Source organism: Oncorhynchus nerka, linkage group LG15, assembly GCF_034236695.1.
Source record: "Oncorhynchus nerka isolate Pitt River linkage group LG15, Oner_Uvic_2.0, whole genome shotgun sequence".
In the NCBI taxonomy this organism is placed as follows: Eukaryota; Metazoa; Chordata; class Actinopteri; order Salmoniformes; family Salmonidae; genus Oncorhynchus; species Oncorhynchus nerka.
The window spans coordinates 9,010,824-9,153,647 of record NC_088410.1 but is presented as its reverse complement, the minus strand read 5'-3'; the positions used below and the strand labels follow the sequence as shown (position 1 = coordinate 9,153,647).

General features: G+C 45.3%; 6 protein-coding genes across 11 annotated transcripts in view; 2 read left to right on the top strand and 4 right to left on the bottom strand.

The window, feature by feature from the left end:
• Nucleotides 1-2,155, bottom strand: part of LOC135560322 (zinc finger protein 665-like) — a 16,452-nt gene extending 14,297 nt beyond the window's left edge. The window contains exons 1-3 of the mRNA XM_065002182.1: nt 2,020-2,155; nt 952-1,531; nt 1-767 (exon numbers count right to left, since the gene is read on the bottom strand). The exon at nt 1-767 is cut by the window's left edge and continues 1,298 nt beyond it. Coding sequence (XP_064858254.1) covers nt 1-767; nt 952-1,473 — 1,289 coding nt within the window. The 5' untranslated portion in view covers nt 1,474-1,531; nt 2,020-2,155. The remainder of the gene's footprint in view (nt 768-951; nt 1,532-2,019) is intronic.
• A 7,240-nt stretch (nt 2,156-9,395) lies between these two features.
• On the bottom strand, nt 9,396-17,169 carry LOC115120333 (zinc finger protein 709-like). 2 transcript variants are annotated; one of them, XM_065000930.1, is made up of 3 exons: nt 17,096-17,169; nt 13,186-13,756; nt 9,396-11,528 (listed from the first exon to the last, which is right to left on the bottom strand). In XM_065000930.1, exons 2-3 carry the CDS (start codon nt 13,696-13,698, stop codon nt 9,522-9,524), a joined length of 2,520 nt encoding a protein of 839 aa, XP_064857002.1. In that variant the 5' UTR covers nt 13,699-13,756; nt 17,096-17,169; the 3' UTR covers nt 9,396-9,521. The 2 variants fall into 2 exon arrangements, with proteins under 2 accessions (XP_064857002.1, XP_064857001.1); XM_065000929.1 differs by having other exon boundaries at nt 17,035-17,122.
• Nucleotides 17,170-22,240: 5,071 nt separating this feature from the next.
• LOC115126618 (RNA exonuclease 5-like) lies at nt 22,241-61,623 on the bottom strand. Of its 3 annotated transcripts, none has more exons than XM_065000927.1 (18): nt 61,521-61,623; nt 60,702-61,046; nt 60,349-60,475; nt 59,924-60,041; nt 59,688-59,795; nt 59,228-59,316; nt 58,856-58,971; nt 58,636-58,774; nt 57,639-57,733; nt 56,432-56,534; nt 37,931-38,028; nt 36,730-36,838; nt 36,332-36,445; nt 32,612-32,749; nt 26,949-27,047; nt 25,679-26,264; nt 24,432-24,723; nt 22,241-22,610 (listed from the first exon to the last, which is right to left on the bottom strand). In XM_065000927.1, the coding sequence occupies exons 2-18, from the start codon at nt 60,938-60,940 to the stop codon at nt 22,520-22,522; spliced, it is 2,661 nt and encodes an 886-aa protein (XP_064856999.1). In that variant the 5' UTR covers nt 60,941-61,046; nt 61,521-61,623; the 3' UTR covers nt 22,241-22,519. The 3 variants fall into 3 exon arrangements, with proteins under 3 accessions (XP_064856999.1, XP_064856997.1, XP_064856998.1); XM_065000925.1 differs by having other exon boundaries at nt 36,730-36,847; nt 61,521-61,622; XM_065000926.1 differs by having other exon boundaries at nt 26,949-27,044; nt 36,730-36,847; nt 61,521-61,622.
• Nucleotides 61,624-61,687: 64 nt separating this feature from the next.
• Nucleotides 61,688-68,935, top strand: eri2 (ERI1 exoribonuclease family member 2). The gene is made up of 9 exons (XM_065000928.1): nt 61,688-61,872; nt 62,076-62,140; nt 62,230-62,310; nt 62,799-62,926; nt 63,229-63,382; nt 63,787-63,887; nt 63,986-64,067; nt 65,792-65,880; nt 66,667-68,935. The coding sequence occupies exons 1-9, from the start codon at nt 61,850-61,852 to the stop codon at nt 68,584-68,586; spliced, it is 2,643 nt and encodes an 880-aa protein (XP_064857000.1). The 5' UTR covers nt 61,688-61,849; the 3' UTR covers nt 68,587-68,935.
• Nucleotides 68,936-74,648: 5,713 nt separating this feature from the next.
• LOC115116624 (zinc finger protein 271-like) lies at nt 74,649-103,989 on the bottom strand. The gene is made up of 7 exons (XM_065000924.1): nt 103,885-103,989; nt 102,884-103,086; nt 100,915-101,108; nt 99,634-99,729; nt 99,372-99,482; nt 78,609-78,741; nt 74,649-78,484 (listed from the first exon to the last, which is right to left on the bottom strand). Exons 3-7 carry the CDS (start codon nt 100,948-100,950, stop codon nt 76,113-76,115), a joined length of 2,748 nt encoding a protein of 915 aa, XP_064856996.1. The 5' UTR covers nt 100,951-101,108; nt 102,884-103,086; nt 103,885-103,989; the 3' UTR covers nt 74,649-76,112.
• A 3,056-nt stretch (nt 103,990-107,045) lies between these two features.
• thumpd1 (THUMP domain containing 1) lies at nt 107,046-116,579 on the top strand. Of its 3 annotated transcripts, none has more exons than XM_065000923.1 (6): nt 107,046-107,133; nt 107,397-107,621; nt 107,926-108,097; nt 109,912-109,997; nt 110,768-110,930; nt 115,162-116,579. In XM_065000923.1, the coding sequence occupies exons 2-6, from the start codon at nt 107,418-107,420 to the stop codon at nt 115,629-115,631; spliced, it is 1,095 nt and encodes a 364-aa protein (XP_064856995.1). In that variant the 5' UTR covers nt 107,046-107,133; nt 107,397-107,417; the 3' UTR covers nt 115,632-116,579. The 3 variants fall into 3 exon arrangements, with proteins under 3 accessions (XP_064856995.1, XP_064856994.1, XP_064856993.1); XM_065000922.1 differs by having other exon boundaries at nt 107,068-107,244; XM_065000921.1 differs by having other exon boundaries at nt 107,068-107,621.
• The last annotated feature ends 26,245 nt before the right edge of the window (nt 116,580-142,824 follow it).

The window sequence follows — 142,824 nt, the reverse complement described above, 5'->3', positions numbered from 1 at the left end:
AGGGGTTCCTTGCGTTGCTTAGCATTAGGTGTGCTGCGAAGCTTCTCTCTTGTGTGTTTTCTCTGTTGTAGTCTCTGTTCGCGTGAGGTAGCAAAGCTCATCCCACAGTCGTCAGAGGAGAAATGGTAAGGTTTCTCTCCTGTATGGACGCTCGTCTGAGGGACAACGACCTCCTCTCCTTGGTGAGTTCTTTTGATGTGTTTCTTCAAGCCTCCAGATTCAATAAAGTCCTTCCCACAACGAGAGCAGTGGAAAGGTTTCTCTCCCGTGTGAGTTCTGATGTGTCTCTTTAAGGTTCCAGATTCAGTGAAACCCTTCCCACACTGATAACAAACGTACGGTTTCTCCCCAGTGTGAGTTCTCCAATGTATCTTAAGACTGTAGGCCTGAGAGAATCCCTTTCCGCATTCAGAGCACACGTGTGGTTTGTCTGCAGTGACGGTATCACTGAATCTCTTCAGGTTCTGTAGGTGTAGTTGTAGACTTCTTGCTGTGGTAAAATTCTTCCCACAGTGATCACAGATATGGGAGCCAGGCCTGTCTCCTGAGAGGGTTTTGTGTTGTTCAGCATTAGACCAGCTGTGGGGTTTCTCTCCCGTCTGTGTTGTCTTGTGTATTATATGGCTACTCTGCCCCGGTGTCTTCCTGCAGTCGACCAGCCGCACAGACACCCTCTTCTGACTCTGCAGTAAGATACTACTGGGAAAGGCACGACCTGGGGACTCTGGGCGAGGGGAGGGGGGCGGGGGAGGCTTGTCCTGGAAATCCTTTAAAAAAGAGACAGACTTAATCAGGGTAATACTCTCAAAAGTCTTTCCTTGATTCCTTTGACTCCTTTCAAAAAACATTGGAGGAGAAATTACAAGAGGATGAACCTTGAATCTTCTCCTCCAATGCATTTATAGAAGGAGGTCAAGGAATAATTTTATGACTGGAAAAATAAATACTCACCTCTCTAACTCTCTGCTCTGGAGTGTGCCTCTCTGGATCTGACTCTGCCTCCAGCCCATCGCTAGCCAACCAATCCTTGTCCTCCACGTCCGAGTCTTTGTCGCAGTCTGCAGTGTCGTCATCGGATTGGCTGGAACTCAAGTGTTCCGCCTTCAGTCCATTGCTAGGCAACCAATCGCTGTCCTCCTTGTCGCATTCTTCGTCATAGTCGATAGCATCATCATCATTGGACTTGCTGGGACTAATTTGTGCCCCACTAGCATCCTCCAGCATCCTTCTGATGTCCTCTTTCAGTTGGACTAACCAAGACATTCCCTGCTCCTCTGATTTCATTGAATCCGTCTTGTCCCACATTTCCTCCATGACTTTACGCCTTAATAAGCGATGATTCATCCCTTTAATTTCAGATCCATCTTTGCCATGACGTTCACACAGGTAGCGTAAATTGTCCACGGTTAAAGTGAATAAACTCTGTTCAATTTCATCAATCAACGTTTCCTTCTCTGAACTGAGTGGATTCATATTGTCCTGCTCGTGTGGCAACAACGACAATGCAGTCAATGGCAGGACTTTAGAGAACCTGTAAAAAAGATGTATACATCAAAACACTCATCTGTAATGTCACGTCATCATTAGCTGATATTTAAAACACGTCACCAGGCGTTGGGAGATCTGGCAGCCGTCTACAAAGAAGCCTGGGACGTGACGGTCGCTTTGTTAGCCGTTTAGCAAGTTAGCTGACTACTTAGCTTAGCTAGCTATTCTGTTCACGTTGTGTAGGGGACCCAAATCAGTTCAATCGATTTACAGATCCTGGAAATACACATTCACAGCTTGAACGTGTAGCAAAGTTGGGAAAATAAACCTCATCTTACAGTATACAATAAACACTACAACAGATCTAGCTAGATAACGGTGTACAAAGCAGCTACACGTTAGCGTAGCTAGATCAGCATGTGCTAACTTAGCTAGCTACCCATGTGGACCTAGCCATCTAGCAGCTATATCGCTGACTATGCCTATCTACAAAGCGAATATACATGGTCTATATATGTATTTATAATATACCTGGCTGCTTTTAATAACTCTGTTCATATAGTCTGTGATTTTCCTTCTGATGTTTACATTTTGACCACAATTCTACTGGCAGCAGTTCGATGACGTCGCATTCTTCTTCTTCTTCTTCTTCTTCTTCTTTGGGATCTAACGCCGGTTGGCATCCAATATGTTGCATTACCGACCCCAACTGGACTTTAATATAAATCCATGATACTTTGTGATACAAAACGGGAAAAGAGGGAAATTAGAAAATAATCCAATAAAATATATTTTTAAAACCCTTCCGACTAACCCTACACTCATTCATAACCGCAGGGCTCTCCAGAGGGTGGTGCGGTCTGCACAACGCATCACTGGGGGCAAACTACCTGCCCTCCAGGACACCTACAGCACCCGTTGTCACAGGAAAGCCCAAAATATCATCAAGGACATCAACAACCCGAGCCACTGCCTGTTCACCCCGCTTTCAGCCAATCAGCATCCAGGACCCAAAATACCCGGTTTGTAATTTAAAATAACTTTATATTCTCGTAGGCTTTTTCATTCAAGTTTAATTCATCCCGGGTTATATCACACACAAAGATGGTTCAGTAGAGGTCTTTCAAGCAGTGCAGTTTCACTCACTTACTCAACCAGTGTTGTTTCTGCTGGAGAGAAAAGGATCAACCAGTGTTGTTTCTATTGGAGAGAAAAGGATCAACCAGTGTTGTTTCTATTGGAGAGAAAAGGATCAACCAGTGTTGTTTCTGCTGGAGAGAAAAGGATCAACCAGTGTTGTTTCTGCTGGAGAGAAAAGGATCAACCAGTGTTGTTTTAATAATGAGCAAAGGCCATCAACGGTCATTCAAGGTGGGTGTCGGTCATTGGAGAGAAAAGGATCATACCAGTGTTGTTTCTGTTAGATATCAAACATGGATAACTATCAGTGTTGTTTCTTTAGAGTTAGAAATTCAGATAACCAGTGTTGTTTCTAGGTGGAGGAAAGGATCAAATGAATGTTGTTTCTAAGTGGAAAAAAATGTAGGAAAATGTAATTTCTATTGATGAAAAAAAAATAATAATAATAGTGTTGCTCAATTGTCAAAACAAAAACGAACGTTAATCACAGGTTGTTTGCACAAACATTTCTGGAATCATGCAGTGTTGTTTCTGATGTTAGAATACATCGATTTGTTGCATCACCAGTTCTAGTTTCTGTTCTGAACACTTCCAAATGACTCCATAAGATGAGGAGTTTCTGCTCATCAGAAAAGTCCACTTTCTGTTCTGAATTGATTTAACAATGAGCAAAGGGATACACCAAATCACGGGCTGTCATTCAACTGAAAATGTTAGTATGGAGTCTACCTGTACACTAAATGCTTTTAGCCATCTGTTAGATATCAATCTTTACATGGCTAACTATCATTATTAGTGAAAATACTACAACAACTACAACAAAATGCTAGGTAACGGATGCCTCAAATGAATTAGTCTAGGGTGGTGCGCCTAAAAATAGCGTTTCAAATGAATTGCTCTGAGACCTTGAAATAAGTTGTTCCCCAAAAATATGCAGCTTTTGTGGAGCGATGGGTAAAACGATGCTTCGTTAATGACTATTGTTGATTTGCAGAAACATTTCTGGTTCATGCATATGGTGCTTGGACATGATGTTAAAATACTGTTTATATTAAGTTGTTTTTAAAACGTTTAAAAATATATCTGGCCTGTTTAAGAACACTAATCCAAATGACTAATCAGATGAGGTTACTCATTTCAAAGGATTACTTAACAATTACTTCTTTTTCATTGACTTAATCAGTAACAGGTTAAATTTTGTAATCCGCCCAACCCCAATCACGGGCTTACTTCATTTACACACTGAAAATGTTAGACTTTTCTATTGTGTTAGTGACTACCTTTGTTTATCTATGCTTCCTATTTCGCAATAAACATCCTTCACACATGCTGCCAAACATACCCTTGTAAAACTGACCATCCTACCAATCCTCGACTTTGGCGATGTCATTTACAAAATAGCCTCCAATACCCTACTCAACAAATTGGATGCAGTCTATCACAGTGCTATCCGTTTTGTCACCAAAGCCCCATATACTACCCACCATTGCGACCTGTACGCTCTCGTTGGCTGGCCCTCGCTTCATACTCGTCGCCAAACCCACTGGCTCCATGTCATCTACAAGACCCTGCGGTAAAGTCCCCCTTATCTCAGCTGACGGTCACCATAGCATCTCCCACCTGTGAATTAGTTGTTCCAGCAGGTTTTCTGGAGTCACCCCCAAAACCAATTCTTTCTTTGGTGACTATTTCCAGTTGATGTGTGCAGAGGGTCTGGTTCACGCCAAAATCTCTGAGGGAACGGTCTACACTTATCTCCCTACACTATATTAAGTGAATGTTTTTAAAACATTTTAAAAATATATCTGGGTGCCCACCTTAATTTAGCCCAAAAAGTAATCCAATTGTAATTCAGATTATTTATTTATTTTGCTCATTTGCACCCCATTATTTTTATTTCTACTTTGCATTTTTCCATTGCAAAACTACCATTCCAGTGTTTTACTTTTTAATTGTAATTACTTTGCCACCATGGCCTTTTTTTGCCAATCCTAATCTTACTTCATTTACACACACTGTATGTAGACTTTTCTATTGTGTTATTGACTGTACGTTTGTTTATCCCATGTGTAACTCTGTGTCGTTGTATGTGTCGAACTGCTTTGCTTTATCTTGGTCAGGTCGCAGTTGTAATTGAGAACTTGTTATCAACTGGCCTACCTGGTTAAATAAAGGTGAAATAAATATAACAAATAAAAAACCCTGCCCGTAGGCAATATCAAAATGTGCAGAAGTAACCTAAATAGGTAAATTACCAGAGATTCTCATGTGGCCCAGTGTATTAGGCCATTGGTATTTATATTGAATGTTATATTTCGGCATCTCTGAGCAAATATTGGTGATCAATATTCATTTCCGGGCATTTGTTGTAAACTATAGTCTAATCATATTTAAGTTAATTTCCTTGGAAAGATAACAGGCAGTCTAATCTATTTCATTGATACCACACATACATGTGCACTTGGTTGACGACATGGGCTCATGCTGCATTCAAGACAACTGGGAACTCAGGAATCTCCGACCTCCGACTTCAGTGCGTTCAAGAAAAAATCACTTTGAATGGTCATCCAACTTGGAATTCCAAATCGGAAACTTGGGCCTCCTCTTAGAGCTCAGACTTTCCGACCTGAAGATCACTGACGTCATGATTTTACATTTTTTCCCCCAGAGTTCCCATGTCACGTTCAAAACAACTGGGAAAATACGAGCTCAAAGCATGATGTCAGTGAGTCGGGGGTGGGGGGTGCAAAACGCACATAACGCATACAAATCATTTGGGTACTGTTAAATCAATGAAGGTAGCTATAAGTGGACTTCTGACGATTTCCTGTGTTTCTTCCGCCCAGAAGGAAAGGGTGCTCCGCGTCATGCGCTCGGGACAAGACCTGTGACTTACCTTGTTCTCCGGAGCAGGGTGCCTTTGAAAGGAGTGGTTACTGGGGTGGCATTAAGTGTTGAGGTGGAGCAACTGAAATGGAAGATTCCCTGTGTCTGTGACGCCCATCGTTTGGTGTGACGCAGACCCGGTGGCGTTTGGCGTGACGCAGACCCGGTGCTGTTTGGCGTGACGCAGACCCGGTGGCGTTTGGCGTGATGCAGACCCGGTGGCGTTTGGTGTGACACAGACCCGGTGGCGTTTGGTGTGACACAGACCCGGTGGCGTTTGGCGTGACACAGACCCGGTGGCGTTTGGCGTGACACAGACCCGGTGGCGTTTGGCGTGACGCAGACCCGGTGGCGTTTGGCGTGACGCAGACCCGGTGGCGTTTGGCGTGACGCAGACCCGGTGGCGTTTGGCGTGACGCAGACCTGAGAAGACACCGTCATGCGCTAACCCAGGTCTCTCTTACTCATGCCTTAAACTAAAGACTCATGAATATACCGTGTCATAATTACAGCCAGTGTGATATCAATATTTATAAACTGGGTGGTTCGAGCCCTGATTGCTGATTGGCTGACAGCCGTGGTATATCAAACCGTAAACTATGGGAATGACAAAACATGTATTTTTACTGCTCTAATTACATTGGTAACCAGTTTATAACAGCAATAAGGCACCTCTGGGATTTGTGGTATATTGCCAATATACCACGGCTAAGGACTGTATCCAGGCACTCCGCTTTGCATCGAGCACTTAGTTCGTGGTATATTAGGAATATACCACACCCCCTCCCCCTCGTGCCTTACTGCTTAAAGATATACTAAGCTGTAGATAGGGTGTTGCAATGTAGTCTACATCTTAGATTTACAGTTGACAGGACTAATGGTTGCTAGGGAGTTGTCTAGGTAATCATTAAAAAACTGTACAGACAGAAAACAGCCTAATGGTTGCTAGGGAGTTGTCTAGGTAATCATTTAAAAAACTGTACAGACAGAAAACAGCCTAATGGTTGCTAGGGAGTTGTCTAGGTAATCATAAAAACTGTACAGTTAAACAGAAAACAGCTTCAGTCTGAGTTTGGAGTTACGGTGTTTTTTTCTCTCATAATTATAATTTTTTAAAACATTTTTATTTCTCACAAAAATGTGTTAAATTATAAATCGCTGGTGGTGTTTATAAATGTTATTAACCCCCCCAAAAAAAAAAAAATGAACTAGCATTTCTTTAGTGGTCTTAATGAATCGTGGCCCCTCTGCAGTTCACAGCTCTGTAGTTGGACACAACCACGTATCTGAATAAAGCAGAATGTTTTAAATTACAAACAAACAAACAAACACCACAGCATAGAATTTGACCCACATTTGTCATTTAGAATGAACTGGTCAAGGCAAAGATGGTGGAAAAATGTAAGATGAACGACTCAAGCCGTTTAACCATCGTCTATTTAAGTGGGTGGCTCTCCAATAGACATCAAATGCGAGTCTGGACTACTTAGTTCATTGACTTCTATTGAAACGGAAACATTTGGAAGTGGGATGTCTCGATTCAATCTCTGGTGAAGGAGGTAAGTCTGCGTTAAAGTATTTCAAAACCACAGAAATCAGGACACACCAGACCCAATACTTTCAGGAAGTCAGTTGTTAGAGTTCTATTCAGTCTCCCTTCTGTTTCGTCTTTTATTACCTCATCTGGTTCCAAATCCCTCCCGAGATCTGGCCCACATAGAAGGGGGAGGGGCCAGGGGATGGAGTAGGTAGGGGTTTGAGATGTCCTGAGTGCCAAATGGCACCTTTGTCCCTATAGAGTGTACTAATGTTGACCAGAGCCCTGGTTAAAAGTCTTGCATGAATTGTAGGGCATTAGGCTCTGGTCATAATTAGTGCCCTCTATCGTACAGAGTGTAGGGCATTAGGCTCTGGTCATAATTAGTGCCCTCTATCGTACAGAGTGTAGGGCATTAGGCTCTGGTCATAATTAGTGCCCTCTATCGTACAGAGTGTAGGGCATTAGGCTCTGGTCATAATTAGTGCCCTCTATCGTACAGAGTGTAGGGGCATTAGGCTCTGGTCAGGACTAATGATAGTGTCCCTCTATCGTACAGAGTGTAGGGCATTAGGCTCTGGTCATAATTAGTGCCCTCTATCATACAGAGTGTAGGGCATTAGGCTCTGGTCATAATTAGTGCCCTCTATCATACAGAGTGTAGGACATTAGGCTCTGGTCATAATTAGTGCCCTCTATCATACAGAGTGTAGGACATTAGGCTCTGGTCATAATTAGTGCCCTCTATCGTACAGAGGGCGCCATTTTGGACAGAGTCAAAGGCAGTGTTCCAGTACTTCAGGAAATGCTTCCTCCCAATCTATTTGCATCAGTTGGTAACCAGATCTATAGAGTGATTCCTCATGAAACCCAGACAACAACAACAACAGCAGACATCCATTCTAATTCTATTCCACGTTGGTTCAATGTAACTGTCATTGAAATGACGTAGAAACAGAGTTTATTCAACCGGTGTCCAGTGGGGTTTTGAGGTGGTAACTAAATGTCATCCATAGAACAGTCATTTGGAGGAAGGATTGTTTACCTATGTTTGAGATTCATCTCGAAAAGCATCATTGAGAAATAACTGATCAACGTTATTAGATTTTGGCCTTACCCAGGCCTAATTTAAAACGCCATGTTTCATCTGTAAGTGCTACAAAGCAAAAAATAAACCATTTTTGATTTGGCAATTTTTATATATATATATACACACACCACCGTTCAAAAGTTTGGGGTCACTTAGAAATGTCCTTGTTTTTGGCTGGCCTTCCAGGCAGAGTTGCAAAGAAAAAAAAACATATCTCAGACTGGCCAATAAAAAGAAAAGATTAAGATGGGCAAAAGATCACAGACACTGGACAGAGGAACTCTGCCTAGAAGGACCAGCATCCCGGAGTCGCCTCTTCACTGTTGATGTTGAGACGGGTGTTTTGCGGGTACAATTTAATGAAGCTGCCAGTTGAGGACTTGTGAGGCGTCTGTTTCTCAAACTAGACACTCTAATGTACTTGTCCTCTTGCTCAGTTGTGCACCGGGTCCTCCCACTCCTCTTTCATTCTGGTTAGGGCCAGTTCTGTTCTGTGAAGGGAATAGTACACAGTGTTGTACAAGATCTTCAGATTCTTGGTAATTTCTCGCATGGAATAGCCTTCATTTCTCAGAACAAGAATAGACAAGAATGAGTTTAAGAAGAAAGTTATTTGTTTCTGGCCATTTTGAGCCTGTAATCAAACCCACAAATGCTGATGCTCCAGATACTCAACGAGTCTAAAGAAGGCCAGTTTTATTGCTTCTTTAATCAAAACAACCATTTTCAGCTGTGCTAACATAATAGCAAAAGGGTTTTCTAATGATCAATTAGCCTTTTAAAATGATAAACTTGGATTATCTAACACAATGTGCCATTGGAACACAGGAGTGATGGTTGCTGATAACGGGCCTCTGTACACCTACGTAGATATTCCATTACAAATCTGACGTTTCCAGCTACCAATGTCTACACTGTATTTCTGATCAATTTGATGTTATTTTAACGGACAAACATTGTGCTTTTCTTATAAAAACAAAAACAGGACATTTCTAAGTGACCCCAAACTTTTGAAACGTAGTGTATATATATTTATATAGTTGTACATAATATACTCTATAAGCAGGGACATCCACCCAACTGGACACAACTGTGGAAAGCATTGGGGTCAACATGGGCCAGCATCCCTGTGGAATGCTTTCGACACCTTGTGGAGTCAACATGGGCCAGCATCCCTGTGGAATACTTTCGACACCTTGTAGAGTCCCAACGAACTGAGGATGTTCTGAGGGAAAAATGGGGTGCAACTCAATATTAGGAAGGTGTTAATGTTTTATTCTATGGATTATATTTTGTGAATTTCCCCCAAATCATGGTATTTTTCTGTCTGGGTATCGTAAGGAATCCCTCTATAAGGGATTGGACAGGTGATAAACCAGGTTACCATTGAGTCTGTGATGGGTAGGGAAAAGGGACATGCTGATTGGGTGGTGGGTAGGGATTAGGGAGTCTTGGGACAGAGACAGGCTGAGTTAGCCTGTGTGTGTCCTGATGTTTCTTCAGACTGCTCCACTGGGCGAAGGCTTTATCACACACGTGGCACTGGAACGGTTTCTCTCCTGTGTGGGTCCGCCGGTGGTTTTTCAAGACATTCCCGTCACGAAACCTCCTCCCGCAGTCAGGGCATTGGTACGGTTTCTCTCCAGTGTGGATTCGCAGGTGAAGAGTGCAGTGGCTCTTACTTGTGAAGCTCTTGTCACAGTAAGTACAGCAGTAAGGTTTCTCACCCGCATGAATCCGGAGATGAAGTTTTAAACTCCCTGTCAGGGAGAAACTCTTCCCACACTGAGGGCAAAGGTAAGGCCTCTCTCCAGTGTGCTTCCTCTGGTGGACTAGTAAACTACCTTTAGTGGTGAAGGTCTTGTCGCACTGTGGGCAGTGGACTCTGCTTTTGTGAGTCTTCTGAATGTGACCCTTTAGAAGAGGCTTGGTAGAGAACTTCTCCCCACAGTGGGGGCATGGAAGAGGGCCTTGGTGCATACGGACTGGACCCAGTGTCTCCCCCTTGTGGTTCTTCAGGTGGTGCTGCTTTAGCGAGATTGTATGGCGAAACTTCATCCCGCACACCAAGCAGTGGTAAGGTGTCTCTCCCGTGTGAGTTCTCATGTGTCTCTGTAAGAGTCCAGATTGAGTAAAATCCTTACCGCAACGAGGGCAGACGTACGGTTTCTCCCCGGTATGGATTCTCACGTGTCTTTTAAGACTACCGGCCTCACTGAAACCCCTTCCACATTCAGAGCACACGTGTGGGTTCTTCAGAGGATCGCTTGGTGGATGCCGGGTTTGCATGTGCGATTCCAGTTTAGATGCAGTTACAAAGCTCTTCATACAGTGAGCACAGTGGTGAGGGTGATCCGTGTGAACAACTTCCCGGTGATGTACAAGGCTTATTTTCTCACGAAAATTCCTACCACATTCCGAGCAGTGGTAAGGTTTCTCACCTGTGTGGGTTCTGATGTGTCTCTGCAAGTTTCCAGAATCATTGTAGTTCTTCCCACAATGATGGCAGACGTACGGTTTCTCCCCAGTGTGAGTTCTCAGGTGTCTCTTAAGACTGCCGGCCTCACTGAATCCCTTTCCGCATGTAGAGCACACGTGTGGTTTCTCTCCAGTCAAGTTATCTCTGTATCTCTTCAGGTACTGTAAGTGTCGTTTTAGACTGCGTGCTGTGATAAAACTCTTCCCACAGTGATCACAGATATGGGAGCCATCTCCTGAGAGGGGTTCCTTACGTTGCTTAGCGTTAGGGGTGCTGCGAAGCTTCTCTCTTGTGTGTTTTCTCTGGTGTACTCTGCGTTTGCGTGAGGTAACGAAGCTCATCCCACAGTCGTCAGAGGAGCAATGGTAAGGTTTCTCTCCTGTAAGGACGCTCTTCACAACAACCTTCTCTCCTGGGTGAGTTTTTCTCATGTGTCTCCTTAAGTTTCCAGAATCACTCCAAGCCTTCCCACAATGAGGGCAAACAAATGGTTTCTCCCCCGTATGAGTTCTCAGGTGTCTCTTAAGACTGCCGGCCTCACTGAATCCCTTTCCGCATGTAGAGCACACGTGTGGTTTCTCTCCAGTCAAGTTCTCTCTGAATCTCTTCAGGTACTGTAGGTGTAGTTGTAGACTTCTTGCTGTGGCAAAATTCTTCCCACAGTGATCACAGATATGGGAGCCAGGCCTGTCTCCTGAGAGGGTTTTGTGTTGTTCAGCATTAGACCAGCTGTGGGGTTTCTCTCCCGTCTGTGTTGTCTTGTGTATTATATGGCTACTCTGCCCCGGTGTCTTCCTGCAGTCGACCAGCCGCACAGACACCCTCTTCAGACCCAGCTGTAATACGCTACTGGGAAAGGCACGACCTGGGGACTTCAGGAGGGCGGAGGGTGACGTGGGAAGCTTGTTCTGGAAATCATAAAAATAGAGAGAGAATCAGGGTGGGAAACATTCTCCTACGTGGCAAGGAATGTTTTTGGGCCTCAAAAGTCTTTCCCTTGACTCCGTTCATCCTTGATTAAAAAACATTGGAGGATAAAGTCCAAGAGGAGAAACCTTGAATCTTTTCCTCCAATACATTTATAGAAGGAGGAGGACAAGACAGACACAGTTGCCTCGTTTCTAGCTACTAGCCAACTTTGCAGTATTTGTGGGGGGTGTTATTGCTGACATATTGGGGGTGTTATTTCTGACATATTGGGGGTGTTATTTCTGACATATTGGGGGTGTTATTTCTGACATATTGGGGTGTTATTTCTGACATATTGGGGGTGTTATTTCTGACATATTGGGGGGTCTTATTTCTGACATATTGGGGGTCTTATTTCTGACATATTGGGGGTGTTATGACATATTCTGACATACTGGGGGTGTTATTCCTGACATACTGGGGGTGTTATTTCTGACATATTGGGGGTGTTATTTCTGACATATTGGGGTCTTATTTCTGACATATTGGGAGTCTTATATCTGACATATTGGGGGTGTTATGACATATTCTGACATACTGGGGGTGTTATTCTGACATACTGGGGGTGTTATTTCTGACATATTGGGGTGTTATTTCTGACATATTGGAGGTGTTATTTCTGACATATTGGAGGTCTTGTTTCTGACATATTGGAGGTGTTATTTCTGACATACTGGGGGTGTTATTCCTGACATACTGGGGGTGTTATTTCTGACATATTGGGGGTCTTATTTCTGACATATTGGGGGTCTTATTTCTGACATATTGGGGGTGTTATGACATATTCTGACATACTGGGGGTGTTATTCCTGATATACTGGGGGTGTTATTTCTGACATATTGGGGGTGTTATTTCTGACATATTGGGGTCTTGTTTCTGACATATTGGGGGTGTTGTTTCTGACATTTTGGAGGTGTTATTTCTGACATACTGGGGGTGTTATTTCTGACATACTGGGGGTGTTATTCCTGACATACTGGGGGTGTTATTTCTGACATATTGGGGGTGTTATTTCTGACATATTCTGACGTACTGGGGGTGTTATTTCTGACATATTGCGGGTGTTATTTCTGACATATTGGGGTGTTATTCCTGACATACTGGGGGTGTTATTTCTATTGACATTTGGGGGTGTTATTTCTGATATTCTGACATATTCTGGGGGTGTTATTTCTGACATACTGGGGGTGTTATTTCTGACATACTGGGGGTGTTATTTCAGAAATATTGGGGGTGTTATTCCTGACATACTGGGGGTGTTATTTCTGACATATTGGGGGTGTTATTTCTGACATATTCTGACATACTGGGGGTGTTATTTCTGACATACTGGGGGTGTTATTTCTGACATACTGGGGGTGTTATTTCTGACATATTGGGGGTGTTATTTCTGACATACTGCCTCTGACATTGCACGTTCTGATATTTCTTAATTTCTTAATTATTTTTCATATATTATTACTGTTGGAGCTAGGGAACACAAGTATTTCACTGCACCTGCGATATCAAGACAAGGAATCAAGGATGAGATTTATCAAGGAAAGACTGAAACACACATTTTATGACTGGGAAAAATAAATACTCGTGTCTCTTACTCTCTGCTCTGGAGTGTGCCTCTCTGGATCTGACTCTGCCTCCAGCCCATCGCTAGCCAACCAATCCTTGTCCTTCACGTCCCAGTCTTTGTCGCAGTCTGCAGCGTCATCATCGGATCGGCTGGAACTCAAGTGTTCCGCCTTCAGTCCATTACTAGGCAACCAATCGCTGTCCTCCTTGTCGCATTCTCTGTCATAGTCTACAGCCTCATCATCATCAGACTGGCTGGGACTAATTTGTGCCCCACTAGCATCCTCCAGCATCCTTCTGATGTCCTCTTTCAGTTGGACTAACCAAGACATTCCCTGCTCCTCTGATTTCATTGAATCCGTATTGTCCCACATTTCCTCCATGACTTTACGCCTTAATAAGCGATGATTCATCCCTTTAATTTCAGATCCATCTTTGCCATGACGTTCACACAGGTAGCGTAAATTGTCCTCAGTTAAAGTGAATAAACTCTGTTCAATTTCATCAATCAATGTTTCCTTCTCTGAACTGAGTGGATTCATATTGTTCTGCTCGTGTGGCAACAACGACAATGCAGTCAATGGCAGGACTTTAGAGAACCTGTAAAAAAAGATGTATACATCAAAACACTCATCTGTAACTTCATGTCATTATTAACTGATATTTAAAGGAACAGTTCAGGATTTTGGCAATGAGTTTCTTTACTTCCCCAGAGGTAAATGGACATGTTTATGTTTCTGCCGTCCAGTATGAAATCAGTTAGAGATATAGTTTCACGAGCCAATGCTAACTAGCGTTAGCGCAATGACGAAGTCTACAGAAACAGCTAACAGTTTCCTTAGACTTCCAGTCATTCTTATGATCCAAATCAACACAGGCAGGCTTTCATTGTTTTCAAATATGTAGCCTATTTGACTGACAAACCTTATCTTATTTAACCTTTATTTTACATAGGCAAGTCAGTTAAGAACAAATTCTTATGTACAATGAGGGCCTAGGAACAGTTGAATCAACCGGTTTATCCTCATTAGCTGTGATAACCGTTGATAACAGGCAGCTTCATAGCAGGAGATTCTTCCATCATCCTTTCCTTGGCGATTCTTTCTTCCTGCTCGACGACATGCTGACCAAACCAGACGCGAGAATCCTCTTTTACCTTTATTTAACTCGGCAAGTCAGTTAAGAAAAAAATTCTTATTTACAATGACGGCCTAGGAACAGTGGGTTAACTGACTTGTTCATGGGCAAAATGACAGTTTTTGACCTTGTCAGCTCAGGGATTCGATCCGGCAACCTTTCAGGTTACTGGCTCAACGCTCTAACCACCTGCCTCCCCGTCCTCATTGGTTGGCTCAACGCTCTGACCACCTGCCTCCCCGTCCTCATTGGTTGGCTCAACGCTCTAACCACCTGCCTCCCCGTCCTCATTGGTTGGCTCAACGCTCTAACCACCTGCCTCCCCGTCCTCATTGGTTGGCTCAACGCTCTAACCACCTGCCTCCCCGTCCTCATTGGTTGGCTCAACGCTCTAACCACCTGCCTCCCCGTCCTCATTGGTTGGCTCAACGCTCTAACCACCTGCCTCCCCGTCCTCATTGGTTGGCTCAACGCTCTAACCACCTGCCTCCCCGTCCTCATTGGTTGGCTCAACGCTCTAACCACCTGCCTCCCCGTCCTCATTGGTTGGGTCAACGCTCTAACCACCTGCCTCCCCGTCCTCATTGGTTTTTAGGAGCATATATGTAACAGTATAACTTTAGTCCGTCCCCTTGCCCATACCCGGGCGTGAACCAGGGACCCTCTGCACACATCAACAACAGTCACCCAGGAAGCATCGTTACCCATCGCTCCACAAAATCCGCGGGAACAACTACTACGCACCACCGCTAACTAAGCTAGCGTTTCACATCCGTTACATATACACACGTGGTTGATTGAAAGATGAACTGAGGTCCACACTCCGGGAGGTTGAGGTAATGCTGTAAAGTTGGTTGATGAACTGAGGTCCACACTCCGGGAGGTTGTAGTAATGCTGTAAAGTTGGTTGCCAACCGCCATATAATGTCCAAAGAAGAAAAAGAAGCCTTTAGGAAGGAGGAGCCTTTAGGAAGGAGGAGGAGCCTTTAGGAAGAAGGAGGAGGAGCCTTTAGGAAGGAGGAGCCTTTAGGAAGGAAGGAGGAGGAGCCTTTAGGAAGGAGGAGGAGCCTTTAGGAAGGGAGGAGCCTTTAGGAAGGAGGAGAAAGAAATTCCGTTGACCGTTTTGTCTGTGGATTAATTGTCAGAGTTGAGGACCTTGTGCATTTCAGGTAAAATAAACAACCCAATGTTTATATCCCAGGACAAATGAGCTAGCAACTGCTAAAATGGCATAAATGATTCAAATGCTTTTCGACCTGTCCCCAAATTAATATAATTAGTTCAGAGTTTGTTTTCATATTTCAGCCTGCATGTCCTGATCGTGTCTGGTGTAGGGGTACAAAATCAACATGCGCGCGTCCTGTTTGGTCAGCATAGGAGAGACACCGTTGTCTTATACACGTATGTGTCCAGTTGCTGGGGTAACGTTTGAATTTGGATAACACTTAGATATTAAATGAAATATTTTGTTCCAAGAAGTAATCCAACAATGTAAACGTAGCCATCTTGTCTATTCCTCATCCCTCATTGATCGGAGTCAGGTCAGTGTATGCTTGATTGGTGGACACCCACCTGGCTCGTTAATTAATCCACCAATCAAGCGTCACTTTGAATGACACCCACCTGGCTCGACCAATGAGAGCAGATCAGAGATAGAAAAGACGGCGGTGAATACATCATGGAGCACGACGTGTATTTAATAACGGGAGCATCTTGTGAATCCAATCGTTCTCGCTGCAACTGGACACATACATTTAAGAGAATGGTGCCTCTCCTAATCAAGAACGAAGAAAGTATCCACCAGAAAAAAGGGTTGGTGGATAAATCTCCTGCTATGCAGCTGCCTGAGATCAACGGTTATCACAGCTGATGAGGATAACCCGTTTGATTCCATTAACTGTCCCTTTACCTGGCTTTCTGTATTGGTTGGACTCATTGGCTGCATCATTATGGTGGTTGGCAACAGAACATAACGTACCACAATATAGCCGGCTTCAGCAGCAACAACAAAGGCATATGCATGTATAATCTCGAACTATTTACCGAATGTAAAGTTAATTCGATAGAGAGAGTCACATTTAACGTATGTATCCAACTTTTGTCAGAACAGCACCATGTTGAGTTAGACAGCGGCTTGTCATTAGACCACGCACGTCCTACCATTGTCTACAGAGCAGAAATACGGTGCGGTTCGGACAAAGTCTGGATTCAGACGTTTATTTGAAAGTGAGGGTCACATTTCAATGTACGTCTGGTAAATAAGAGTTCCTAGAGATCACACACATGCTTTTGCGTAGCCGGCTATATTGTGGTAGGGTTATTTTCCGTCGCCGGCCACCAGAACTACTATATGCACAACTCAGGGAGTCCAACCAATACAGACCCCCGATGTTGTGTGCCAAAGCTACACTGTACCATGCATTTCGATGGAACCACTATATACACAAAAAAAATATTTTCTGCCAATTTAACCATTCATTTTTACCAGCATTGATCCGTGTAGACGCGAGGAAAAAAAGAGTGACGCTCGCAGCCCGTCTTTTCTCATTCTGCATTATATTCGTGCTTAAACACTTATCGTATGATTTTTGTCCTTTACAGGTCTATATAAACCGTTCTGATATAGCTAACGTTTGAACAAATACGTTACAACAGTTAACTAGCTAGATAAGCTAGCGGTCCATGTGGACCTCTTGCTACAAAGCGGTTATAATTTGGCTAGATGTGCATTTATGATCTACCTGGATGCTTTTAATCATATCGTCTGTGTGACGTTTCCCTCCGACGTATTCTCTTGTTTACCTTTTGACCAAAGATGGTTTAGATAAGTCTTGCTTTCAACCCAGTCTGTTTTGATGGCAGCAGTTTGATGCCGTCATTTCCGGTATGGGAAGGAAGCTTTGTTCTGAATTGTATTTTTATTTTTTTAAACATTTATTTAACCAGGCAAGTCAGTTAAGAACAAATTCTTATTTTCAATGTTCAAAAATTTGCAACCTTCCGGTTAATAGTCCAACGCTCTAACCACTAGGCTACCCAATAGACTTGAATGTCACCGCCACCTACTGTACAGAGTAGTGAACGACAAAAATAATTTGGAGGAAACAACGACATCATACGCTATAGCAGGGGTACTCAATTCTTAGCCTACGAGGTCTGGAGCCTGATGGTTTGCTGTTCTTCCTGATAATTAATTGCACACACCTAGTGTCCCAGGTCTAAATCAGTCACTCATTAGAGGGGCACAATGAAATTTAAAAAACTATACTGTTTAAAAACCACATCCAGTCATAGTCCAGGGCGGAACATTCTTCGACAGGACTCCTATGTCCCAAAGAGCGTTCAGCTGCACTTACAATGATGCCAATTGTCTCTGATTTATTTTCAGTTTGTGCTGTGTAGTTTATGACCGTTGCAATAAATTATACAGTGCATCTTTTTATTTTTTATATTACCCCTTTGTTCTCCCCAATTTCATGGTATCCAATTGTTTTTAGTAGCTACGATCTTGTCTCATCGCTCGGGAGAGACGAAGGTTGAAAGTCATGCGTCCTCCGATACACAACCCAACCAAGCCGCACTGCTTCTTAACACAGCGCGCATCCAACCCGGAAGCCAGCCGCACCAATGTGTCGGAGGAAACACCGTGCACCACTGCGCCCGGCCCGCCACAGGAGTCACTGGAGACAAGGATATCCCTACCGGCCAAACCCTCCCTAACCCGGACGACGCTAGGCCAGTTGTGCGTCGCCCCACGGACCTCCCGGTTGTGGCCGGTTACGACAGAGCCTGGGCGCGAACCCAGGGTCTCTGGTGGCACAGCTGGCGCTGCAGTACAGCGCCCTTAACCACTGCGCCACCCGGGAGGCCCAGTCCACCTTTTTAACATGAAATATATCAGGGTCCCTTGGTGCAGAGAAACATTCACTGGTGTAGAGGATCTACTACCATCGCGTCTTCAACGCCACTCCATCCTTTCCTTGTTCCCCACGGTAACCCACTCGTTCTCACTCTCTGTTCTCATCTTCACCCGACCCACCATTAGTTTCAATCTGAACATCGGTTTCCACCGTCTTCCTTCAGAGGAAGCCTTCAAAATAAGACTAGAATGAGTTATGCATTCTACTCTGTGACAGAGTACAGTTATGCATTCTACTCTGTGACAGAGAGAGGTGACAGAGCGAGTTATGCATTCTACTCTGTGACAGAGAGAGGTGACGGAGCGAGTTATGCATTCTACTCTGTGACGGAGCGAGTTGTGCATTCTACTCTGTGACGGAGAGAGTTATGCATTCTACTCTGTGACGGAGAGAGTTATGCATTCTACTCTGTGACGGAGCGAGTTATGCATTCTACTCTGTGACGGAGCGGAGCATTCTACTCTGTGACGGAGCGAGTTGTGCATTCTACTCTGTGACGGAGAGAGTTGTGCATTCTACTCTGTGACGGAGCGAGTTATGCATTCTACTCTGTGACGGAGCGAGTTATGCATTCTACTCTGTGACGGAGCGAGTTATGCATTCTACTCTGTGACGGAGCGAGTTATGCATTCTACTCTGTGACGGAGCGAGTTATGCATTCTACTCTGTGACGGAGCGAGTTATGCATTCTACTCTGTGACGGAGGAGCTCTGTGACGGAGTTATGCATTCTACTCTGTGACGGAGCGAGTTGTTATGCATTCTACTCTGTGACGGAGCGAGTTATGCATTCTACTCTGTGACGGAGCGGAGTTATGCATTCTACTCTGTGACAGAGGGAGTGACGGAGCGAGTTATGCATTCTACTCTGTGACGGAGCGAGTGCATTCTACTCTGTGACGGAGGAGTTATGCATTCTACTCTGTGACGGAGCGAGTTATGCATTCTACTCTGTGACGGAGCGAGTTGTGCATTCTACTCTGTGACGGAGCGAGTTGTGCATTCTACTCTGTGACGGAGCGAGTTGTGCATTCTACTCTGTGACGGAGCATTCTACTCTGTGAGTTGTGCATTCTACTCTGTGACGGAGCGAGTTATGCATTCTACTCTGTGACGGAGGGAGTTATGCATTCTACTCTGTGACGGAGCGAGTTATGCATTCTACTCTGTGACGGAGCGAGTTATGCATTCTACTCTGTGACAGAGGGAGGTGACGGAGCGAGTTATGCATTCTACTCTGTGACGGAGGGAGTTATGCATTCTACTCTGTGACGGAGCGAGTTATGCATTCTACTCTGTGACAGAGGGAGTTGTGCATTCTACTCTGTGACAGAGTAGAGTTGTGCATTCTACTCTGTGACAGAGCGAGTTGTGCATTCTACTCTGTGACGGAGCGAGTTGTGCATTCTTCTACTCTGTGACGGAGAGTTGTGCATTCTACTCTGTGACGGAGAGGGAGTTATGCATTCTACTCTGTGACGGAGGAGTTATGCATTCTACTCTGTGACGGAGAGGAGTTATGCATTCTACTCTGTGACGGAGCGAGTTATGCATTCTACTCTGTGACGGAGGGAGTTATGCATTCTACTCTGTGACGGAGCGAGTTATGCATTCTACTCTGTGACGGAGGGATTCATTCTACTCTGTGACAGAGGGAGTTATGCATTATGCATTCTACTCTGTGACGGAGGGAGTTATGCATTCTACTCTGTGACGGAGGAGTTATGCATTCTACTCTGTGACGGAGGGAGTTATGCATTCTACTCTGTGACGGAGGAGTTATGCATTCTACTCTGTGACGGAGGGAGTTATGCATTCTACTCTGTGACGGAGGAGTTATGCATTCTACTCTGTGACGGAGCGAGTTGTGCATTCTACTCTGTGACGGAGCGAGTTGTGCATTCTACTCTGTGACGGAGCGAGTTATGCATTCTACTCTGTGACGGAGGGAGTTATGCATTCTACTCTGTGACGGAGGGAGTTATGCATTCTACTCTGTGACGGAGCGAGTTATGCATTCTACTCTGTGACTGTGATTCTACTCTGTGAGGAGAGTTATGCATTCTACTCTGTGACGGAGGGAGTTATGTTCTACTCTGACGGAGCGAGTTATGCATTCTACTCTGTGACAGAGGGAGTTATGCATTCTACTCTGTGACGGAGCGAGTTATGCATTCTACTCTGTGACAGAGAGAGCATTCTACTCTGTGACAGAGTAGAGTTGTGCATTCTACTCTGTGACAGAGCGAGTTGTGCATTCTACTCTGTGACAGAGAGCGAGTTGTGCATTCTACTCTGTGACGGAGGAGTTATGCATTCTACTCTGTGACGGAGGGAGTTATGCATTCTACTCTGTGACAGAGTAGAGTTGTGCATTCTACTCTGGAGGAGTTATGCATTCTACTCTGTGACGGAGGGAGTTATGCATTCTACTCTGTGACGGAGCGAGTTATGCATTCTACTCTGTGACAGAGGGAGTTGTGCATTCTACTCTGTGACAGAGTAGAGTTGTGCATTCTACTCTGTGACAGAGCGAGTTGTGCATTCTACTCTGTGACGGAGTAGAGTTGTGCATTCTACTCTGTGACGGAGGGAGTTATGCATTCTACTCTGTGACGGAGGGAGTTATGCATTCTACTCTGTGACGGAGGGAGTTATGCATTCTACTCTGTGACGGAGGGAGTTATGCATTCTACTCTGTGACGGAGGGAGTTATGCATTCTACTCTGTGACGGAGGGAGTTATGCATTCTACTCTGTGACGGAGGGAGTTATGCATTCTACTCTGTGACGGAGGGAGCATTCTACATATGCATTCTACTCTGACGGAGCGAGTTATGCATTCTACTCTGTGACAGACAGAGTTATGCATTCTACTCTGTGACAGAGAGTTATGCATTCTACTCTGTGACAGAGAGAGTTATGCATTCTACTCTGTGACAGAGAGTTATGCATTCTACTCTGTGACGGAGCGAGTTGTGCATTCTACTCTGTGACGGAGCGAGTTGTGCATTCTACTCTGTGACAGAGGGAGTTGTGCATTCTACTCTGACAGAGCGAGTTGTGCATTCTACTCTGTGACAGAGAGAGGTGACAGAGTAGAGTTGTGCATTCTACTCTGTGACGGAGTGAGTTGTGCATTCTACTCTGTGACAGAGAGAGGTGACAGAGTAGAGTTGTGCATTCTACTCTGTGACGGAGTGAGTTGTGCATTCTACTCTGTGACGGAAAGTTGTGCATTCTACCTGTGACAGAGTAGAGTTGTGAATGTACTACCAGACAGTAGAAGCCTGCTCTCTATTGAATGACAGAACCATGTTAACAACAATCACCCGTTTATTAGGTGGACATGATAAAGGACACAAGGCATCATGTGATTCAGATCAGAAGCAGCAATACAGGTCAAACACAGTGAGTTTACGTCCAAAATGGCACCCTAATAAGCCCTGTAGAGAGTTTTGCCAGGACCCATGGTGTGCCCATAGTGCACACTACATAGGGAATAGGGTGCCCATAGTGCACACTACATAGGGAATAGGGTGCCCATAGTGCACACTACATAGGGAATAGGCTGCTCATAGTGAACACTACATAGGGAATAGGGTGCTCATAGTGAACACTACATAGGGAATAGGGTAGCATCAGTGCACACTACATAGGGGTGCTCATAGTGGGGAATAGGGTGCCCATAGTGCACACTACATAGGGAATAGGGTGCCCATAGTGCACACTACATAGGGAATAGGGTGCCCATAGTGCACACTACATAGGAATAGGGTGCACACTACATAGGGAATAGGGTGCCCATAGTGAACACTACATAGGGAATAGGGTGCCCATAGTGCACACTACATAGGGAATAGGGTGCCCATAGTGCACACTACATAGGGAATAGGGTGCCCATAGTGCACACTACATAGGGAATAGGGTGTCATATCAGACACATCCTGTGTTTTACCTTCAATTCATTGCCTGTGTCCAAAACCCTGTCCAGCCTGTACTGAACGAAACATATCAAGCACTCGTAAGTAGACTCACCTCTTTATTTAAAACATAACTTAATACTCTCGTAGCCTATAGCTGTCGTTGTTAGTCAAGTTGCAGCACTGCTGGGCCACAGCACACCAAGATGGTAAAACACAGTATCGCAGGCAAAGTGTTGTCAACATCTGTTAACTTTCCTAAAATGTCCCGTTTGGAAGATTCACGAAATCAGGAGGGGGTAAGCAAGAAATCCAGAATCCTCCAACCGGGATTTCTGGGAATCTTGGGAAGGAACTGGATTTCTGGGAATCTTGGCAAGGTACACTATGCAGGTAGCATCAGGTCGTGGGTGTGGTCACCGAGTGCTGCTGACCCCTGTTTGACCTCCAGGAAACACAGACCATCGCCATGGGAACTGAAAAAAGCAAACCGACAGCGTATTAGAATCCACCCCTCTCTAAATAATAGGAAACAACAGCCCCCCTGAGTTCCCTCTCTCTGTAGAAAACAACAGCCCCCCTGAGTTCCCTCTCTCTATAGAAAACAGCCCCCCTGAGTTCCCTCTCTCTATAGAAAACAACAACCCATCCTGAGTTCCCTCTCTCTATAGAAAACAACAGCCCCCCCTGAGTTCCCTCTCTCTATAGAAAACAGCCCCCCTGAGTTCCCTCTTTCTATAGAAAACAACAGCCCCCCTGAGTTCCCTCTCCTCTATAGAAAACAACAGCCCCCTGAGTTCCCTCTCTCTATAGAAAACAGCCCCCTGAGTTCCCTCTCTCTATAGAAAACAACAGCCCCCTGAGTTCCCTCTCTCTATAGAAAACAACAGCCCCCTGAGTTCCCTCTCTCTATAGAACACAACAGCCCCCTGAGTTCCCTCTCCTCTATAGAAAACAACAGCCCCCCTGAGTTCCCTCTCTCTATAGAAAACAACAGCCCCCCTGAGTTCCCTCTCTCTATAGAAAACAGCACCCCTGAGTTCCTTCTCCTCTATAGAAAACAACAGCCCCCCCCTGAGTTCCCTCTCTATAGAAAAAAACAGCCCCCTGAGTTCCCTCTCTCTATAGAAAACAACACCCCTGGAGTTCCTTCTCCTCTATAGAAAACAACAGCCCCCCTGAGTTCCCCCTCTCTATAGAAAACAACAGCCCCCCTGAGTTCCCTCTCTCTATAAAAACAACAACCCATCCTGTGAAAACCCCTTTCCTCACCAGGGGTTGTATTCACTAGGAACCCATTGGAAACAAAGGGACAAAACAGGGAGGGGCTACCATAACTAAACATCGTCCAAAACAGGGAGGGGCTACCATAACTAAACATCGTCCAAAACAGGGAGGGGCTACCATAACTAAACATCGTCCAAAACAGGGAGGGGCTACCATAACTAAAAACAGGGAGGGGCTATCGTCCAAAACAGGGAGGGGCTACCATAACTAAACATCGTCCAAAACAGGGAGGGGCTACCATAACTAAACATCGTCCAAAACAGGGAGGGGCTACCATAACTAAACATCGTCCAAAACAGGGAGGGGCTACCATAACTAAACAAAAACAGGGAGGGGCTACGTCCAAAACAGGGAGGGGCTACCATAACTAAACATCGTCCAAAACAGGGAGGGGCTACCATAACTAAAACATCGTCCAAAACAGGGAGGGGCTACCATAACTAAACATCGTCCAAAACAGGGAGGGGCTACCATAACAAAACATCGTCCAAAACAGGGAGGGGCTAACTAAACATCGTCCAAAACAGGGAGGGGCTACCATAACTAAACATCGTCCAAAACAGGGAGGGGCTACCATAACTAAACTATCGTCCAAAACAGGGAGGGGCTACCATAACTAAACATCGTCCAAAACAGGGAGGGGCTACCATAACAAAACATCGTCCAAAACAGGGAGGGGCTACCATAACTAAACATCGTCCAAAACAGGGAGGGGCTACCATAACTAAACATCGAAAAGGAGACACTAGTTGGTTTTTGCTAAATGTTTTGCTACGCTGTGGATACACCTCTGGTGTCCTAACATGACTTGGGCCCGATCTCAAATCACAACCCCTAAGCACAGATCTGAGAAGAGTTGACAGGTTTAAGAAACCTGGTAATAGAGCTCCACATTGACCTCCTGATAGGCTAGGTGATATCAACATATTGCTCATACCAATTAAATCCTTTCAGATCTCCACAAGTGCATAAGGTGATTGATTTGGGATTGGGCCAGTGTCTGTTCTCACCTGTTGTGACCAGGCAGCAGTATGATGCTGAGGGTGTTGTCAGGTAGAGATCTGAACAGCTTCCCCACGCGCCGGTCCAACTTCCTCATCACGCACGCCGCTTCCTGTTCCTCTCTTCCGGTTTCCTGCGACGACTCGTCCGGTGTCTCTCTGTCGGACCCAGTCGTCGTCGTCATAGTAACCCAGGAGCACAGGTGGGGCGGAGTCAGGGCTCTGCGAGTGCTCACCTTCCTGTCCCAGAGTTCCACAGGTGAGCTGAGGACCGCGTCCACAGTGTCAGGACTATCATACTCTGGAAAAATGTGCACATTTTTAATATGATGATTAGCAAACAAATTGCATTTTAAAAAATCATTCTTTATATTTCGAACAACTCAAATTCAACGGCTAAAATTAGACCCAGGTCATGGATGATGGGCGGCAGGTAGCCTAGCCATTAGAGTATTGGGCCGGGGAGTTCAAAGGTTGCTGGTTCGAATCCCTGAGACAACAAGGGTAAGTTGCTCCGGATAAGAGCGTCTGTTAAATGACTACAATATAAAAAAATATATAATAATAATATAATAATAAATAATAATAATAAAATAATAAATAAATAATGATAAAATAATAATAATACAATTATAATAATAAAATAATAATGATAAAATAATAAATAATAAAATAATAATATTACATTTACATTTAAGTCATTTAGCAGACGCTCTTATCCAGAGCGACTTACAAATTGGATTAAAATAATAATAATAAATAATAATACAAATAATAAATAATACAATAATAATAAATAATAATAAATAATAATTAATAATATAAAACTAATAATAATAATAATAATAATAATAATAATAATAATAATAATAATAATAATAATTAATAATAAAAAAACTAATAATAATAATAATAATAATAATAATAATAATAATAATTAATAATAATAATAATAATAATAATTAATAATATAAAACTAATAATAATAATAATAATAATTATAATATAAAACTAATAATAATAATAATAATAATTAATAATATAAAATTAATAATATAAAACTAATAATAATAATTAATAATATTATAAAACTAATAATAATAATTAATAATATTATAAAACTAATAATAATAATTAATAATAATAATCATCATCAAAAATGTTGGTACATAAATATAAATAATAATATAATAAAAATAATAATAATTAATAATAATAATCAAATAGATGTTGGTACATGTGAAGCTTTGACTCACTTAAGAAAGCATGTCTCCTACGTTTCTGTTTTCCAGAGTGCTTTGCCGGTAGAATTACGCCCTGAACCGTTCCGTACTGTCCGAAGGCCTCGCGGAGGTCCTCTTCACAGAGTCCGGCAGTCTTAGCATGGAGCCTCGCTCCAACATTGGCTTCGGCTGCTATCTCTGCTAGCATAGTTTTCACTTGGAGCAGAGTGCCATTGACTTCAACTGAGAGCTCTGCTAGCTTAGCAAATTTAGCTTTAGCATGTAGCCCAGGTCCATTCGCTTCAGCTAGCTTAGCTTTAGCATTTAGAAAAGTTCCATTGACTTTTTCTAAGAGCCCCGAATGGTTCGCTTTAGCATGTAGCCTAGCTCTATTGACCATAGCTGGGAGTGCTGCTATGTTAGCATTTAGCCCAGTCTCATTGACTTCAGCTGCATTAGCATTTAGCCCAGTCCCATTGACTTTGGCTGCAAACTGTGCTGTTGTAGCATTAGCCTTTAGCCCTGCGGCGTAGATGACGTTAGCATTTAGCGGGTCATCCTGCAGGGAACTCAGAAAGACGTCCAGATCCAACATGGACTCCTTTACAGGTCTCTGGACCTGACAGGTAGAAGAGAGAACACATATTAGATTTACATTCAGAAAGAGCACGAGGAACAAGACAGAAGGGGAGAATTACTGGAAGCAAAGGTCAGAGGGAGAAATTAGAACGAGTATATGAAAAAAGGACAGAGCGAAGGAGAAAGAGAGTGGGGAGACGGACAGTGTGAAAGAGACACAGGCAGGGCAGAAAGTGATTGAGAGAGACACAGAGATTGAGAGAGACACAAAGTGATTGAGAGAGACAGAAAGCGATTGAGAGACACAGAGATTGAGAGAGACACAGAGATTGAGAGAGACACAAAGAGATTGAGAGAGACACAAAGAGATTGAGAGAGACACAAAGAGATTGAGAGAGACACAGAGATTGAGAGAGACACAAAGAGATTGAGAGAGACACAGAGATTGAGAGAGACACAAAGAGATTGAGAGAGACAGAAAGCGATTGAGAGAGACACAAAGAGATTGAGAGAGACACAAAGAGATTGAGAGAGACACAAAGAGATTGAGAGAGACACAAAGAGATTGAGAGAGACACAAAGAGATTGAGAGAGACACAAAGAGATTGAGAGAGACAGAAAGCGAAAAAAAAGAGAGGCAGAAAAAAAGAGGGGCCCAGACCGGTACATGAGGGGTTAGGAGAGAGAAATGTAGATAAACAGAAAACGAGGGACAGATCCAGACCTTGACGATGTGTCCGCTGTGTAGCAGTGTTCCGTTGAGCATCTCGACAGCCAGCACAGCTCCCTCCAGCAGCTCAAACTCTACCTCTGCATGCACCTGCTGAGTCATCACAGGGTCAAAGGTCAAACTCACATTTATGAAGCGCATATACTCATAGGAAAGTAATCTTGTTCACTAGTCACCGACTCCGGTTCTCATCAAGACTTTGATTAGTCAAATCAGGTGTTCGTGCTGGTCCGATGAAGTGGATGCTAAGCTACTGTTTCACGAGCACAGACTGGAATATGTTCTGGGATTCATCCAATAACATTGAGGAGTTTAGCTTCATCAATAAGTGCATCGACGACGTCGTCTCCAGTGACCGTAAGTACGTACCCCAACCAGAAGCCATGGATTCTAGGCAGCATCCGCATTGAGCTGAAGGCTAGAGCTGCCACTTTCAAGGAGAGGGACATTAATCCGGAGGCTTATAAGAAATTCCGCTACGACATCCGACGAGCCATCAAACAGGCAAAGCGTCAATACAGAACTAAGATCTAATCCTACGACACCGGCTCTGATGCTCGAGGGATGTGACAGGGCTTGTAAACTATCACAGTATACAAAGCCAAACTCAGCCACGAGCTGCCCAGCGACGCAAGTTTACCAGACAAGCTAAATTGCTTCTATGCTCACTTCGAGGCAAGCAATGCTGAACCATGCATGAGAGCACCAGCTGTTCCGGACAACTGTGTGATCACGCTCTCCGTAGCCGATGTGAGTAAGACCAAGGCCGCAGGGCCAGACGGAATACCAAGACGCATACGCTGACCATCTGGCAGGTGTCTTCACTGACATTTTCAACCTAACCCGGTCTGTAATACCAACTTGTTTCAAGCAGACCACCATTATCCCCGTGCCCAAAAACGCCCAGGTAACCTGCCTAAATGACTATCGCCCCGTAGCACTCACATATATAGCCATGAAGTGCTTTGAAAGGCTGGTCATTGCTCACATCAACACCATCATCCCAGACACCCTGGACCCAATCCAATTCACATACCCAACAGATACACAGATGACTCAATCTCTATTGTACTCCACACTACCCTCACCCATCTGGACAAAAGGATTACCTACCGGTATGTAAGAATGCTGTCCATTGACTACAGCTCAGCATTCAACACCACAGTCACCTCCAAGCTCATCACTGAGCTCAGGACCCTGGGACTAAACACCTTCCTCTGCAACTGGATCTGGACTTACTGACGGGCCGGCTCCAGGCGTTAAGGGTAGGCAACAACACATCCGCCACGCTGACCACCAAAACGGGCCGGCTCTAAGCGTTAAGGGTAGGCAACAACACATCCGCCACGCTGACCACCAACACGGGCCGGCTCCAGGCGTTAAGGGTAGGCAACAACACATCCGCCACGCTGACCAAAAACACGGGTCGGCTCCAGGCGTTAAGGGTAGGCAACAACACCATCCGCCACGCTGACCAACAACACGGGCCACATCAATGGGTGCTTAGTGGATCATATATTCATTGTTCACATCAATGGGGCTGTAGTGGAGCAGGTCGAGAGCCTCCAACCACATCAATGGGGCTGTAGTGGAGCAGGTCGAGGCCTGATCAACCACATCAATGGGGCTGTAGTGGAGCAGGTCAGAGGCCTCCAAGCCAAATCAATGGGGCTGTAGGGAGCAGGTCGAACCTCCAACCACATCAATGGGGCTGTAGTGGAGCAAAGGTCGAGAGCCTCCAACCACATCAATGGGGCTGTAGTGGAGCAGGTCGAGAGCCTCCAACCACATCAATGGGGCTGTAGTGGAGCAGGTCGAGAGCCTCCAACCACATCAATGGGGCTGTAGTGGAGCAGGTCGAGAGCCTCCAACCACATCAATGGGGCTGTAGTGGAGCAGGTCGAGAGCCTCCAACCACATCAATGGGGCTGTAGTGGAGCAGGTCGAGAGCCTCCAACCACATCAATGGGGCTGTAGTGGAACAGGTCGAGAGCCTCCAAGTTCCTTAGTATCCACATTACTAAGGAATGAACATGGTCCACACACACCCACACAGTTGTGACGAGAGCACGACGGCGCCTCTTCCCCCTCAGGAGGCTGAGGAGATTTGGCCTCAGATCCTGTTCTACAGCTGCACCATTGAGAGAATCTATGGACCCTCTGGGGAAAAATTAACTTGGTTTGAGCTTTGATATTGTCAAATGAGTTTTATACTCTGAAAATTAGAACCTAACGCCACACTCACACACCCCAGTACACACTACATACGCCCAGACACACACCCCAGTACACACTACATACTCCCAGACACACACTCACACCCCAGTACACACTACATACGCCCAGACACACACTACATACACACTACATACGCCCAGACACACACTACATACAGACACTACTGATAGTAGGAAAATATAGTTTAGAGACACACATTACACACGCCCAGACACACTAATGATCACTCCCAGACACACACTGCAAACGCCCAGACACACACTACATACGTATACGCCCAGACACACACTACATTAATGATTACGAAACATTCATGCTAATACTTATGTTATGATTTGAAAAGTATGGGTTCTTAAGACACACACTTGCCCTGTTACACACAAACACACACAAATGAATTGTGTGTACTGCCCAGACAACACTGTCCACGCCCAGACACACACTACAGCAGACACACACTACACACTCCCAGACACACACTTTTACATACCCCCAGAACTGAGACACACACTGAGACACACACTGTACATTTGGACACACACTTGGACACACACTTACCCCCAGACACACACTTACATACCCCCAGACACACACTACATACGCCCAGACACACACTACATCACTTTAGCAGGACGAAATGTAGAGTTAACACGTGGCCCAGACGCACACTTCCCAGACAGATACACACTCCCAGACACCACCTAAAACGCTAATACACGGGTTCTACACACGCTACACACACCCAGACACACACTACTCCCAGACACACACTTACCCCCAGACACACTACATACGCCCAGACAAAATGACACACACTTACACATTTAAAACACACTTTCTTTACACACGCCCAGAAATGTAATACCCCCAGACACACACTATTTTACACACAGTACTCACATAGAATAAAATGCCCAGACACACACTAACACTCCCAGACACACACTACACACACTTAGACACACATTACCCCCAGACAAACTGGTCATACGCCCAGATTCACACACTTGTGAGAACACACTTAGACACACACTACATGCCCAGAACACACTATGCCCAGACACACACTACATACGCCCAGACAATTTTACCCCCAGACACACACTACATTCCAGACAATTCCTTCTTTACGCCCAGACACACTACATACGCCCAGACACACACTACATACCCCCAGACACACACTACATACGCCCAGACACACACTACATACGCCCAGACACACACTACATACCCCCAGACACACACTACATACGCCCAGACACACACTACACACACTACATACCCCCAGACACACACTACATACACACTACATACCCCCAGACACACACTACACACACACACTACATACGCCAGACACACACTACATACCCCCAGACACACACTACATACGCCCAGACACACACTACATACGCCCAGACACACACTTGTACATACCCCCAGACACACACTACACACACTACATACGCCCAGACACACACTACACACGCCCAGACACACACTACACACGCCCAGACACACACTACACACTCCCAGACACACACTACACACACTACATACCCCCAGACACACACTACATACCCCCAGACACACACTACATACGCCCAGACACACACTACATACGCCCAGACACACACTACATACGCCCAGACACACACTACATACGCCCAGACACACACTACATGCCCAGACACACACTTAGACAACATACGCCCAGACACTATCAGACACACACTACATACGCCCAGACACACACTACATGCGCCCAGACACACACTACATACGCCCAGACACACACTACATACGCCCAGACACACACTACATGCAGACACACACTACATAAAGACACACACTGGACACACACTGCATACGCCCAGACACACACTACATACCCCCAGACACACACTACATACGCTGGATGCCCAGACACACACTACATACGCCCAGACACACACTACATACCCCCAGACACACACTACATACACACCATACCCCAGCCTGGACACACGCCCAGACGCACACTGCACGCCCAGACGCACACTACACACGCCCAGACGCACACCCTTACACGCCCAGACGCACACTACACACGCCCAGGACACTGCACACACTCCCAGACCACACGCCCAGACGCACACTGGATGCCCAGACACACTACACACTCCCAGACACCACTGCATACGCCCAGACACACACTACATACGCCCAGACACACACTACACACTCCCAGACACACACTACACACGCCCAGACACACACTACACATGCACACTGTATGGTATATGGCCAATATACCAAAGCTATGGGCTATTCTTAGATACAGCCCTTAGCCTGGATGCAGCCCTTAGCCTGGATGCAGCCCCTGGATGCAGCCTGGATGGATGCAGCCCCCTGGATGCAGCCCCTTAGCCTGGATGCAGCCCCTTAGCCTGGATGCAGCCCTTAGCCTGGATGCAGCCCTTAGCCTGGATGCAGCCCTTAGCCTGGATGCAGCCCTTAGCCTGGATGCAGCCCCTTAGCCTGGATGCAGCCCTTAGCCTGGATGCAGCCCCTTAGCCTGGATGCAGCCCTTAGCCTGGATACAGCCCTTAGCCTGGATACAGCCCCTTAGCCTGGATGCAGCCCCTTAGCCTGGATGCAGCCCCTTAGCCTGGATGCAGCCCCTTAGCCTGGATGCAGCCCCTTAGCCTGGATGCAGCCCTTAGCCTGGATGCAGCCCCTTAGCCTGGATGCAGCCCTTAGCCTGGATGCAGCCCTTAGCCTGGATGCAGCCCTTAGCCTGGATGCAGCCCCTTAGCCTGGATGCAGCCCCTAGCCTGGATGCAGCCCTTAGCCTGGATGCAGCCCTTAGCCTGGATGCAGCCCCTTAGCCTCTACTGTGGTAACAAAAGGACCTGATCCTAGATCAGCTCTACTGTGGTAACAAAAGGACCTGATCCTAGATCAGCTCTACTGTGGTAATGAATGGACAAGGGGGACCTGATCCTAGATCAGCTCTACTGTGGTAATGAATGGACCTGATCCTAGATCAGCTCTACTGTGGTAACGAATGGACCTGATCCTAGATCAGCTCTACTGTGGTAACGAATGGACCTGATCCTAGATCAGCTCTAATGGACCTGATCCTAGATCAGCTCTACTGTGGTAAGTGGTAACTGAATGGACAAGGGGACCTGATCCTAGATCAGCTCTACTGTGGTAACGAATGGACAAGGGGGACCTGATCCTAGATCAGCTCTACTGTGGTAACGAATGGACAAGGGGGACCTGATCCTAGATCAGCTCTACTGTGGTAACGAATGGGCAAGGGGGACCTGATCCTAGATCAGCTCTACTGTGGTAACGAATGGGCAAGGGGGACCTGATCCTAGATCAGCTCTACTGTGACGCTTTATGGCTTCTGATTTCTGGTCACGTACCCTCTGAGTAGCGTTCAACAGCCTGACAGCTCGTACGGTTCCACAGCTGCTGAACAGCCTCCTCACAGCCCTCTCTGTGTAGTCGCTAGGCAACGGCCCTGCAAACACCACACACATCTCTCTCAGACGCTGAGACATCTGGAACACATGACACGACAAGCACATACAAGGTTCATTTAGACAGATATGACATCAACATGTGTACAGTTAGCGCCCCCTATTGGAATATAGTCATAACATCCAACAGGACTAGTTCAGTATACAGTTAGCGCCCCCTATTGGAATATAGTCATTACATCCAACAGGACTAGTCCAGTATACAGTTAGCGCCCCCTATTGGAATATAGTCATAACATCCAACAGGACTAGTTCAGTATACAGTTAGCGCCCCCTATTGGAATATAGTCATAACATCCAACAGGACTAGTTCAGTATACAGTTAGCGCCCCCTATTGGAATATAGTCATAACATCCAACAGGACTAGTTCAGTATACAGTTAGCGCCCCCTATTGGAATATAGTCATAATATCCAACAGGACTAGTTCAGTATACAGTTAGCGCCCCCTATTGGAATACAAAGTCATAACATCCAACAGGACTAGTTCAGTATACAGTTAGCGTCCCCTATTGGAATATAAAGTCATAACATCCAACAGTTCAGTATACAGTTAGCGCCCCCTATTGGAATATAAAGTCATAACATCCAACAGGACTAGTTCAGTATACAGTTAGCGCCCCCTATTGGAATATAAAGTCATAACATCCAACAGGACTAGTTCAGTATACAGTTAGCGCCCCCTCTTGGAATATAGTCATAACATCCAACAGTTCAGTATACAGTTAGCGCCCCCTATTGGAATATAAAGTCATAACATCCAACAGGACTAGTTCAGTATACAGTTAGCGCCCCCTATTGGAATATAGTCATAACATCCAACAGTTCAGTATTCAGTTAGCGCCCCCTATTGGAATATAGTCATAACATCCAACAGTTCAGTATACAGTTAGCGCCCCCTATTGGAATATAAAGTCATAACATCCAACAGTTCAGTATACAGTTAGCGCCCCCTATTGGAATATAGTCATAACATCCAACAGTTCAGTATTCAGTTAGCGCCCCCTATTGGAATATAGTCATAACATCCAACAGTTCAGTATACAGTTAGCGCCCCCTATTGGAATATAAAGTCATAACATCCAACAGGACTAGTTCAGTATACAGTTAGCGCCCCCTATTGGAATATAGTCATAACATCCAACAGGACTAGTTCAGTATACAGTTAGCGCCCCCTATTGGAATATAATGTCATAACATCCAACAGTTCAGTATACAGTTAGCGCCCCCTATTGGTATATAGTCATAACATCCAACAGTTCAGTATACAGTTAGCACCCCCTATTGGAACATGAAGTCATTACAAGTCATTATATGACAGACAGAGGGGTAGACAGATTCATACCGTGTGGTAGTGATAGATATGACAGACAGAGAGGTAGACAGATTCATACCGTGTGGTAGTGATAGATATGACAGACAGAGGTAGACAGATTCATACCGTGTGGTAGTGATAGATGACAGACAGAGAGGTAGACAGATTCATACCGTGTGGTAGTGATAGATATGACAGACAGAGGTAGACAGATTCATACCGTGTGGTAGTGATAGATATGATAGACAGAGAGGTAGACAGATTCATACCGTGTGGTAGTGGTAGATATGACAGACAGAGAGGTAGACAGCTTCATACCGTGTAGTAGTGGTAGATATGACAGACAGAAGTAGACAGATTCATACCGTGTAGTAGTGGTAGATATGACAGACAGAAGTAGACAGATTCATACCGTGTGGTAGATATGATAGACAGAGAGGCAGACAGATTCATACCGTGTGGTAGTGGTAGATATGACAGACAGAAGTAGACAGATTCATACCGTGTGGTAGTGGTAGATATGATAGACAGAGAGGTAGACTGCCTGTCATATCTACCACACGGTATGAATCTGTCTACCTCTCTGTCTGTCATATCTACCACACGGTATGAATCTGAGAGGCAGACAGATTCATACCGTGTGGTAGTGGTAGATATGACAGACAGAAGTAGACAGATTCATACCGTGTGGTAGTGATAGATATGACAGACAGAGAGGTAGACAGATTCATACCGTGTGGTATTGGTAGATATGACAGACAGAGAGGAAGACAGATTCATACCGTGTGATAGATATGACAGACAGAGAGGTAGACAGATTGATACTGTGTGGTAGTGATAGATATGACAGACAGAGAGGAAGACAGATTCATACCGTGTGGTAGTGATAGATATGACAGACAGAGAGGTAGACAGATTCATACCGTGTGGTAGTGATAGATATGACAGACAGAGAGGCAGACAGATTCATACCGTGTGGTAGTGATAGATATTGCAGACAGAGAGGAAGACAGATTCATACCGTGTGGTAGTGATAGATATGACAGACAGAGAGGTAGACAGATTCATACCGTGTGGTAGATATGACAGACAGAGGAAGACAGATTCATACCGTGTGATAGATATGACAGACAGAGAGGTAGACAGATTCATACCGTGTGGTAGTGATAGATATGACAGACAGAGAGGTAGACAGATTCATACCGTGTGATAGATATGACAGACAGAGGTAGACAGATTCATACCGTGTGGTAGTGGTAGATATGACAGACAGAGAGGTAGACAGATTCATACCGTGTGGTAGTGATAGATATGACAGACAGAGAGGTAGACAGATTCATACCGTGTGGTAGTGATAGATATGACAGACAGAGGTAGACAGATTCATACCGTGTGGTAGATATGACAGACAGAGAGGTAGACAGATTCATACCGTGTGGTAGATATGACAGACAGAGGTAGACAGATTCATACCATGTGGTAGTGGTAGATATGACAGACAGAGGGGTAGACAGATTCATACCGTGTGGTAGTGGTAGATATGATAGACAGATTCATACTGTGTGGTAGTGATAGATATGACAGACAGAGAGTAGACAGATTCATACCGTGTGGTAGATATGACAGACAGAGAGGTAGACAGATTCATACCGTGTGGTAGATATGACAGACAGAGAGGCAGACAGATTCATACCGTGTGGTAGTGATAGATATGACAGACAGATTCATACCGTGTGGTAGATATGACAGACAGAGAGGCAGACAGATTCATACCGTGTGGTAGTGATAGATATGACAGACAGAGGTAGACAGATTCATACCGTGTGGTAGTGATAGATATGACAGACAGAGAGGTAGACAGATTCATACCGTGTGGTAGATATGACAGACAGAGAGGTAGACAGATTCATACCGTGTGGTAGATATGACAGACAGAGAGGCAGACAGATTCATACCGTGTGGTAGTGATAGATATGACAGACAGAGAGGTAGACAGTTCATACCGTGTGGTAGTGATAGATATGACAGACAGAGAGGTAAACAGATTCATACCGTGTGATAGATATGGCAGACAGAGAGGTAGACAGATTCATACCGTGTGGTAGTGGTAGATATGACAGACAGAGAGGTAGACAGATTCATACCGTGTGGTAGTGGTAGATATGACAGACAGAGAGGTAGACAGATTCATACCGTGTGGTAGTGATAGATATGACAGACAGAGGCAGACAGATTCATACCGTGTGGTAGTGATAGATATGGCAGACAGAGAGGTAGACAGATTCATACCGTGTGGTAGTGCTGGTCAGTAGAGATCATAGCCTTCAGATGGTCAGAGAAGGAAGACAACTGGACAACGCTGAACGAGTGAGACTCTAGTCCTCTTTTAAAGGAAGACAAGACCTGGAGGAGAGAATGAGGGATAGTTAGGGTGGAGGGTTTAGGAGGTAGGGTGGAGGGTTTAGGAGGTAGGGTGAAGGGTGGAGGGTTTATGAGGTAGGGTGGAGGGTTTAGGAGGTAGGGTGGAGGGTTTAGGAGGTAGGGTGGAGGGTTGGAGGTTAGGCGGGTTAGGTTACTTTTTCAAACTGGTCCCCAGTGGGAATCGAACCCACAACCCTGGTGTGTTGCAAGTGCCATGCTCTACCAACTGAGCCCCATGGGAGCCCCCGACCCATCACGCATCTCACCTCTCTGTCTGAGCTGTGCCACTGCTGATTGGACAGATCCAGGGTGTTGTCAGCACGCTTCCCTATAAACACAGCTGATTGGCCAGAACTCTTCAGGGCCTCTGCGAACCTGAGAGAGCTACAGCAGTGTTGTTACTACAAGAGAGAAATGAGAGCCACACTCAAACCTGAGAGAGCTACAGCAGTGTTGTTACTACAAGAGAGAAATGAGAGCCACACTCAAACCTGAGAGAGCTACAGCAGTGTTGTTACTACAAGAGAGAAATGAGACACACTCTAGGAGCTCAGATGCAATCATTTAATAACCATTTACACAGACGAGCTGTCTTAATCACTGTTTTCCAGGTGTTCTCCTCCCCTAGCCAGCACCTCTCCTAAACAGGTGTTCTACTCCCCTAGCCAGCACCTCTCCTAAACAGGTGTTCTACTCTGCTAGCCAGCACCTCTCCTAAACAGGTGTTCAACTCCTCTAGCCAGCACCTCTCCTAAACAGGTGTTCTCCTCCTCTAGCCAGCACCTCTCCTAAACAGGTGGTGTTCTACTCCCCTAGCCAGCACCTCTCCTAAACAGGTGTTCTACTCCCCTAGCCAGCACCTCTCCTAAACAGGTGTTCTCCTCCCCTAGCCAGCACCTCTCCTAAACAGGTGTTCTACTCCCCTAGCCAGCACCTCTCCTAAACAGGTGTTCTCCTCCCCTAGCCAGCACCTCTCCTAAACAGGTGTTCTCCTCCCCTAGCCAGCACCTCTCCTAAACAGGTGTTCTACTCCCCTAGCCAGCACCTCTCCTAAACAGGTGTTCTACTCCCCTAGCCAGCACCTCTCCTAAACAGGTGTTCTCCTCCCCTAGCCAGCACCTCTCCTAAACAGGTGTTCTCCTCCCCTAGCCAGCACCTCTCCTAAACAGGTGTTCTACTCCCCTAGCCAACACCTCTCCTAAACAGGTGTTCTCCTCCCCTAGCCAGCACCTCTCCTAAACAGGTGTTCTCCTCCCCTAGCCAGCACCTCTCCTAAACAGGTGTTCTACTCCCCTAGCCAGCACCTCTCCTAAACAGGTGTTCTCCTCCTCTAGCCAGCACCTCTCCTAAACAGGTGTTCTCCTCCCCTAGCCAGCACCTCTCCTAAACAGGTGTGTTTATTTCGCCTCCAGGCTAATACAAGAGGAACCACATATGGAAAAGAGGGTAAGGGTTTGTTGGTCATACCTGTTGTTGTTGTTGTGTGTAGATGTTGCGCTGTTGACAGGAGGCTGGTAAATGGTAGGACTCCCACCCCACAGCTCTTCACAATACAGCTCCACTACCTGATACAGGACACACACTGGTTACTCAGCCTGGGAGTCTGTGTGTGTGTGTGTCGTAGCTGCCGTGGTCCAGTGTGTGTGTCGTGGTCTAGTGTGTGTGTGTGTGTGTGTGTGTGTCGTAGCTGCCGTGGTCCAGTGTGTGTGTCGTGGTCTAGTGTGTGTGTGTGTGTGTGTGTGTCGTAGCTGCCGTGGTCCAGTGTGTGTGTCGTACCTGTCGTGGTCCAGTGTGTGTGTCGTACCTGTCGTGGTCCAGTGTGTGTGTCGTACCTGTCGTGGTCCAGTGTGTGTGTCGTGTGTGTCGTGGTCCAGTGTGTGTGTGTGTGTGTCGTGGTCCAGTGTGTGTGTGTACGTGGTCCAGTGTGTGTGTCGTATCTGTCGTGGTCCAGTGTGTGTGTGTGTGTTTGTCGTGGTCCAGTGTGTGTGTCCAGTGTGTGTCGTGGTCCAGTGTGTGTGTCGTGTCCTGTCGTGGTCCAGTGTGTGTGTGTGTCGTACCTGTCGTGGTCCAGTGTGTGTGTGTCGTACCTGTGGGTCCAGTGTGTGTGTGTCGTCCTGTGTGTGTGTGTGGTGGTCCAGTGTGTGTGTGTGTCGTACCTGTCGTGGTCCAGTGTGTGTGTGTGTCGTACCTGTCGTGGTCCAGTGTGTGTGTGTGTCGGGTCCAGTGTGTGTGTCGTGTCCAGTGTGTGTGTGGTCCAGTGTGTGTGTGTCGTGGTCCAGTGTGTGTGTGTGTCCAGTGTGTGTGTGTCGTGGTCCAGTGTGTGTGTGTCGTGGTCCAGTGTGTGTGTGTCCTTCGTGGTCCAGTGTGTGTGTGTGTCGTGGTCCAGTGTGTGTGTGTGTGTGTGTGTCGTGGTCCAGTGTGTGTGTGTGTGTGTGTCGTGGTCCAGTGTGTGTGTCGTGGTCCAGTGTGTGTGTCGTGGTCCAGTGTGTGTGTGTGTGTTGTCGTGGTCCAGTGTGTGTGTGTCGTGGTCCAGTGTGTGTGTGTGTCCAGTGTGTGTGTGTGTCGTCCAGTGTGTGTGTCGTGGTCCAGTGTGTGTGTGTGTGTGTGTCGTGGGGTCCAGTGTGTGTGTGTCGTGGTCCAGTGTGTGTGTGTGTCGTGGTCCAGTGTGTGTGTGTGTGTGTGTGGTGGTCCAGTGTGTGTGGTGTGTGTGTGGTCCAGTGTGTGTGTGTGTGTGTGGTCCAGTGTGTGTGTGTGTGTGGTCCAGTGTGTGTGTGTCGTGGTCCAGTGTGTGTGTGCCGTGGGTCCAGTGTGTGTGTGTCGTGTGTGGTCCAGTGTGTGTGTGTCGTGGTCCAGTGTGTGTGTGTGTCGTGGTCCAGTGTGTGTGTGTGTGTGTCCAGTGTGTGTGTTGTCGTGGTCCAGTGTGTGTGTGTGTCGTGGTCCAGTGTGTGTGTGTGTCGTGGTCAGTGTGTGTGTGTCGTGGTCCAGTGTGTGTGTGTGTGTGTGTGCTGTCCAGTGTGTGTGTGTACCTGTCGGGTCCAGTGTGTGTGTGTCGTGGTCCAGTGTGTGTGTGCCGTGGTCCAGTGTGTGTGTGTGGTCCAGTGTGTGTGTCGTGGTCCAGTCCAGTGTGTGTGTGTCGTACCTGTCGTGGTCCAGTGTGTGTGTGTACCTGTCGTGGTCCAGTGTGTGTGTGTGTACTGTCGTGGTCCAGTGTGTGTGTGTCGTGGTGGTCCAGTGTGTGTCCAGTGTGTGTGTGTCGTACCTGTCGTGGTCCAGTGTGTGTGTGTGTCCAGTACCTGTCGTGGTCCAGTGTGTGTGTGTGGTCCAGTGTGTGTGTGTGTCGTGGTCCAGTGTGTGTGTGTGTCGTGGTCCAGTGTGTGTGTGTCGTGTCCAGTGTGTGTGTGGTCCAGTGTGTCCAGTGTGTGTGTGTGTGTGGTCCAGTGTGTGTGTGTGTGGTCCAGTGTGTGTGTGTGTGTGTGGTCCAGTGTGTGTGTGTGTACCTGTGGTCCAGTGTGTGTGTGTCGTACCTGTCGTGGTCCAGTGTGTGTGTGTCGTGGTCCAGTGTGTGTGTGGGTCCAGTGTGTGTGTGTGTGTGTGTGTGTGGTCCAGTGTGTGTGTGTGTGTGTCGTGGTCCAGTGTGTGTGTGTGTCGTACCTGTCGTGGTCCAGTGTGTGTGTGTGTCGTGGTCCAGTGTGTGTGTGTGTGTGTGGGTCCAGTGTGTGTGTGTCGTGGTCCAGTGTGTGTGTGGTGTGTGTGTCGTGGCCCAGTGTGTGTGTGTGTCGTGGTCCAGTGTGTGTGTCGTGGTCCAGTGTGTGTGTGTGTGTGTCGTGGTCCAGTGTGTGTGTGTGTGTCGTGGTCCAGTGTGTGTGTGTCGTGGTCCAGTGTGTGTGTGTGTGTGTGGTCCAGTGTGTGTGTGCCGTGGTCCAGTGTGTGTGTGGTACTTGTCGTGGTCCAGTGTGTGTGTGTGTGTCGTACTTGTGGTCCAGTGTGTGTGTGTCGTGGTCCAGTGTGTGTGTGTGTCGTGGTCCAGTGTGTGTGTGTCGTGGTCCAGTGTGTGTGTCGTGGTCCAGTGTGTGTGTGCCGTGGTCCAGTGTGTGTGTGCTTGGTCAGTGGTCCAGTGTGTGTGTGGTACTTGTCGTGGTCCAGTGTGTGTGTGTACTTGTCGTGGTCCAGTGTGTGTGTCATGTTGTCGTGGTCCAGTGTGTGTGTCGTGGTCCAGTGTGTGTGTGTGGTCCAGTGTGTGTGTGTCGTGGTCCAGTGTGTGTGTCGTGGTCCAGTGTGTGTGTGTGTCGTGGTCCAGTGTGTGTGTGTGTCGTGGTCCAGTGTGTGTGTGTCGTGGTCCAGTGTGTGTGTGTCGTGGTCCAGTGTGTGTGTCGTGGTCCAGTGTGTGTGTCGTGTGGTCAGTGTGTGGTCCAGTGTGTGTGTCGTGGTCCAGTGTGTGTGTGTGTGTGTCCTGTGTGGTCCAGTGTGTGTGTGTCGTGGTCCAGTGTGTGTGTGTGGTCCAGTGTGTGTGGTACTGTCGTGGTCCAGTGTGTGTGTCAGTACTTGTCGTGGTCCAGTGTGTGTGTCGTACTTGTCGTGGTCCAGTGTGTGTGTGTCGTGGTCCAGTGTGTGTGTGTGTCGTACCTGTCGTGGTCCAGTGTGTGTGTGTGTCACCTGTCGTGGTCCAGTGTGTGTGTGTGTCGTACCTGTCGTGGTCCAGTGTGTGTGTGTGTGTCGTACCTGTCGTGGTCCAGTGTGTGTGTGTGTGGTCGTACCTGTCGTGGTCCAGTGTGTGTGTGTGTCGTACCTGTCGTGGTCCAGTGTGTGTGTGTCGTGGTCCAGTGTGTGTGTGTCGTGGTCCAGTGTGTGTGTCGTGGTCCAGTGTGTGTGTGGTACTTGTCGTGGTCCAGTGTGTGTGTCGTGTCGTGGTCCAGTGTGTGTGTGTGTACCTGTCGTGGACCAGTGTGTGTGTGTCGTGTCGTGGACCAGTGTGTGTGTGTGGTCCAGTGTGTCCAGTGTGTGTGTGTCGTGGTCCAGTGTGTGTGTGTGGTCCAGTGGTCCAGTGTGTGTGTGTACGTGGTCCAGTGTGTGTGTCGTGGTCCAGTGTGTGTGTGTGGTCCAGTGTGTGTGTGTCGGGTCCAGTGTGTGTGTGTGTGGTCCAGTGTGTGTGTGCGTGGTCCAGTGTGTGTGTGCGTGGTCCAGTGTGTGTGTGGTACTTGTCGTGGTCCAGTGTGTGTGTCGTACCAGTGTCGTGTGTGTGTGTGTCGTGGTCCAGTGTGTGTGTGTCCAGTGTGTGTGTGTCGTGGTCCAGTGTGTGTGTGGTACCAGTGTGTGTGTCGTGGTCCAGTGTGTGTGTGTGTCGTGGTCCAGTGTGTGTGTGTCGTGGTCCAGTGTGTGTGTGTGTCGTGGTCCAGTGTGTGTGTGCGTGGTCCAGTGTGTGTGTGTGTGTCCAGTGTGTGTGTCCAGTGTGTTGTACCTGTGTCCAGTGTGTGTGTGTGGTCGTGGTCCAGTGTGTGTGTGTGTGTACCTGTCAGTGGTCCAGTGTGTGTGTGTGTGTGTCGTACCTGTCGTGGTCCAGTGTGTGTGTGTCGTGGTCCAGTGTGTGTGTGTGTCGTACCTGTCGTGGTCCAGTGTGTGTGTGTGTCGTACCTGTCGTGGTCCAGTGTGTGTGTGTCGTCGTACCTGTCGTGGTCCAGTGTGTGTGTGTGTCGTACCTGTCGTGGTCCAGTGTGTGTGTGTGTCGTACCTGTCGTGGTCCAGTGTGTGTGTGTGTCGTACCTGTCGTGGTCCAGTGTGTGTGTGTACCTGTCGTGGTCCAGTGTGTGTGTCGTGGTCCAGTGTGTGTGTCGTGGTCCAGTGTGTGTGTGGTACTTGTCGTGGTCCAGTGTGTGTGTCGTACTTGTCGTGGTCCAATGTGTATGTGTCGTACTTGTCGTGGACCAGTGTGTGTGTGTCGTACTTGTCGTGGACCAGTGTGTGTGTGTCGTACTTGTCACACGTGGTCCAGTGTGTGTGTGTCGTGGTCCAGTGTGTGTGTGTCGTGGTCCAGTGTGTGTGCCGTGGTCCAGTGTGTGTGTGCCGTGGTCCAGTGTGTGTGTGGTGGTCCTTGTCGTGGTCCAGTGTGTGTGTCGTACTGTGTCGTGGTCCAGTGTGTGTGTCCAGTACTACGTGGTCCAGTGTGTGTGTGTGTGGTCCAGTGTGTGTGTGTGTGGTCCAGTGTGTGTGTGCCGTGGTCCAGTGTGTGTGTGCCGTGGTCCAGTGTGTGTGTGTGTCCAGTGTGTCCAGTGTGTGTGTGTGGTCCAGTGTGTGTGTGTCGTGGTCCAGTGTGTGTGTGCGTGGTCCAGTGTGTGTCCAGTGTGTGTGTGTGTCGTGGTCCAGTGTGTGTGTGTGTCGTGGTCCAGTGTGTGTGTGTGTCGTGGTCCAGTGTGTGTGTGTGTGTGGTCCAGTGTGTGTGTGTGTGTCGTGGTCCAGTGTGTGTGTGTCGTGGTCCAGTGTGTGTGTGTGTCCAGTGTGTGTGTGTGTCGTGGTCCAGTGTGTGTGTGTGTCGTGGTCCAGTGTGTGTGTGTCGTGGTCCAGTGTGTGTGTCGTGGTCCAGTGTGTGTGCTGTGGTCCAGTGTGTGTGTGTCGTACCTGTCGCGGTCCAGTGTGTGTGTGTGTTGTACCTGTCGTGGTCCAGTGTGTGTGTGCCGTGGTCCAGTGTGTGTGTGCCGTGGTCCAGTGTGTGTGTGGTACTTGTCGTGGTCCAGTGTGTGTGTCGTACTTGTCGTGGTCCAGTGTGTGTGTCGTACTTGTCGTGGTCCAGTGTGTGTGTGTCGTGGTCCAGTGTGTGTGTGTGTCGTACCTGTCGTGGTCCAGTGTGTGTGTGTGTCGTCCTGTCGTGGTCCAGTGTGTGTGTGTCGTACCTGTCGTGGTCCAGTGTGTGTGTGTGTGTCGTACCTGTCGTGGTCCAGTGTGTGTGTGTGTGTCGTACCTGTCGTGGTCCAGTGTGTGTGTGTGTCGTACCTGTCGTGGTCCAGTGTGTGTGTCGTACCTGTCGTGGTCCAGTGTGTGTGTGTCGTGGTCCAGTGTGTGTGTCGTGGTCCAGTGTGTGTGTGGTACTTGTCGTGGTCCAGTGTGTGTGTCGTACTTGTCGTGGTCCAATGTGTATGTGTCGTACTTGTCGTGGACCAGTGTGTGTGTGTCGTGCACTTGTCGTGGACCAGTGTGTGTGTGTCGTACTTGTCGTGGTCCAGTGTGTGTGTGTCGTGGTCCAGTGTGTGTGTGTCGTGGTCCAGTGTGTGTGCCGTGGTCCAGTGTGTGTGCCGTGGTCCAGTGTGTGTGTGGTACTTGTCGTGGTCCAGTGTGTGTGTCGTACTTGTCGTGGTCCAGTGTGTGTGTCAGCCCTTGTCGTGGTCCAGTGTGTGTGTGTCGTGGTCCAGTGTGTGTGTGTCGTGGTCCAGTGTGTGTGTGCCGTGGTCCAGTGTGTGTGTGCCGTGGTCCAGTGTGTGTGTGGTACTTGTCGTGGTCCAGTGTGTGTGTCGTACTTGTCGTGGTCCAGTGTGTGTGTGTCGTGGTCCAGTGTGTGTGTGTCGTGGTCCAGTGTGTGTGTGCCGTGGTCCAGTGTGTGTGTGCCGTGGTCCAGTGTGTGTGTGGTACTTGTCGTGGTCCAGTGTGTGTGTCGATTGTCGTGGTCCAGTGTGTGTGTGTGTCGTGGTCCAGTGTGTGTGTGTGTCGTGGTCCAGTGTGTGTGTGTGTGTCGTGGTCCAGTGTGTGTGTGTGTCGTGGTCCACTGTGTGTGTGTCGTGGTCCAGTGTGTGTGTGCTGTGGTCCAGTGTGTGTGTGTCGTACCTGTCGTGGTCCAGTGTGTGTGTGTTGTACCTGCCGTGGTCCAGTGTGTGTGTGTCGTGGTCCAGTGTGTGTGTGTCGTGGTCCAGTGTGTGTGTCGTGGTCCAGTGTGTGTGTCGTGGTCCAGTGTGTGTGTGTGTGTCGTGGTCCAGTGTGTGTTGTACTTGTCGTGGTCCAGTGTGTGTGTCGTACTTGTCGTGGTCCAGTGTGTGTGTGTCGTGGTCCAGTGTGTGTGTGCCGTGGTCCAGTGTGTGTGTGCCGTGGTCCAGTGTGTGTGTCGTGGTCCAGCGTGTGTGTGTGTCGTGGTCCAGTGTGTGTGTCGTACTTGTCGTGGTCCAGTGTGTGTGTCGTACTTGTCGTGGTCCAGTGTGTGTCAGTCGTGGTCCAGTGTGTGTGTGTGTCGTGGTCCAGTGTGTGTGTGTCGTGGTCCAGTGTGTGTGTGTCGTGGTCCAGTGTGTGTGTGCCGTGGTCCAGTGTGTGTGTGGTACTTGTCGTGGTCCAGTGTGTGTGTCGTATGTCGTGGTCCAGTGTGTGTGTGTGTCGTGGTCCAGTGTGTGTGGGTGTGTGTCGTGGTCCAGTGTGTGTGTGTCGTGGTCCAGTGTGTGTGTGTGTGTCGTGGTCCAGTGTGTGTGTGTGTCGTACCTGTCGTGGTCCAGTGTGGGTGTGTGTCGTACCTGTCGTGGTCCAGTGTGGGTGTGTGTGGTACCTGTCGTGGTCCAGTGTGTGTGTGTCGTACCTGTCGTGGTCCAGTGTGTGTGTCGTACTTGTCGTGGTCCAGTGTGTGTGTGTCGTGGTCCAGTGAGTGTGTGTGTCGTGGTCAGTGTGTGTCCAGTGTGTGTGTGTGTGTGTCGTGGTCCAGTGTGTGTGTGTCGTGGTCCAGTGTGTGTGTGGTACTTGTCGTGGTCCAGTGTGTGTGTCGTACTTGTCGTGGTCCAGTGTGTGTGTGTGTCGTGGTCCAGTGTGTGTGGGTGTGTGTCGTGGTCCAGTGTGTGTGTGTCGTGGTCCAGTGTGTGTGTGTGTCGTGGTCCAGTGTGTGTGTGTGTCGTGGTCCAGTGTGTGTGTGTGTGTGTGTGTCGTACCTGTCGTGGTCCAGTGTGGGTGTGTGTCGTACCTGTCGTGGTCCAGTGTGTGTGTGTGTGTCGTACCTGTCGTGGTCCAGTGTGTGTGTGTCGTACCTGTCGTGGTCCAGTGTGTGTGTGTGTCGTACCTGTCGTGGTCCAGTGTGTGTCGTACCTGTCGTGGTCCAGTGTGTGTGTGTCGTGGTCCAGTGTGTGTGTGTCGTGGTCCAGTGTGTGTGTCGTGGTCCAGTGTGTGTGTGCCGTGGTCCAGTGTGTGTGTGCCGTGGTCCAGTGTGTGTGTGGTACTTGTCGTGGTCCAGTGTGTGTGTCGTACTTGTCGTGGTCCAGTGTGTGTGTGTGTCGTGGTCCAGTGTGTGTGGGTGTGTGTCGTGGTCCAGTGTGTGTGTGTCGTGGTCCAGTGTGTGTGTGTGTGTCGTGGTCCAGTGTGTGTGTGTGTCGTACCTGTCGTGGTCCAGTGTGTGTGTGTGTGTCGTACCTGTCGAGGTCCAGTGTGTGTGTGTTTCGTACCTGTCGTGGTCCAGTGTGTGTGTGTCGTACCTGTCGTGGTCCAGTGTGTGTGTGTGTCGTACCTGTCGTGGTCCAGTGTGTGTCGTACCTGTCATGGTCCAGTGTGTGTGTGTCGTGGTCCAGTGTGTGTGTGTCGTGGTCCAGTGTGTGTGTCGTGTCCAGTGTGTGTGTCGTGGTCCAGTGTGTGTGTGTCGTGGTCCAGTGTGTGGTGTGTGTGTGTGTCGTGGTCCAGTGTGTGTGTGGTACTTGTCGTGGTCCAGTGTGTGTGTGGTACTTGTCGTGGTCCAGTGTGTGTGTCGTACTTGTCTTGGTCCAGTGTGTGTGTGTATGGTCAGTGTGTGTGTGTGGTCCAGTGTGTGTGTGTGTCGTGGTCCAGTGTGTGTGTGTGTCGTGGTCCAGTGTGTGTGTGTGGTCCAGTGTGTCCAGTGTGTGTGTGTGTTGTCGTGGTCCAGTGTGTGTGTCGTGGTCCAGTGTGTGTGTCGTGGTCCAGTGTGTGTGTGTACGTGGTCAGTGTGTGTGTCCAGTGGTGTGTGTGTGTGCCGTGGTCCAGTGTGTGTGTGTCGTAACCAGTGTGTGTGTGTGTCGTGGTCCAGTGTGTGTGTGTGTGTGTGTGTTGTGGTCCAGTGTGTGTGTGTCGTACCTGTCGTGGTCCAGTGTGTGTGTGTCGTGGTCCAGTGTGTGTGTGTGTGGTCCAGTGTGTGTGTGTCGTGGTCAGTGTGTGTGTGCCGTGGTCAGTGAGTGTGTGTGTCGTGGTCCAGTGTGTGTGTGTCGTGGTCCAGTGTGTGTGTGTGCCGTGGTCCAGTGTGTGTGTGGTACTTGTGGGTCCAGTGTGTGTGTGGTACTTGTCGTGGTCCAGTGTGTGTGTGTGTCGTGGTCCAGTGTGTGTGTGTGTGTGTGTGTGTCGTGGTCCAGTGTGTGTGTGTCGTGGTCCAGTGTGTGTGTGTGTCGTGGTCCAGTGTGTGTGTGTGTCATACCTGTCCAGTGTGTGTGTGTGGTCGTTGTCGTGGTCCAGTGTGTGTGTGTGTCGTGGTCCAGTGTGTGTGTGCGTGGTCCAGTGTGTGTGTGTCGTGGTCCAGTGTGTGTGTGTCGTGGTCCAGTGTGTGTGGTCCCAGTGTGTGTGTGTGTGTCGTGGTCCAGTGTGTGTGTGTGTGTGGTCCAGTGTGTGTGTGTGTGTCGTGGTCCAGTGTGTGTGTGTGTCGTGGTCCAGTGTGTGTGTGTCGTGGTCCAGTGTGTGTGTGTGTCGTGGTCCAGTGTGTGTGTGTGTCGTGGTCCAGTGTGTGTGTGTCGTGGTCCAGTGTGTGTGTCGTGGTCCAGTGTGTGTGTGTGTGGTCAGTGGTCCAGTGTGTGTGTGTGTGTTGTCCTGTGGGTCCAGTGTGTGTGTGCCGTGGTCCAGTGTGTGTCCGTGTCCAGTGTGTGTGTGGTCCAGTGTGTGTGTGTGTGTGTGTCCGTGGTCCAGTGTGTGTGTGTGTCCAGTGTGTGTGTGTGTCGTACCTGTCGTGGTCCAGTGTGTGTGTGTGTCGTCGTGGTCCAGTGTGTGTGTGTCGTGGTGGTCCAGTGTGTGTGTGTGTCGTACCTGTCGTGGTCCAGTGTGTGTGTGTGTGTCGTACCTGTCGTGGTCCAGTGTGTGTGTGTGTCGTACCTGTCAGACAGTGTCGTGTGTCCAGTGTGTGTGTGTCGTGGTCCAGTGTGTGTGTCGTGGTCCAGTGTGTGTGTGTCGTGGTCCAGTGTGTGTGTCATGTGTGTGTGTCGTACCTGTCGTGGACCAGTGTGTGTGTGTCGTGTTGTCGTGGACCAGTGTGTGTGTGTCGTGGTCGTGGTCCAGTGTGTGTGTGTCGTGGTCCAGTGTGTGTGTGTCGTGGTCCAGTGTGTGTGTGGTCCAGTGTGTCCAGTGTGTGTGTGTACTTGTGGGTCCAGTGTGTGTGTCGTACTTGTCGTGGTCCAGTGTGTGTGTCGTACTTGTCGTGGTCCAGTGTGTGTGTCGTGGTCCAGTGTGTGTGTGTCGTGGTCCAGTGTGTGTGTGTGGTCCAGTGTGTGTGTCGTGGTCCAGTGTGTGTGTGGTACTTGTCGTGGTCCAGTGTGTGTGTCGTGTGTGGTCCAGTGTGTGTGTGTGTGGTCCAGTGTGTGTGTGTGTGTCCAGTGTGTGTGTGCGTGGTCCAGTGTGTGTGTGCCGTGGTCCAGTGTGTGTGTGGTACCGTGGTCCAGTGTGTGTGTGTACTTGTCGTGGTCCAGTGTGTGTGTGTCGTGGTCCAGTGTGTGTGTGTGTCGTGGTCCAGTGTGTGTGTGTGTCGTGGTCCAGTGTGTGTGTGTGTCGTGGTCCAGTGTGTGTGTCGTGGTCCAGTGTGTGTGTGCTGTGGTCCAGTGTGTGTGTGTCGTACCTGTCGTGGTCCAGTGTGTGTGTGTGTCGTGGTCCAGTGTGTGTGTGTGTGGTCCAGTGTGTGTGTGTCGTGGTCCAGTGTGTGTGTCGTGGTCCAGTGTGTGTGTCGTGGTCCAGTGTGTGTGTGTGTGTGGTCCAGTGTGTGTGTCGTGGTCCAGTGTGTGTGTGTGTCGTGGTCCAGTGTGTGTGTCGTGGTCCAGTGTGTGTGTGCCGTGGTCCAGTGTGTGTGTGCCGTGGTCCAGTGTGTGTGTCGTGGTCCAGCGTGTGTGTGTGTCGTCCAGTGTGTGTGTCGTACTTGTCGTGGTCCAGTGTGTGTGTCGTACTTGTCGTGGTCCAGTGTGTGTGTCGTACTTGTCGTGGTCCAGTGTGTGTGTCGTGGTCCAGTGTGTGTGTGTGTCGTGGTCCAGTGTGTGTGTGTCGTGGTCCAGTGTGTGTGTGTGTGGTCCAGTGTGTGTCCGTGGTCCAGTGTGTGTGTGTACTTGTCGTGGTCCAGTGTGTGTGTCGTACCTGTCAGTGTGTGTGTGTGTCGTGGTCCAGTGTGTGTGTGTGTCGTGGTCCAGTGTGTGTGTGTCGTGGTCCAGTGTGTGTGTGTGTGTCGTGGTCCAGTGTGGGTGTGTGTCGTACCTGTCGTGGTCCAGTGTGGGTGTGTGTCGTACCTGTCGTGGTCCAGTGTGTGTGTGTCGTACCTGTCGTGGTCCAGTGTGTGTGTGTCGTGGTGGTCCAGTGTGTGTGTGTCGTGGTCCAGTGTGTGTGTGTCGTGGTCCAGTGTGTGTGTGTCGTGGTCCAGTGTGTGTGTGTCGTGGTCCAGTGTGTGTGTGCCGTGGTCCAGTGTGTGTGTGGTACTTGTCGTGGTCCAGTGTGTGTGTCGTACTTGTCGTGGTCCAGTGTGTGTGTGTGTCGTGGTCCAGTGTGTGTGTGTGTGTGTCGTGGTCCTGTGTGTGTGTCGTGGTCCAGTGTGTGTGTGTGTCGTACCAGTGTGTGTGTGTCGGGTCCAGTGTGGGTGTGTGTCGTACCTGTCGTGGTCCAGTGTGTGTGTGTGTCGTACCTGTCGTGGTCCAGTGTGTGTGTGTGTCGTACCTGTCGTGGTCCAGTGTGTGTGTGTCGTACCTGTCGTGGTCCAGTGTGTGTGTGTGTCGTACCTGTCGTGGTCCAGTGTGTGTCGTACCTGTCGTGGTCCAGTGTGTGTGTGTCGTGGTCCAGTGTGTGTGTGTCGTGGTCCAGTGTGTGTGTGTCGTGGTCCAGTGTGTGTGTGCCGTGGTCCAGTGTGTGTGTGCCGTGGTCCAGTGTGTGTGTGGTACTTGTCGTGGTCCAGTGTGTGTGTCGTACTTGTCGTGGTCCAGTGTGTGTGTGTGTCGTGGTCCAGTGTGTGTGGGTGTGTGTCGTGGTCCAGTGTGTGTGTGTCGTGGTCCAGTGTGTGTGTGTGTCGTGGTCCAGTGTGTGTGTGTGTCGTACCTGTCGTGGTCCAGTGTGTGTGTGTGTCGTACCTGTCGAGGTCCAGTGTGTGTGTGTTTCGTACCTGTCGTGGTCCAGTGTGTGTGTGTCGTACCTGTCGTGGTCCAGTGTGTGTGTGTGTCGTACCTGTCGTGGTCCAGTGTGTGTCGTACCTGTCATGGTCCAGTGTGTGTGTGTCGTGGTCCAGTGTGTGTGTGTCGTGGTCCAGTGTGTGTGTCGTGGTCCAGTGTGTGTGTGTCGTGGTCCAGTGTGTGTGTCGTGGTCCAGTGTGTGTGTGTCGTGGTCCAGTGTGTGTGTGGTACTTGTCGTGGTCCAGTGTGTGTGTCGTACTTGTCGTGGTCCAGTGTGTGTGTCGTACTTGTCTTGGTCCAGTGTGTGTGTGTCGTGGTCCAGTGTGTGTGTCGTGGTCCAGTGTGTGTGTGTGTCGTGGTCCAGTGTGTGTGTGTGTCGTGGTCCAGTGTGTGTGTCGTGGTCCAGTGTGTGTGTGCCGTGGTCCAGTGTGTGTGTGGTACTTGTCGTGGTCCAGTGTGTGTGTGTCGTGGTCCAGTGTGTGTGTCGTGGTCCAGTGTGTGTGTGTGTCGTGGTCCAGTGTGTGTGTGCCGTGGTCCAGTGTGTGTGTGTACTTGTCGTGGTCCAGTGTGTGTGTCGTACTTGTCGTGGTCCAGTGTGTGTGTGTGTCGTGGTCCAGTGTGTGTGTGTGTGTGTGTGTTGTGGTCCAGTGTGTGTGTGTCGTACCTGTCGTGGTCCAGTGTGTGTGTGTGTCGTGGTCCAGTGTGTGTGTGTCGTGGTCCAGTGTGTGTGTGTCGTGGTCCAGTGTGTGTGTGCCGTGGTCCAGTGAGTGTGTGTGTCGTGGTCCAGTGTGTGTGTGTCGTGGTCCAGTGTGTGTGTGTCGTGGTCCAGTGTGTGTGTGCCGTGGTCCAGTGTGTGTGTGGTACTTGTCGTGGTCCAGTGTGTGTGTCGTACTTGTCGTGGTCCAGTGTGTGTGTGTGTCGTGGTCCAGTGTGTGTGGGTGTGTGTCGTGGTCCAGTGTGTGTGTGTCGTGGTCCAGTGTGTGTGTGTGTCGTGGTCCAGTGTGTGTGTGTGTGTGTCGTACCTGTCGTGGTCCAGTGTGGGTGTGTGTCGTACCTGTCGTGGTCCAGTGTGTGTGTGTCGTGGTCCAGTGTGTGTGTCGTGGTCCAGTGTGTGTGTGTCGTGGTCCAGTGTGTGTGTGTCGTGGTCCAGTGTGTGTGTGTCGTGGTCCAGTGTGTGTGTGCCGTGGTCCAGTGTGTGTGTGCCGTGGTCCAGTGTGTGTGTGGTACTTGTCGTGGTCCAGTGTGTGTGTCGTACTTGTCGTGGTCCAGTGTGTGTGTGTGTCGTGGTCCAGTGTGTGTGGGTGTGTGTCGTGGTCCAGTGTGTGTGTGTCGTGGTCCAGTGTGTGTGTGTGTCGTGGTCCAGTGTGTGTGTGTGTCGTGTCGTCCAGTGTGTGTGTGTGTCGTGTCGTGGTCCAGTGTGTGTGTGTGTCGTACCTGTCGTGGTCCAGTGTGTGTGTGTGTCGTACCTGTCGTGGTCCAGTGTGTGTCGTGTCATGGTCCAGTGTGTGTGTGTCGTGGTCCAGTGTGTGTGTGTCGTGGTCCAGTGTGTGTGTGTGTGTGTGTGTGTCGTGGTCCAGTGTGTGTGTCGTGGTCCAGTGTGTGTGTGTCGTGGTCCAGTGTGTGTGTGGTACTTGTCGTGGTCCAGTGTGTGTGTCGTACTTGTCGTGGTCCAGTGTGTGTGTCGTGGTCTTGGTCCAGTGTGTGTGTGTCGTGGTCCAGTGTGTGTGTCTGGTCCAGTGTGTGTGTGTGTCGTGGTCCAGTGTGTGTGTGTGTCGTGGTCCAGTGTGTGTGTCGTGGTCCAGTGTGTGTGTGTGTCCAGTGTGTGTGGTACTTGTCGTGTCCAGTGTGTGTGTGTCGTGGTCCAGTGTGTGTGTGTGTGGTCCAGTGTGTGTCGTGGTCCAGTGTGTGTGTGTGTCAGTGGTCCAGTGTGTGTGTGTGTCGTGGTCTGTGTCCGTGGTCCAGTGTGTGTGTGTCGTGGTCCAGTGTGTGTGTCGTGGTCCAGTGTGTGTGTGTCGTGGTCCAGTGTGTGTGTGTGTGTCGTGGTCCAGTGTGTGTGTGTGGTCCAGTGTGTGTGTGGTACTTGTCGTGGTCCAGTGTGTGTGTGTACTTGTCGTGGTCCAGTGTGTGTGTGTGTCGTGGTCCAGTGTGTGTGTGTGTGTGTGTGTTGTGGTCCAGTGTGTGTGTGGTCCTGTCGTGGTCCAGTGTGTGTGTGTGTGTGTGTCGTGGTCCAGTGTGTGTGTGTCGTGGTCCAGTGTGTGTGTGTCGTGTGGTCCAGTGTGTGTGTGTCGTGGTCCAGTGTGTGTGTCGTACTTGTCGTGGTCCAGTGTGTGTGTGTGTCGTGGTCCAGTGTGTGTGTGTCCCAGTGTGTGTGGGTGTGTCGTGGTCCAGTGTGTGTGTCGTGGTCCAGTGTGTGTGTGTCGTGGTCCAGTGTGTGTGTGTCGTACCTGTCGTGGTCCAGTGTGTGTGTGTCGTACCTGTCGTGGTCCAGTGTGTGTGTGTCGTACCTGTCGTGGTCCAGTGTGTGTGTGTCGTACCTGTCGTGGTCCAGTGTGTGTGTGTGTCGTGGTCCAGTGTGTGTGTCGTGGTCCAGTGTGTGTGTCGTGGTCCAGTGTGTGTGTGTCGTGGTCCAGTGTGTGTGTGTCGTGGTCCAGTGTGTGTGTGCCGTGGTCCAGTGTGTGTGTGGTACTTGGTCCAGTGTGTGTGTCGTACTTGTCGTGGTCCAGTGTGTGTGTGTGTGGGTCCAGTGTGTGTGTGTGTCGTGGTCCAGTGTGTGTGTGTGTGTGGTCCAGTGTGTGTGTGTGTGTCGTGGTCCAGTGTGTGTGTGTCGTGTCGTGGTCCAGTGTGTGTGTGTGTCGTGGTCCAGTGTGTGTGTGTCGTACCTGTGTCCAGTGTGTGTCCCTGTCGTGGTCCAGTGTGTGTGTGTCGTGGTCCAGTGTGTCCAGTGTGTGTGTCGGGTCCAGTGTGTGTGTCGTGGTCCAGTGTGTGTGTGCGTGGTCCAGTGTGTGTGTGCGTGGTCCAGTGTGTGTGTGGTACCTGTCGTGGTCCAGTGTGTGTGTCGTACTGTCGTGGTCCAGTGTGTGTGTGTGTCGTGGTCCAGTGTGTGTGTGTGTGTCGTGGTCCAGTGTGTGTGTGTCGTGGTCCAGTGTGTGTGTGTGTGTCGTGGTCCAGTGTGTGTGTGTGTCGTGGTCCAGTGTGTGTGTGTGTCGTACCTGTCGTGGTCCAGTGTGTGTGTCGTACCTGTCGTGGTCCAGTGTGTGTGTCGTACCTGTCGTGGTCCAGTGTGTGTGTGTGTCGTACCTGTCGTGGTCCAGTGTGTGTGTACCTGTCATGGTCCAGTGTGTGTGTGTCGTGGTCCAGTGTGTGTGTGTCGTGGTCCAGTGTGTGTGTGTGGTCCAGTGTGTGTGTGTGTCGTGGTCCAGTGTGTGTGTCGTGGTCCAGTGTGTGTGTGTCGTGGTCCAGTGTGTGTGTGGTACTTGTCGTGGTCCAGTGTGTGTGTCGTACTTGTCGTGGTCCAGTGTGTGTGTCGTACTTGTCTTGGTCCAGTGTGTGTGTGTCGTGGTCCAGTGTGTGTGTCGTGGTCCAGTGTGTGTGTGTGTCGTGGTCCAGTGTGTGTGTGTGTGTGTCCAGTGTGTCCAGTGTGTGTGTGCCGTGGTCCAGTGTGTGTGTACTTGTCGTGGTCCAGTGTGTGTGTGTCGTGGTCCAGTGTGTCGTGGTCCAGTGTGTGTGTGTGTCGTGGTCCAGTGTGTGTGTGTGTCGTGGTCCAGTGTGTGTGTGTCGTGGTCCAGTGTGTGTGTGTCGTGGTCCAGTGTGTGTGTGTGTCGTGGTCCAGTGTGTGTGTGTCGTGGTCCAGTGTGTGTGTGTCGTGGTCCAGTGTGTGTGTGTGTCGTGGTCCAGTGTGTGTGTGTCGTGGTCCAGTGTGTGTGTGTCGTGGTCCAGTGTGTGTGTGCCGTGGTCCAGTGTGTGTGTGTCGTGGTCCAGTGTGTGTGTGTGTGGTCCAGTGTGTGTGTGTCGTGGTCCAGTGTGTGTGTGCGTGGTCCAGTGTGTGTGTGTACTTGTCGTGGTCCAGTGTGTGTGTCGTGGTCCAGTGTGTGTGTCGTGGTCCAGTGTGTGTGTGTGTGTGGTCCAGTGTGTGTGTGTCGTGGTCCAGTGTGTGTGTGTCGTGGTCCAGTGTGTGTGTGTGTCGTGGTCCAGTGTGTGTGTGTCGTACCTGTCGTGGTCCAGTGTGTGTGTGTCGTACCTGTGGGTCCAGTGTGTGTGTGTGTGGGTCCAGTGTGTGTGTCGTGGGTCCAGTGTGTGTGTGTCGTGGTCCAGTGTGTGTGTGTCGTGGTCCAGTGTGTGTGTGTCGTGGTCCAGTGTGTGTGTGTGCCGTGGTCCAGTGTGTGTGTGCCGTGGTCCAGTGTGTGTGTGGTACTTGTCGTGGTCCAGTGTGTGTGTGTGTTGTCGTGGTCCAGTGTGTGTGTGTGTCGTGGTCCAGTGTGTGTGGGTGTGTGTCGTGGTCCAGTGTGTGTGTGTCGTGGTCCAGTGTGTGTGTGTGTCGTGGTCCAGTGTGTGTGTGTGTCGTGGTCCAGTGTGTGTGTGTGTCGTACCTGTCGTGGTCCAGTGTGTGTGTGTGTCGTACCTGTCGTGGTCCAGTGTGTGTGTGTGTCGTACCTGTCGTGGTCCAGTGTGTGTGTGTGTCGTGGCCTGTCGTGGTCCAGTGTGTGTCGTACCTGTCATGGTCCAGTGTGTGTGTGTCGTGGTCCAGTGTGTGTGTGTGTGTGTCGTGGTCCAGTGTGTGTGTGTCGTGGTCCAGTGTGTGTGTGTGTCGTGGTCCAGTGTGTGTGTGTGTCGTGTGGTCCAGTGTGTGTGTGTACTTGTCGTGGTCCAGTGTGTGTGTGTACTTGTCGTGGTCCAGTGTGTGTGTCGTGTCTTGGTCCAGTGTGTGTGTGTGTGGTCCAGTGTGTGTGTGTGGTCCAGTGTGTGTGTGTCGTGGTCCAGTGTGTGTGTGTGTCGTGGTCCAGTGTGTGTGTCGTGGTCCAGTGTGTGTGTGCCGTGGTCCAGTGTGTGTGTGGTACTTGTCGTGGTCCAGTGTGTGTGTGTCGTGGTCCAGTGTGTGTGTCGTGGTCCAGTGTGTGTGTGTGTGTGGTCCAGTGTGTGTGTGTCGTGGTCCAGTGTGTGTGTGTCGTGGTCCAGTGTGTGTGTGCCGTGGTCCAGTGTGTGTGTGGTACTTGTCGTGGTCCAGTGTGTGTGTGTCGTGGTCCAGTGTGTCCAGTGCGTGTGTGTGCCGTGGTCCAGTGTGTGTGTGGTACTTGTCGTGGTCCAGTGTGTGTGTCGTACTTGTCGTGGTCCAGTGTGTGTGTGTGTGTCCAGTGTGTGTGGGTGTGTCTCGTGGTCCAGTGTGTGTGTGTGTGGTCCAGTGTGTGTGTGTGTCGTGGTCCAGTGTGTGTGTGTGTGTGTCGTCCAGTGTGGGTGTGTGTCGTACCTGTCGTGGTCCAGTGTGTGTGTCGTGGTCCAGTGTGTGTGTGTCGTGGTCCAGTGTGTGTGTGTCGTGGTCCAGTGTGTGTGTGTGTGGTCCAGTGTGTGTGTGTGTCGTGGTCCAGTGTGTGTGTCGTGGTCCAGTGTGTGTGTGTCGTGGTCCAGTGTGTGTGTGCCGTGGTCCAGTGTGTGTGTGGTACTTGTCGTGGTCCAGTGTGTGTGTCGTACTTGTCGTGGTCCAGTGTGTGTGTGCCGTGGTCCAGTGTGTGTGGGTGTGTCTCCAGTGTGTGTGTGTCGTGGTCCAGTGTGTGTGTGTCATGGTCCAGTGTGTGTGTGTGTCGTGGTCCAGTGTGTGTGTGTGTCGTACCTGTCGTGGTCCAGTGTGTGTGTGTGTCGTACCTGTCGTGGTCCAGTGTGTGTGTGTCGTGGTCCAGTGTGTGGTCCAGTGTGTGTGTGTGTGTCGTACCTGTCATGGTCCAGTGTGTGTGTGTGTCCAGTGGTCCAGTGTGTGTGTGTGTGTGTCGTGGTCCAGTGTGTGTGTGTCGTGGTCCAGTGTGTGTGTGTCGTGTCCAGTGTGTGTGTGTGTGGTCCAGTGTGTGTGTGGTACTTGTCGTGGTCCAGTGTGTGTGTGTCTTGTGTGGTCCAGTGTGTGTGTCGTGGGTCCAGTGTGTGTGTGGTACGTGGTCCAGTGTGTGTGTGGTCCAGTGTGTGGGTCCAGTGTGTGTGTGTGTCGTGGTCCAGTGTGTGTGTGTGTCGTGGTCCAGTGTGTGTGTGTCCAGTGTGTGTGTGCCGTGGTCCAGTGTGTGTGTGGTACTTGTCGTGGTCCAGTGTGTGTGTGTCGTGGTCCAGTGTGTGTCGTGGTCCAGTGTGTGTGTGTGTCGTGGTCCAGTGTGTGTGTGTGGTCCAGTGGTCCAGTGTGTGTGTCGTGCGTCGTGGTCCAGTGTGTGTGTGTGTCGTGGTCCAGTGTGTGTGTGTGTGTGGTCCAGTGTGTGTGTGTGTGTGTGTCCTGTGTGGTCCAGTGTGTGTGTGTGTCCCTGTCGTGGTCCAGTGTGTGTGTGTGTGTGTGTCGTGGTCCAGTGTGTGTGTGTGTGTGTCGTACCTGTCGTGGTCCAGTGTGTGTGTGTGTGTCGGACCTGTCCCAGTGTGTGTGTGTGTGTGTGTCGTACCTGTCGTGGTCCAGTGTGTGTGTGTGTCGTACCTGTCGTGGTCCAGTGTGTGTGTGTCGTACCTGTCGTGGTCCAGTGTGTATGAAGTACTGGGCCAGTTCCAGGGCAGCCTGGGCGTCCTCTGTGGGGTCATGACCCTTCCTCTCCTCCGTCTGGATCTGCTTCCTGTGGGTCACAAACATAAGAGTTGGGTGAAGTTGCCCCTAGACACTGATCTTGGGTCAGTTCAGCATTATCCCCAACTAATAGTTAAGGTTAGGATTAGGGGAGGGGGAAGCTGATCCTAGATCTGTACCTATAGGGGACCCCCCCCACTAATAGTTAGGATTAGGGGAGGGGGAAGCTGATCCTAGATCTGTACCTAGGGGACCCCCTCCCCTCCCACCCCCCAATCTGTACCTAGGGGAACCCCCCCCACCACACTAATGGGTAAGGTTAGGATTAGGGGGGGGGAAGCTGATCCTAGATCTGTACCTATAGGGGACCCCCCCCACTAATAGTTAGGATTAGGGGATGGGGAAGCTGATCCTAGATCTGTACCTATAGGGGACCCCCCCCACTAATAGTTAAGGTTAGGATTAGGGAGGGGAAGCTGATCCTAGATCTGTACCTATAGGGGAACCCCCCTAATAGTTAAGGTTAGGATTAGGGGAGGGGGAAGCTGATCCTAGATCTGTACCTATAGGGGAACCCCCCCCACACTAATAGTTAAGGTTAGGATTAGGGGAGGGGGAAGCTGATCCTAGATCTGTACCTATAGGGGGAACCCCCCCCACACTAATAGTTAAGGTTAGGATTAGGGGAGGGGGAAGCTGATCCTAGATCTGTACCTATAGGGGGAACCCCCCCCCCCCACACACACACTAATGGGTAAGGTTAGGATTAGGGGAGGGGGAAGCTGATCCTAGATCTGCACCTAGGGGGAAAACCCCCCCCAGAGCAGAAACACACACAAACACCATGCTGCAGTTCCTACCTATTATGAAGCACAGCGGTGTGTTGTCAGTGTGTGTGTGTGGTCAGTGTGTGTGTGTGTGTGTGTGTCGTCAGTGTGTGTGTGTGTGTGTCGTCAGTGTGTGTGTGTGTGTGTGTGTGTGTGTGTGTGTGTCAGTGTGTGTGTGTGTGTGTGTGTGTCAGTGTGTGTCTGTGTTGTCAGTGTGTGTGTGTGTGTTGTCAGTGTGTGTGTGTGTGTTGTCAGTGTGTGTGTGTGTGTTGTCAGTGTGTGTTGTCAGTGTGTGTGTTGTCAGTGTGTGTGTGTTGTGAACTCACTTGAGCACGGTCTCAGCCAGCACCTTGAGTTTAAACCTCCGTCCAAACTCTCTCCTGTACAGCAGGGAGGTGTCAATCACATGGGGGTGGATCAGCTGGGAGGAGACAACACAACAGGTCACAGGTCAGGGGCTTAGAGGTCAGGGGTCAGCTGAGACGAGACAACAGGTCACAGTTTAGGGGTTTTGAGGTCTGGGGTCAGCTGAGACGAGACAACAGGTCACAGATGAGGGGAGGTTGAATCAGGGGTCAGCTGGGAGACGACACAAACAGGTCACAGATGAGGGGTTTTGAGGTCAGGGGTCAGCTGAGACGAGACAACAGGTCACAGTTTAGGGGTTTTGAGGTCTGGGGTCAGCTGAGACGAGACAACAGGTCACAGATGAGGGATTTTGAGGTCAGGGGTCAGCTGAGACGAGACAACAGGTCACAGATGAGGGATTTTGAGGTCAGGGGTCAGCTGAGACAACAGGTCACAGATGAGGGGTTTTGAGGTCAGGGGTCAGCTGAGACGAGACAACAGGTCACAGATGAGGGGTTTTGAGGTCGGGGGTCAGCTGAGATGAGACAACAGGTCACAGATGAGGGGTTGAGGTCTGGGGTCAGCTGAGACGAGACAACAGGTCACAGATGAGGGGTTTTGAGGTCAGGGGTCAGCTGAGACGAGACCGGACCAAATTCATTAGCGCTCACAGTAGCAAAACGCTTTTCAATGGAAAACTAAAAACAAGGGTTTCTTATTTGACAAATTCAGTTCGGTCCCTCCTCGTTTTGGCCCGTTTAGTTCCCAGTGAATATGACCTATATATTCCAGATAGAAATGAATAGATTTAACATGATTCCTATTGTACCTGACAGTCATATCTGTTCTACAACATACATTTCTATCTGAACGTTCTGTAATGTTATATTCTCCTGAACAGGCCTCGGGCATTGCTGCTAGTTGCCATTGCAACCACTATCGTCATGGCTACATTGGTAAACCACGGCGACTCACGTTCAGGGCCACGAGGTCGTTCTCAAGGGAGTGGCCAACCAGGACCGCGTCCCGGGGCAACACTTTCTTGAGCTTTGATTGGACTTCTCTCAGGGTGGTGGTGATTGGCTGCAGCATTGCACGGGTGATACCAGAGAACCTATCAGGGGAGAGGAGAGGTTACGTACAGATATTGAGAAGCAAACATGCACCTACACACACACACACTCACTCCGCTTACTGTGTAAGGTAGTGTAGGATGCGGTTGGGAGGTTTGACCAGCTCGTCCAGAACACAGCTCCCTCTGCTGTCTACTAGAGAGATGCGTGTCAGCTCGTTGCCCTTTTCTGTCAGACACTACACACACACACACACACACACACACACACACACACACACACACACACACACACACACACACACACACGTTAGACACCGAGCAATAACTAGAGAACAAAATGGAGGTTTCATCTACTGTTAATAAAATCTATGAATGATATGACATGAATATGGGATGTCACAATGAATGGCACCCTATTCCCTATATATAGTGCACTACTTTGAACCAGAGCCCTATGACTGACTACTGTCAGTCACACAGTCGTGTCCTCACCATCTCACAGTCCAGCCCATAGAGAGGACTACTGTCAGTCACACAGTCGTCACTGTCTGTACACACAAAGCCCTCACTGCCAGGCATACCTGGAAAACACACCACAGAGAGACATGAGAGAGAGAGACATGAGAGAGAGAGAGACATGAGAGAGAGAGAGACATGCGAGAGACCTGCGTGAGTGTCCAGTGTGGGTGTGAGTGTCCAGTGTGTGGGTGTGAGTGTCCAGTGTGTGGGTGTGAGTGTCCAGTGTGTGGGTGTGAGTGTCCAGTGTGTGTGTGTGAGTGTCCAGTGTGTGTGTGTGAGTGTCCAGTGTGTGTGTGAGTGTCCAGTGTGTGTGTGAGTGTCCAGTGTGTGTGTGAGTGTCCAGTGTGTGTGTGAGTGTCCAGTGTGTGTGTGAGTGCCCAGTGTGTGTGTGAGTGTCCAGTGTGTGTGTGAGTGTCCAGTGTGTGTGTCTCACCGCGGACAGGGAAGCGTTTCTTGATCATCTCCTCCTGGGTGAGGAGGTATCCAGTCAGCCCTCTGGTCTCCAGACCAAACTTCCTGATCACTGGGTGCCACTGCAGACCTACACACACACACAGGTACAAAACACACTCAGGAAATCAACATCCTAACAATTAGACCAAGAGGAAATTCCTCCTTGCGCCGAGAGTGGCTGATTTTTAAGTCTCAGGCAGGGCTACCCATACATACCTCCCTCTGGCTGAGCGCTCTTCTGGTCTCCTAGCGCATCGGCAGGACTGTTGTTGACAACTTCACTGCTAAATATCTCAGAAATCATGTTGCCAGGCGATGGAGTATAACTGTGTCTCTGAGGTCAGAGGGGGGGGAAATGTCACGGTGGAATCTTATGCAATATGACTGACATAGTCTGTGTCCCAGATGTCACCCTGTTCCCTATAGAGTGCACTACTTTCTGACCCATAAGGTTCTGGTCAAAGGTATGTAGGGAATAGGGTGCCATAGGGTCAGGTCAAAAGTAGTGCACTATGTAGGGAATAGGGTGCCATAGGGTCAAGTCAAAAGTAGTGCACTATGTAGGGAATAGGATGCCATAGGGTCAAGTCAAAAGTAGTGCACTATGTAGGGAATAGGGTGCCATTTGGTCCTTGACTTACAGAGGTGTACTTGGTGCGGAGGTGTTTAAAGTGCAGGTAGTGTCTGTAGAAGTGGGCCTGGCTCAGTCCTTCTAGAAGGATCACGCTCACCCCTGACACATTCTTCTGGTGGTGGAGGCGACACCAACTGAAACAGGTACAAGACAATAACACTGATGTTGTCACATATCCATCCACATACATATCTATCATGTTGTTGTTGCTGCACAATGTTTGCTTCAGTTCCTGTCGTGGTGTGACGTCCATCTCTATGGAGTAGTGTTATTGCCTCGAGAGTCTAGACTCTGATCTAAAAATAAGTTGAGGTGTTTGTTGTTATTGTTGTTGTTGTTGTAGCTAGCTAGCTAACATACCTGGGTTGTTTCAGCCCACCAGTGTTCCCCAGAGCAGCAAACTGAAGCAGTTCCGTCAGATCTTTCAACGTGACCGGTTCCTGGAGACGGTCAAACGGCAGAGAGAGCCGCGGGGTTCGGGAACCGGAACGGTGCTCAGACAATGGAACTCTGTTACCACCTGTCTCTTTCACTCTTTTACTGCTCTCTGGTGTTGGGGAAGGTTCCCACTTTCTCTTGAGACAGACATGTGGCTCCATGTGCTTACGGGGAGTCCCAGGTTGGATGAAGGAAGGTTGTAGCTCTGAGAACAAGTTCTCATGAACGTCAGCAGCTGTGTTGGTTGGCTCGTTGTTGTGACTCAAACTGGACATGGATCCGAGTGAAGAAAGTCAATTATTGTTGAGTCAATTATATCATGCTAGCTTTGTCTACTTTTGGAAAATATCAAGTTATTTCAGAATAGGACAGTTAGTTTAGCTGGCTATTTTATTAATCCTGCTCTTATGGATCAAACCCTGTATCAGCCAACGGAGTTTTCAGAAGATACATCTAGCGATCATATCCTAGCAACAGTCCCAACCGTGACAAAATACCATGACATTTGCTTTCATAATTTATTTAATAAGTCTTCCTTATGTCGTTGACTTGTCTGTTTTTTACTGGGGATCAAACTCTACACTACTGCATCTCGACTCGGTCGACGAGAAGTGATCGTGACTTGTTTTATTTACAAAACCACAATCATATACATACGCAAACAATAAGTAAATACAGTATAGCATGTCCGAAATCTACCAACAAGTTACAGTGTGACTAAGTACAAATAAAGATCAATACCTCGTAGTGGGTCAATCTGTTTTGTGAAGATTTCCTGCTTCGCCTCACACGTTTCAAGGTTTCCATGCTGCTGATCGATCATCGCTTCCTGCTCGATTTGTTTTCCCTTTCAGCCCAAACCAGTCGAGCGCAGCACAGTATCACCGATGAGACGAGAATTCAAAAAAGATCACCGCGAATCCAACACCGCTTTGTTATTAATGAAGTTGTATGCGATATTTTTAACCTGGTACTTTTATTTTTGAAGTCGTACTTCGGTTGTCTCATTGTTCATATTTTAATGTACACTATTCGTAACGAAGTTGAGTCCGTGGCCTGAAGAAAACGACATGTCTACAAAGAAACTGGCGAAGTAAGTAACGTTGGCCTGCTTTCTAGCTAAAATATATCTAGACAGCCATACTAGCCGAGAAACAATGTAATTCAAATGCCGACTTGCCATGATTCTCATAAATGTTTTTTAGCGCTCCCATGAACATAAAAGTACAACGAGTAATATTCACAGTAGCAGGGGATGACAAAACTGATAGGATGATGTCTGTTGTTTTATGGAAGACAATTAGGGTTCGTGAGGAAACGCAGTCAGTCATCAACTGGACAGAAGAAACCACTAACATCTAGTAAGAGTCTTTTCAAACGCCCTCCATGTTTGGTTTTCTGCTTGAATCGATGACATCTCGTTCAACTTCCATCACTTTCTACTTTCCAGATCAAGTATTCCCATATCTGATTGTCATCGACTTCGAATCCACATGCTGGAGAGAGAGGAACAGCTACGGGCAGGAGATTAGTAAGTATACACTACTACACTACTCTGACAGTATGTGTGGTAAAATCATATCTGACTGTAACCATTGCACTTTTTATTGTCCTCTCCCCCTCCCCTCCTTGCCCCCCCTCGCCTCCTTGCCTCCCCCCTCCTTGCCTGCCTCCTTGCCTCCCCCTTCCCTCCCCCTTCCCCCCTGCCTCCCTCCTCCCCCTTACCTCCCCTCTCTCCCCCTTGCCTCCCCTCTCTTCCCCCTTGCCCCCTCCTTGCCTCCCCTCTCCTCCCCCTTGCCTCTCCCCCTCTCTTCCCCCTTGCCCCCTCCCCTCCTCCCCCTTACCTCCCCTCTCTCCCCCTTGCCTCCCCTCTCTTCCCCTCCCCCTCCCCTTGCCTCTCCCCCCCTTGCCCCCTCCCCTCTTCCCCTTGCCCCCTCCCCTCCTCCCCCTTGCCTCCCCCTCTCTCCCCCTTGCCTCCCCTCCCCCTTGCCTCCCCTCCCCTTGCCTCCCCCCATCTAGTTGAGTTTCCTGCTGTTCTCCTGAACACCTCTACAGGCCAGGTGGAGTCAGAGTTCCATATGTACGTTCAGCCACAGGAGCATCCCGTACTGTCTGACTTCTGCACCGAGCTCACTGGAATCACACAGGTAGTGTGTGACACACACACACACCCTTCCTCCCTGTGGCCTGTTCAACAGGATGGTAACAGTCAGAATATTTTAAGCATTAGCCAACATCCGTGTGTGTTAGAAAACCTTTTGTTTCTCTTCTACAGCAGGTGGAGGCCGGGGTTCCCCTCCTCACTGGGTTTGTTATTCATTTTGTTTACAGCAACAGGTGGAGGCCGGGGTTCCCCTCCTCACTCGGTTTGTTATTCATTTTGTTTACAGCAACAGGTGGAGGCCGGGGTTCCCCTCCTCACTCGGTTTGTTATTCATTTTGTTTACAGCAACAGGTGGAGGCTGGGGTTCCCCTCCACATCTGTCTGTCTCGGTTCTCCCGATGGCTGCAGACTCTGGAGCACCAGAGGGGTGTGGTCTTCCCCAGGGACCAGAGGGCTCCAGTCGCAGAGCACCGCCCCTGTGCCTTCGTCACCTGGTCAGGTATAGTGGCTTAGGATAGGAAAGGTTACCTGGGTCACCTTCAAATGGGAAGAAATGTTTTGATATACGAAAATCAGAAATTCTTATTTCCCTCCCTTTCTCTGTAGGTCCAGGACTCATATGACTATATACTGCCTTTAGACTATATACTGCCTTTCTCTGTAGGCCCAGGACTCATATCTGACTATATACTGCCTTTCTCTGTAGGCCCAGGACTCATATCTGACTATATACTGCCTTTCTCTGTAGGCCCAGGACTCATATCTGACTATATACTGCCTTTCTCTGTCGGCCCAGGACTCATATGACTATATACTGCCTTTCTCTTTGCACACTAGTACAGTCTCAAACATTTAGTGGGGATAACCCTGTTCAACTTGATTATCTGTGTTGTATTGTTTCAGACTGGGACCTGGGGGTGTGTCTGCTGTATGAGTGTAAACGGAAGCAGCTCCACAAACCTGCTGTTCTGAACAGCTGGATCGACCTGAGAGCTACGTACAGAGTAGGTGGTGTGTGTGTGTGTGTGTGTGTGACTCTTAACCCAGTCTAACTCGTGTGTGTTACTCTTAACCCAGTCTAACTCGTGTGTGTCTCTCTCAGCTGTTCTACAACAGAAAACCCAAGGGACTGAATGGAGCTTTACAGGATCTAGGGATACAGTTCTCTGGACGGGAGCACTCAGGTACACACAGACCAAAAACATCTCTCTGTTATCATTTATAGTGCTGGAAATTAACAGAAATTCGTGTTTTTTTTTTTTTTATTTTTTTAAAAACAACTTATTGACTGATGTCGGTTCAATTATTTAAATTCCATTTAGGTTTTCCTTTTTTTTTCTGGGAGCTCAATGTGTAGTTTCTATAGAGATGCGTCAGATCCGGCCTGAACTGCGTGATGTTGTAGTTTCCAACAGGCCAATATTCCACATAGTTTAGCGCATACAATGTGGTAATTAACTACAATAACCATAATCCATTGCTCTACTTGTCCGGTCTGTTTTATTTTATGCCTGCTACGAAAGAGGCTGAAGCTGTTGCTTCACGAGCTAAGTGATTAGTTGGTAATCAGCAGTCAGAAAGGTATGCCTTATTTACTTTGAGGAACTACAAAAATAGTGATTTTTGTCAGACAGCATAGGCAGCAGCTCTATAGAGATCAACCAAATGTTAAATACGCAACAACTGAAATATATTTTATTAGAGTGAAGTGAATAAATGGTTAATAGGTGATGATCAGTAACGGGCACTAGTGGCTGGCTAGCTAGCTATAAGCATTCTCAGCATTAGTGGCTGGCTGGCTAGCTATAAGCATTCTCAGCATTAGTGGCTGGCTGGCTAGCTATTAGCATTCTCAGCACTAGTGGCTGGCTGGCTAGCTATTAGCATTCTCAGCACTAGTGGCTGGCTGGCTAGCTATTAGCATTCTCAGCACAAGTGGCTGGCTGGCTAGCTATTAGCATTCTCAGCACTAGTGGCTGGCTAGCTATGAGCATTCTCAGCACTAGTGGCTGGCTGGCTGGCTAGCTATGAGCATTCTCAGCACTAGTGGCTGGCTGGCTGGCTAGCTATGAGCATTCTCAGCACTAGTGGCTGGCTAGCTAGCTATAAGCATTCTCAGCACTAGTGGCTGGCTAGCTAGCTATAAGCATTCTCAGCACTAGTGGCTGGCTAGCTAGCTATGAGCATTCTCAGCACTATTGGCTGCTAGCTAGCTAGCCGCATTCTCAGCACTATTGTAGCTAGCTAGCCGCATTCTCAGCACTAGTTGCTCATAGCTAGCTATGAGCATTCTCAGCACTAGTTGCTCATAGCTAAGTATGAGCATTCTCAGCACTAGTTGCTCATAGCTAAGTATTAGCATTCTCAGCACTAGTTGCTCATAGCTAAGTATTAGCATTCTCAGCACTAGTGGCTGGCTCGCTAAGTATTAGCATTCTCAGCACTAGTGGCTGGCTCGCTAAGTATTAGCATTCTCAGCACTAGTGGCTGCTAGCTAGCTAGCCGCATTCTCAGCACTAGTTGCTCATAGCTAGCTATTATCATTCTCAGCACTAGTGGCTGGCTAGCTAGCCATGAGCATTCTCAGCACTAGTGGCAGGCTAGCTAAGTATTAGCATTCTCAGCACTAGTGGCTGGCTAGCTAAGTATTAGCATTCTCAGCACTAGTGGCTGGCTAGCTAAGTATTAGCATTCTCAGCACTAGTCATTTAATAACATTAGGATCGAAACACACACAACTCCAGTCATCATTGTCAGTTACTGTGAATAATATACATATTGTTTGAAGGTCTGGATGAAGCCCATAAGTTACAATGAATAATATTCATATAAAACAACGTGAATATTTCACTTAAGCATTTTTGAAAATCTAGACACACAAATATTTTTTGTTGAATGTTATTTGCAGGTCTGGATGACGCCCGTAACACTGCCCACCTGGCCTGGAGGATGATGAGGGATGGCTCTGTGATGAAAATTACACGCAGTCTGGAGAGGGTGAGTGGCTCCCTGACAAACCCCCACTCCTACACCCCCAGTACTAACAACCCCACCGTGCTGACGACCCCTGGACTACTGTACTACGCCCCTAAAGACTCACCCAGTGGCGAACTACATCGAACCCTTGGATTTCTGTCAATGCCCCAGAATACCCACTCCTCCTCCCGTAAAGACTTACGCAGGTGACTCTCCCCCCGTTCCATACACACCTGGGGTGTATTCATCAGTGCAAACTGTAGTGAAACATTTTGCCATGTAAAAGGTTTTGCAATGATTAGTTTCTTATTGGAGTCCTTGTTTCGGGTCAGTTTTCTTTCATTTAGTTTCTAGTGAATATTACTCGGTCTCCTCTGTTTACTGGACTGACTATCCATAAAGTTGGTTAAAAATGTTTTGGATTTGGGCCTCGTGAGTGGCGCAGCGGTCATGATGGCCATGATCGGGAGTTCCATAGGGCAGCGCACAATCGACCCGGGTTCGGGGAGGGTTTGGCTGTGGGGGGGGGCTTTACTTGGCTTATAGCACTCTAGTGACTCCTTGTGGCAGTCTGACCTCGGTCGTTAGTTGATGTGGATGGCTTCTGGGTTAAGTGGAAGTGGGCGGGTGTTAAGTGGGGGTCGGCGGGTCATGCTTTGGAGGACGCATGACTCGACCTTCGCCTCCCGAGCCCGTTGGGGAGTTTCAGCGACGAGACAAGATCGTAATCACAAAAATGGGGAGAAAAAGGAAAGAAAAATAAGAAATGATAATGTATTGATTTATTTTACTTTGTTTACCTCTTAGGCGCCTTTGAAGACCAAACCCCTGTTTGGAAATGGGAACGTGCCAGGGGATGGTTGTCCTGGCAACAAGAGGGATAACAAAACCACTATCAAAAACCCCTCCAAGACGACAGAGAGCGGCGGCGGCCATCTTGAAACTCGACCCAACAGCAAGCCAGTTAGCAACACGGACGTTGTTGAGACACGACCCAAGCCTTCAGACAACATGGTTCCCAACACAGAGGTGAACTCCAACTTAACCGCTGAACCTGTTCAATATCAGAGTATTGTCTCACCAAAGACCCTTCTCAATGGTCTGACCACTCCAATGTGTGGTGGTGGTAGTAGCAGAACAGGTAGAATAGGAACCATACGGTCCGTCTCCTCTCCTATGACTTTCAATATCCCCTCTCCTCATCACTACAACAACAGCCTCGTTCTGGTCTCCACCACTGTGAATTGCATTTCCCATCTAGCCCAGCCAGACCCGACACATGACCCGGAAACAGGAAGTATGGAGGAGGACGTGCCCATCTTGGTGGAAACGGAGTCGTGCGGTTCGTATGATGACGTCGTATTGGAGGAGGACTGGGAGGTCACGGTTGGTGACGAGGCTTCTGTTGCTGATGTGTACACAGAGAACCAGAGGTTTGAGGTGGATGATAACTCGGTTTATGGGAGGACCTTGCTGTGTCCAAGCCCAGTACATTCAAATCCTGGTAGAGGTCCAACCAACAGTAGGCCTAGGTCCAATACCACCAACACGCCCTGCCAACATCTGACCAGCCTGGTACACAAGACCGATACTAGAACATCCTCCAGTAACTTGGTGTCTTTCAAGGCTGGGACAACAAGGACCTACAACACCTCTGCACCCAACAGTCTGTCCACTTCCTCTTTTGTCACACCCAGACCCGTTACCCCTGGCTCAAACCTCTCAGATACACGGTCAAGACTGAACACGGAAACGTCAAACTCCATTGTGATCGAGAAGAACGAATCGAGAACATCTTCAAGTTCTGCAAAAGCTGAGACAACGACGATATACAACACCTCTGGGTCAAATAGTTCATGTAGTTTCTCCTTCGACAAACCCAGACCTGTTACCCATGATTCCAACCGCTCAACTACACGGTCAAGACCACAAACGGCAACATCGAACAACTCCTTTGTGATCTACAAGGACAAGCCGAGAGCCTCAAATATCACTTCCACATCCAATACCTCAACAGCATCCAATACCTCAACAGCATCCAATCATTCCTTTGTCAAACCCAGACCAGGCCTCCAGAACTTCAACCTCCATGCTACACGGTCAAGACCTCTCACAACAAAAAACCCTGGTAACTCCTTCGCACCCATGTCCTCTACGACAAACCTTCCCAATCCTTCCGTCACTAGACCCAAACCAGTGACCACCAGCAGTGACTCTAACCTCTCTGCTTCAAAGACAACAAACGGCTCTGCTTCCAGTCTTTCCTTTGCCAGGCCCGGACCTGTCGTCAATCACCCCGACCCGTCGACTTCACGTTCAAGGCTGCACGCAGAGACGCCAAACGCATCTTTCACGATCCACAAGTACTCCTCTTGCCTCTCCTCTGTCTCTCGTCCTTCTGTCGGTGGATCGTTCTCCGTCCTCTCCTCGTCCGTTAACCGCTCCTCGCTCCCGCCGACCCGCAGCACCAAGATCACGGCCCCGCTGTGCGACTGCGGGCGGCGAGCCAAGCGTCTAACGGTGTGTAACGGCGGCCCGAACCAAGGCCGAGCGTTCTACTGCTGTACGGTGCGTAAACACGGCCCCGGGGGGACCAGGAAGGGATGTGAGTTATTTAAGTGGGAGTCTGCTCTCCTCCAGGCTAAATCACCAGCCTCCGCTGCCAACTCCATCGCTCTGCGTTTTGGGCTCAACTCCAGTGTTGTTCGTCCCCCTGTCGTCGTCTAGGACGAGATATCAGTTAGCTTGAGGTCATAGGGAGACTCTCAACAGCATTTCTTTCTCATCCAATGGGTTTGAGAGGACATAAGGAATCAAGGAAATGTAATTGAGATTCTCCTCACAAAGGTGTCATATTTCAAACTGTACTTTGTGAAAATATGTATGTTGTTGTTGTTTTTTGTGAGTATATGATTTATGTCCACGTACTAAATCTGGTGCATTCAATGACTAATATCATGTACAGTTATTCAATAGAATCGATCCTCTATAATGTGAGATGACATGATGTCATAATGAAATGTAAAATACCTTTTTTAGGTCGGCACTGTCATAATAAAAGATGTCATGAATTGTATTACATGGGTTCTAATTGTTGTAAATTTAACAGTTGAGGTCGGAACCAAAATTGACATTTTATAAGATGTTTTTTGTTCTGACATAAGGACGGAATTGCAAATTGTCCCTATTGGCGCCCTGTACTAGAGCCGCCAATATTTTACATGCGCAACAATAGTGAAATCGGCAGTTCGTCTTCAAAATGAACTGTGAATTATGAGTGAGAAAGTTAGTGGGTCAAAGATCTAACCCCCCCCAAGACATGCTAATCTCTCCTGTTATTGTAATGGTGAGAGGTTAGCATGTCTTCGGGTTATGATATATATAATGCTAACCTCTCCTGTTATTGTAATGGTGAGAAGTTAGCATGTCTTGGGGTTATGATATTAAATGCTAACCTCCCCTGTTATTGTAATGGTGAGAGGTTAGCATGTCTTGGGGTTATGATATTAAATGCTAACCTCTCCTGTTATTGTAATGGTGAGAAGTTAGCATGTCTTGGGTTATGATATAAATGCTAACCTCCCTGTTATTGTAATGGGGGGGTGATATATGATGTCTTGGGGTTATGATATTAAATGCTAACCTCCCCTGTTATTGTAATGGTGAGAGGTTAGCGTGTCTTGAGGGTATGATGCTAACCTCCCCTGTTATTGTAATGGTGAGAGGTTAGCATGTCTTGAGGGTATGATCTTTGACCCTCTAACTTTCTCACTCGTCATTATTCACAATTCATTCAGGATTTTCTGTAACCATGGTAGCATCCACATTAATGTGAAAGTGTTTCTTTTTTTGTGACTCAAATGACACGCTACGTTATTTACCATTAATTCATTAGAACATAATCTGAAACACAACCAAAATGAACTGCAAATGCACATGGAATACATTTGTAGAGTTTATATAATTATTTCGTGATAGGAATGTGGAACCAAATACTAAACTTCTAACTACTGTATAAGAATCTTTAGGGGTGTCAATTTGTTTGATTTTTTTTTCTCTCTTTCTCTGAGCGATTGTATAAAATAATAGAAGTTCCCCTTTTATTTTTACACACAATATAGCTGTGTTTGAATTATTTTATACAGTCATTATTGCTCATCTTTATCAAGGGGTGTCAATTTCACACCCCACTGTGTATATGGTGTTATGTCATGGTGGACTGAGGTCTATAGGCCCAGAAAGGAAGTCGTCAGTAGGGTCTGTAGAATCTATATATATATATGGTGTTATGTCATGGTGGACTGAGGTCTATAGGCCCAGAGACACTTTCTACTCCACCCACTCCATTGGTCCCAATGCAATAGACTATAGGCCTATGAATTACACATTGGCTGATAGAGAAAAGGCGATTCCATGTGTCGAAGTAAAAGTGCGGTTGGGACTTAGTAGGGTCTGTAGAATCAATGTACGGGTGACTCAGTTGGTAGAGCATGGTGCTTGCAACGCCAGGGTTGTGGGTTCGATTCCCACAGGGGACCAGTAGCCTATGGTTATGTATGCGTCTCCTAAATGACTCACTACCCTAAGTCTCTCTGGATAAGAGTGTCTCCTAAATGACTCACTACCCTAAGTCTCTCTGGATAAGAGCGTCTCCTAAATGACTCACTACCCTAAGTCTCTCTGGATAAGAGCGTCTCCTAAATGACTCACTACCCTAAGTCTCTGGATAAGAGTGTCTCCTAAATGACTCACTACCCTAAGTCTCTGGATAAGAGCGTCTCCTAAATGACTCACTACCCTAAGTCTCTCTGGATAAGAGTGTCTCCTAAATGACTCACTACCCTAAATCTCTCTGGATAAGAGCGTCTCCTAAATGACTCACTACCCTAAGTCTCTCTGGATAAGAGTGTCTCCTAAATGACTCACTACCCTAAGTCTCTGGATAAGAGCGTCTCCTAAATGACTCACTACCCTAAGTCTGGATAAGAGTGTCTCCTAAATGACTCACTACCCTAAGTCTGGATAAGAGTGTCTCCTAAATGACTCACTACCCTAAGTCTGGATAAGAGTGTCTGTTTTTATTCTCTTCAGCCCAAAATTGTGAATATACCAATCTGAACATTTTTCGATAGTGGTCTTAAATATTTTTTGAAGCATGTTTGTAATTGTTTCCATAAAGTACTCCTTGCATTTGTTTATAAATCACACAAAAAATGGACATTGATTTAACATCTTATATTTTAATGTTTTTGAATGAATTCTACACATTGCAGTGTTTTGAAATGCGAGCTTTTATTTTGAATACTAGTCAGAATAGCGTTTTTGAGAGCTGAAGACCATTATGATAGCCTTCATTTAGGCCTTAAAATATACTATTTGGTTTGTTGTTAAACACACTATCATTTGTCCTTGTCTTTAACTTGTCTCGAAGTGTCCCTTATCCCGTCTTTCACATCCTTCACTATAGAATCCCGGAGTCTTCCGGCTTTTCGCCCCATCTCCCCGGTTTTTTGAGGCAGTCCCGACGCCTCATGTCGTATCTGGCGAACTGTTTTGAACTTCAGCAGTTCGGTAGTTGCTTCTTTTCCGGCAATTTTTGCCTTCATCAAGGCATAAGCGGTGAGCTGTGCGGCCCGTCGTATCGGTCGCAACTCGGCCAGTTTTTCCACCACTTGCGCTTTGTTGAGCAGAGCGGATAGAAGACGCTTGAACACCATGTTACAACGATCTGTTTTGGGAACAATACAATAACCTGACTGTGTAATGTATGCACTCGGTAGGTATAGAGGGAACTGAAATGTATACCTGTAAATGCAAACTACCTCAGCTGTCCCGTTCCGGACGCTGCATTGTTTCTTCTTCGATAGCCCATCTATATGCAATGTGAAAGGTTTTTTAGGTCCGTGTCGCCATCTTGTGTCACGGAGGTCCTGAAACATTTCTGAAATAAACTCCAAAGGCTCGTTCCACTAATTCGTTGTCATAAAAAGCAAACGTTCAACTTTAATAAAAAATATTTTCCCATCTGAAGAGGTATTTTTTTTTTAAAAGACACAATTAAGTGCCAAATAAAGTAACAGGGTTGACGTCATCTGAAATCAGCCATAAATCCCGTGACGTGAAGGGAAATGGAGGGGCAATTGAACGCAACTCTCCAGGAAGTTTCTTCCCTATAAGGACAGCAGCCTCAGTGAAGGAACGGACATGCAAATTCACACTGTGTACAGCAACGTACCAGTTAGTGACACAAACCTGAAGGAGATGCAAGCAGAAACAGAACAGGACTCACAACTCACACAGCTGAGGAAAGTCATACAGGATGGAGAGGAGAAACAGAACAGGACTCACAACTCACACAGCTGAGGAAAGTCATACAGGACGGATGGCCTGAGGAGAGCAGAAACAGAACAGGACTCACAACTCACACAGCTGAGGAAAGTCATACAGGACGGATGGCCTGAGGAGAGCAGAAACAGAACAGGACTCACAACTCACACAGCTGAGGAAAGTCATACAGATCGGATGGCCTGAGGAGAGGAGAAACAGAACAGGACTCACAACTCACACAGCTGAGGAAAGTCATACAGGACGGATGGCCTGAGGAGAGGAGAAACAGAACAGGACTCACAACTCACACAGCTGAGGAAAGTCATACAGATCGGATGGCCTGAGGAGAGGAGAAACAGAACAGGACTCACAACTCACACAGCTGAGGAAAGTCATACAGGATGGATGGCCTGAGGAGAGCAGAAACAGAACAGGACTCACAACTCACACAGCTGAGGAAAGTCATACAGGACGGATGGCCTGAGGAGAGCAGAAACAGAACAGGACTCACAACTCACACAGCTGAGGAAAGTCATACAGATCGGATGGCCTGAGGAGAGCAGAAACAGAACAGGACTCACAACTCACACAGCTGAGGAAAGTCATACAGATCGGATCGCGTGAGGAGAGGAGAAAATGCCCTCACAGCGTCTCAGAATTCTGGAACCATCGTGATGAACTATCACAGATCAACGGAATAATTTTCAAAGGAGAGAAAATCATTAGGCTACCCCGGGGCGACAGGGTAGCCTAGTGGTTAGAGCGTTGGACTAGTAACCGGAAGTTCAAACCCCCGAGCTGACAAGGTACAAATCTGTCGTTCTGCCCCTCCACAAGGCAGTTAACTCACTGTTCCGAGGCCGTCATTGTAAATAAGAATTTGTTCTTAACTGACTTGCCTAGTGAAATAAAGGTAAAATAAATACAAATTATTCCTACCAGTCTCAGAGAAGATATTTTGACAAAGATCCATGCTGGACACATGGGCATGGAAAAGTGCAGACAGAGAGCCCGGGACATTTTGTTTTGGCCCGGAATGTGAAAACAAATCGAGGACGTTGTTGGTAAATGCGCCATATGTCTTGAACGACACCCCTCAAACACCAAAGAGCCATATGTTACCTCACTGTATCCCAGACCGACGCCCCTCAAACACCAAAGAGCCATATGTTACCTCACTGCATCCCAGACCGACCCTGATCCTAATAAAATACCAAATACCCTGCCCTGGTGACATCACCGGAAGGTAAATGAGTTAATGGACCAATAAGAGAGTTCCAAACTTCTCTGCCAATAACAGCTGGTTTTCTGTTTTCACCTCCCCACTGAGGCCACTCCCAGACAGTCCGAGCAAAATTCTAGCTTGAGAAATTGCTCTTTGCTGAGAAGCAATTGTTGTTTATTTTTTGACAATTTGAATTGAAAACAATCACAGTAAGGTACTTATTTGTTACCCAGAAAATGATTTGATTATTAAGATATAAATGATTGTGGCTTTCAATCATGGTGGCTTTATCGTGTTAATTCAGCTCGTGTCTCATGACTGACATACGTAACTGCCAAAATAAAGGAAACACCAACATAAGTGTCTTAATAGGGTGTTGGGTCACCACGAGCCAGAACAGCTTCAATGCACCTTGGCATAGATTATACAAGAGTCTGGAACTCTATTGGAGGGATGTGACACCCTTATTCCATGAGAAATTCAATAATGAGTTATTTTGTTGATGGTGGTGGGAAAACGCTGGCTTTGGCCCCGCTCCAGAATCTCCCATAATTCAACTGGGTTGAGATCTGGTGACTGAGACGGCCATGGCATATGGTTTACATTGTTTTCATGCTCATCAAACCCTTCTGTGGGGCGGCAGGGTAGCCTAGTGGTTAGAGCGTTGGACTAGTAACCGGAAGGATGCAAGTTCAAATCCCCAAGCTGACATGGTACAAATCTGTCGTTCTGCCCCTGAACCCACTGTTCCTAGGCCGTAATTGAAAATAAGAAATTGTTCTTAACTGACTTGCCTAATTAAATAAAGGTAAATAAATAAAATAAAAAACATTCTGTGACCACTCATGCCCTGTGGATGGGGGGCATTGTCATCCTATGAGAGCATAGCCATGGTAGCCAAAAAAATTGCCTGACCAGCATTTTTATACCAGTACATGACCCTAAGCATGATGGGATGTTAATTGCTTAATTAACTCAGGAACCACACCTGTGTAGATGCACCTGCTTTGTTTCCATTATTTTGGCAGTTACCTGTAACAACCAAAACCTTTAAGAATGATTCCCACAGAATAATCATTTCTGTACAATGGATGTAAATTCAGAACCTGTTGTGGATAACTTTTCACGAAGACAGATCGGGGAGGGGCCAAAGTGATTCGTTTTGACGTGTTTCTAACCGTTCATTACGGGGCAGCTTAGAACAAATTGTAACGTACAAAATGGAAGGATGATAAAATTGAGGATAATGCAAGGGTTGCTGTTATGTTTATTACAATTCTTGTAGACATATAGTTGCAGTTTTGTAAAGGATATATACAATTGGCTGTTTTACAAAGCTAAGAAGTTTGTAATTAAAAAAATAATCTAATCTGCTGAAAAGGGTTTATTTCATTCAATATGGAGAATTCAAAATGACCTCATTCAATATGGAGAATTCAAAATGACCTCATTCAATATGGAGAATTCAAAATGACCTCATTCAATATGGAGAATTCAAAATTACCTCATTCAATATGGAGAATTCAAAATGACCTCATTCAATATGGAGAATTCAAAATTACCTCATTCAATATGGAGAATTCAAAAGTAACTCAAAGAAGCAGGTTTTTTTTGGTGGAAAAGGTAGAAGGGTTTTAGTCTGTTGATAAGAACCACCCAACAGGAATCTAATTTCCCGACAAAATACATCTGGTTAGTGTATATCACAAATCAAAATGACTAGTGCTCTTTTCAGAGTTGGCTGAATTATGAGTTTTACTGGCACGAGCCGCAGTATTCAGACTTCTACACGTGTGCTTGAAACTGGACAGTGCATCATCCTCCCCAACAACGTACCCAATGGAACATCTGCCCACTGAGAGATCTGTTACAACAGCATTTTATCAGCGTTTCAGTCTTCAGTGATTCCTCCAATCAGATAACCCGACAATATTTAATCAACTCTCAGAAAGTTCTGGATCGTTGCAATAAGACAGCCATGGACAATTGTGAAAGACCAAATTTTTTTTAACCATTTATGTCGTACTTAATTCGCCTTATTTATGCGACGGGTGGTATAAGGTCTATTGCATTTCGAAACATCCCCATTGACATTGGTCTAATAGACTAATTGATAACCTCGTCAAAATCGTAAATTGAAGACTCCATTCCAAACCGTAATGGAATGCACCTGCGCCACTTCCTATGGGCGTGCTTTATGCTGCCTTCATGACAAACGGGAAACTGGGCGCAACGAGTTGAGTAAATTCACATGCTTTGAACCAATTTAGAAAACGCCGATCGGCTGGATGGCAAAGCTGTTATAACCACAAACTGAATGTACAGCAACCTGCTCACTAACAACTTGTTTTCAAAAAACACATGAATAGATTTTTTTACATTTATTTTTATAAATAATGTTTTGTTGTTGCATTTAACTGCCAAAAAATGCTGTTATCAAAGGTGATTTCCTTTGTGACGTCAGAGTTCAGCATGTGGCAGAAGCCGGAAGCTCAGAGATGACAGATACGTTTGCGCACAAGTAGTTACCAGTTGGAGAGGCGTTCAAGTGGATTCTTCACACAGTCGGATTGCTGGAATTCACAAATATACCAGATGTTATGAACGCAGGGTGAGACGGAATTAGAACGTCGGAATACTGACAGACACAATAAGAACGTAAGAACTCTTTTATCTTAACCTCTTGAGCCACCAAAGGCAACTAGGAACACAAAGCTTGATGTTGTCTCAAATCGCCTTTCTGTCTAAAGCCCCTCCCACAAACCGGACATTTAAAAGGCCTCTCCCCCGTGTGACACATCATGTGCAGTTTCAGATGCTTATTGGTGGTAAAGCGAACTCGACAGAGAGCACACGCGAATGGCCGCTCCCCTGTATGAATCAGTCGGTGTTGTGTCAGCGTACCCTTCCGCTTAAAGGTTTTCCCACAGTCTGTGCAAGAGTACGCCCGCTCGTCTGTGTGCACACGCTCGTGTGATTCCAACGCACTCTGAGATGGGAAGTCCTTGCCACACGTATCACATAGATAAGGCCTGTAACTATGACAACGAATATGAAACTTCAATTGGTTGTGTCCAGCAAACATTTTGCCACAAAAGCTACAGGAGAACCCATCTCCTGTGTGACATACCATGTGTGATTTCAGTTTCTTTTCGCTTGTGAACTGTTGCAGACATTCGGGGCAGGTGAAGACCGGCGTGTCTTTTGTGGGAACGATTACGGTGGTAAGATTACGCCGCGTTGGCCCACAACCTGATTTGTTGGCCAGGTGAAACTTTAAATCCCTGTTGCGACCAAAGCACCTTGAACATATGGGACACTTAATGGCCCCCTCACCGTGACGTCTCAGATGCAAAATCAGGGATTGTTTCCTACGAAAACTCTTGGAACAGACGTGACACGTTCTAGAATCTAAATTCACACCAGGGGGCAGAGTGGGGGAAGCGGCACAGCTTGTTGGGTTCTGGGATTCAGTACTGTGGGGCTGGGGAGTCTCTATCCCGTTCCCCCTTGAAGGCTGAGATGTGCCTCCACCTGCTGGGTCAACCTCCCTTAGGGTTTGGCTTGGATTCACTTCCTCATTAAAGTCTTGCTGTGTCTGAAAGTCCGTCTCATCACAGTGGTTCTCTCTCCGGGGTCTAGACCGGCTTACTGTAAGAGCAGTTCGCTGATCGAAAAAGCACCTTACAAATAACTTTGATGGATCGACGGATTGGTTTAGCCGGTGTTGCCGAGAGTCATTTGAGAAGTCGACGTCTGTGCTGCTGGACTGTGGGGTCTCCATCTCGTTTTCCCCTGTATGTAGTGGCCAGGCTGTCTGGTGTCTTTTAAGGTTCACTTCCTGACTTGTCATTTCCTGTTGTTGTCTACATTGAGAAGTCCTCGTCCTGCAACCGGGACACTTCCTGGACTCTGGAATGTTTTGACCGGAACACTGGTCCGAGTGTTTCTTCTGATCAGAGGTGCTTTGGAAACTCTCCCCACATTTAAAACACAGGTAAGGAAGTACACCATGTTGAAATCTCAGATGTCTTCTCAGGTCTTCTCCGTTATCAAAAGCTTCTTTACATAAAAGGCATTTTCTGTAATGATTAGCTAGCTGAAAGGGCAGAGCATTGGAGGTGGTTGGGTTTTGGGGTGTTGTGTTTGAGGGCTGAGGCATCTCTGTCAAATTTTCTACTGCTGCTAAAACAGCGCCGGCCTCTGGAAGAGCCTCCCTCGGAAGTTGCTGTGGGTTCACGTCCTCACGCTCGTTTGGCTCAGAGAGATCAAAGGTGTCTCCGCACAGAGAGCAAGAGAGATGTTTCTTTGTCTTCAAACACACTTTTTTGTGTTTCTTCAAAGTGGAGTACTGGTAAGGCCTCTGCTCAGTGTGAGATGTTATGTGTGCTGTCAAATCCTTCGCTTCCCTGAAAGTTTTCCCACACAAGGAGCATTTTTTGACACGCTTGCTTCTTTTAGGCTGCCCCTTAGTACGGCATGGGCCAGGGACCAGAGAATACTGAGGTCGGCTATCTGAGGGCTCTACTTCGACATTCCTCTCGCTCTTTTGTGATACGACCCGGTCTTCTCTCCGTCCTTGGGTTTCCACATTGTCAATCTGAAGCCTCTCTCTGCTCGGCGTTGGAAAGACCTCTGACACAGGTGACAGCGTATCAGTAATGTCAAGTCTGTGCAGCAGCACCGTGGGCTGACGGAGCCGACAGGACGTAGACCAATCAGAAACGTCCTGCGCTTCCTTTTCGAAGCGGTGAGCTCCCGGTTGGATTTTCGGCCCACTGTCAACATGAAGGTGAAGAAAAGCCTGATCCATTTCGCTCTCGTCGTCAAGAGTTTCCTTGTCGACACGCTCCACCTCTTCATTCGAGGGGAAAATGTCGCCATTTGCAGTGCGGTCTAAATTCATCCCTCGTTGACTCTCCCTGTAATCCAGCGAAGGTGTCATTTCTGACTCACAGCAATATGATGCAGGGCTTTGAATGGTCATAAATGTCTGTATGGGTTCTGATTGGATCTCTGGGTCAGCTTGGTCAGTGGATGACTCTCGGGGAGATGGAGACAGGATGTGGTCGTCTCCAGATGACAGAGCCGAGGACAAGAGAAGAAGAAAAGGGAATATCAAAACATGAATGTCAAAAAAACGTAAAAAACATAAAAAATATAATTCCCTCATTTTTCAAAACTCTTCTTCTCCTACCATTGGCCTCAACATGTTGGATTGGAGAAAGGTTGGTGTGGTACTGGAGAAGGGTCCTCAAAGGTTGAGGGTGACACACAGACTGCCCACACTCCTCCAGGACAGAGGGGTCAGGTAGAAACCAAGATGCAGTCTGAGGGAAAGAGAATGGCAACAGATCCAGTTCTATAATATCATAACCTCGTTGCCCTAGAAAATTTACATTTTTTGACTATTATTTGCCTTTTTTACATAAAAAAAGCTGTTATTGCCATCCACGTCCTGTAAAAGTTTACTGACTGTAGTATAATTAATAAAAGGAATTCAAATGACCTTGTGAACTTTTAATACAAGCAACTAGATTGTAATTGTCCATAAAGAAAAATTGTGTGACTTGCTTGAGCTATTTGAATGTATTTTCGTGGTAGTGGAAGAAGTGTTGTGATTTTGGATTTGAAAAGCAGAGTAGACTAGGATTTCATACACTACGTTTTTTGTCTAACTTGTTGTAGAAACCAATATGCAGTCTGAGGGAAAGAGAAGGGCTTGACAATGACAACAGATCCAGTTCTATAATATCATAACCTCGTTGCCTTAGAAACAATGACAACAGATCCAGTTCTAGAATATCATAACCTTGTTGCCCTAGAAACAATGACAACAGATCCAGTTCTATAATATCATAACCTCAACTTCCTAAACAATGTTTGTTTTTGTTCCTAGCTTCTTAGCTAGCTGCCTAGCCAGTTAAAATAATGACCAGAGCATATAGCTGACAACGTCTTAACTTCAGCTCATTTGTATCCATCACTACAGGAAGATAAATTACAAAAAGATCTAAATAATGTGACGAAATAAAAGCCGGGCATTCTACTTAAAGATCTTTTAGAAACGTGTGCCCTCTCTCGTTTCTGGTAACCATGACAACGGACTCTGAAAACGGGGGTCAAAGTTCAGTTTTTACGTCTGCAACATGAACATGGAAACCGACAGTCGCAGCTACGGTCGACAGACAGTCAAGTCCACCGGAGTATAAAATGAAATGTCGTTTTGACCAACGACACTTGTCGAAATTGTAAATAGTCTACAAGTATAAAACAGCCTTAAGATGTTGTATAAAACAGCCTTAAGATGTTGTATAAAACAGCCTTAAGATGTTGTATAAAACAGCCTTAAGATGTTGTATAAAACAGATGTTGTATAAAACAGCCTTAAGATGTTGTATAAAACAGCCTTAATTAAGATGTTGTATAAAACAGCCTTATGATGTTGTATAAAACAGCCTTATGATGTTGTATAAAACAGCCTTAAGATGTTGTATAAAACAGCCTTATGATGTTGTATAAAACAGCCTTAAGATGTTGTATAAAACAGCCTTATGATGTTGTATAAAACAGCCTTAAGATGTAGTATAAAACAGCCTTAAGATGTTGTATAAAACAGCCTTAAGATGTAGTATAAAACAGCCAACAGCCTTATGATGTTGTATAAAACAGCCTTAAGATGTTGTATAAAACAGCCTTAAGATGTTGTATAAAACAGCCTTAAGATGTTGTATAAAACAGCCTTAAGATGTTGTATAAAACAGCCTTAAGATGTTGTATAAAACAGCCTTAAGATGTAGTATAAAACAGCCTTATGATGTTGTATAAAACAGCCTTAAGATGTTGTATAAAACAGCCTTAAGATGTTGTATAAAACAGCCTTAAGATGTTGTATAAAACAGCCTTAAGATGTTGTATAAAACAGCCTTAAGATGTAGTATAAAACAGCCTTATGATGTTGTATAAAACAGCCTTAAGATGTAGTATAAAACAGCCAACAGCCTTATGATGTTGTATAAAACAGCCTTATGATGTTGTATAAAACAGCCTTAATTAAGATGTTGTATAAAACAGCATTATGATGTTGTATAAAACAGCCTTAAGATGTTGTATAAAACAGCCTTAAGATGTTGTATAAAACAGCCTTAAGATGTTGTATAAAACAGCCTTAAGATGTAGTATAAAACAGCCTTAAGATGTTGTATAAAACAGCCTTAAGATGTTGTATAAAACAGCCTTAAGATGTAGTATAAAACAGCCTTAAGATGTTGTATAAAACAGCCTTATGATGTTGTATAAAACAGCCTTAAGATGTAGTATAAAACAGCCAACAGCATTATTATGTTGTATAAAACAGCCTTATGATGTTGTATAAAACAGCCTTATGATGTTGTATAAAACAGCCTTAATTATGATATTGTATAAAACAGCCTTAATTAAGATGTTGTATAAAACAGCCTTATGATGTTGTATAAAACAGCCTTAAGATGTTGTATAAAACAGCCTTAAGATGTTGTATAAAACAGCCTTAAGATGTTGTATAAAACAGCCTTAAGATGTTGTATAAAACAGCCTTAATTAAGATGTTGTATAAAACAGCCTTAAGATGTTGTATAAAACAGCCTTAAGATGTTGTATAAAACAGCCTTAAGATGTTGTATAAAACAGCCTTAAGATGTTGTATAAAACAGCCTTAAGATGTTGTATAAAACAGCCTTAAGATGTTGTATAAAACAGCCTTAAGATGTTGTATAAAACAGCCTTAAGATGTTGTATAAAACAGCCTTAAGATGTTGTATAAAACAGCCTTAAGATGTTGTATAAAACAGCCTTAAGATGTTGTATAAAACAGCCTTAAGATGTTGTATAAAACAGCCTTAAGATGTTGTATAAAACAGCCTTAAGATGTTGTATAAAACAGCCTTATGATGTTGTATAAAACAGCCTTAAGATGTTGTATAAAACAGCCTTATGATGTTGTATAAAACAGCCTTAATTAAGATGTTGTATAAAACAGCCTTAAGATGTTGTATAAAACAGCCTTAAGATGTTGTATAAAACAGCCTTAAGATGTTGTATAAAACAGCCTTATGATGTTGTATAAAACAGCCTTAATTAAGATGTTGTATAAAACAGCCTTAAGATGTTGTATAAAACAGCCTTAAGATGTTGTATAAAACAGCCTTAAGATGTTGTATTTAAGTATAAAACAGCCTTAAGATGTTGTATAAAACAGCCTTAAGATGTTGTATAAAACAGCCTTAAGATGTTGTATAAAACAGCCTTAAGATGTAGTATAAAACAGCCTTAAGATGTTGTATAAAACAGCCTTAAGATGTTGTATAAAACAGCCTTATGATGTTGTATAAAACAGAAGATGTTGTATAAAACAGCCTTATGATGTTGTATAAAACAGCCTTAATTAAGATGTTGTATAAAACAGCCTTAAGATGTTGTATAAAACAGCCTTAAGATGTTGTATAAAACAGCCTTATGATGTTGTATAAAACAGCCTTATGATGTTGTATAAAACAGCCTTAAGATGTTGTATAAAACAGCCTTATGATGTTGTATAAAACAGCCTTATGATGTTGTATAAAACAGCCTTAATTAAGATGTTGTATAAAACAGCCTTATGATGTTGTATAAAACAGCCTTAAGATGTTGTATAAAACAGCCTTAAGATGTAGTATAAAACAGCCTTAAGATGTTGTATAAAACAGCCTTAAGATGTTGTATAAAACAGCCTTATGATGTTGTATAAAACAGCCTTAAGATGTTGTATAAAACAGCCTTAAGATGTTGTATAAAACAGCCTTAAGATGTAGTATAAAACAGCCTTATGATGTTGTATAAAACAGCAGCCTTAAGATGTTGTATAAAACAGCCTTAAGATGTTGTATAAAACAGCCTTAAGATGTTGTATAAAACAGCCTTAAGATGTTGTATAAAACAGCCTTATGATGTTGTATAAAACAGCCTTAAGATGTTGTATAAAACAGCCTTATGATGTTGTATAAAACAGCCTTAATTAAGATGTTGTATAAAACAGCCTTAAGATGTTGTATAAAACAGCCTTGTGTTGTATAAAACAGCCTTAAGATGTTGTATAAAACAGTTGATGTTGTATAAAACAGCCTTAAGATGTAGTATAAAACAGCCTTATGATGTTGTATAAAACAGCCTTAAGATGTTGTATAAAACAGCCTTATGATGTTGTATAAAACAGCCTTATGATGTTGTATAAAACAGCCTTATGATGTTGTATAAAACAGCCTTAAGATGTTGTATAAAACAGCCTTAAGATGTTGTATAAAACAGCCTTAAGATGTTGTATAAAACAGCCTTAAGATGTTGTATAAAACAGCCTTAAGATGTTGTATAAAACAGCCTTATGATGTTGTATAAAACAGCCTTAAGATGTTGTATAAAACAGCCTTATGATGTTGTATAAAACAGCCTTAATTAAGATGTTGTATAAAACAGCCTTAATTAAGATGTTGTATAAAACAGCCTTAAGATGTTGTATAAAACAGCCTTATGATGTTGTATAAAACAGCCTTAAGATGTTGTATAAAACAGCCTTATGATGTTGTATAAAACAGCCTTATGATGTTGTATAAAACAGCCTTAATTAAGATGTTGTATAAAACAGCCTTAATTAAGATGTTGTATAAAACAGCCTTATGATGTTGTATAAAACAGCCTTAAGATGTTGTATAAAACAGCCTTATGATGTTGTATAAAACAGCCTTATGATGTTGTATAAAACAGCCTTAAGATGTTGTATAAAACAGCCTTATGATGTTGTATAAAACAGCCTTATGATGTTGTATAAAACAGCCTTAAGATGTAGTATAAAACAGCCTTAAGATGTAGTATAAAACAGCCTTAAGATGTAGTATAAAACAGCCAACAGCCTTATGATGTTGTATAAAACAGCCTTAAGATGTAGTATAAAACAGCCTTAAGATGTTGTATGAAACAGCCTTAAGATGTTGTATAAAACAGCCTTAAGATGTTGTATAAAACAGCCTTATGATGTTGTATAAAACAGCCTTAAGATGTTGTATAAAACAGTTGATATAAAACAGCCTTATGATGTTGTATAAAACAGCCTTAATGATGTTGTATAAAACAGCCTTAATTAAGATGTTGTATAAAACAGCCTTAAGATGTTGTATAAAACAGCCTATGTTGTAAAACAGCCTTAAGATGTTGTATAAAACAGCCTTAAGATGTTGTATAAAACAGCCTTATGATGTTGTATAAAACAGCCTTAAGATGTTGTATAAAACAGCCTTAATTAAGATGTTGTATAAAACAGCCTTAAGATGTTGTATAAAACAGCCTTATGATGTTGTATAAAACAGCCTTAATTAAGATGTTGTATAAAACAGCCTTAAGATGTTGTATAAAACAGCCTTAAGATGTTGTATAAAACAGCCTTATGATGTTGTATAAAACAGCCTTATGATGTTGTATAAAACAGCCTTAAGATGTTGTATAAAACAGCCTTAAGATGTAGTATAAAACAGCCTTATGATGTTGTATAAAACAGCCTTAATGTTGTATAAAACAGCCTTAAGATGTTGTATAAAACAGCCTTAAGATGTTGTATAAAACAGCCTTATGATGTTGTATAAAACAGCCTTAATTAAGATGTTGTATAAAACAGATGTTGTATAAAACAGCCTTAAGATGTTGTATAAAACAGCCTTAAGATGTTGTATAAAACAGCCTTAAGATGTTGTATAAAACAGCCTTATGATGTTGTATAAAACAGCCTTATGATGTTGTATAAAACAGCCTTAATTAAGATGTTGTATAAAACAGCCTTAAGATGTTGTATAAAACAGCCTTATGATGTTGTATAAAACAGCCTTATGATGTTGTATAAAACAGCCTTAAGATGTTGTATAAAACAGCCTTATGATGTTGTATAAAACAGCCTTATGATGTTGTATAAAACAGCCTTAAGATGTTGTATAAAACAGCCTTAAGATGTTGTATAAAACAGTTATGATGTTGTATAAAACAGCCTTATGATGTTGTATAAAACAGCCTTAATTAAGATGTTGTATAAAACAGCCTTAAGATGTTGTATAAAACAGCCTTATGATGTTGTATAAAACAGCCTTATGATGTTGTATAAAACAGCCTTAAGATGTTGTATAAAACAGCCTTAAGATGTTGTATAAAACAGCCTTAAGATGTTGTATAAAACAGCCTTATGATGTTGTATAAAACAGCCTTAATTAAGATGTTGTATAAAACAGCCTTAAGATGTTGTATAAAACAGCCTTAAGATGTTGTATAAAACAGCCTTAAGATGTTGTATAAAACAGCCTTAATGTTGTATAAAAAACAGCCTTATGATGTTGTATAAAACAGCCTTAATTAAGATGTTGTATAAAACAGCCTTAAGATGTTGTATAAAACAGCCTTAAGATGTAGTATAAAACAGCCTTAAGATGTAGTATAAAACAAACAGCCTTATGATGTTGTATAAAACAGCCTTAAGATGTAGTATAAAACAGATGATGTTGTATAAAACAGCCTTAAGATGTTGTATGAAACAGCCTTAAGATGTTGTATAAAACAGCCTTAAGATGTTGTATAAAACAGCCTTAAGATGTTGTATAAAACAGCCTTAAGATGTTGTATAAAACAGCCTTAAGATGTTGTATAAAACAGCCTTATGATGTTGTATAAAACAGCCTTAATTAAGATGTTGTATAAAACAGCCTTAAGATGTTGTATAAAACAGCCTTGAGATGTTGTATAAAACAGCCTTATGATGTTGTATAAAACAGCCTTAATTAAGATGTTGTATAAAACAGCCTTAAGATGTTGTATAAAACAGCCTTGAGATGTTGTATAAAACAGCCTTAAGATGTTGTATAAAACAGCCTTAAGATGTTGTATAAAACAGCCTTAAGATGTTGTATAAAACAGCCTTAAGATGTTGTATAAAACAGCCTTAAGATGTTGTATAAAACAGCCTTAATGATGTTGTATAAAACAGCCTTAAGATGTTGTATAAAACAGATGTTGTATAAAACAGCCTTATAAAACAGCCTTATGATGTTGTATAAAACAGCCTTAAGATGTTGTATAAAACAGCCTTAATTAAGATGTTGTATAAAAACAGCCTTAAGATGTTGTATAAAACAGCCTTAAGATGTTGTATAAAACAGCCTTAAGATGTTGTATAAAACAGATGTTGTATAAAACAGCCTTAAGATGTTGTATAAAACAGCCTTATGATGTTGTATAAAACAGCCTTAAGATGTTGTATAAAACAGCCTTAATTAAGATGTTGTATAAAACAGCCTTAAGATTTGTATAAAACAGCCTTATGATGTTGTATAAAACAGCCTTAATTAAGATGTTGTATAAAACAGCCTTAAGATGTTGTATAAAACAGCCTTAAGATGTTGTATAAAACAGCCTTAAGATGTTGTATAAAACAGCTTAAGATGTTGTATAAAACAGCCTTATGATGTTGTATAAAACAGCCTTAAGATGTTGTATAAAACAGCCTTATGATGTTGTATAAAACAGCCTTAAGATGTTGTATAAAACAGCCTTATGATGTTGTATAAAACAGCCTTAAGATGTTGTATAAAACAGCCTTAAGATGTTGTATAAAACAGCCTTAAGATGTTGTATAAAAACAGCCTTATGATGTTGTATAAAACAGCCTTAATGATGTTGTATAAAACAGCCTTATGATGTTGTATAAAAACAGCCTTAATGTTGTATAAAACAGCCTTAAGATGTTGTATAAAACAGCCTTAAGATGTTGTATAAAACAGCCTTAATTAAGATGTTGTATAAAAAACAGCCTTAATTAAGATGTTGTATAAAACAGCCTTAATTAAGATGTTGTATAAAACAGCCTTATGATGTTGTATAAAACAGCCTTATGATAAAACAGCCTTGTATAAAACAGCCTTAATTAAGATGTTGTATAAAACAGCCTTAATTAAGATGTTGTATAAAACAGCCTTATGATGTTGTATAAAACAGCCTTAAGATGATAAAACAGCCTTATGATGTTGTATAAAACAGCCTTATGATGTTGTATAAAACAGCCTTAAGATGTTGTATAAAACAGCCTTATGATGTTGTATAAAACAGCCTTATGATGTTGTATAAAACAGCCTTAAGATGTAATAAAACAGAAGATGTTGTATAAAACAGCCTTAAGATGTAGTATAAAACAGCCAACAGCCTTATGATGTTGTATAAAACAGCCTTAAGATGTAGTATAAAACAGCCTTAAGATGTTGTATAAAACAGCCTTAAGATGTTGTATAAAACAGCCTTAAGATGTTGTATAAAACAGCCTTAAGATGTTGTATAAAACAGCCTTAAGATGTTGTATAAAACAGCCTTAAGATGTTGTATAAAACAGCCTTATGATGTTGTATAAAACAGCCTTAATTAAGATGTTGTATAAAACAGCCTTAAGATGTTGTATAAAACAGCCTTGAGATGTTGTATAAAACAGCCTTAAGATGTTGTATAAAACAGCCTTAAGATGTTGTATAAAACAGCCTTATGATGTTGTATAAAACAGCCTTATGATGTTGTATAAAACAGCCTTAATTAAGATGTTGTATAAAACAGCCTTAAGATGTTGTATAAAACAGCCTTATGATGTTGTATAAAACAGCCTTAAGATGTTGTATAAAACAGCCTTAAGATGTTGTATAAAACAGCCTTATGATGTTGTATAAAACAGCCTTATGATGTTGTATAAAACAGCCTTAATTAAGATGTTGTATAAAACAGCCTTAGATGTTGTATAAAACAGCCTTAAGATGTTGTATAAAACAGCCTTATATGTTGTAAAAACAGCCTTATGATGTTGTATAAAACAGCCTTATGATGTTGTATAAAACAGCCTTAAGATGTTGTATAAAACAGCCTTATGATGTTGTATAAAACAGCCTTATGATGTTGTATAAAACAGATGATTTGTATAAAACAGCCTTAAGATATAAAACAGCCTTAAGATTGTTAAGATGTTGTATAAAACAGCCTTAAGATGTTGTATAAAACAGCCTTATGATGTTGTATAAAACAGCCTTAATGATGTTGTATAAAACAGCCTTAAGATGTTGTATAAAACAGCCTTAGATGTTGTATAAAAAAACAGCCTTAAGATGTTGTATAAAACAGCCTTAAGATGTTGTATAAAACAGCCTTATGATGTTGTATAAAACAGCCTTAATTAAGATGTTGTATAAAACAGCCTTAAGATGTTGTATAAAACAGCCTTATGATGTTGTATAAAACAGCCTTAAGATGTTGTATAAAACAGCCTTATGATGTTGTATAAAACAGCCTTATGATGTTGTATAAAACAGCCTTAAGATGTTGTATAAAACAGCCTTATGATGTTGTATAAAACAGCCTTATGATGTTGTATAAAACAGCCTTAATTAAGATGTTGTATAAAACAGCCTTAAGATGTTGTATAAAACAGCCTTAAGATGTTGTATAAAACAGCCTTAAGATGTTGTATAAAACAGCCTTAAGATGTTGTATAAAACAGCCTTATGATGTTGTATAAAACAGCCTTATGATGTTGTATAAAACAGCCTTAAGATGTTGTATAAAACAGCCTTAAGATGTTGTATAAAACAGCCTTATGATGTTGTATAAAACAGCCTTATGATGTTGTATAAAACAGCCTTAAGATGTTGTATAAAACAGCCTTAAGATGTTGTATAAAACAGCCTTATGATGTTGTATAAAACAGCCTTAATTAAGATGTTGTATAAAACAGCCTTAAGATGTTGTATAAAACAGCCTTAATGTTGTATAAAACAGCCTTAAGATGTTGTATAAAACAGCCTTAAGATGTTGTATAAAACAGCCTTATGATGTTGTATAAAACAGCCTTAATTAAGATGTTGTATAAAACAGCCTTAAGATGTTGTATAAAACAGATGTTTGTATAAAACAGCCTTATGATGTTGTATAAAACAGCCTTAAGATGTTGTATAAAACAGCCTTATGATGTTGTATAAAACAGATTATGATGTTGTATAAAACAGCCTTAAGATGATGTTGTATAAAACAGCCTTATGATGTTGTATAAAACAGCCTTAATTAAGATGTTGTATAAAACAGCCTTAAGATGTTGTATAAAACAGCCTTAAGATGTTGTATAAAACAGCCTTATGATGTTGTATAAAACAGCCTTATGATGTTGTATAAAACAGCCTTAAGATGTTGTATAAAACAGCCTTATGATGTTGTATAAAACAGCCTTATGATGTTGTATAAAACAGCCTTAATTAAGATGTTGTATAAAACAGCCTTAAGATGTTGTATAAAACAGCCTTAAGATGTTGTATAAAACAGTATAAAACAGCCTTATGATGTTGTATAAAACAGCCTTATGATGTTGTATAAAACAGCCTTAATTAAGATGTTGTATAAAACAGCCTTAAGATGTAGTATAAAACAGCCTTAAGATGTAGTATAAAACAGTAAGATGTAAAAAACAGCCTTATGATGTTGTATAAAACAGCCTTAAGATGTAGTATAAAACAGCCTTAAGATGTTGTATAAAACAGCCTTAAGATGTTGTATGAAACAGCCTTAAGATGTTGTATAAAACAGCCTTAAGATGTTGTATAAAACAGCCTTATGATGTTGTATAAAACAGCCTTAAGATGTTGTATAAAACAGCCTTAAGATGTTGTATAAAACAGCCTTATGATGTTGTATAAAACAGCCTTAATTAAGATGTTGTATAAAACAGCCTTAAGATGTTGTATAAAACAGCCTTAAGATGTTGTATAAAACAGCCTTATGATGTTGTATAAAACAGCCTTAAGATGTTGTATAAAACAGCCTTAAGATGTTGTATAAAACAGCCTTGAGATGTTGTATAAAACAGCCTTAAGATGTTGTATAAAACAGCCTTAAGATGTAGTATAAAACAGCCTTAAGATGTTGTATAAAACAGCCTTAAGATGTTGTATAAAACAGCCTTATGATGTTGTATAAAACAGCCTTAATTAAGATGTTGTATAAAACAGCCTTAAGATGTTGTATAAAACAGCCTTAAGATGTTGTATAAAACAGCCTTAAGATGTTGTATAAAACAGCCTTATGATGTTGTATAAAACAGCCTTAAGATGTTGTATAAAACAGCCTTAATTAAGATGTTGTATAAAAACAGCCTTAAGATGTTGTATAAAACAGATGTTGTATAAAACAGCCTTAAGATGTTGTATAAAACAGCATTATGATGTTGTATAAAACAGCCTTAATTAAGATGTTGTATAAAACAGCCTTAAGATGTTGTATAAAACAGCCTTATGATGTTGTATAAAACAGCCTTATGATGTTGTATAAAACAGCCTTAATTAAGATGTTGTATAAAACAGCCTTAAGATGTTGTATAAAACAGACTTAAGATGTTGTATAAAACAGCCTTAATTAAGATGTTGTATAAAACAGCCTTAAGATGTTGTATAAAACAGACTTAAGATGTTGTATGAAACAGCCTTATGATGTTGTATAAAACAGATGATTTGTATAAAACAGCCTTAAGATGATGTTAAGATGTATAAAACAGCCTTATGATGTTGTATAAAACAGCCTTATGATGTTGTATAAAACAGCCTTAATTAAGATGTTGTATAAAACAGCCTTAAGATGTTGTATAAAACAGCCTTATGATGTTGTATAAAACAGCCTTAAGATGTTGTATAAAACAGCCTTAAGATGTTGTATAAAACAGCCTTAAGATGTTGTATAAAACAGCCTTATGATGTTGTATAAAACAGCCTTAATTAAGATGTTGTATAAAACAGCCTTATGATGTTGTATAAAGATGTTGTATAAAACAGCCTTAAGATGTTGTATAAAAACAGCTTAAGATGTTGTATAAAACAGCCAGCCTTAAGATGTTGTATGTTGATATAAAACAGCCTTATGATGTTGTATAAAACAGCCTTAAGATGTTGTATAAAACAGCCTTATGATGTTGTATAAAACAGCCTTATGATGTTGTATAAAACAGCCTTAATTAAGATGTTGTATAAAACAGCCTTAAGATGTTGTATAAAACAGCCTTATGATGTTGTATAAAACAGCCTTATGATGTTGTATAAAACAGCCTTAATTAAGATGTTGTATAAAACAGCCTTAAGATGTTGTATAAAACAGCCTTAAGATGTTGTATAAAAAACAGCCTTAAGATGTTGTATAAAACAGCCTTAAGATGTTGTATAAAACAGCCTTAAGATGTTGTATAAAACAGCCTTATGATGTTGTATAAAACAGCCTTAATTAAGATGTTGTATAAAACAGCCTTAAGATGTTGTATAAAACAGCCTTAAGATGTTGTATAAAACAGCCTTAAGATGTTGTATAAAACAGCCTTATGATGTTGTATAAAACAGCCTTATGATGTTGTATAAAACAGCCTTAATTAAGATGTTGTATAAAACATAAATGTACAGCCTTAAGATGTAGTATAAAACAGCCTTAAGATGTTGTATAAAACAGCCAACAGCCTTAAGATGTTGTATAAAACAGCCTTAAGATGTTGTATAAAACAGCCTTATGATGTTGTATAAAACAGCCTTAAGATGTTGTATAAAACAGCCTTAAGATGTTGTATAAAACAGCCTTATAAAACAGATGTTGTATAAAACAGCCTTAAGATGTTGTATAAAACAGATGTTGTATAAAACAGCCTTATGATGTTGTATAAAACAGCCTTAATTAAGATGTTGTATAAAACAGCCTTGTTGTATAAAACAGCCTTATGATGTTGTATAAAACAGCCTTAAGATGTTGTATAAAACAGCCTTAAAAAAACAGCCTTAAGATGTTGTATAAAACAGCCTTAAGATGTTGTATAAAACAGCCTTAAGATGTTGTATAAAACAGCCTTAAGATGTTGTATAAAACAGCCTTATGATGTTGTATAAAACAGCCTTAAGATGTTGTATAAAACAGCCTTAAGATGTTGTATAAAACAGCCTTAAGATGTTGTATAAAACAGCCTTATGATGTTGTATAAAACAGCCTTAAGATGTTGTATAAAACAGCCTTAAGATGTTGTATAAAACAGTTAGATGTTGTATAAAACAGCCTTAAGATGTTGTATAAAACAGCCTTAAGATGTTGTATAAAACAGCCTTAAGATGTTGTATAAAACAGCCTTAAATAAAACAGCCTTAATTAAGATGTTGTATAAAACAGCCTTAAGATGTTGTATAAAACAGCCTTATGATGTTGTATAAAACAGCCTTAAGATGTTGTATAAAACAGCCTTAATTAAGATGTTGTATAAAACAGCCTTAAGATGTTGTATAAAACAGCCTTATGATGTTGTATAAAACAGCCTTAATTAAGATGTTGTATAAAACAGCCTTAAGATGTTGTATAAAACAGCCTTATGATGTTGTATAAAACAGCCTTAAGATGTTGTATAAAACAGCCTTAAGATGTTGTATAAAACAGCCTTATGATGTTGTATAAAACAGCCTTAAGATGTTGTATAAAACAGCCTTAAGATGTTGTATAAAACAGCCTTAATGATGTTGTATAAAACAGCCTTAATGTTGTATAAAACAGCCTTAATGTTGTATAAAACAGATGTTGTATAAAACAGCCTTAAGATGTTGTATAAAACAGCCTTAAGATGTTGTATAAAACAGCCTTAAGATGTTGTATAAAACAGCCTTAATTAAGATGTTGTATAAAACAGCCTTAAGATGTTGTATAAAACAGCCTTAAGATGTTGTATAAAACAGCCTTAAGATGTTGTATAAAACAGCCTTATGATGTTGTATAAAACAGCCTTAATTAAGATGTTGTATAAAACAGCCTTATGATGTTGTATAAAACAGCCTTAAGATGTTGTATAAAACAGCCTTAAGATGTTGTATAAAACAGCCTTAAGATGTTGTATAAAACAGCCTTAAGATGTTGTATAAAACAGCCTTAAGATGTTGTATAAAACAGCCTTATGATGTTGTATAAAACAGCCTTAAGATGTTGTATAAAACAGCCTTATGATGTTGTATAAAACAGCCTTAAGATGTTGTATAAAACAGCCTTATGATGTTGTATAAAACAGCCTTAATTAAGATGTTGTATAAAACAGCCTTAAGATGTTGTATAAAACAGCCTTAAGATGTTGTATAAAACAGCCTTAAGATGTTGTATAAAACAGCCTTAATAAAACAGCCTTATGATGTTGTATAAAACAGCCTTAAGATGTTGTATAAAAACAGCCTTAAGATGATGTTTATGATGTTGTATAAAACAGCCTTAATTAAGATGTTGTATAAAACAGCCTTAAGATGTTGTATAAAACAGCCTTAAGATGTTGTATAAAACAGCCTTATGATGTTGTATAAAACAGCCTTATGATGTTGTATAAAACAGCCTTAATGTTGTATGTTGTATAAAACAGCCTTATGATGTTGTATAAAACAGCCTTATGATGTTGTATAAAACAGCCTTAAGATGTTGTATAAAACAGCCTTATGATGTTAAAACAGCCTTATGATGTTGTATAAAACAGCCTTAATTAAGATGTTGTATAAAACAGCCTTAAGATGTTGTAAAAACAGCCTTATGATGATGTTAAGATGTATAAAACAGCCTTAAGATGTTGTATAAAACAGCCTTATGATGTTGTATAAAACAGCCTTAATGATGTTGTATAAAACAGCCTTAATTAAGATGTTGTATAAAACAGCCTTAAGATGTTGTATAAAACAGCCTTAAGATGTTGTATAAAACAGCCTTAAGATGTTGTATAAAACAGCCTTATGATGTTGTATAAAACAGCCTTAAGATGTTGTATAAAACCTTATGATGTTGTATAAAACAGCCTTATGATGTTGTATAAAACAGCCTTAAGATGTTATAAAACAGCCTTAAGATGTTGTATAAAACAGCCTTATGATGTTGTATAAAACAGCCTTAAGATGTAGTATAAAACAGCCTTAAGATGTTGTATGAAACAGCCTTAAGATGTTGTATAAAACAGCCTTAAGATGTTGTATAAAACAGCCTTATGATGTTGTATAAAACAGCCTTAAGATGTTGTATAAAACAGCCTTAAGATGTTGTATAAAACAGCCTTATGATGTTGTATAAAACAGCCTTAATTAAGATGTTGTATAAAACAGCCTTAAGATGTTGTATAAAACAGCCTTGAAACAGCCTTAAGATGTTGTATAAAACAGCCTTAAGATGTTGTATAAAACAGCCTTATGATGTTGTATAAAACAGCCTTATGATGTTGTATATAAAACAGCCTTAAGATGTTGTATAAAACAGCCTTATGATGTTGTATAAAACAGCCTTAATTAAGATGTTGTATAAAACAGCCTTAAGATGTTGTATAAAACAGCCTTATGATGTTGTATAAAACAGCCTTATGATGTTGTATAAAACAGCCTTAATTAAGATGTTGTATAAAACAGCCTTAAGATTAAAAACAGATGATGTTGTATAAAACAGCCTTAATGTTGTATAAAACAGCCTTATGATGTTGTATAAAACAGCCTTAAGATGTTGTATAAAACAGCCTTAACAGCCTTATGATGTTGTATAAAACAGTTGATGTTGTATAAAACAGCCTTAATTAAGATGTTGTATAAAACAGCCTTAAGATGTTGTATAAAACAGCCTTAAGATGTTGTATAAAACAGCCTTAAGATGTTGTATAAAACAGCCTTAAGATGTTGTATAAAACAGCCTTAAGATGTTGTATAAAACAGCCTTAAGATGTTGTATAAAACAGCCTTAAGATGTTGTATAAAACAGCCTTAATTAAGATGTTGTATAAAACAGCCTTAAGATGTAGTATAAAACAGCCTTAATGATGCCTTATGATGTTGTATAAAAACAGCCTTAAGATGTTGTATAAAACAGCCTTATGATGTTGTATAAAACAGCCTTTAAGATGTTGTATAAAACAGCCTTAATGTTGTATAAAACAGCCTTGATGTTGTATAAAACAGCCTTAAGATGTTGTATAAAACAGCCTTATGATGTTGTATAAAACAGCCTTATGATGTTGTATAAAACAGCCTTAATTAAGATGTTGTATAAAACAGCCTTAAGATGTTGTATAAAACAGATGTTGTATAAAACAGCCTTATGATGTTGTATAAAACAGCCTTAATGATAAAACAGCCTTATGATGTTGTATAAAACAGCCTTATGATGTTGTATAAAACAGCCTTAAGATGTTGTATAAAACAGCCTTAAGATGTTGTATAAAACAGCCTTATGATGTTGTATAAAACAGCCTTAATTAAGATGTTGTATAAAACAGCCTTAAGATGTTGTATAAAACAGCCTTATGATGTTGTATAAAACAGCCTTATGATGTTGTATAAAACAGCCTTATGATGTTGTATAAAACAGCCTTATGATGTTGTATAAAACAGCCTTATGATGTTGTATAAAACAGCCTTAATTAAGATGTTGTATAAAACAGCCTTAAGATGTTGTATAAAACAGCCTTAAGATGTTGTATAAAACAGCCTTAAGATGTTGTATAAAACAGCCTTATGATGTTGTATAAAACAGCCTTATGATGTTGTATAAAACAGCCTTAATTAAGATGTTGTATAAAACAGCCTTAAGATGTAGTATAAAACAGCCTTAAGATGTAGTATAAAACAGCCTTAAGATGTAGTATAAAACAGCCAACAGCCTTATGATGTTGTATAAAACAGCCTTAAGATGTAGTATAAAACAGCCTTATGATGTTGTATAAAACAGCCTTAAGATGTTGTATGAAACAGCCTTAAGATGTTGTATAAAACAGCCTTAAGATGTTGTATAAAACAGCCTTATGATGTTGTATAAAACAGCCTTAAGATGTTGTATAAAACAGCCTTAAGATGTTGTATAAAACAGCCTTATGATGTTGTATAAAACAGCCTTAATTAAGATGTTGTATAAAACAGCCTTAAGATGTTGTATAAAACAGCCTTGAGATGTTGTATAAAACAGCCTTATGATGTTGTATAAAACAGCCTTAATTAAGATGTTGTATAAAACAGCCTTAAGATGTTGTATAAAACAGCCTTGAGATGTTGTATAAAACAGCCTTAAGATGTTGTATAAAACAGCCTTAAGATGTTGTATAAAACAGCCTTAAGATGTTGTATAAAACAGCCTTATGATGTTGTATAAAACAGCCTTAATTAAGATGTTGTATAAAACAGCCTTGAGATGTTGTATAAAACAGCCTTAAGATGTTGTATAAAACAGCCTTAAGATGTTGTATAAAACAGCCTTATGATGTTGTATAAAACAGCCTTAAGATGTTGTATAAAACAGCCTTAATTAAGATGTTGTATAAAACAGCCTTAAGATGTTGTATAAAACAGCCTTAAGATGTTGTATAAAACAGCCTTAAGATGTTGTATAAAACAGCATTATGATGTTGTATAAAACAGCCTTAATTAAGATGTTGTATAAAACAGCCTTAAGATGTTGTATAAAACAGCCTTATGATGTTGTATAAAACAGCCTTAAGATGTTGTATAAAACAGCCTTAATTAAGATGTTGTATAAAACAGCCTTAAGATGTTGTATAAAACAGCCTTATGATGTTGTATAAAACAGCCTTAATTAAGATGTTGTATAAAACAGCCTTAAGATGTTGTATAAAACAGCCTTGAGATGTTGTATAAAACAGCCTTAAGATGTTGTATAAAACAGCCTTAAGATGTTGTATAAAACAGCCTCATGATGTTGTATAAAACAGCCTTAAGATGTTGTATAAAACAGCCTTATGATGTTGTATAAAACAGCCTTAATTAAGATGTTGTATAAAACAGCCTTATGATGTTGTATAAAACAGCCTTATGATGTTGTATAAAACAGCCTTAAGATGTTGTATAAAACAGCCTTAAGATGTTGTATAAAACAGCCTTATGATGTTGTATAAAACAGCCTTAATTAAGATGTTGTATAAAACAGCCTTATGATGTTGTATAAAACAGCCTTAAGATGTTGTATAAAACAGCCTTAAGATGTTGTATAAAACAGCCTTATGATGTTGTATAAAACAGCCTTAATTAAGATGTTGTATAAAACAGCCTTATGATGTTGTATAAAACAGCCTTAAGATGTTGTATAAAACAGCCTTAAGATGTTGTATAAAACAGCCTTAAGATGTTGTATAAAACAGCCTTATGATGTTGTATAAAACAGCCTTAATTAAGATGTTGTATAAAACAGCCTTATGATGTTGTATAAAACAGCCTTAAGATGTTGTATAAAACAGCCTTATGATGTTGTATAAAACAGCCTTAATTAAGATGTTGTATAAAACAGCCTTATGATGTTGTATAAAACAGCCTTAAGATGTTGTATAAAACAGCCTTAAGATGTTGTATAAAACAGCCTTATGATGTTGTATAAAACAGCCTTAATTAAGATGTTGTATAAAACAGCCTTATGATGTTGTATAAAACAGCCTTAAGATGTTGTATAAAACAGCCTTAAGATGTTGTATAAAACAGCCTTAAGATGTTGTATAAAACAGCCTTATGATGTTGTATAAAACAGCCTTAAGATGTTGTATAAAACAGCCTTATGATGTTGTATAAAACAGCCTTAAGATGTTGTATAAAACAGCCTTATGATGTTGTATAAAACAGCCTTAAGATGTTGTATAAAACAGCCTTAAGATGTTGTATAAAACAGCCTTATGATGTTGTATAAAACAGCCTTAATTAAGATGTTGTATAAAACAGCCTTAAGATGTTGTATAAAACAGCCTTAAGATGTTGTATAAAACAGCCTTAAGATGATGTTGTATAAAACAGCCTTAAGATGTTGTATAAAACAGCCTTATGATGTTGTATAAAACAGCCTTATGTTGTATAAAACAGCCTTATGATGTTGTATAAAAACAGCCTTATGATGTTGTATAAAACAGCCTTATGATGTTGTATAAAACAGCCTTAAGATGTTGTATAAAACAGCCTTAAGATGTTGTATAAAACAGCCTTAAGATGTTGTATAAAACAGCCTTATGATGTTGTATAAAACAGCCTTAATTAAGATGTTGTATAAAACAGCCTTAATGATGTTGTAAAAACAGCCTTAAGATGTTGTATAAAACAGCCTTAAGATGTTGTATAAAACAGCCTTATGATGTTGTATAAAACAGCCTTAATTAAGATGTTGTATAAAACAGCCTTAAGATGTTGTATAAAACAGCCTTAAGATGTTGTATAAAACAGCCTTATGATGTTGTAAAAACAGCCTTAATTAATGATGTTGTATAAAACAGCCTTATGTTGTATAAAACAGATGATGTTGTATAAAACAGCCTTAAGATGTTGTATAAAACAGCCTTATGATGTTGTATAAAACAGCCTTATGATGTTGTATAAAACAGCCTTAAGATGTTGTATAAAACAGCCTTATGATGTTGTATAAAACAGCCTTAAGATGTTGTATAAAACAGCTTAAGATGTTGTATAAAACAGCCTTATGATGTTGTATAAAACAGCCTTAAGATGTTGTATAAAACAGCCTTAAGATGTTGTATAAAACAGCCTTAAGATGTTGTATAAAACAGCCTTATGATGTTGTATAAAACAGCCTTAATTAAGATGTTGTATAAAACAGCCTTAAGATGTTGTATAAAACAGCCTTATGATGTTGTATAAAACAGAATTAAGATGTTGTATAAAACAGCCTTAAGATGTTGTATAAAACAGCCTTATGATGTTGTATAAAACAGCCTTAAGATGTTGTATAAAACAGCCTTAAGATGTTGTATAAAACAGCCTTAAGATGTTGTATAAAACAGACTTAAGATGTTGTATAAAACAGCCTTAAGATGTTGTATAAAACAGCCTTAAGATGTTGTATAAAACAGCCTTAAGATGTTGTATAAAACAGCCTTAAGATGTTGTATAAAACAGCCTTATGATGTTGTATAAAACAGCCTTATGATGTTGTATAAAACAGCCTTAAGATGTTGTATAAAACAGCCTTATGATGTTGTATAAAACAGCCTTATGATGTTGTATAAAACAGCCTTAAGATGTTGTATAAAACAGCCTTATGATGTTGTATAAAACAGCCTTATGATGTTGTATAAAACAGCCTTATGATGTTGTATGCTCTTAAGTTTTTAGTTGTTGGGAAAGTGGTCAAAGTCGCTGATTCGCATCAAAAGTGACAATGTTTACAGTGGACAGAAAGTCACGGGAGTATTCAACAATAGAAGCCTTAGAATGTTGGAAGGAATTCCATTAAAGTGGATGAAGTATTTTTTTTTTTTTAGAAGGAAAAAAACATTTAATAGTTTTTAAAGTATAAATGGTTTCAAAAAGGTGTATTTATTAAGCATACTATTCCAGACCAGTCTGCAAGTTTTAAAGTTTTGAATGGCTTAGACGAGTAGCGTTCCAAAGAATAACTACAAGGCAAAATGAAGCTGTACAATATTTAAAGTGTGGCTGCTGAAGTATACCACATTATTACATCTGAAAAGATACAGTGTTTTTCCAGGACGCTGACAATATGCATGAATGGTATTAAAATGCACAATGGTATAAAATATACCTTAAACTAGGGCAGCAGGGTAGCCTAGTGGTTAGAGCGTTGGTCTAGTAACCGTAAGGTTGCAAGTTCAACCCCCCGAGCTGACAAGGTACAAATCTGTTGTTTACATTTACATTTACATTTAAGTCATTTAGCAGATTGTTCTGCCCAGGGAGATAACCCACTGTTTCTAGGCCGTCATTGAAAATAAGAATTTGTTCTTAACTGACTTGCCTAGTTAAATAAAGGTAAAATAAAAAACATTTTATTCATCCAATGAATATTAATGGATATTTTTGCGTTTGTGTAAATGTTTGGAATAACCCTGATGTATGAAGCCTCAGTCCGGCGCTGATGAAGATAGTGGTACCTGTTGAAGGGTCGGTGTTGGAAGCAGCTTCTCCAGTCTGGAGAGGAACTCCCACACCAGAGTATGCAGTGCGGAGTGATACTTTGAGCCGAATTCCTCTGGAAAAACGTTCTGAGAAACAACCAAAGAAATAGAGAATAGGACAGTGTTTTTTTTTAAATCTAAGCATTGAACATTACCTTGACAAAGCATTCAACACCTTGGAGTTATTATCCTCCTCACCACCATCATCATCAACAGAATCAGCTACTTAGTCACTGACCTGAAAGAAGCGTTCTCTCTCAACTGGGTCTTCCAGCAGCGTTTTAATCAGCTTCAGGAAGTTGGATTCTGATGCCTCCACCTCAGGATCACAAATCTACAGGAAGTATGGAGAGCACAGTGAATAACAGGAAGTATGGATAGCACAGTGAATAACAGGAAGTATGGATAGCACAGTGAATAACAGGAAGTATGGATAGCACAGTGACTAACAGGAAGTATGGATAACACAGTGACTAACAGGAAGTATAGATAACACAGTGAATAACAGGAAGTATGGATATCACAGTGACTAACAGGAAGTATGGATAGCACAGTGAATAACAGGAAGTATGGATAGCACAGTGAATAACAGGAAGTATGGATAGCACAGTGACTAACAGGAAGTATGGATAACAAATTGACTAACAGGAAGAATGGATAGCACAGTGAATAACAGGAAGTATGGATAGCAGAGTGAATAACAGGAAGTATGGATAGCACAGTGAATAACAGGAAGTATGGATAGCACAGTGAATAACAGGAAGTATGGATAGCACGGTGACTAACAGGAAGTATGGATAACACAGTGACTAACAGGAAGAATGGATAGCACAGTGAATAACAGGAAGTATGGATAGCAGAGTGAATAACAGGAAGTATGGATAGCAGAGTGAATAACAGGAAGTATGGATAGCACAGTGAATAACAGGAAGTATGGATAACAGAGTGAATAACAGGAAGTATGGACAGCACAGTGAATAAATCAAACAGCCAGCATCTAGAACACCTTGCCTGGCTAACCAGAGCACACGGCACAATCTCAAGCTGTGTGAATGCCGTTGACGTCCCTCTCTGGATGGATATAACCCATTTTAGCATGGATAATAACATTGAAGGCTTCCACAATTTTAAAGTAGTCAACTGGATGGGGATTCCTATGGGTTGGGAGCGATCAGCCAATGATCAGAGCGAATGACTTCTTTTTCATAAAGAGTGCTATTGTTTTTAAATGGCTTTGTTATAGGACCGCCATCTAGTGGCCAAACTAAATGAATAACACACTAGATTTGGTTCAAGACCCCTGCACTACAGGTGGCGGTACATCACCAATATTAGCTTTACACTAAGAAGAAAATGGACTTCTTTAAAATGGAGACATCCCTCAATGGCGCTGGCCATGCTGTCCCAGAAGCCATTATGACACCGATACAAAGGTGAGCCGTGTTTCTGTCACTATGGTTTGGTATCATCCACTACAAATAATACCAGCAGAGTTACAATGTCATTGAGTGACACTCACCTGGTTGTCCCTATGAGTGATGCTACAGGTTTCCATCCTATTCAGGTGTGACTGGATGGTGTCAGAGTCGAGGTGTTCTGAGTGACACTCACCTGGTTGTCCCTATGAGTGATGCTACAGGTTTCCATCCTATTCAGGTGTGACTGGATGGTGTCAGAGTCGAGGTGTTCTGAGTACAACAACTTCAGAACCAGCTGATGGGAATAAAAGTTCAGATTTTTTTTTTTTTTAAGAATTCCAGCAAACAAAACCAGTGTATTGACAGCAGCTGAGATGAGCCTTTTTCCCCACGGAGACGTTTTAGCAGCGTGTCTATGGAAACGGAGACGGTGTTATAGGCAGCGTGTCTATGGAAACGGAGACGGTGTTGTAGGCAGCGTGTCTATGGAAACGGAGACGGTGTTATAGGCAGCGTGTCTATGGAAACGGAGACGGTGTTGTAGGCAGCGTGTCTATGGAAACGGAGACGGTGTTGTAGGCAGCGTGTCTATGGAAACGGAGACGGTGTTGTAGGCAGCGTGTCTATGGAAACGGAGACGGTGTTGTAGGCAGCGTGTCTATGGAAACGGAGACGGTGTTGTAGGCAGCGTGTCTATGAAAACGGAGACGTTGGGAGAATACTTTTTCACGGGACTATATCCATTTCTATAGCAATGCAATGTGGTATAGCCTAGTTCTCAAGCTAATTACTTCATAGGGTGAAGGAGAGATGAGACTCAGGGGAACCCCTTGATTATAACCAAACAACTACATGCATCTAATGAAGTGACCTCACCCCCCAGTGTAGAAACAAGTGGTCCTCCTGAGCCTCGTCTCTCCTTCACCCTCTCCACCCATCAACCCCATCTCTCCTTCACCCTCTCCACCCATCAGCCCCATCTCTCCTTCACCCATCAGCTCCATCTCTCCTTCACCCTCTCCACCCATCAGCCCCATCTCTCCTTCACCCTCTCCACCCATCAGCCCCATCTCTCCTTCACCCATCAGCTCCATCTCTCCTTCACCCTTTCCACCCATCAACCCCATCTCTCCTTCACCCATCAGCCCCATCTCTCCTTCACCCTCTCCACCCATCAGCCCCATCTCTCCTTCACCCTCTCCACCCATCAGCCCCATCTCTCCTTCACCCATCAGCCCCATCTCTCCTTCACCCATCAGCTCCATCTCTCCTTCACCCTCTCCACCCATCAGCCCCATCTCTCCTTCACCCTCTCCACCCATCAGCCCTATCTCTCCTTCACCCTCTCCACCCATCAGCCCCATCTCTCCTTCACCCTCTCCACCCATCAGCTCCATCTCTCCTTCACCCTCTCCACCCATCAGCCCCATCTCTCCTTCACCCATCAGCTCCATCTCTCCTTCACCCTCTCCACCCATCAGCCCCATCTCTCCTTCACCCTCTCCACCCATCAGCCCCATCTCTCCTTCACCCATCAGCTCCATCTCTCCTTCACCCTTTCCACCCATCAACCCCATCTCTCCTTCACCCATCAGCCCCATCTCTCCTTCACCCTCTCCACCCATCAGCCCCATCTCTCCTTCACCCTCTCCACCCATCAGCCCCATCTCTCCTTCACACTCTCCACCCATCAGCCCCATCTCTCCTTCACCCTCTCCACCCATCAGCCCCATCTCTCCTTCACCCTCTCCACCCATCAGCCCCATCTCTCCTTCACCCTCTCCACCCATCAGCCCCATCTCTCCTTCACACTCTCCACCCATCAGCCCCATCTCTCCTTCACCCTCTCCACCCATCAGCCCCATCTCTCCTTCACCCTCTCCACCCATCAGCCCCATCTCTCCACCCATCAGCCCCATCTCTCCTTCACCCTCTCCACCCATCAGCCCCATCTCTCCACCCATCAGCCCCATCTCTCCTTCACCCTCTCCACCCATCAGCCCCATCTCTCCTTCACCCATCAGCTCCATCTCTCCTTCACCCTCTCCACCCATCAGCTCCATCTCTCACCTGTGCTCTCAGACCCATGATGAGTTGGACTTTCTCTCTGTAACTCATCAGATCTGGGACTACGTCCAACACAGTGACGACAAACTCCTCCACCAAGCCGTAGTCCATGACGTCTCTCCGCTGAACAACCTGCCATAGAGCTGCAGACACCAGCCGCAGCGGAGGAACCAAAAGACGCAGAGACGCTGGGGGAAGAAATGGACCTACGGGTACAGATTCAGAAAAGGAGACATTTGTTTGTGGGCCCTGGGGAAGTCAACCTGAGAGTACAGAAATAAAGTTAGGCATTTCCAAATGATTCCATGTTGCTAATTATCCCTGAGGTCTATATTTTATTTAACCAGGCAAGTCAGTCTAAGGCACTGCATCTCAGAACTTGAGGCGTCACTACAGACCCTGGTTCGATTCCAGGCTGTATCACAACCAGACGTAATTGGGAGTTCCATAGGGTGGCGCACTATTGGCCCAGCTTCGTCCGGGTTAGGCTGTCATTGTAAATAAGAATTTGTTCTAGTACCGACTTGCCTAGTTAAATAAAATGTTCAAAATTGTATGGGGGTATTTTACGTTTTGTGTTGTGGATATGTTGTGGCGTAGGGATGTTATATGATGTACGGTTTTATCTTTAGTTCATTCAGCACAAATATAGTTCACTGTTTTATATGTAATCTGGGTGTTTTGGTGTGTTTGGACCCCAAGAAGAGTAGCTGCCGCCTTGGCAGGAACTAATGGGGATCCCTAATAAATACAAATGCTGCACTTGACATAACGTGAAGCTTCCACGGAAAATGACAAGATAAAAATGTTCCGGCCGAATTCGTAATAGGCTAGTTTATATAGCTCGCTAGCTTAGCTATCACTTGATCGCAACTTAAATAACTCACTTTAGCTAGCTAGCTAGCTATGAGACAGAGGCCAAAGAGAGAACAATTTTAGGAACATTTCTCTGCAGATGCTACCACACTGCAACGATAGCTAACTACTGTCTAGCTACTAGTTACCTTTTTCCTTGAGATGTTGCATTTCGAGCTTTGTTAGCTAGCTACGTGTTCTTGCCAGTAGCACTAACAGGTCAAATCCGGGTCACGGAATTTGGGGGAATTTCAAAATAAAAGTCCCCCATGCAATAAAAGAAAAGTGTCAAACGATTAATTTACAGTCACATCCATAATTATTGGCACCATTGATAAAAGGTATTGAAAATTTTATTATTTTATACCAATACAATTTCTTAGAGAAAGAGGTTTTGTTTAAAGGACCAATGCAAATAGGAGTCCATCACCCTGCCCCTAGGGGTCCACCACCCTGCCCCTATGAGTCCACTACCCTGCCCCTAGGGGTCCACCACCCTGCCCCTATGAGTCCACCACCCTGCCCCTAGGGGTCCACCACCCTGCCCCTAGGGGTCCACCACCCTGCCCCTAGGAGTCCACCACCCTGCCTCTAGGAGTCCACCACCCTGCCCCTAGGAGTCCACCACCCTGGCCCTAGGGGTCCACCACCCTGCCCCTAGGGGTCCACCACCCTGCCCCTAGGAGTCCACCACCCTGCAGCGCACCAACCTACACACCCCGCTCAGCTTAAGGATCTTAATGAAACATTCATTGTTGGTTTCGGGTGTGTTAAGCCAAGGCCAGAGTGACAACACACAGACCCCCAGAACCAGGACTGAGCAGACCAGTAGCTAGGGATTGCCTAAATAGACTAGGTATCTCCCCTGACCTGGGCATGTTTTCTACACAGACTCCTTTCGTCATGCTGTATTCCATATAAGGCATCCAGACCTTCGAAAAGTTGCCCAGAATACCCTTAAGTTTGCAATAAATCAAATCTAGTGGTACATAACTTGACATTTCTGCCATCCATTGTGTCGGAGGATAACCAACCTTCCAATTAATGACAATGCATTTTCTTAGTCGCTATAAAAATGCCTGGTTACACAGTTTCTTCTGATAACAGTCTCCAGTATCGACATTTCCCGAGCAAACAAAAACAGGGAGATAAAATAAGGAAGATGGGATCCTCTGTAGGGCATGCTGAGATAAAAGAACAGGAAGAGGGGATCCTCTGTAGGGCATGCTGAGATAAAATAACAGGAAGATGGGATCATCTGTAGGGCATGCTGAGATAAAATAAGGAAGATGGGATCCTCTGTAGGGCATGCTGAGATAAAAGAACAGGAAGATGGGATCCTCTGTAGGGCATGCTGAGATAAAAGAACATCCTCTTTTCCAGAATTCAGCCAGCCTTCACCAGACCATAACATATGTAAATACTGTATGTAGGAAGGCCATAAAGATCATCAAGGACAACAACTACCCTAGCCACTGCCTGATCACACCGCTACCATCCAGAAGGCGAGGTCAGTACAGCTGCATCAAAGCTGGGCCCAAGAGACTGAAAAACAGCTTCTATCTCAAGGCCATCAGACTGTTAAACAGCCATCACTAACTCAGAAAGGCTGCTGCCTACATGGAGACCCAATCACTGGCCACTTTAATAAATGGATCACGAGTCACTTTATACAATGCCACTCTAAATAATGCCACTTTAATAATGTTTACGTATCTTACATTACTCATATCACATGTGTATACTGTATTTTATACCATCTACTGCACCTTGCCTATGCAGCTCGGCCATCGCTCATCCATATACTTATGTAACGGATGTGAAATGGCTAGCTAGTTAGCGGTGGTGCGCGCTAATAGCATTTCAATCGGTGATGTCACTTGCTCTGAGACTTTGAAGTAGTGGTTCCCCTTGTTCTGCAAGGGCCGCGCTTTTGTGGAGCGATGGGTAACGATGCTACATGGGTGACTGTTGTTGATGTGTGCAGAGGGTCCCTGGTTCGCGCCCGGGTCGGAGCGAGGGGACGGACTAAAGTTATACTGTTACACTTACATGTACATATTCTTATTCACCCCTTTAGATTTGTTTGTATTAGGCATTTGTTGGGGAATTGTTAAATTACTTGTTAGATATTACTGCACTGTCAGAACTAGAAGCACTAGCATTTCGCTATACTTGCATTAATATCAAATTGTATCAGTAATGCCATGTGAAATGCTTACTAACGAGCCAACCAACAGGTAGTAGACAATTTGATTTGCTTACTAACGAGAACCAACAGGTCTGAAATTCAAATCAACAGGTTGTATCAAATGTCAACGAGCCCCTAACCAACAGGTGTAGTAGACCTTACAGTGAAATGCTGAATACAACAGGTGTAGTAGACCTTACGGTGAAATGCTTACTAACGAGCCCCTAACCAACAGGTGTAGTAGACCTTACAGTGAAATGCTTACTAACGAGCCCCTAACCAACAGGTGTAGTAGACCTTACAGTGAAATGCTTACTAACGAGCCCCTAACCAACAATGCAGTACCAATAAGAATAAGAAATACAAGTTACAAGTAATTAAAGAGCACAAGTAAAATAACAATAGCAAGACTATATACAGGGGGTTACTGGTACAGAGTCAATGTGCAGGGGCACCGGTTAGTTGAGGTAATATGTACATGTAGGTAGAGCTATTGAAGTGGCTACTAGATGATAACAACAGAGAGTAGCAGGGGTGTAAATCACATGGGTAGCCATGTGATTAGATGTTCAGGAGTCTAATGGCTCAGGGGTAGAAGCCTCTTGGACCTAGACTTAGCATTCTTTAACAGTTTTTAGGGCCTTCCTCTGACACCGCCTCTGACACCGCCTGGTATAGAGGTCCTGGATGGCAGGAAGCGTGGTCCCGGTGACGTACTGGGCCGTATGGACTACCCTCTGTAGTGCCTTGCGGTCGGAGGCCGAGCAGTTGCCATACCATGCAGTGATGCATCCAGTCAGGATGCTCTCGGTGGTGCAGCTGTAAAACCATTTGAGGATTTGAGGACCCGTGCCAAATCTTTTCAGTCTCCCGAGGGGGAATAGGTTGTGTCGTGCCCTCTCCACGACTGTCTTGGTGCGCTTGGACCATCATCCCTAAGTTTATACATCCACAGTGCGATCAACGGATTTAACAATTTTGTTGTCAAATAGTCTAATGTTGAATTTTTCTAACAACATTTCAACCTTTTTTTAAACATTTATAGTCCAAATGTGTCATGATTTCAATAGTTTTATTAGTTTGCATGTTTCAATGGGGACTTTTATTTTGAAGGCGATACGCCGATTCCCCTTTTGCTGTTCACAACACTCGCGTGTTTGAATGAAGGAAGGAGCCCACGAGTACCTTCAGGCTCAACTCGAGAAGAGTACGATAAACGTTGACTAGTAGCTCTGTAATTTAGCAAATTAAACGATACATTGTTAGCATTTAAGCCAACGTGTACGATCAAGGATTGAGATTTAGTACAGTAGCTAACGTAAGCAATCCCGGCTCGTGTCGTTTGTTGTGCTTTGCATGTTAGCTAGCTAGCCAATTCTGCTATACTTGCTAGTGCCAAATAAGAAAAACGATAGTTAATGTTATCCAGGTAAATGTGTTTTTTCTAACAGTTAACAAACTATTATCCAGGACTCCTGTATATGATCAAATATGTCCGAAGCACAAGACTTGAGAAAGCGCAGTAAGAAACGCTATGGCGGCGGACACCGGAGTAAGAAGTACAAGGGTTCCCGGGAGCTCGAGGTGGGCATGCAAGGTGTCCTCATCACCTGCAATATGAACGAGAGGAAATGCACCGCGGAAGCCTTCAACCTGCTGAACGAATACGCCGACCAACTCTACGGACCTGAGAATGTAAGCAGAACATTTAGCGAGGCCATGTACGAATACGTGACGAGGTGTTTCCCTTAATTCCTTCCTTGAACTCGTCACTGGTGGAACGGATAACTGTCCAATCATGTCATTCAAATCAGGCATCAACTGAACGTAAATAGGAGTCATTTCTAAAGTAACTGCGCCAAGCCAACTTTCAGTGTGAATTGTTATTATTTGTACTGTACATCTTTATTGGTTAGTCCTCTTTGTTTAATAGTTATAAATCTTGAAGTCTTTTTTTTGTTGTTTAAACTAACTTCTCTAAACTCTTCTGACAACCCAGTTTAAGGAACCCGAGGAGAGCAGTAGTGAGGAAGAGGAGGATGAAGATGTGGAGGCGGCTCTGAAGAAGGAGGTGAAGCAGCTCAAAGCGTCGTCGGGGAAACTGCAGCGGCGCTTCCAGGCCATGGACAGCGGGGCCAACAACGTCATCTTCATCAAGACCAAGAACCTCGGTGAGGAAGAGTTTGACAGACAGCATCCCAGCTCCTTAGACAGAGATGAAGCATGTCTCAAAAGACTCCCAGTATATATATTTTTTAATTGAACCTTTATTTAACATGGCAAGTCAGTTAAGAACAAATTCTTATTTACAATGACGGCCTACAACCGGCCAAACCAGGACGATACTGGGCCAATCGCGGCCGGTTGTGATACAGCCTGAATTCGAACCAGGGTGTCTGTAGTGACCCCTCTAGCACTGAGATGCTGTGCCTTAGACCGCTGTGCCACTCGGGAGCCCACTACCTTGGACCAGGGCCCAGAGTGGAGAGTGAGATACAGCCTGGATTCGAACCAGGGTGTCTGTAGTGACCCCTCTAGCACTGAGATGCTGTGCCTTAGACCGCTGTGCCACTCGGGAGCCCACTACCTTGGACCAGGGCCCAGAGTGGAGAGTGAGATACAGCCTGGATTGGAACCAGGGTGTCTGTAGTGACCCCTCTAGCACTGAGATGCTGTGCCTTATACCGCTGTGCCACTCGGGAGCCCACTACCTTGGACCAGGGCCCAGAGTGGAGAGTGAGATACAGCCTGGATTCGAACCAGGGTGCCTGTAGTGACCCCTCTAGCACAGAAACGCGGCGCCTTAGACCGCTGTGCCACTCGGGAGCACTACCTTGGACCAGGGCCCAGAGTGGAGAGTGAGACGACTCATTTATAGTAGACACATTTATCATAGTTCTTTAGCTCATTTCAATCATCCTTAGTTTTATCCTAGCCTGGGTACCAGTCTGTTTCGTGCCGTCATGCCACTACTTGGCATGACAAGGAGCTGACATGATGGCAGAAACAGATCTGGGACCAGGCTAGGTTTTATCCTTAAGTTCAATAAAGAACTGCCAACATTGACAGTTACACCTATTCAGAAGTTCTCAAAATAGTCTGTTTTGTTTATAACTAACTAGTATTTTTATTATCCTCTCTCTCTGTCTCTCTCTCTCTCTCTCTCTCTCTGTCTCTCTCTCTCTGTCTCTCTCTCTGTCTCTCTCTGTCTCTCTCTCTCTGTCTCTCTCTCTCTCTCTCTCTGTCTCTCTCTCTCTCTCTCTCTCTCTCTCTCTCTCTCTCTGTCTCTCTCTCTGTCTCTCTCTCTCTGTCTCTCTCTCTGTCTCTCTCTCTCTCTCTCTCTCTCTCTCTCTCTGTCTCTCTCTCTCTCTCTCTCTCTCTCTGTCTCTCTCTGTCTCTCTCTCTCTCTCTCTCTGTCTCTCTCTCTCTCTCTCTCTCTCTCTCTGTCTCTCTCTCTGTCTCTCTCTCTCTCTCTCTCTCTCTGTCTCTCTCTCTCTCTCTCTCTCTCTCTCTCTCTCTCTCTCTCTCTCTCTCTGTCTCTCTCTCTCTCTCTCTCTCTCTCTCTCTCTCTCTCTGTCTCTCTCTCTCTCTCTCTCTCTCTCTCTGTCTCTCTCTGTCTCTCTCTGTCTCTCTCTCTCTCTCTCTCTCTCTCTCTCTCTCTCTCTCTCTGTCTCTCTCTCTCTCTCTCTCTCTCTCTCTCTCTCTCTCTCTCTCTCTCTCTCTCTCTCTCTCTGTCTCTCTCTCTCTCTCTCTCTCTCTGTCTCTCTCTCTCTCTCTCTCTCTCTCTCTCTCTCTCTGTCTTTCTCTCTCTCTCTCTCTCTCTCTGTCTTTCTCTCTCTCTCTCTGTCTCTCTCTGTCTCTCCAGACTCTCTGTCTCTCTCTCTGTCTCTCTCTCCCCTCTCTGTCTCTCTCTCCCCTCTCTCTCTCTCTCTCTCTCACCTCTCTGTCTCTGTCCCCTCTCTCTCTCTCCCCTCTCTCTCTCCAGACCCTGAGAAGCTGGTGCATCACATCCTGTCAGACCTCCACATCACCAAGAAAAACAAGTCACGAGTCATCCTCAGAATGCTGCCGGTGAGCACATGTAATGTCATGGGGCTGAGTATCAGGTGGCATGGGGCTGAGTATCAGGTGTCCTGGGGCTGAGTATCAGGTGTCCTGGGGCTGAGTATCAGGTGTCCTGGGGCTGAGTATCAGGTGTCCTGGGGCTGAGTATCAGGTGTCCTGGGGCTGAGTATCAGGTGTCCTGGGGCTGAGTATCAGGTGTCCTGGGGCTGAGTATCAGGTGTCCTGGGGCTGAGTATCAGGTGTCCTGGGGCTGAGTATCAGGTGTCCTGGGGCTGAGTATCAGGTGTCCTGGGGCTGAGTATCAGGTGTCCTGGGGCTGAGTATCAGGTGTCCTGGGGCTGAGTATCAGGTGTCCTGGGGCTGAGTATCAGGTGTCCTGGGGCTGAGTATCAGGTGTCCTGGGGCTGAGTATCAGGTGTCCTGGGGGGGCTGAGTATCAGGTGTCCTGGGGCTGAGTATCAGGTGTCCTGGGGCTGAGTATCAGGTGTCCTGGGGCTGAGCATCAGGTGTCCTGGGGCTGAGCATCAGGTGTCCTGGGGCTGAGCATCAGGTGTCCTGGGGCTGAGCATCAGGTGTCCTGGGGCTGAGCATCAGGTGTCCTGGGGCTGAGCATCAGGTGTCCTGGGGCTGAGCATCAGGTGTCATGGGGGTTTCCTGGCCGTCCAACCAGAAGAGAGAGGGAAAGACTGGCTGGAAGAATGTCTCTTTTTGGGAATGTGTGGGGTTTTTTTTGGTGGTGGTTCCTTGTGGTTCTGATGGTTCTCCATGTGTTCTAGGTGAGTGGAACGTGCAAGGCGTTCCAGGAGGACATGGATAAGTACCTGAGTGTGTTCTTAGAGCCGTGGTTTAAAGCCCCCAACCAGGGCAGCTACCAGATCGCCTTCAAGGCCCGGAACAGTTCCCACAACAAGAGGGACGACATCATCAAGGCCCTGGCAGGTGGGCTACATGGACACAGTACTGGGAAACACATCTCGAGATACAGTGTGTTCAGAGACCAGAGAATAACCAGCACCATATCAATGTGCAGAGGTACAAGGTATTTGAGGTAGATATGTACATGAAGGCAGGGTAAAGTGACTAGGCATCAGGATAGATAATAATAAGGTATTTGAGGTAGATATGTACATGAAGGCAGGGTAAAGTGACTAGGCATCAGGATAGATAATAATAAGGTATTTGAGCCAGATATGTACAGGCTTCAAACATAAAGATATAAAACTGTATTTTTTTGTGAAGAATCATGTACATGAAGGCAGGGTAAAGTGAACTACATTTATTGGATATTTAAACTAACAAATCAAAAACTGAAAAATATATTATGTGCAAAATTATTCAGCCCCCCCTTGAACTTTGTTAACACTTTGTAGCCACATTTCAGGCTGTGAAACATACAGCTATAAAACTGTATTTTTTGGTATGAATCTATCAGTTTTGCACAATCAGAGACTGAATTTTTTTTCCATTCCTCCTTGCAAAACAAAAACTGAAAAATAGTCAGGTTGGATGGCAGAATTATTCAGCAGTTTTCAGTTCTTTCCACAGATTCTCGATTGGATTCAGCTGTAAGTCTTTGACTTGGCCATTCTAACACCTGGATATGTTTATTTTTGAACCATTCCATTGGTTCAAAAAGGAATAGTGAATTGGATAGGATAAAGTAATCCTTCTCACCAGCAAAAGATTTAGATGCACTAAAGTGGCTGTTCCACTGGATGTCTTAAGGTGAACTTTGACTTGGCCATTTGTAAGTCACCTGGATAAGAGCGTTATTGACTTAAATGTAAAAATGTAAATGTAAATTTTGCTTTATGTTTTGGATCATTGTCTTGTTGGAAGACAAATCTCCGTCCCAGTCTCAGGTCTTTTGCAGACTCCATCAGGTTTTCTTCCAGAATGGTCCTGTATTTGGCTCCATCCATCTTCCCATCAATTTTAACCATCTTCCCTGTCCCTGCTGAAGAAAAGCAGGCCCAAACCATGATGCTGCCACCACCATGTTTGACAGTGGGGATGGTGTGTTCAGGGTGATGAGCTGTGTTGCTTTTACGCCAAACATAACGTTTGGCATTGTTGCCAAAAAGTTCAATTTTGGTTTCATCTGACCAGAGCACCTTCTTCCACATGTTTGGTGTGTCTCCCAGGTGGCTTGTGGCAAACTTTAAACGACACTTTTTATGGATATCTTTAAGAAATGGCTTTCTTCTTGCCACTCTTCCATAAAGGCCAGATTTGTGCAATATACGACTGATTGTTGTCCTATGGACAGAGTCTCCCACCTCAGCTGTAGATCTCTGCAGTTCATCCAGAGTGATCATGGGCCTCTTGGCTGCATCTCTGATCAGTCTTCTCCTTGTATGAGCTGAAAGTTTAGAGGGACGGCCAGGTCTTGGTAGATTTGCAGTGGTCTGATACTCCTTCCATTTCAATATTATCGCTTGCACAGTGCTCCTTGGGATGTTTAAAGCTTGGGAAATCTTTTTGTATCCAAATCCGGCTTTAAACTTCTTCACAACAGTATCTCGGACCTGCCTGGTGTGTTCCTTGTTCTTCATGATGCTCTCTGCGCTTTTAACGGACCTCTGAGACTCACAGTGCAGGTGCATTTATACGGAGACTTGATTACACACAGGTGGATTGTATTTATCATCATTAGTCATTTAGGTCAACATTGGATCATTCAGAGATCCTCACTGAACTTCTGGAGAGAGTTTGCTGCACTGAAAGTAAAGGGGCTGAATAATTTTGCACGCCCAATTTTCAGTTTTTGTTAAAAAAGTTTGAAATATCCAATAAATGTCGTTCCACTTCATGATTGTGTCCCACTTGTTGTTGATTCTTCACAAAAAAATACAGTTTTATATCTTTATGTTTGAGGCCTGAAATGTGGCAAAAGGTCGCAAAGTTCAAGGGGGCCGAATACTTTCGCAAGGCACTGTATGTACATGAAGGCAGGTTAAAGTGACTAGTCATCAGGATAGATAATAATAAGGTATTTGAGGTAGATATGTACATGAAGGCAGGATAAAGTGACTAGACATCAGGATAGATAATAATAAGGTATTTGAGGTAGATATGTACATGAAGGCAGGGTAAAGTGACTAGTCATCAGGATAGATGATAATAAGAGTAAAATGAAGAACAGAGTAGCAATAGAATATGATGAGTGTAAATGTGTGTGTTTGTGGGTATAAAGTCTAGTGATTGTGCGATCAGTGCAATATAGTTCGGACACCTTTTATTGACTATTTATCAGTCTGGCTATTTATCAGTCTGGCTATTTATCAGTCTGGCTATTTAGCTGTCTGGCTATTTATAGCAGTCTGGCTATTTAGCAGTCTGGCTATTTAGCAGTCTGGCTATTTAGCTGTCTGGCTATTTAGCTGTCTGGCTATTTATAGCAGTCTGGCTATTTATAGCAGTCTGGCTATTTAGCAGTCTGGCTATTTAGCAGTCTTATGGCTTGGGGATAGAAACTCTCGGAGCCTGTTGTTCCAGGAGCCGATTTTCCGGTACCGTTTGTCAGACGGAGTGAACAGTGACAGTCTATGGCCTGGGTGGCTGATATAGAGGGTAGCAGAGTGAACAGTGACAGTCTATGGCCTGGGTGGCTGATAGAGAGGGTAGCAGAGTGAACAGTGACAGTCTATGGCCTGGGTGGCTGATAGAGAGGGTAGCAGAGGGAACAGTGACAGTCTATGGCTTCTGCATCGCTGGGCAGCTCTCGGCTGGGTTTCCCTTTGTAATCTGTTACCGTCTGCAAAGCCCTGCCACATACGATGAGCATCGGAGCCCCTGCCTCTAACCACCAGGCTACCCTGCCTCTAACCACCAGGCTACCCTGCCTCTAACCACCAGGCTACCCTGCCTCTAACCACCAGGCTACCCTGCCTCTAACCACCAGGCTACCCTGCCTCTAACCACCAGGCTACCCTGCCTCTAACCACCAGGCTACCCTGCCTCTAACCACCAGGCTACCCTGCCTCTAACCACCAGGCTACCCTGCCTCTAACCACCAGGCTACCCTGCCTCTAACCACCAGGCTACCCTGCCTCTAACCACCAGGCTACCCTGCCTCTAACCACCAGGCTACCCTGCCTCTAACCACCAGGCTACCCTGCCTCTAACCACCAGGCTACCCTGCCTCTAACCACCAGGCTACCCTGCCTCTAACCACCAGGCTACCCTGCCTCTAACCACCAGGCTACCCTGCCTCTAACCACCAGGCTACCCTGCCTCTAACCACCAGGCTACCCTGCCTCCAACCACCAGGCTACCCTGCCTCTAACCACCAGGCTACCCTGCCTCTAACCACTAATCCGTTACCGTCTGCAAAGCCCTGCCACATACGATGAGCATCGGAGCCGCTGCACTACGATTCCTCCTATATTGTCCTTCTGCATGTTTGATGTCCCAGCTTTCTTGTATGTGTCCATGTCCCGTTCCTTGTAAGTGGTAACTCTAGCTTTTAGCCCAGCGTGGATACTGCCTGTAATCCATGGTGTTTGGTTTGGATACGTTCTTATAGGTACTGAGGGCGCGTTCATCGTCTATGCACTTATTGAGGAAGCTCGTGACTGTTGTGGTTGAATCCCTGGAACATATCCCAGTCTGTACTAGCAAAACGGTCTTGTAGCCTCCTGTCTGCTTGGTCCGACCACTTCCTTATTGAGGACCTCCCTCTTTTACCTTTGATCTATTGTGATGCCGTGTAATCACAGAGATCCTATCAAATAGAATACATTAAATGAAGTTCTATTATAGAATTCTAAAACGGTCTTCTAGAATACATTAAAGGAAGTTCTATTATAGAATTCTAAAACGGTCTTCTAGAATACTGAAGACAGATTTAATCTTCCTCAAAGTCAAACCTCTTTGTTTGGTCCGACCACTTCCATCCTAGATGTTTCTGTGTGTCTCATTGGACCATTTTCCCCAGACACAGATTAAGCCTGGGCCTGGTCTGAGAAGCATGCTGGGTAGAGATTACATCCAGGAAACTGTCTCTACATGTTCCTAGTGTATTCATATCTCACACACCTGTCCTCTGTCCATGGGACAACCCCTGTGTGTGTGTACTGTGTGTGTGTGTGTGTGTGTGTGTGTACTGTGCTCGCTCCTATAAACTCTGTACCTGGCCATGCTCATTATGTTTATCTCCCCCCTGCAGGCCTGGTGGGGAAGATGAATCCTAAAAATAAGGTTGACCTGACCACCCCTGAGCTCACCATCATCGTCGAGGTCATCAAGAGTGTGTGCTGTGTCAGCGTCGTCAGGGACTACACTCTATACAGGAAGTACAACCTGCAGGAGGTTGCCAAGGAGGAGGGGCCTAAAGATGGGAAACAGGAAGGGGTCACCACAAACCAGGAAGAGATCAAGTCGAACCAGGAAGAGAAGGATGGGAAACAGGAAGAGATCAAGTCCAACCAGGAAGAGAAGGATGGGAAACAGGAAGAGATCAAGTCCAACCAGGAAGAGAAGGATGGGAAACAGGAAGAGATCAAGTCCAACCAGGAAGAGAAGGATGGGAAACAGGAAGAGATCAAGTCCAACCAGGAAGAGAAGGATGGAAAGCAGGAAGCGGGAAAGGATGCCCCAAAAACAGACAGGGAAGGAAAGGGGGAGGAAGTGAAGTAGATCCCTGTACCAGGAGGGAGAGAAGAGGGAGGGGAATGAGGGAGGAAGAGAAGTAGATCCCTGTACCAGGAAGGGAGAGAAGAAGAGGGAGGAAGTGAAATGGGACTGATAAACAACTCAAAGGCATCTCACAGTGCAGGTGATGCAGTCAGTGTGTTTTTAGGTAGCTTTACTGTAGAACAGGTCCTATTCCTGTTGTCCAATACAAATGGAACCCTAATCCCCATATAGTGCACTATTTTTGACCTGAGGCCTATGGGTCCCTTGTCAGAATGAGTGCACTATGTAGGGAACAGGGTACCATAGGACCTGGTCTAATGTAGTGCACTATGTAGGGAATAGGGTACCCTGTTCCCTACATTGTGCACTACATTAGACCAGGTCCTATGGTACCCAACCCTGACTACGACAAAATCCCTTCGGTCCTCCATTTTGTATCGTCTCCAACATGTCCTCCTCATCGCTGACAGTCCATTGGTCCCCTCACCATCACCAAGCTCTCACTGAAAGCTGACAGTCCATTGGTCTCCTAACCATCACCGAGCTCTCACTGAAAGCTGACAGTCCATTGGTCCCCTCTCCATCACCGAGCTCTCACTGAAAGCTGACAGTCCACTGGTCTCCTCTCCATCACCGAGCTCTCACTGAAAGCTGACAGTCCACTGGTCTCCTCTCCATCACTGAGCTCTCACTGAAAGCTGACAGTCCACTGGTCTCCTCTCCATCACTGAGCTCTCACTGAAAGCTGACAGTCCACTGTTCTCCTCTCCATCACCGAGCTCTCACTGAAAGCTGACAGTCCACTGGTCTCCTCTCCATCACTGAGCTCTCACTGAAAGCTGACAGTCCACTGGTCTCCTCTCCATCACCGAGCTCTCACTGAAAGCTGACAGTCCACTGGTCTCCTCTCCATCACTGAGCTCTCACTGAAAGCTGACAGTCCACTGGTCTCCTGGTCTCCATCACTGAGCTCTCACTGAAAGCTGACAGTCCACTGGTCTCCTCTCCATCACTGAGCTCTCACTGAAAGCTGACAGTCCACTGGTCTCCTCTCCATCACTGAGCTCTCACTGAAAGCTGACAGTCCACTGGTCTCCTCTCCATCACTGAGCTCTCACTGAAAGCTGACAGTCCACTGGTCTCCTCTCCATCACTGAGCTCTCACTGAAAGCTGACAGTCCACTGGTCTCCTCTCCATCACTGAGCTCTCACTGAAAGCTGACAGTCCACTGGTCTCCTCTCCATCACTGAGCTCTCACTGAAAGCTGACAGTCCACTGGTCTCCTCTCCATCACTGAGCTCTCACTGAAAGCTGACAGTCCACTGGTCTCCTCTCCATCACTGAGCTCTCACTGAAAGCTGACAGTCCACTGGTCTCCTCTCCATCACCGAGCTCTCACTGAAAGCTGACAGTCCACTGGTCTCCTCTCCATCACCGAAAGCTGACAGTCCACTCACACTGAGCTCTCACTGAAAGCTGACAGTCCACTGGTCTCCTCTCCATCACTGAGCTCTCACTGAAAGCTGACAGTCCACTGGTCTCCTCTCCATCACTGAGCTCTCACTGAAAGCTGACAGTCCACTGGTCTCCTCTCCATCACTGAGCTCTCACTGAAAGCTGACAGTCCACTGGTCTCCTCTCCATCACTGAGCTCTCACTGAAAGCTGACAGTCCACTGGTCTCCTCTCCATCACTGAGCTCTCACTGAAAGCTGACAGTCCACTGGTCTCCTCTCCATCACTGAGCTCTCACTGAAAGCTGACAGTCCACTGGTCTCCTCTCCATCACTGAGCTCTCACTGAAAGCTGACAGTCCACTGGTCTCCTCTCCATCACTGAGCTCTCACTGAAAGCTGACAGTCCACTGGTCTCCTCTCCATCACTGAGCTCTCACTGAAAGCTGATGGGTACATTTTTTTTTTACATTTCATTAGATTTTTTAAATAGATACATTTTTTTTTTAACATAAAGTTGTCATTTTATTTTATTTAAATTCGTTTTCCAGAAATCCTGGTTGTAGGGTTCTGAGTTCCCTGCTCATTCCTTCTTTATTCAAGAAATCCTGCATCTGGGATTCTGTAAAACCAGCGAGAGAATTCATTGAAAGTTCACAGGATTGTTCAACCCTAGTCACCTGACAGTCTTTCCTCTGTAAATTAATGTTAGAAGACTAGTCGTCTAAGTTGACCCAGTTCTTACAGGGCTGGTTTCCCGGACCCAGATGAAATGCACTCATGGACCCAGATGAAACATACTCATGGACCCAGATGAAACACACTCAGACCCAGATGAAACACACTCAGACCCAGATGAAACACACTCAGACCCAGATGAAACACACTCAGACCCAGATGAAACACACTCATGGACTAAAACACTATTTCATTGAGAATCTCCATTGAAAGTGCTTCTTAGTCCAGGGGCTGTTATGTATCATTTTAGTAGGAGTGCTGATCTAGGATCAGGTTCCCTCTGTCCATATAATTGTATTTGTTATAATCTTAAAGACTAAACTGGTCCTAGATCAGCTCTGAGACCATTGATGCGGCCCCAGGAATGTAGGCCTGATCTGAGTGCAGGACTCTCTCGTGTACTGTCTGATAATGGAGGTATAGGCCTGATCTGAGTGCAGGACTCTCGTATACTGTCCCATAATGGATGTATACTGTAATATACCTTTTTGTTTTGTAGAACAAAGTAACTTACCCCAAAAAAAAAACAGATCCTTGAAATAAAGTGATTTTTTTGTGTTTTTATATTCTCATTCTCCCTCCACTTTCTTTTCAAAGTAACTCACCAGCTCGGTTTCCATCTAACTGACGGGAGATTTTCAATGCGAATATTGTAAAATCTGCATAAAAACAATATGCACATTTTCCCACGAGAGAGAGAGAGGTGTTTCCATCAAACTGACTTGTAGCAGATAAAAGGTTGTGTGTGATGACATGGTGCATATAAAATACATTGTTTTTAGGGTTAAATTCCCACGTACCGACAATCTGTTTCCGTTGCATTTTCAGCTCTTGATAGTTGTCTCACAAGACATGTTGCGTTGTAATAGCGATGAGATTATGTACTAAAGAGAGGAATACTTTTTATTTGTCCAAGGGCAGTCCAGCATCAATCATCGTGTCACCAGAATACGATCCTCAAAATGTATTGAGAAGTTCATGATTTCTACGTATTTCATCTGTAGCCTAATAAACTGCTTGCTTTCCCGACGAGTCGTAGGGGAGGACCACACACCGCGTCATCGCGTAACTCAACGGTTACTTCCATGTGCTGGTTATATCCATATCTGTGCATAAAATCCCACCTTGTCCAGCGTATTTTGTTTTGTCGACATTTGGAAAGTTTACCGAAAACAAATGGTTGTTTCCGTTAGGCCTGTCATGACATTTTTACTTAACTCAGATTTTTTCTTAAATCAAAAGTTGTGTGTAAACCTGGTTACAGAGACCTATTCCAATTTCATTTTGCCATTACTGCTGTGTAACACCAGGTGGCGCTGTATTACACTGTAAACCCAGCCAGTAGCACAGAGGTGACCAAACCCTCTTCATATAGAGAGCTACTGACAGAGCAGGCTTTTGCTCCAGACCTATTTTTATTTATTTACCCCATTTTCTTTGGTAGTTACAGTCTTGTCCCATCGCTGGCACTCCGCGTCCTCCGAAACAACCTGGCCAAGCCGCACTGTTTCTTGACACAATGCCCGCTGAACTCGGAAGCCAGCCGCACCAATGACTCGGAGGAAACGCCGTAACCTGGCAACCGTGTCAGCGTGCACTGCGCCCGGCCCGCCACAGGAGTCGCTAGAGCGCGATTGGACAAGAGCATCCTATAATCCGGACGACTCCGGGCCAATTGTGCGCCCCCCCTTGTGTCTCCCGGTCGCGACAGGCTGCGACAGCGCTCAAGACTCGAACCAGGATCTTTAGTGGCACAGCTAGAGATCACTGTACCACTCGGGAGGCCCTGCTCCAGACCTATTTTACACAACACACCTGGTTCAGCTAATCAAGGTTCTGAGTATCAGCTGATTAGTGAAATCAGGTGTTGCAATAAGGCTGGAACAAAACCTTGCTACTGGTGTGTAGCTCTGACCACTCCGACTCCTGGGTCCAGTTCATTAGGGTCACACCGTAGCCCCTCATTTTGCAAGGGGGAGAAGGGAGTATTATTGGGCTAGTGCAGGTTGTCCCTCCCTGTTTTCGTACCTGTTATTTACCAGAGTAACTATTCACTGCACAACAACTGAAGATGGCCAAGTTCAGTCCATCAGCCATCGGTCTCTTCATATCTCTCCTTAATGAGCAGGTCAGGATCATTGAAGCATTGGCCCATAGTCTGGACACTCACCATCTCAGGGGTGTTAGAATGCTTCCCTAATGGCACCCTATTCCCTATATAGTACACTACCTTTGACCAGGGCCCTATTCCCTATATAGTGCACTACTATAGACCAGAGCCCTATTCCCTATATAATGCACTACTATAGACCAGGGCCCTATTCCCTATATAGAACACTACTATAGACCAGAGCCCTATTCCCTATATAGTGCACTACTATAGACCAGAGCCCTATTCCCTATATAGTATACTACTATAGAACAGAGCCCTATTCCCTATATAGAACACTACTATAGACCAGAGCCCCATTCCCTATATAGTGCACTACTATAGACCAGAGCCCTATTCCCTATATAGAACACTACTTTAGACCAGAGCCATATTCCCTATATAGAACACTACTATAGACCAGAGCCCTATTCCCTATATAGAACACTACTATAGATGAGAGCCATATTCCCTATATAGAACACTACTATAGACCAGAGCCCTATTCCCTATATAGTACACTACTATAGACCAGAGCCCTATTCCCTACATAGTACACTACTATAGACCAGAGACCTATTCCCTATATAGAACACTACTATAGACCAGAGCCCTATTCCCTACATAGTACACTACTATAGACCAGAGCCCTATTCCCTACATAGTACACTACTATAAACCAGAGCCCTATTCCCTATATAGAACACTACTATAGACCAGATCCCTATTCCCTATATAGAACACTACTATAGACTAGAGCCCTATTCCCTATATAGAACACTACTATAGACCAGAGCCCTATTCCCTATATAGAACACTACTATAGACCAGAGCCCTATTCCCTATATAGAACACTATTATAGACTAGAGCCATATTCCCTATATAGAACACTACTATAGACCAGAGCCCCATTCCCTATATAGTACACTACTATAGACCAGAGCCCTATTCCCTACATAGTACACTACTATAGACCAGAGCCCTATATAGAACCCTACTATAGACCAGAACCCTATTCCCTATATAGTGCACTACTTTGGACCAGAGCCCTATTCCCTATATAGTGCACTACTTTGGACCAGGGCCCTATTCCCTATATAGTGCACTTCTTTGGACCAGAGCCCTATTCCCTATATAGTGCACTTCTTTGGACCAGGGCCCTATTCCCTATATAGTGCACTTCTTTGGACCAGGGCCCTATTCCCTATATAGTGCACTTCTTTGGACCAGAGCCCTATTCCCTATATAGTGCACTTCTTTGGACCAGGGTGCCACTTGAGTGTAATTTGAGCGACAACTCATTGAGGTCCATTATGGATCTGTAGGCAGAGTGAAATGACTGTAAGACAGACAGAGACAGGGGGGATGGGAGAGACAGGGGGGATGGGTTGTACTAACAGATAGGAGAGACAGGGGGGATGGGTTGTACTAACAGATAGGAGAGACAGGGGGGATGGGTTGTACTAACAGATAGGAGAGACAGGGGGGATGGGTTGTACTAACAGATAGGAGAGACAGGGGGGATGGGTTGTACTAACAGATAGGAGAGACAGGGGGATGGGTTGTACTAACAGATAGGAGAGACAGGGGGATGGGTTGTACTAACAGATAGGAGAGACAGGGGGATGGGTTGTACTAACAGATAGGAGAGACAGGGGGGATGGGTTGTACTAACAGATAGGAGAGACAGGGGGGATGGGTTGTACTAATTGGCTCATAGACTTCCAGTGATATTGACAGACAAACAGATAGGAGAGACAGGTTGTCAATGTGGAGATGGAGGCTTCCATTAGAACAGAACAGAATATTTTCATATTCAATTCTGTCTTCCATTTGGTAGGAGCTGACTCATTTGTAAAGCTAATTTAGAACACCTCTCTCTCTCCCCTCTCTTTCTCTGCCTCCTGCCCCCGTCTCTCTCCCTCCCGCCTCATCTCTCTCGCTCGCTCTCTCTCTCTGCCTCCTCTCTCTCCCGCCCACACCTCTCGCTCTCACTCCCCCCTCTATCTCTCTCTGCCTCCTCTCTCTCCCGCCCACACCTCTCGCTCTCACTCCCCCCTCTATCTCTCTCTTCCTCCCCCTCTCTCTCTCATTTGTATGCCATATTGACCTCTCTCTCTCACACACACACACACACACACACACACACACACACACATCTCCCCAAAGTGGCAGTTTTCACTCTCCCTTATTAAAGCTAATTACCTGGGCAGGGAGTGTTCCTAACAACCCCGCCAATCGTTAGTCCCGACAGCCGGTGCGTTCCGTTCCTCCTCGTTGGTAAATTAGCTGCTACCGGCTCGTCTCAAGCGTCCTCCGGTTTGACATTTTACTGGACAAGGTGAGAATCTCAACAGCGCCCGAGTAGAGGATGATTGGAGCGCGTTTTCAAGCCTGGAAATACAACGGCCATTAAAACATTATACCCCATTAGAGATCTAACGTCATAATGACCAATTACAGAATATGAGTCAACGGAATAGGAACGACTGTTAGTCTATCCTGACCTACACCTGTTAGTCTATACCTACACCTGTTAGTCTATCCTGACCTACACCTGTTAGTCTATACCTACACCTGTTAGTCTATCCTGACCTACACCTGTTAGTCTATCCTGACCTACACCTGTTAGTCTATACCTACACCTGTTAGTCTATCCTGACCTACACCTGTTAGTCTATACCTACACCTGTTAGTCTATACCTACACCTGTTAGTCTATACCTACACCTGTTAGTCTATCCTGACCTACACCTGTTAGTCTATCCTGACCTACACCTGTTAGTCTATCCTGACCTACACCTGTTAGTCTATCCTGACCTACGCCTGTTAGTCTATCCTGACCTACGCCTGTTAGTCTATCCTGACCTACACCTGTTAGTCTATCCTGACCTACACCTGTTAGTCTATCATGACCTACACCTGTTAGTCTATCCTGACCTACGCCTGTTAGTCTATACCTACACCTGTTAGTCTATCCTGACCTACGCCTGTTAGTCTATCCTGACCTACACCTGTTAGTCTATACCTACACCTGTTAGTCTATCCTGACCTACACCTGTTAGTCTATACCTACACCTGTTAGTCTATCCTGACCTACACCTGTTAGTCTATCCTGACCTACACCTGTTAGTCTATCCTGACCTACACCTGTTAGTCTATCCTGACCTACACCTGTTAGTCTATACCTACACCTGTTAGTCTATCCTGACCTACCCATGTTAGTCTATCCTGACCTACACCTGTTAGTCTATCCTGACCTACACCTGTTAGTCTATCCTGACCTACGCCTGTTAGTCTATCCTGACCTACACCTGTTAGTCTATCCTGACCTACACCTGTTAGTCTATCCTGACCTACACCTGTTAGTCTATCCTGACCTACACCTGTTAGTCTATCCTGACCTACACCTGTTAGTCTATCCTGACCTACACCTGTTAGTCTATCCTGACCTACACCTGTTAGTCTATCCTGACCTACACCTGTTAGTCTATCCTGACCTACACCTGATGGGAATGAATGAACCCGTTCATACTGTTATAATAATATGGTAATTAGGTAACGTAATAAAATGATGCCTCCATTAGGCTACAGTGGATAAACATTGACGCCGTTTGAAGAGGTTAAAGCCAACAATATTACCCATGAATTCAGTTTGTACTCGGTCGTCTCTTAAGAAAACACACAGGAGTCTCACACACACACACACGCACACACACACACACACACACCCTCTTCCTGTCTCTGTTGATTTAATTGGCCCTCTGGTCCTGTCTAATTGCTCTGTGTTTCTCTGTGGGACCTGAGGCCCCCCTGCCACTCAGACCTGAGACTCACACACCCGTCACTCAGGATTGTCCGAAACCCCTCTCTCGTTTGAGTGGAAAGGTCAGAGGCCCCGGAAACAATGGAACATACAGTACACACACACACACTTCTACACACACACACACACTTCTACACACACACACACACACACACACACACACACACACACTCTACACACACACACTTCTACACACACACACACTTCTACACACACACACACACACTTCTACACACACACACACACTTCTACACACACACAAACACTTCTACACACACACACACACACACACACTTCTACACACACACACACACTTCTACACACACACACACTTCTACACACACACACACACACACACACTTCTACACACACACACACACACACACACACACTCCTGTGCATGTTGTCCCTCAGGACATGGCGATTATCATCCACTAGCGTAGCCCTATGGCTGAGTTCCAAATGGGACCTTAGTCCCTATATAGAGCCCTCTGGGCCCTACTCGTAGCCCTATGGTTGAGTTCCAAATGGGACCTTAGTCCCTATATAGAGCCCTCTGGGCCCCACTCGTAGCCCTATGGTTGAGTTCCAAATGGGACCTTAGTCCCTATATAGAGCCCTCTGGGCCCTACTCGTAGCCCTATGGTTGAGTTCCAAATGGGACCTTAGTCCCTATATAGAGCCCTCTGGGCCCCACTCGTAGCCCTATGGTTGAGTTCCAAATGGGACCTTAGTCCCTATATAGAGCCCTCTGGGCCCTACTCGTAGCCCTATGGTTGAGTTCCAAATGGGACCTTAGTCCCTATATAGAGCCCTCTGGGCCCCACTCGTAGCCCTATGGTTGAGTTCCAAATGGGACCTTAGTCCCTATATAGAGCCCTCTGGGCCCTACTCGTAGCCCTATGGTTGAGTTCCAAATGGGACCTTAGTCCCTATATAGAGCCCTCTGGGCCCTACTCGTAGCCCTATGGCTGAGTTCCAAATGGGACCTTAGTCCCTATATAGAGCCCTCTGGGCCCCACTCGTAGCCCTATGGTTGAGTTCCAAATGGGACCTTAGTCCCTATATAGAGCCCTCTGGGCCCTACTCGTAGCCCTATGGTTGAGTTCCAAATGGGACCTTAGTCCCTATATAGAGCCCTCTGGGCCCTACTCGTAGCCCTATGGTTGAGTTCCAAATGGGACCTTAGTCCCTATATAGAGCCCTCTGGGCCCTACTCGTAGCCCTATGGCTGAGTTCCAAATGGGACCTTAGTCCCTATATAGAGCCCTCTGGGCCCTACTCGTAGCCCTATGGCTGAGTTCCAAATGGGACCTTAGTCCCTATATAGAGCCCTCTGGGCCCTACTCAATAGTAGTGCACTACCTAGGGTATAGTGTTGCCATTTGGGAAGCAAGCCATATGTGACCTTCACCGTCAGACGCAAACTTATCTGTCTCCTGGGCCTCCTCCCAGACATCTGGCCCTGACACACACACACGCGTACTATGCATGTAGGCATCACACTGGTCTCTGCTGGAGTGTTAGCTCGCTAATTATTGAGTTCTGCCATTCAATTCAGCATTTAAAGGACGTTAGACTGCTGCTACAGAGGTCAGAGTTGAACAGGACGTCAGACTGCTGCTACAGAGGTCAGAGTTGAACAGGATGTCAGACTGCTGCTACAGAGGTCAGAGTTGAACAGGACGTCAGACTGCTGCTACAGAGGTCAGAGTTGAACAGGACGTCAGTTAGACTGCTGCTACAGAGGTCAGAGTTGAACAGGACGTCATACTGCTGCTACAGAGGTCAGAGTTGAACAGGACGTCAGACTGCTGCTACAGAGGTCAGAGTTGAACAGGATGTCAGACTGCTGCTACAGAGGTCAGAGTTGAACAGGATGTCAGACTGCTGCTACAGAGGTCAGAGTTGAACAGGACGTCAGTCAGACTGCTGCTACAGAGGTCAGAGTTGAACAGGACGTCAGACTGCTGCTACAGAGGTCAGAGTTGAACAGGAAGAAGTGATATTTCAGGGTGTGATTCTCTAGACTGTTGTGTGCTGAGTGGTTTTGTGATTCTCCTGCCACACACACTTTCCCCTTCCCACAGTCACGACATACACACACACTTCCTGAACTCCTCTCCGTATCACTCACCACAGGTAATATAAAGTCCCACTTCCTGAACTCCTCTCCGTATCACTCACCACAGGTAATATAAAGTCCCACTTCCTGAACTGCACTCTGTATCACTCACCACAGGTAATATAAAGTCCCACTTGTTATTCACACCTTGTTGGGAGATGTAGTTACATCCATTTACTGGTGAGATTACCCCATAATGACTCTCCCCTTTCCCTCTCTGTGTGTGTGTGTGTACGGTGTGTGTGTGTGTGTGTACGGTGTGTGTGTGTACGGTGTGTGTGTGTACGGTGTGTGTGTGTGTGTGTGTGTGTACGGTGTGTGTGTGTGTGTGTACGGTGTGTGAATGAGTCTTATAATGAGAAACTCTTATCATCACTCAGCAGCCTGTCAGCTGACTGGCTATTAGCTGTAACCACGGCAACACAGCAGGTGGAGCTGTCTCAAGTGGCCCGTGTTGACTCTGAGCACCCATTGGTCCCCTCGGACCCCAAAGCTTTCTGGGGGAATGGAAGTGATCAGACGGATGGAACCCCCCCTACCTAGTGCACTACTTCAGACCAGGGACCATAGGGAATAGGGTGCACTACTAGGGACCATAGGGAATAGGGTGTACTACTTCAGACCAGGGTCCATAGGGTGCACTACTTTAGACCAGGGACCATAGGGAATAGGGTGCACTACTTCAGACCAGGGACCATAGGGAATAGGGTGCACTACTTCAGACCAGGGTCCATAGGGAATAGGGTGCACTACTTCAGACCAGGGTCCATAGGGAATAGGGTGCACTACTTCAGACCAGGGACCATAGGGAATAGGGTGCACTACTTCAGACCAGGGACCATAGGGAATAGGGTGCACTACTTCAGACCAGGGTCCATAGGGAATAGGGTGCACTACTTCAGACCAGGGACCATAGGGAATAGGGTGCACTACTTCAGACCAGGGTCCATAGGGAATAGGAATACTTCAGACCAGGTCCATAGGGTGCACTACTTCAGACCAGGGTCCATAGGGAATAGGGTGCACTACTTCAGACCAGGGACCATAGGGAATAGGGTGCACTACTTCAGACCAGGGTCCATAGGGAATAGGGTGCCATTTGGGCCCTAAATGTGGAGTAGTTTGAGATGTGTTTGGAGGAGATTACGAACCAGGAAGGGAATGGAAATGGGAAGATGTTTTTTTACAATGATGTGTTAATTAGTGATGAGAAATGAGTTTTAACACCTGACTCACGGTAATCAGTTAATGTTACTCAGTATTTATTACTGTTAGAGGAGAGAGAGAGAGAGAGAGAGAGAGAGAGAGAGAGAGAGAGAGAGAGGGGGATGTTTTACAATGATAGAGAGAGAGAGAGAGAGAGAGAGAGAGAGAGAGAGAGAGAGAGAGAGAGGATAGAGAGAGAGAGAGAGGGGGGATAGAGAGAGAGAGAGAGAGAGAGAGAGAGAGAGAGAGAGAGAGAGCAGTATGAATTAAAGAGACAGCACGAGAGAAGAGGAGGAAATGGGGAGACTGACAGATTGAGGAAGAGGGAGAGAGGGACTCTGGTCTGGACTATATGACCTTCACAGCTGTGTTCTAGTTCTTTGTTGTTCTGCTGTCGGTCGTTCTACATGGCTGATTACCGTATCACTACAGAGGTCACATGACTAACTGGACTCTGGAGGACAGGTGGGCTCTAAAGCAGCAGACAAATGAAAATGGTCATGTCTGAGGAGGAGGGAGAGGAGAGGAGAGGAGAGGAGAGGAGGAGGGGGCAGAGGAGGGGAGAGGAGGAGAGAGGAGAGGAGGGGAGAGGGAGAGGGGAGGGGGAGAGGAGAGGAGAGGAGAGGAGGGAGAGGAGGGAGAGGAGGAGGAGAGGAGAGGAGAGGAGAGGGAGAAGAAGGGAGAGGAGAGGAGGGGAAGAGGAGAGGAGAGGAGGGGAGAGGGGAGGAGGGGAAGAGGAGAGGAGGGGAGAGGGGAGGAGAGGAGAGGAGAGGAGGGAGGAGGGGGAGGGGAAGAGGGCAGAGGAGAGGAAGAGGAGGGGAGAGGGGAGGAGAGGAGAGGAGAGGAGGGGAAGAGGGCAGAGGAGGGGAGGGGAGAGGAGGGGAGGGGAGAGGGGAGGAGGGGAAGAGGGCAGAGGAGGGGAGGGAGAGGGAGGGGAGGGAGAGAGGGAGAGGAGAGGAAGAGGAGGGGAGGGAGGGGAGAGGCTAGAGGAGGGGAGAGGAGAGGAGGGGAGGGGAGAGGGGAGGAGGAGGAGGGGAAGAGGGCAGAGGAGAGGAGAGGAGAGGAGAGGAGAGGAGAGGAGAGGAGAGGAGAGGAGAGGAGGAGAAGGGGAAGAGGGCAGAGGAAGGGAGGAGAGATTGAGGAGGGCTAGTCTGTTGTGGTGTGAACTGTGGAGAGTGAAAGAAAGAGACGGGAAGTAGAAGAGGGGAGGAAGCTGATTCAGAGTATTGAGATATGACCCATCATGTCTGCTTCAGAGTATTGAGATATGACCCATCATGTCTGATTCAGAGTATTGAGATATGACCCATCATGTCTGCTTCAGAGTATTGAGATATGACCCATCATGTCTGAGTCAGAGTATTGAGATATGACCCATCATGTCTGAGTCAGAGTATTGAGATATGACCCATCATGTCTGAGTCAGAGTATTGAGATATGACCCATCATGTCTGCTTCCAGTGAATGGATCAGATTCACGTTTCCAATATGGCTGCTTTCTGCGGCGTCATCTTCTGCTTTCCCCTTTCCAAGTTACCCTCGCTAAAGCAGCACATTAAACTATATAGATTAAACACACACACGCACACACACACACGCACACACACACGCACGCACACACACACACACACACACACACACACACACACACACACACACACAGATAGCATGTCAACACAACTCAAAGGGATAAACAAAATGTTGAAAGGAGGAACATGAATAGTGATTATATATGAAGACTTCAAAGAGAAGCAGCTGCCACGGTTGATGATCTAGAGAGAAGGGCTCTCCAACACACACACACACACACACACACACACACACACACACACACACACACACACACACACACTGCCCCTTGCAGCATTAACAGGATTTGAGAAGGTATTGAACATAGAGAGAGAGAGGGAAAGAGAAAGAGGGCGAGAGGGGGGTGAAAGAGAGAGAGAGAGAGAGGGGGCGAGAGAGAGAGAGAGAGAGGGGGGGGAAAGAGAGAGAGAGAGAGAGAGGGAGAGGGGAGAGAGAGAGAGAGAGAGAGGGGGTGAAAGAGAGAGAGAGAGAGGGGGCGAGAGAGAGAGAGAGAGAGAGGGGGGGTGAAAGAGAGAGAGAGAGGGGGCGAGAGAGAGAGAGAGAGAGGGGGGGGGTGAAAGAGAGAGAGAGAGAGAGAGAGAGAGAGAGGGGGGGTGAAAGAGAGAGAGAGAGAGAGAGAGAGGGGGCGAGAGATATGAATGAAGCTGTTAAATACAACATCAAACACAGGGCCCAGCAGGGGGTCTTCTGTCAGTCTGACGTCCTTTCTACTGAGGGTCTGTCTGGTGTGTGTGTTGGTGGCGGGGCCCCCTGCAGAACGGAGAAGGCCTTCGTTGCTCCTCCATATCGCTGCAGCGTGATGACATCACAACACGGAAACAAGAGAGGGGGAGGGGTGGGAGGGAGGGAGGGGATGAGAAAGAGAGGAGGAGAGAGAGAGAGAGAAGGGCTGATAACCAAGACAACGACACAAAGATGGCGACAGATTCCACTGCGGGACGCCAACGGGAGTCCAGATTAACAGATCGTCCTGCGGAGTACCAGAACCGTTGTCCGTTACAACGGGACGACGATCGGCCTGACACCGTGACACGACCACCACCGTCCCCGCCACATCATCGCCACGGTAAGAATCCCCGTTTACTGTGTCGCTGCCACCGCCGTCCCTCCGTCCGTACGCCAACGGAACCTCCAAAACAACGAAGCCCGTTGTGCCGTAACATCTCCCCCGCCGCGGCGGCGTCGTCGTCCGACCCGTTTTGTTGTCGTGTTCGTCTTCTAATCTAATAACAGTTCGTTTTTTCCTTCTGTTCCTTGCGCTCCTTTCATCCTGGTCCTTCTGTCTCCAGAGGCCCTTTATCCACATCAAAGGAACCACATCAATTGGTTTGACTGCCAGGAGAGTCTCCAGGAAAAAGACCTCGTAGCAAAGATCACCACACGCTTTCCTGACACTATTTATTTACATCTTCGCCTTGCTGGGGTTCTTCTCCCCATCCTGCTCCATCCTGCTCCATCCTGCTCCATCCTGCTCCATCTCTACCCTCCATCCCCTTTCATCCCATCCTTCCATCCAATCATCTCTACCCTCCATCTCCTTCCACCCCATCCTGCTCCATCCTGCTCCATCTCTACCCTCCATCTCCTTCCACCCCATCCTGCTCCATCCTGCTCCATCTCTACCCTCCATCTCCTTCCACCCCATCCTGCTCCATCCTGCTCCATCCTGCTCCATCCTGCTCCATCTCCTTCCACCCCATCCGCTCTTCCTTGGCTGTGGAATGCCTCAGAACTCTCCTCCATTGTTTTACTAAACCACAACGTTCCGATTCCACATTCTCATTCCCCAATCAAATAGAACTCCTTTGTTAGACTGTTATAGAGAGGAAACATTTCCGATTTCTAAACTAGGTTTAATGTAGGGTTCTTTTTTTCTCTCTCTCTCGACTGGGCAGTAGGTAGAGTCTCCAAGACTGTTGATGACAATACGTGAAACAATATTTGAATAAGCAGCAGGAGGTAAATCTTTTAATCCAGTGTAGCTAATCCAGCCTTGCAGGAGGAGGAGGAGGAGGAGGAGGCCATTTTGGTCTCTCTATATTCACACCGTCTCAATACACATCAGTAGGAAGCCATGGCAGACACGCTGACAGTCCTCTTTATGGGCCCAAGCCGGGCTGAAAAAGAACAGGGGATGAATGAATGGGTTTAAACACCTCTCAGACGTTAAAGGTTTCTATGCTTTTTTTTTCTTTCCAGTTTTTTTCCTTCTTTTTCTGGTTATTACTCGGTAATGAGCCTGTGTGGAGCTCTGAGAAGAGAGACAGATCTCAGCCTTTCTCTCGTTAGCTGGTAGGATTGTCTGTGTGCTGTAGAACCCACAGAATACGGATGATAGCTACTATTCCACTATCTCAACACAATAAACCAACAAGTCGTGTTCGTCTCTTTAGTTTGATGCTTCGTGACTCTTAACACATATTGTGGGCTGTTTAGCTACGAACCAACCCTCTCCAAACAGCGGTCCTCCATGGCTGTTTAGCTACGAACCAACCCTCTCCAAACAGCTGTCCCCCAACGGCTGTTTAGCTACGAACCAACCCTCTCCAAACAGCTGTCCCCCAACGGCTGTTTAGCTACGAACCAACCCTCTCCAAACAGCCGTCCTCCATGGCTGTTTAGCTACGAACCAACCCTCTCCAAACAGCCGTCCCCCATGGCTGTTTAGCTACGAACCAACCCTCTCCAAACAGGCTGCTTCCCAAATGGTGCCTTATTCCCTACGTAGTGCACTACTACCCTATTGGCTCTGGTAAAAAATTGTGCGCTACACACTGAGTGTACAAAACATTAGGAACAACTTCCTAATATTGGGTTGCACAACCCCCTTTGTCTTCAGAACAGCCTCAAGTCGTCGGAGCATGGACTCGACAAGGTGTCAAGCGTTTCCGCAGGGATGCTGGCCCATGTTGACTCCAATGCTTCCTACAGTTGCGTCAAGTTGGCTGGATGTCCTTCGGGTGGTGGCCCATGTTGACTCCAATGCTCCCTACAGTTGCGTCAAGTTGGCTGGATGTCCTTCGGGTGGTGGACCGTTCTTGATACATTCTTGAGCGTGAATAACCCAGCAGCGTGGCAGTTCTTGACACACTCAAACCGGTACCCCGTTCAAAGGCACTTAAATATTTTGTCCTTCCAGTTCAATGGCACACACGCACAATCCATGTCTCGTCTTAAAAAAAAAAAACGTCTTTAACCCGTCTCCTCCCCCTTCATCTACACTGACTGAAGTGGATTTAACAGGCGACATCAATAAGAGATCCTAACATTCACCTGGTCAGTCGTTATGTCATGGAAAGAGCCGGTGTTCCTAATTATTTGTCGACTCAGTGTATTGGGACGTATGTCATGGAAAGAGCAGGTGTTCCTAATTATTTGTCGACTCGGTGTATTGGGACGTATGTCATGGAAAGAGCAGGTGTTCCTAATTATTTGTCGACTCGGTTTATTGGGATGTATGTCATGGAAAGAGCAGGTGTTCCTAATTATTTGTCGACTTGGTGTATTGGGACGTATGTCATGGAAAGAGCAGGTGTTCCTAATTATTTGTCGACTCGGTGTATTGGGAATAGGGTGTCATTTGGGACGCGGGCCAATGTGTTCTCCTCCTCGCCCCCGGAGGTTCCTCTCTCTTTCTCTGTGAGGTATATATAATGAAGACTGCACTCGTCCTTTCAGCGTTTAAATGGCTCTTTGTGTGAGAGGAGGTAAGCCTGTTTCAGTCAGGCCCGTACGGACGCTTCAATCCGCCATGACAGCTGCAACAAAGGACCCCGAGACCAGGACACGCAGACAAAGGGTGTATCTCAATACTCTTGACTAGACCGTCGTCTAGGACACGCAGACAAAGGGTGTATCTCAATACTCTTGACTAGACCGTCGTCTAGGACACACAGACAAAGGGTGTCTCTATTTGTTCATTTGGACCCCCATTAGCTTCTGCAAAAGCATCAGCTACTCTTCATGGGGTCCACAAAAAACAAGTGACACAACACTGATACACTGATAGACAAGAACAGTCCCACAAAATTAAAATACAACGATATACAATACACAAAAAAAATGATGTCTGTGTGTGTGTCCCCTCACCATTCCCAGTTTGGACTTGGGAAGAGGCCCCTGGTGGCATGTCTTGTGGGGTATGTATGGGTGCGTGAAGAGACCCCTGGTGGCATGTCTTGTGGGGTATGTATGGGTGTGTGAAGAGACCCCTGGTGGCATGTCTTGTGGGGTATGTATGGGTGCGTGAAGAGACCCCTGGTGGCATGTCTTGTGGGGTATGTATGGGTGTGTGAAGAGACCCCTGGTGGCATGTCTTGTGGGGTATGTATGGGTGTGTGAAGAGACCCCTGGTGGCATGTCTTGTGGGGTATGTATGGGTGTGTGAAGAGACCCCTGGTGGCATGTCTGGTGGGGTATGTATGGGTGTGTGAAGAGAACCCTGATGGCATGTCTTGTGTGGTATATATGGGTGTGTGAAGCGACCCCTGGTGGCATGTCTAGTGGGGTATGTATGGGTGTCTGAAGAGACCCCTGGTGGCATGTCTTGTGGGGTATGTATGGGTGTCTGAAGAGACCACTGGTGGCATGTCTTGTGGGGTATGGATGGGTGTGTGAAGAGACCCCTGGTGGCATGTCTTGTGGGGTATGTATGGGTGTGTGAAGAGACCCCTGGTGGCATGTCTAGTGGGGTATGTATGGGTGTCTGAAGAGACCCCTGGTGGCATGTCTTGTGGGGTATGTATGGGTGTCTGAAGAGACCCCTGGTGGCATGTCTTGTGAGGTATGTATAGGGTGTCTGAAGAGACCCCTGGTGGCATGTATTGTGAGGTATGTATGGGTGTGTGAGCTGAATGTGATTTGATTATGCAGACTATTTGGAATTTTCGCCACAGTAATATTTATCATAACTAAAAGAGAAGCAGTACATCTCTGGTCAACCCTCAACCATAAAGACTGTCATCCATGTTGTTGATGTTAGTTATATGTGTGTAGTTAAAGGGCAAGACGTACTGTTTTGTTTTGAGACAGCTTTGCTAGGTCTTTCTTTTCTGCACCTGACCATATTACCAGACAGTCCTCAAGATGGGACAAGACCAGAGTCTGGACAACTAGTACAGTTGATTTTTGTGTCAGAAACACAGAACATATTTTTAAAACAGACAATACCCCTCCCCATTTTCACAACTTAGTCAATATGACTAGACCATGATAACTACACCTCATCTAAACAACAACTTAGTCAATATGACCTGACCATGTTAACTTCACAACAACTGAGTCAATATGACCTGACCATGATAATTGACCATCCAATGTTATACCTTGGAGTTCAGCTTCCTCAGTGCTCACACCCTCCATGCATCACGCCAGTTAAGGTCTTAGAGAATGTTTAGAACCAAATACAATGCTTTTAGTTTTAGATTTATTCAAGACCAGTTTATTATTACATCACCCATTCTGATACTGACTGTGACCAGGTTATTATTACACCACCCATTCTGATACTGACTGTGACCAGGTTATTATTACACCACCCATTCTGATACTGACCAGTTTATTATTACATCACCCATTCTGACATTCTTATTTAGAATATCAGTGAGCTCCTGACTTGCCTGAGAGACACTGCACACTGTCCATATCTGATGTTAGAGAAGCTTCCACTGAAGAACTCTCTGGGTTCTATTGGTTAAATGACTCTCCAGTCGTGTGATGTAAAGCCACAGCAAGTTAGTTTCTTCAATAACAATAAAAGCTGCTCTGAAATCTAACAATACAGCTCCAATGTCATCCTGTTATTTTAACCAATCAGCAGTCATCTGAGTCAGTGCAGTACAAGTTGAGTGCCCTTCTCTATATGCATGCTGAGGCAGTTTCTCTACCTCTCCCACACTAACTTGACCAAATTCAAAACAGCAATCCTTCTCTTTCACTATTAGATATTTTATATATTAGTATGATGGTTCACTGTTCAATATTGTCATTTAATTTCAGTGTTTTTTCCTCCAGTTTTAGTAGTGAAACAGCCATTTATCATGACGGACGACACCAAAAGGTTTTGTTATCGGTGACCTGTCAACTTCAAAGACCGACGGAGATAAATTGTGTTTTCTGTCCGTTAAATCATTTGAGGTCCTCCAACGTCTTTTCCCATTGTGTTTTACGTCATTTATCTCGGTTTGGTAATTATCATTTCTTCTTATTTTTTGCTAAGTTTAGTCACAATATGTCTCAATGTACAATACGTCAACCAATCAGCTGAGCAGCCTGACGTTTTTTGCATCATGTCTTTGAACCATAAAATGTTTCAATTCCTCATCAAGGAAGGTTCCAACAGGGTTGGAATTCCTCACAGGGTTCCAACAGGGTTCTAACAGGGTTCTAACAGGGTCTGAACAGTTCTCACAGGGTTCTAACAGGTTTCTAACAGTTCTCACAGGGTTCTAACAGTTCCCACAGGGTTCTAACAGGGTTCTAACAGTTCTCGCAGGGTTCTAACAGTTCTCACAGGGTTCCAACAGGGTTCTAACAATTCTCACAGGGTTCTAACAGGGTTCTAACAGTTAAGGTATTAACAATTGCCGTGAATAATTTTACAAATATTTCCAGTGCTGCATCTGGATTCACTTCCTCAAACACATCAGACCAACATGTACATGATACCATCTACAACAACAACAGAGTCAAACACATCAGACCAACATGTACATGTTTACATCTTCAACAACAACAGAGTCCTGAGAAAACATATTGTCTGATCTCTTATGAATTTACTTTAGGCCCAAACCTTTGGCACTTTCCTTGTTATTGACAAAAATGTTATGGTCACTACAGCCAATGGGAATTTATATTAGTTTGGAGCAAAGCTCTTCAGCATTAGTGACTATATGATCAATACAAGTGGATGTCATAGATCCGACACTATTGGTTTACACTCTAGTTGGCTGGGTGATAATCTGAGTTGTATTACCGGCATTAGTCACACTGTAGTTGGCTGGGTGATAATCTGGGTTGTATTATAGGCATCAGTCACACTGTAGTTGGCTGAGTGATAATTTGAGTTGTATTACCGGCATTAGTCACACTGTAGTTGGCTGAGTGATAATCTGGGTTATATTACAGGCATCAGTCACACTGTAGTTGGCAGAGTGATAATCTGAGTTGTATTACAGGCATCAGTCACACTGTAGTTGGCAGAGTGATAATCTGGGTTATATCACAGGCATCAGTCACACTGTAGTTGGCTGAGTGATAATCTGGGTGATATTACCGGCATCAGTCACACTGTAGTTGGCTGAGTGATAATCTGGGTTAGATTACAGGCATCAGTCACACTGTAGTTGGCTGGGTGATAATCTGGGTTAGATTACAGGCATCAGTCACAGTTAGAAGATTCCTCTTGAGAGGACAGCTAGTTGCTAACCAGTCACTGTTCAGGTCACCCAGAAAATAGACCTCTCTGTTTACATCACACACCTCATTGCAACACATGTTATCCACATACTGACTGTTGGCACTTGGCCTGTAGCAGAACCCCAGAAGAAGAGTTTAGTCGAGGCAGGGGAACCTGTAGCCATATTACTTCAACAGCATTTCACATGAGATCCTTTTTTAAGCTTAACAGGAAGTAGTAGCTGTTGTCTCTGAATATAAACAACTACACCTCCACCATAGGCATTCCTGTCTTCTCTGTAGATGTTACATTATATCCCTGTATTGCTACTGCTGTATCATCAAAATAATTATCTGAGTCCGTTTCAGATGGCCAGTATATGAATCTTATCCGATATTAGCAAGTTATTGAATTCAAGAACCTTATTTCTAAGGGTACATATATTAATATGGACTATTCTTAGCCCTTTCCTGGGTAGCTAAACATTGTTTTGTCAATAGTTTTACTCGTCTCGAAGCCACAGATAAAGGGTGTTTCTCAATAGTCTTGACTAGACCCTAGTCTAGGACCCACAGATTAAGGGTGTTTCTCAATAGTCTTGACTAGACCCTAGTCTAGGCCTTTGATCGTAAGGAGGAGACAATGACATCACAGATTTTTCAGCATCATCTCTCACGGCAACCGCAATCCATGGGTCAGGTAAACGTTTCCCGAAGTCGCCACGGTTACCGAGCCATTCTTTATGACAAGGGAACTATCCTTGAGTCAGTTTAAATAACTGACTCAAGGACAGTACCACACACACACACACACACACAAACACACCCACACACACACCTAGCGCCAGACAGTCTGGGATATGTGGGTCTATATTGTGATTGTTATCTGTCTTGGTTATTATAGTGGTTATGATTGAATCATTATTGCATCATGGATGTGAGTGTGTACGTGTGTTTTTACCCGTGTGTGCGTGTGCCCGTGTGTGTGTGTGTGTACCCGTGTGTGTGTGTGTGCCCGTGTGTGCCCGTGTGTGTGTGTGCCTGTGTGTGTGTGTGCCCGTGTGTGTGTGTGTGCCCGTGTGTGTGTTTGTGCCCGTGTGTGTGTGTGCCCGTGTGTGTGTGTGCCCGTGTGTGTGTGTGCCCGTGTGTGTGTGTGCCCGTGTGTGTGTTTGTGCCCGTGTGTGTGTGTGCCCGTGTGTGTGTGTGCCCGTGTGTGTGTGTGCCCGTGTGTGTGTTTGTGCCCGTGTGTGTGTGTGCCCATGTGTGTGTGTGCCCGTGTGTGTGTGCCCGTGTGTGTGTGTTTGTGCCCGTGTGTGTGTGTGCCCGTGTGTGTGTGTGCCCGTGTGTGTGTGTGCCCGTGTGTGTGTGTGTGCCCGTGTGTGTGTGTGTCGTCGACCCATTCCTTGAGCTCAGCAGGTGTGTGTGTGTGTGCCCGTGTGTGTGTGTGCCCGTGTGTGTGTGTGTGTGTCGTCGACCCATTCCTTGAGCTCAGCAGGTGTGTGTGTGTTGTAGAATGTATTTTATTGCGTGCTTTACGTCATCACCGTCCTGTAGTCCACCTGATCACCCGCAGCAGTTCTAAAACAACCCACAGACATCATTACAGCGGAGAGACAATGGCAGAGAGAGAGAGGGTGGGTGGGTGTGTGGGTGGGTGAGGTTACATGCAGAGCAGAAGAGGTGGTGGGAGGGTTTGAGAGGGCAGCAAGAAGATTAAACACACATTCACATCCTCAAGGAGCAGGGGAGGGGGGAGGGGCAGTTGTTGTCTCCCCCAGTGAGGTGACCTTTTGTTCATTCGTGTGTGTGTGTGCCCGTGTGTGCTGTGTGTGTGTGTGCCCGTGTGTGTGTGTGCCCGTGTGTGTGTGTGTCGTGCCTGTGTGTTCCCGTGTTGTGTGTGCCCGTTGCTCAACTGTCCCTTAGGACACACACACATACACACACACACACACACACACAGACACACACACACACACAGACACACACACACACACACACACATACACACACACAGACACACAGACACACACACAGACACAAACACACACACACAAACACATACACACACACACACACACAGACACGCATACACACACACTCCCAGTCCCAGTGGGGTCATTAGTGATTAATAAGTAGCAACATGCCCCAGTAGATATGATAAAGGTCAGACTGATCATCTACTCTCTCTATCCTGATACTCTACTGGCTCCACCCTGGGGACTGGGTGTGTGTGTGTGTGTGTGTGTGTGTGTGTGTGTGTGTGTGTGTGTGTGTGTGTGTGTGTGTGTGTACTATGAGTGTGTGCATGTGTACTGTGTGTACTGTTTGTGTGTGTGTACTGTGTGTGTACGTGTGTACCGTGTGTGTGTGTGTACTGTGTGTGTGTAATGTGTGTATGGATGTGTACTGTGTGTGTGTGTACTGTGTGTACTGTGTGTGTACTGTGTGTACTGTGTGTGTACTGTGTGTGTGTGTGTAATGTGTGTATGGATGTTTACTGTGTGTAATGTGTGTATGGATGTGTGTGTGTGTGTGTGTGTGTGTGTGTGTGTGTGTGTGTGTGTGTGTGTGTGTGTGTGTGTGTAATGTGTGTATGGATGTGTACTGTGTAAGCATATCGATACATCAACTTTTTAGTGATGGTGATATGTTTGACATGCCAGCCATGTAGCCTCCTAGAGGAGGACAGAGACCTGGAGGATAAACAACACCAACAGACAGAGACCTGGAGGATAAACAACACCAACAGACAGAGACCTGGAGGATAAACAACATCAACAGACAGACAGAGACCTGGATGATAAACAACATCAACAGACAGAGACCTGGAGGATAAACAACACCAACAGACAGACAGAGACCTGGAGGATAAACAACACCAACAGACAGACAGAGACCTGGAGGATAAACAACACCAACAGACAGAGACCTAGAGGATAAACAACACCAACAGACAGACAGAGACCTGGAGGATAAACAACACCAACAGACAGACAGAGACCTGGAGGATAAACAACACCTACAGACAGACAGAGACCTGGAGGATAAACAACACCAACAGACAGAGACCTGGAGGATAAACAACACCAACAGACAGAGACCTGGAGGATAAACAACACCAACAGACAGACAGAGACCTGGAGGATAAACAACACCAACAGACAGAGACCTGGAGGATAAACAACACCAACAGACAGAGACCTGGAGGATAAACAACACCAACAGACAGAGACCTGGAGGATAAACAACACCAACAGACAGACAGAGACCTGGAGGATAAACAACACCAACAGACAGACAGAGACCTGGAGGATAAACAACACCAACAGACAGACAGAGACCTGGAGGATAAACAACACCAACAGACAGAGACCTGGAGGATAAACAACACCAACAGACAGAGACCTGGAGGATAAACAACACCAGCAGACAGACAGAGACCTGGAGGATAAACAACACCAACAGACAGACAGACAGAGATCTGGAGGATAAACAACACCAACAGACAGAGACCTGGAGGATAAACAACACCTACAGACAGACAGAGACCTGGAGGATAAACAACACCAACAGACAGAGACCTGGAGGATAAACAACACCTACAGACAGACAGAGACCTGGAGGATAAACAACACCAACAGACAGAGACCTGGAGGATAAACAACACCTAAAGACAGAGACCTGGAGGATAAACAACACCTACAGACAGACAGAGACCTGGAGGATAAACAACACCAACAGACAGAGACCTGGAGGATAAACAACACCTACAGACAGACAGAGACCTGGAGGATAAACAACACCAACAGACAGAGACCTGGAGGATAAACAACACCAACAGACAGACAGAGACCTGGATGATAAACAACACCAACAGACAGAGACCTGGAGGATAAACAACACCAACAGACAGAGACCTGGAGGATAAACAACACCAACCGACAGAGACCTGGAGGATAAACAACACCAACAGACAGACAGAGACCTGGAGGATAAACAACACCTACAGACAGACAGAGACCTGGAGGATAAACAACACCAACAGACAGAGACCTGGAGGATAAACAACACCAACAGACAGACAGAGACCTGGATGATAAACAACACCAACAGACAGAGACCTGGAGGATAAACAACACCAACAGACAGAGACCTGGAGGATAAACAACACCAACAGACAGAGACCTGGAGGATAAACAACACCAACCGACAGAGACCTGGAGGATAAACAACACCAACAGACAGACAGAGACCTGGAGGATAAACAACACCAACAGACAGAGACCTGGAGGATAAACAACATCAACAGACAGACAGAGACCTGGAGGATAAACAACACCAACAGACAGAGACCTAGAGGATAAACAACACCAACAGACAGACAGAGACCTGGAGGATAAACAACACCAACAGACAGAGACCTGGAGGATAAACAACACCAACAGACAGACAGAGACCTGGAGGATAAACAACACCAACCGACAGAGACCTGGAGGATAAACAACACCAACAGACAGAGACCTGGAGGATAAACAACACCAACAGACAGACAGAGACCTGGAGGATAAACAACACCAACAGACAGAGATCTGGAGGATAAACAACACCAACAGACAGAGACCTGGAGGATAAACAACACCTACAGACAGACAGAGACCTGGAGGATAAACAACACCAACAGACAGAGACCTGGAGGATAAACAACACCTACAGACAGACAGAGACCTGGAGGATAAACAACACCAACAGACAGAGACCTGGAGGATAAACAACACCTACAGACAGACAGAGACCTGGAGGATAAACAACACCAACAGACAGAGACCTGGAGGATAAACAACACCAACAGACAGACAGAGACCTGGATGATAAACAACACCAACAGACAGAGACCTGGAGGATAAACAACACCAACAGACAGAGACCTGGAGGATAAACAACACCAACAGACAGACAGAGACCTGGAGGATAAACAACACCAACAGACAGAGACCTGGAGGATAAACAACACCAACAGACAGACAGAGACCTGGATGATAAACAACACCAACAGACAGAGACCTGGAGGATAAACAACACCAACAGACAGAGACCTGGAGGATAAACAACACCAACAGACAGAGACCTGGAGGATAAACAACACCAACAGACAGACAGAGACCTGGAGGATAAACAACACCAACAGACAGACAGAGACCTGGAGGATAAACAACACCAACAGACAGAGACCTGGAGGATAAACAACACCAACAGACAGACAGAGACCTGGAGGATAAACAACACCAACAGACAGAGACCTGGAGGATAAACAACACCTACAGACAGACAGAGACCTGGAGGATAAACAACACCAACAGACAAACAGACAGAGACCTGGAGGATAAACAACACCAACAGACAGAGACCTGGAGGATAAACAACACCGACAGACAGACAGAGACCTGGAGGATAAACAACACCAACAGACAGAGACCTAGAGGATAAACAACACCAACAGACAGACAGAGACCTGGAGGATAAACAACACCAACAGACAAACAGACAGAGACCTGGAGGATAAACAACACCAACAGACAGAGACCTGGAGGATAAACAACACCGACAGACAGACAGAGACCTGGAGGATAAACAACACCAACAGACAGACAGAGACCTGGAGGATAAACAACACCAACAGACAGAGACCTGGAGGATAAACAACACCAACAGACAGAGACCTGGAGGATAAACAACACCAACAGACAGACAGAGACCTGGAGGATAAACAACACCGACAGACAGACAGAGACCTGGAGGATAAACAACACCAACAGACAGACAGAGACCTGGAGGATAAACAACACCAACAGACAGACAGAGACCTGGAGGATAAACAACACCAACAGACAGAGACCTGGAGGATAAACAACACCAACAGACAGACAGAGACCTGGATGATAAATAACACCAACAGACAGACAGTAGCTACAGATGAGTTAAATAGAGTTTACACAGACTGAGATATGGCTCTGGTTAGAGAAATTGGAGTCTGTCTGTCTCTCTCCACTGTTCTCTCCAATCCCAATTCTCTCTCCCTATCGATCTCCTTCCCCATTAGTTAAGCTACCTGCTTGACCCCCCTTCTCTGTCTCTCTCTACCCCCTCTCCCTCCTCTCTCTCTGACCGACCAGTGGCTCAATGCTACGGATAATGGCAGGTTTGTGGGTGTATTCTTTTTAGATTTTACTGCAGCATTTGATTTAGTGGATCATGAGATAATTTTGACAAAAATGTAATGCATTATGGTTTTAAGGAGGTAGCATTGAATTGGGTACAGTCATATCTAACTGACAGGAAACAGTCCACCTGTATCAACGATTAATTTTCTTCCCCTCATGCTTTAAACTGTGGAATACCGCAGGGCAGTTGCCTTGGACCACTTCTTAATTAAATATATACCAATGACCTTCCTTATGCCTTATCTGAAACTCAAGCTACTATATTTGCAGATGATACAACAATTTATACAGCAAGACAATCGGTTCAACAGGTACAGCTTTACAAGGAGATTTGGAGAATATCAGGGAGTGGGTTTGCCGGAACAAACTTGTTTTAAACACCAAGAAAACCAAAGTTATGTTGGTCTGTTCCACTAAGAAAAGGCCAACATAGCATTGGATACAATTAAGTATGGAGGGAGTACAAATTGAGGAAGTGTCAGAAACCAAACT

Excerpts from the sequence above, each read along its gene's own strand:
- LOC115120333 (XM_065000930.1), bottom strand. The coding sequence starts at position 13,698 with ATGAATCCACTCAGTTCAGAGAAGGAAACATTGATTGATGAAATTGAA. Across the intron at positions 11,529-13,185 it reads GGCACACTCCAGAGCAGAGA|AACAAGCTTCCCACGTCACC; the intron begins GTAAGAGACACG and ends TATGATTTCCAG.
- LOC115126618 (XM_065000925.1), bottom strand. The coding sequence starts at position 60,940 with ATGGAGCCACATGTCTGTCTCAAGAGAAAGTGGGAACCTTCCCCAACA. Across the intron at positions 38,029-56,431 it reads TACACACTGGACCACGACAG|GTAGTGGAGCTGTATTGTGA; the intron begins GTACGACACACA and ends GTCCTGTATCAG. Across the intron at positions 24,724-25,678 it reads TAGGAGACATGCTTTCTTAA|AGTATGATAGTCCTGACACT; the intron begins GTGAGTCAAAGC and ends ACATTTTTCCAG.
- eri2 (XM_065000928.1), top strand. The coding sequence starts at position 61,850 with ATGTCTACAAAGAAACTGGCGAA. Across the intron at positions 62,927-63,228 it reads AGCTCACTGGAATCACACAG|CAACAGGTGGAGGCTGGGGT; the intron begins GTAGTGTGTGAC and ends TTTTGTTTACAG. Across the intron at positions 63,383-63,786 it reads TGCCTTCGTCACCTGGTCAG|ACTGGGACCTGGGGGTGTGT; the intron begins GTATAGTGGCTT and ends GTATTGTTTCAG.
- LOC115116624 (XM_065000924.1), bottom strand. The coding sequence starts at position 100,950 with ATGGAAACCTGTAGCATCACTCATAGGGACAACCAG. Across the intron at positions 99,730-100,914 it reads TCACTCATAGGGACAACCAG|ATTTGTGATCCTGAGGTGGA; the intron begins GTGAGTGTCACT and ends TACTTCCTGTAG. Across the intron at positions 99,483-99,633 it reads AGAGAGAACGCTTCTTTCAG|AACGTTTTTCCAGAGGAATT; the intron begins GTCAGTGACTAA and ends GTTGTTTCTCAG.
- thumpd1 (XM_065000923.1), top strand. The coding sequence starts at position 107,418 with ATGTCCGAAGCACAAGACTTGAGAAAGCGCAGTAAGAAACGCTATGGC. Across the intron at positions 107,622-107,925 it reads AACTCTACGGACCTGAGAAT|TTTAAGGAACCCGAGGAGAG; the intron begins GTAAGCAGAACA and ends CTGACAACCCAG. Across the intron at positions 109,998-110,767 it reads TCATCCTCAGAATGCTGCCG|GTGAGTGGAACGTGCAAGGC; the intron begins GTGAGCACATGT and ends CATGTGTTCTAG.